Source organism: Trichoplax adhaerens, genomic scaffold, assembly GCF_000150275.1.
Source record: "Trichoplax adhaerens TRIADscaffold_2 genomic scaffold, whole genome shotgun sequence".
Taxonomy (NCBI): Eukaryota; Metazoa; Placozoa; class Uniplacotomia; order Trichoplacea; family Trichoplacidae; genus Trichoplax; species Trichoplax adhaerens.
This window is the reverse complement of record NW_002060944.1, coordinates 4,540,713-4,684,891: the sequence shown is the minus strand read 5'-3', so window position 1 is coordinate 4,684,891 and position 144,179 is coordinate 4,540,713. Positions and strand designations below refer to the sequence as shown.

Sequence of the window (144,179 nt, the reverse complement as noted above, 5' to 3'; positions counted from 1 at the left end):
AATTAATTTAGCATTTGCTCTTGGTTGTACATAGGTATCGTCAAATTGTGATCTCTCTCTATTTTTTGGTCCAACCGCTCCTGATTGTTATGGTGTTTGTTATAGCCCAAATCCAAATAATTATCGATACTCTTGCTCGACTTTTAATAGCTGTCCTGATACAAATGGTAAATTGTTTGCCGAATTAGTGAGCAAGAGCCTTCTGGACATGCAAGCATTACTCTTAACAAAACCTAAGCTATAAAAAATCAACGGTAAATTAAAACAATCTACTAAATGAATTATACCTGCATTATATCGAACTTCATTGTTTAAGTGTATGGTTATCGATATTCTCTGGGAGCATAAACTCGTTTTTTAATAAGTGATATGCAGTACTTTTCACTATCTTAGTTTTCTAGTTTAAACTTTATGTTATTCTAGATAGTAAATCACAGGTTATCGAATTTCAGCAATAAAGAAGTTGGTTAAATGTTCAGATATAGTTAGGTTATTATTTCCATACTGTGTAATAAAATTTTAGTTGTCTCTAATCTTGATAGTTTTGATATACAATGGGTGAGAAGTGAGGACACTTTGGTTATAGTATAGTCTAAGCCTTTACTACGGCCAGAACTGACTAAGCTTACTCATGAATTCTTTTTTCTAATAGCTCTGGCTTGCTGTAGCTTTGCTATGCATGTAAGAAATTTAGAACCTGTTAGATATCCATTCGTAAAGTCCATGTAACTAACCTCGTTTTTCATCTAGTCTCGATTATCTTTATGGTTTATTGAGTAACTACCTTCTTGCATGACTAAAATTCGCTGCCATACCTATGGTAGCGTATGTAACCAACCTGAAAATTACTAAATAGTCATCGTTTAAATGTTGTATATTTATATCTAACATACAGTATCATTCCCTCATTAGTAATCAATCGAACACATATATACGTGAGGAATAAATCTATGTAACAGTTGGAACTTGTTACTGTATCCATAATTATAATTTATAAATAGTTATGAATTCGGAAACTATTAATATTATTTATCGGTTAAATTTAGAGTAGCTGTCTATCTATCGTTTCAAGATAAACCTGGTTACTGTGTCAATAGTATGAACATAAAACAAAATTTGAAAAACTATAGTTGTATTTGTCAGTCATTACCGTATATCTGTGACTGACTGCTGAGCCTACAACTGGGACTATGCTAGAAATAAAAGCAAAATATTCAGAAAAAATTTTATAAAGCAATCTAAAAATCCCCCCCCCCTCCTATCATTAAACTATGTGGTTTGTTAATAAAATAGTGATTCCTTTATATTATTTGTGTTAAAAAACTGGCATAATCGGTAGATGGTGTCTCCTCTAATTGTATAACAACGCATATACACATGACCGCAAAAGATGTACTTTTGATGTTTTTAATTGGCATTCTGTGTTAGTTTTAAATTGTCGAGAATCACAACCTTCTGTATTATTTTAGTACAAAACGCTAACACTTATAAAATTTTGAAATTTACAAATTATTACTAAAGCAATACCATTACAGGTATCTTCAATATAGATGGCAGAGACGTTATTTCAGTCCCGACAATATAGATCGAATATTCTGGACAGACGTTGACGTAGCAACAGCCACAAAAATATATTCTCAAATTGAGTAACAATATCGTATCGCGATTAAGAGAAGTCATCGTAACCTTTAACTTTTGAAATTTTCAACAATATTATAAAACATTTCGTGTAATAAGACTGATTATGTAATTTCAACAATAATGATTTACCTCTTCATGATCAACCCGTAGCTATGATGCAAACCATTGGTAAATAGATGATGATACGAGTATTAGTGCAATATAAAAGCAATATTACAGTCAAAAATATATCTTGACGCGATTAAACTACACGTACTATAAAATGCCAGAATTAAATAATTAAAAAAAAATTTAAGTCGTCGATTTCTTTCTTCGAAGTCTGTCAAATAGTAGAATTGGTGTCAGTCAAAACAGAAAAAATTCACATAAAACATAATAAAGTAAGGTTATACCTAGATTCTCCTCTACTTGATGCATATTCGAATCTCATCACGTTAGGAATAAGCGAAGAATCTCGTATCCAAAAATACTCTGAAATCCTCCTATATAATAGTCCGATTTATGTTTTTAATTATGTACACACATAATATTTCTGGTAGGTTGCTTAAAAACTTTTAGCACACGGATAATATATTACATAGTTACTCACCACGAAGCAATTGTAAAGAATTTAGGGGCAAGAAATAACTATTAAAAAATATATGATGGAAAATTAGACCAAAATTCGAATCATAACTTTGTAGTAAAGACTGATATCGTAACCGAATATAACTGCCTAATTAGAAAATATATTGTTCAGTTGACATACACGATTGACTAAGAACCACAAGACACCTAATAAGGTACCAAGCAAAAAACCAACCAAAACTTGCATTGTAGTATGATACATCAGATATATCCTAAACGTTAATGATAACATGAATACATTTGAAGGGTTATACAACATATTGTAAAGAACGTGAAGATTTAATTCTATAAACCTAGGCTATAACAAGAGCTAATTAAATGATAGTCGGAGAACATATTTGAAAATTTTACGACGTGATCAATATAATAACGATTTAATTCTATATACCTACGCTATAACAAAAGCTAATTAAATGATTTGTCAGGTAATAAGAACATATTTGAAAGCTTTACGACATGTTGTAAATAATAATGATTTAATTGTATAGACCTAGACTATAGCAACAGCTAAGCTAATTAAATGATTTCTCAGGTTCATAATATAGACATGAAGAAAATTTTAATGACGAAAATGATTCATTTAATCTATTCCATATAGACATGATTTATATTGTCAAAGGAAATGATTTAATTTCAGCTAATTCTATTGGTATAGATTACGTTTAATTGAGAAAATGACTTATTCGGTGCACGCTATACAAAGAAATATATTGAGATAATTTATTCATCATTCAGTTTTTACCTGCTATAAGACACGACAATAGCAATGGCTGCAACCTCTGCTGATATTGCAATATTCCATAGCCGATCGCTAGACGACAATGCATAAGCCCTAGAGCATTACAAATATATTTTAAGATATACAAACTATGAAATCACAAAGAAACACCGTAGGAATGTTGTAGGAATATTGCAATAGCTACAGAAGTACTGGATAATTATTATAATACCTGACGTTTAATAACAAAATAAAGTAAACTGCAAAGAAGCCCATAAATTGTGCATGACTAGATGGCATACCAAATTCAGTAGCCAAGTCTTCAGAACCTAACGATATTGCATAACATTAAGCAGCAGAAACTAATTACAGTAAGTCAATTATTATAGTATATAAATTTAAATTTCAGATGTTGACTAACTTCGGCATGGTCGAGGCTGACGAACGGAGTACTTTATTGCCAAACTAGTTATTTCATTGAGTACAAGGCCAAAGAAAAAGGACATCTAGCATTACATTAAAGCAGGTGATATATAGTTAGATAAAGGTAATAAAGTGGATTTTACGTTTAAAATATTGCTAACTATGCACATAGTATTCCTTTTACGTACATCGAAAGTATAACTATTTTACGCTTGAGAAGATAATTCATTATCCGTAGAAATTAATCTGTCTCAATAGATATGTATATTATATAGTATTACCGTATGCAAATCGCGCTTGAATAAGATTAAAGTGACGAAACTCACTCCAATAAATACCGGCATCAAGCTAGAATAGGCTAATAACTTGCCAATTAAATCACCTAAAACCATTCGATTGTACATCGTTAGTATCTAGCTAAGCGAATATAGTACTCAATATTCCAAGATTCCATGCTAATCTGCTAAATTTTCCATCGCATTAATCAACATTTATCGCGGCTAATAAATTGGCGAGAAATTATCAATAATATAATAAGGGCTAACACCGGTGATCTAGTCAAACATGTCTAAAAACAGGCATGAGCATAAAAGGAGACAAGTTGAATTCAATATACAAATTCATGGCTTTATCCTGGCTGAAAGAGCACAGATTTATTTCATTATCCATATAAACCAACTTGCTTGCATAATAACAGTAAAATACTCGGTGCTAGTGTTCCATCTAATAGAGTTGGTAAACATGTGTAGTTCCGATCATAGTAGCACTCTCCTGAAAATTTATTGTGTTGAGGAATTCCGTTCTACCTCGTCGTCATCAATAAAACGGATACAATAAGAATAGACTTTAGTAATTTTGCAATGTATCTGTGATCAACGTACCTTCCCATGAGTAATGTGATGCAGTAATATGTTTTCACAGAATTACTTATCAGCCATTTTTGGGTGTTATTTTTAAGCTGTTTTCGTTCTAATCAAAGCTGCAGTGGAAAATGTTCCGATTGCATTATAATTAATTAATAAAGTTGATTATGCATCATGAGTTATGACGTAGGGAGCGGATCAGTATACATTTAGTCCAGAATGTAAACTTTCTTCCATTTAATAAAGTAGAAGATACGGCATGCTAACAGCGTTGTTGTAATACGAACATTAACATTAGCGAACCAGTTATCCTCCAACTATAATCACTGACAGGCTATCTTTCAGCCAAAGTGGACCACTAATCTGCTAGGATATGATCATAACTTATGTATCTAATAAATGCATTAGCATATGGTCATTCTTTTTAATTGCAGCAAAGTGTCTGATAATATATGTAATCGGATAGGCCACAAGTAAGTTGTAATTGTACTGATTAATCCAAATAGATCACGATAATCTTTGTGATGCAACTAATTCAGGAAAAAAATCAGGATGACTGCTATCATGGCATCAAAAACTTTTCTGAATCATCCTAATCAAACTGTGTCTACAGCTCACGATCAAAGGGCATTTAATGACTTCACCTTCACCCACCCATATTACGATGATGGATACCGGCTAGCAAAGTTAAATATATGTATGACAGATCTTCCCATAACTCGATCAAGGCAATAATAATAACAAACAACAACAAACACGAAAAAAATAACTTCTCCACCCCACATTCAACTCCAATCCTATCACGTACTTGCTTCTATTGATCATAATAGAATATGCATCCTTATCATACTTGCTGCAAACGACTATCAATCATCTTATATCATCTACGACTTAAATGAAGGATTAACACATTGAAACAACCAACTGGTAGCATAGAAATGAAGAAGATTTGCCTACGATGGTAGGTGTTATTCAAGATAGGAGGACAAGAAATAATTGGTTTCTTCCATCGAATTGCAGCAATTTATGGAGTTTTATCATCATTATTTTAATTTTTACCTGCTGGATATTCTACATAAGTTAAACTAACAGCTTTCCACATTATTGGACCAGCTTGATCATGACAAGGACTAGCAGCCATGGCTCTAATTTGGATTCTCTCTATCTCTCTTTCTACTTGGAGGCAGCCAACATGGTCGACTAGAATAAGACGAGAAAGCGATCAGACATGCGTAGTAATAAAGGAGATCCATTCCAACGGAAGCGATCTCAGTTGCATCGCGCATGCGCAAGTCCAATCTCATTCATGATGCATCATCATTTCCGGTTCTAATTCAATCTAATCTATCATCTTGATGGAATGGCAGATTGGATTAATTCTGGATGGATTGATTTCCCTCTCTAGTCTCTATTTAAAATTGACATAAGTCACAGGAGAGTAGAATATTCATCGTTCTACATAAACTAAGAATACTGTAGACCTTTGGTCCGAAATCATCGTAAAGGATGTTTGGATATTGTAATAATTAAATACAATAATATCTTGTTTAAAGTAGAGAGATTTAATTCAGGATGAGATAGAAACAACGTGAAAAAGGATGCAACTGATGATTTTGTGATGATGATAACAATGTATGCTAAAATGATGCTAATGTTACGAATAAGAAGAATGAGATGATAAGGACTTATCTAAGAGTTGGATTGCAGAGGTTTACATGCGCTTACGCGTTGAGGATACTGCAGCTAAGGCTAAGTAGGATATAAAATAGGATACTCGTATATTTCCTGTACGTATATTACAGAATGTAGTGCAATAACAAGGCTTATATAGCATACGAATATATTGTATAGAAGGATATTACTATACTACGCATTCTATATTGAATATGAGAGCATATTAGCAAAGACATCATCGCTAGATTTGAAGCAAATAAATTATCAATTTATCTAGTATTCCAAATAGCGTTATAGGTTTCTTTCCATCCTTTTGATATTGCTTAATGTACTGGACTGTCATAGCGAAATAATGATACTGCCTTGATACCGTCTCTAGGATTAGTATATCAGTTTATAAGGCCACGGAACTGTCTGCTCTAAAGTTTTTAGTATTACTTCATTTACTATAAGTGCTTGTCAGAGTAGAGTAGCCACAATGGTAAGATATCATTTGAAGATCTTAGATAAAAATTTTAGTTTATTTTAATAGAAAATCATTTATTTATCCTCATCGTAATTGCAATACTCCTATTATTTACTCTATTTGTTCATCATCATCTATATACCATATAGTAGTGATACTGCTAAAGCATCAACTTATATTAAACCATCAGTTTTCTGTATTTCTAATCAAAACAACAGTTATTTTTGATCTTATCATGAAAACTAATTTTGATGCTATCAATAAAGAAGAACTGTTTCTTACGATTTATTTTACTTCTATTTAATTATTTCCCAACTTTATTATTTTATTTTTTTTTTTAAAGAGAATGAAAAACATAAGCAACAAAGCAGCCTCTACATCTTTTATTCACTAAATTCATCCACGCTAAGCTAAAAAATAAAGAACAGCTTGCTCGTGATGGTTGTTTATTTGTTTATGAGAATCAAGTGATAGTTATTCCTACGTTGAATGATAAAAGACAACAGTAAAGAGAAAATTGAATCCAATTAACTGATAATAATTTATGCAATAACAAGTGAATATAAGATTATCAAGAGTAAGTTACAATAATGATTGTAGAGTAATTTCAAAATTTAACTTACTTTTAAGATGCCAACAGAACTTTTTATTGAGATTTGAGTCAACATGATAAAAAGTAACCTGAAGGAATGAGTATATAAGCATCCTTTCCTTCTAAATAAAATTGATCAACATAGCTTTTATTAATTTCCAGGAAATAAATAATATAGCATAGAATAAAAATTTCTATTTTAATTATTTGAAATGATTTGATATTGTCCCTAGATACTCGAAAATATTCAAGGTTAAATAACTTTATCTCTCTTAAAAGTTCATGATTGATCAGCACTTGGTATTTCACACAATCATCTAGATATTTTAGTAGTAATAATAATACAAAACAGAATTTTTGTTATTTATTACGATACCTTCAAATCTTGTTTATTAAGTTGAAGTAATCCACCTTGGAAAAATTTAATGAACACTCCTATTAATTTTATTTTTTATTTATCTTTATTTGTAATGCTCTAAGTTTTACCTACAAGTTGAATTTGTTATCTAAGTCGGGATGAACATTAATTTTACTGCTATCCTCAAATCTTCCAACATCAACTTGCAGCATGTCGATTACAAAATATTGAAATTTCTTATCAGTTATTCGAGTGCTATCTTATAACCCTTTCACTCTAATTCTTCATAACTAATCAGCTATTTGAGATTCGATTGTTATTCCAGTCTTATTGCATGTTGACCTCATTATTTTTTCTCGACAATCCTCTGGACTAGCTCACCTATCAAGAGTCATTTGCTCTTCAAAGCTTGTTCGATATTAATCTTGTTATTTTTTTCTGCAGTCTTACAAAGCTAATTAATACGTTAGGATATAATTGGCATTAAAGCCTTAATTAATATATAATAGGCTCAATTACATCCATTTTCAGTATAAAGTATTCGTAAACTGATACAAGTAAATAGTTCTTCTGATTCTATAGCATGATTTTTAAAGTTAAAATTTCGTGCTTAATTAGACACATTATGTTTATTCCATTGCTACTCAACATATAATTACTTGATTGTATTTTTCAGTTAGTCTAAATTTCATCAAATGCATATGCAACGATAGATGCATAATTCCAATTAATGATATATCAAACTACAACAGACTGGTCAATTCTCACTATAGATGCCTAGGCGACGAACGTATTCATCTAGTTTAGCTATTTAACACTATATAATGTACAGTATGTCCATCCTAGATTATTTTTATTTATCCCGCTGATTTGCATGTTTATAAAGGAATATCAATTAGGCTGTGGATATATTATGTTTGACATACCAGCTTATAAATTAATCCATCTTATGTAATTAAAGTGAAGATTTAATTATTTTATAAAACTTCCTTTCTGTTGACTAATTTTATTTAGCAAATGATTAAAAATTATTTCATCCTGAATAATAGGAACGCTAAGGTTTGTAATATATAACAGCCGACAACTTTTGTTGTTATGAATTCATTTGAAGTCTTTTCATCGATACAGATACTCCAAATTCCCTCTTTCTTAATAATACGCGTATTAAAATATTTTTTAATTCTTTAAAATAATTTTACCAGTTATGTAATATGTTATGTAATATTTAATATTGAATAGACTTTAAATTTAATTATTGCTTCCAAATAATACGCAATTGATCTGTATATACCATATCTCTAGAATGAACTTTATACTGTAATCCGCAGGCAAATATGAGATAAAAATACTTAATTCTTGGTAGGTTACGAACCTGGCACCTTAAGAGTTTCCCAACTATAGGAAGCTTTTATATCTCACATTTCTGAAACGTTGTCCTATGCGAATATATATCTTTATAATATTTAATTCTTTAACATCTTTAAACTTCTCAATCATTTCTATACTCCTGGAGATCTTTTCGCCTAACAAATTTGCAATAGTTACCCTAATACGTTACAAAATACTTCCATCCTATATCTGCCCTATTTATTATTTTTAATAATCTCTAAACATGTTCTATCGAGTGTTATTACCAAATTTTTTAGAAGAAAATTGCAATAGTAATTAATTTGAAAACGACTATGGTTAGCATCAGATATGGTAATCTTCTGAAATTTAAATTTATGATGTATAATAAGTTATGCGGACCATTGTGAGATTTTTAGTTAAATCATTAAAATTTCATTGCTAATACTTAACTTATTAATTTAATCGTTATTGAGCGTTGAAATAGAAATAGGTATTTTAAAGTAATCCTTACTTAGATCAAGATTATCAATTAAATTTACATTATTCTACATTTAAATTGTACTGTAACTATCGTAAGTCATGTTTCCTACCAACTAACAGATATTTAATGAATGTAAGATGACAATAGAAATCAGTCAGGATACGAAAAACTATCATGTAATTTAGAATAAAGAAATAGAAATAAATATTTTGCCCTGATAATACAGTTGCGTAAACAACACAATTTTCATTTATTTCTAAAAATAAAAACCAACTCATACCAACAATAAGAGCTATGGGAATAGTTGCAGACTCTATCCGTTTATTTGATTTATGTCTATTTAAAAATTGATCCAGTATAATTAAGCTATTCTGTCTATGCTAAAAACAACATCGGTATAATGGATCATTATACATCAAGATTACCCTTGTTGACATAATGTTACTAACAGATTATCTAGATGAATATATTAAATGATGTAAGATTATAATTATTATCTATTAGTCTAATCCTCATCTAATCTAATTAATATTCGCTACTCTTTTTGCATATGTATTCACTTTCTTGTATCTTTTTGGCTTGTATCGCAGACTGTTATGCAAGTCTTGACCTTTTCAACCAGATGGTATAATGTTTTTATTGAAGCTGTATTTAATACTAGACAGAAAGTCAACTAAAACTAAAGATTGATCATCCAATAACTACACACGTCTGGGTGGATATAATAATATCGTCAAAAACAGTTAAAACTGACAAGATTCTACAGAAAATCAAGACTTAAAACCCGTCTTATCTTACATGTTCCTGATAGTTTGCAAATCACTAGTACTATGTATAGTAGTATTCTGTTTCTTATACCAAACTGATCAAGTTATTAGTTAATGGTCATTTAATTAAATTAGCGGTGGTAATATATGATTACTTTATGTAATAGTTTCACTGCATAGCTAGAAGTGCATAATAGGTTTGGTAAGCAATCAAAATGTGTGAACCTTAGTCATGGTGCTAACTTAACTAGTAGTAAATGCTATCAGGAATCATCAATCCACAAGAATGCAAGAAATATTACCTATCTATTTTCATTTAATAAGATAGAATAATACTTAATCCAATCATTAATCTAGAATGTCTTTATCCTTCCTATAGTAGCGCATTTAGAAAGAGATTACTCAATATAATCATTATTCCATAAAGTAACTAGTTTGATATCGTATATTAGAAGTAGACACAAATACAAGTCTTAATTAGAGTGAGCAATATTCAGCCATCATTTCTCTCATCATAAAATTCAGAATATAATAGTAGTCAATCACAAGCACTAAATTAAAGTTAAAGATAGTCATTCCAACTGCACTAATTAAAGTTTATAGCTTTCAGCTAATTTTAGTGATTAGGTTACATCATAATCTTATTCAACACTATTTATCCTTATTGTTGCCTACACTGTCGGGGATATTTATGTAATTTGAACATAATTTAAAAACAATGATTAATTATCAAAGTATTCATTTTCGATAAGTTTTATCGACTTGTCTATCAACTAGTTTTATAGGTAACCTTGGTAGATAATTATATTATCAATACAATAATTAGTATTTTTCTTATTTATTAATTCAATCCTTTGTATTTTAACATTTTTCATGATGCTATTCATTACAAATTAGAAGTGGTATAAAACGCGAAAATTAATAAACTAGATTAAACGTAAAGGCAGTTCTAACTATTAATCCTTTATCGACTAGTCACATTACTGAAAAATATCACATCCAATGAAGGATTATCTTGCTATCGAATAAACTCTTTTACAATTTTACCTTGCAATAAGGGTATCATTCAATAACCATTTTATTTAAAAAGCAGTTCTAACGCTTACAAATTCTCCATCAACAACTTGATTGGAAATCTGATTGTTAATAGTTATCATGTCTATCTCTAAAATCGATATTTTGTCGCTCTACAAGTTGGTCACTATCCATCTAAGATGATATAAAATTAATTAAACTGGGTTACATTTATTAAAAACAGTTCGTACGTTATCTATTATCTATATACTGATACTACTGAAATGATAGTAATACCAACAAGATCGCAATTCTGTTTACCTATAAAGTATTTTCATGCTCTTATTTTACTAGGTTGTCTATCATCTATGAATAATGTAAAATATGACATTAAAAATTCCATTTAAAGCAGTCGCTAATATTAATGAGCCTCCAGTAAGCTATTTTATTGAAAATTATCAAAAGCTATTAATGATTGTTTTCTTTATCATTACAGCCGTTATGTTTTAAATTTTTACTGCGTTACTGAGTATCCGTTTAATACGATAAACGAATAAATACAAAATAAAATACTACAGATTACGTTTAAAACCAGTTACGGTATTTATACGTTCTCTATCAACTACTTTACGATATAGCGTAAAATGCTGGCAATATCATCAAGAAAGTAACTGGCGACTACCCTATTTATCTGTAAAGGCTTTCATATTTTGTTTAGTATGTTGTTAATAATTATAATCCATTTAAGACAGTATCAAATATAAGACAAATAAATCATCCATGACGATAGAAGGCATCAAATAATATCAAATTATGAGTCAACGTGATACGTTGTTCTCAATTTGTTGAGGAATTTTATCCTTTAATTAATTAAATAAAGCCCATCTTCATGAATTTTATTTACCCAATCTCGAACATCATTATATCAATGAAACATAAAAATATCTTATGTAAAGTTCACGATATTAAGACATATGTTAAGACTTAACATGATCTCGAAATGAATATATTCTACAAGAATAAGAAATTGATAATTTAATAGCCAATTCTTTGATATCTAATACCTTTCTTCATGGAAATGAAATCTAGAAATTATCTTCTAGTCTTTAAAGCGTTTCTTTTTTCTTAATTTATCGTCGTGTCCTAGCTGTTATTAAATTTGAAAATTTGATCAGTCTACTCTGTATTTTCATTCATTATTCTCTTCCTGGAACAAAAAACAAAAATTACAGCGTTTGACTTTAAATGTGATGATGGCAAATTAAAAAATAGTAGATTGATTTAATGTTACTCATAAATGATAATGGAAGATAATTAATCGAAACTATTTAGAAATTATTCCCTGCCCAAAATGTGCCTGTTGTTTTCGTTAATGCCTAATTATGTTTCGATTATGCAATAATCCTAATCTTATTCATGCAATCAGACACCTTTAATAGCATTTATTTTATTTGGCTGAATAAGATCATTGCCATTAATATGCAATAAGCCAAAGGCATCTTTCCAGCTACTTATCAGTGTTAATAGTTATCGTTCAATTGACTCATTGCAATCATCTCTTGAAATAAAAATCTTCAGGTTAAGATTTATTCTTCCTAATCAGTGTATTCCAATTTTTATTCCGTTATCTTCAGCCCATGACTATCCAATTTTCAAACAGAATAGAACTCGTTTACTTTCCTATCATGACTAATAGATTGTCCAGTTATAACGAAACGAAATCTTATGTCATTTGTTCTCAATCTACTTGTACAAAAGATCCTTAACATGAAATAGAGAAAGTTCATTTGTTGCTCCATTTAATTAAAAAATCTTTCAGTCACTATAAAACTCAATTTAATATCAAACTTGTTCTAATCATCTCATGTAATCAATTCTTAAACTAAAATTAACAGTTCATTTACTCTTCCACGATTATAAACAGATCATTTAGAGCAACAAAACCAAGTCTTTTACATCTATTTTCAATCTACTGATGTAATGGATCCTTAAAATAAAATAGAATCTATTTACTCTCTTTTATCATTTATCTCCAATCCTGTCATTAACAGATCATTCCGTGGCAATATGACTCATCCAAAATCTTCTATGACTTGTCTAAAATCCATAACAGATTGATCATAGCAATACAACTCATTTGCTTTACAATCATTTGTCCTTAATCCATCATTAACAGATTTTTCATTGCAAAGGAAGCCATTTACTCTTCAATCATTTGTCTTCAATCTAACATTAACCGACCATCAAATTGCAATGTAAATCATTTGTACATCCTGTCCATCTTGCAAACAATTCCTTGTCAACTTTCTCATCACTGTCCTATCACAGTGATTGTATGTATTGATGCAAAACAAGTGCCTGCAAATTTTCCCATTTGTAGAATAGGATTGGAATGTTTTCATTCCAACTGCTAACGTTATTGACATAAGCCAATTCTACTATTTAAAAAGATATTACTAGAACAGGTGATGTTATTGACAATAGATTATTATGGTTATTTTTCCATGCTTCAACAATACTAAAATAAATAGAGATCTATCCAAAAAACATCTATCATCAATGCATTTTAATCAATCACTAAACTTTTCTTAATGATAGTAAATAACTATTTTAAAACGATTTTAATTTTCTTGCTATTTCTATCACTCATCGCATGACCTTCATAACTATGTTGTCTATTTACTCTATCACAATAATGCCAACTGAAATAATCAGAAGAATATCCACAATAATAGGAAAAATCCCACCATAAACTTCCTTAATTAATTAACAAAGTTATGACAATAACTATGCTAGGAGTGTATATATATATAAAAGATGATCAAGATAATCCTCTCATTAATCAGCTTATTCATCCGCCAATATTAAAAAAACTACAACTTTCCCTTTACAAGCTAATTTTAGTCTATAATACTTCTATAATTGCATGACATAGAAATTATTTAGTCTACTTCATACCTTATACGTTATCCTGTTGATCCCGGAAAAAAAATTGAAACTCTTTCTCTCAATTAACTTCAAATCATCCTGACCTCAGCAATGGCAGCAAGTTTACCATGGCTCCTTTCTAATCCTTCTCATCCTTCTTATGCTTTATCAGAACCACTAACAAACAGTAGAAAAATTTTCTCATTTCGTGAAGAGCACCTACGCAATATCTTGTATGGAAAATTTTGCGACGTCTTAGGTGATCAAAAGAGACAATTAACGCCTGGATCTCATTTCTATCAATGTCGAGGCTATCGTTTTATCGTTCAAAGTGATGATTGTAAGTTTTAAGTCATTCAAACTTTTTAATTCTACAGATATTCTATGCGCGCCCGTTAATATTATTTCTAGTAAAAATGTATCCCATTATTAATTAGTCCTTATCGCTATCTAAATATATTTATGATGATAATAATGCAAACCGTTATTAATTAGCCATTACCTCTATCTAAAATATATTCATCATCTTAATCATGTAAACCGTTATTAATTAGTCATTGCTCGTATCTAAAATATATCCCGTTATTAATTAGTCCTTATTTCTATCTAAATATATTCACCACCATAATCCATCAACTCGATAAGGTGGACGAACACAAAAATTAGCTGTGCTTGAACCTCATCCACTATTTCTGGGTGGTCGTGATAGCGAACGATTAGTTTATGTACCTGATGGCATCATTATTAAGCAATCATCCCTACCTCATGTCCAACTGGGTGTTTTTAGCCATGATCGATGGATAAGCGAAGGAACAGAGATGGGCCCATTTACTGGTCGCTATGTGTCTAAGAATGAAATTAATGAATCAACCAGGAATGAATTTATGTGGGAGGTAATTATGGGTAAAATTAACATTAGTAAAAATACACCTTACAATCAAGTTCGACATCATATACAATTTCTCCTATATATTATGCTCACAACGTAAATAAGTTCAGTCTAAACTGAATCATATCTCGTTATTTATCTACCCTATTCGATACGGAGCTGATTTAGTTATGCTTGCCATTTAACATCCTATGATTTTCTTAACGTTACTAGACTTGTGTAGTGACTTTAGTCTTACAAGGTAGAGTTATAATGTAAACAATTGTCAAGCTTTAAGATCAATGGCATTTAGAATAGTTACTACACTTATATCAGCAAAGATTATGCAGATACGATATATGAATGATATTTATGTGCATAGTAAATTTTTTTCTCATAGATTCGATTATCCTGACATAGTAGGAGAAAACGAACGTAATGCTAATATTATCATCTTCTATGCATATTGGCAGGTACTCAACCAAAATGGAGAATTAAGTCATTTTATCGATGGCAGTGGTGGCAACACAACCAATTGGATGTGCTTTGTCAATTGCGCACGAAATGCATCAGAGCAAAATTTAATCCTCCATCAACATAGTGATGGAACGTTGTACTATAAAGCAATCAAGGATATCCCTCCAGATCACGAGTTATTAATTTGGTATGGCCCTGAATACGCTCAATTTCTTGGAATTCCCGGTAATGAATTGCTAATAGCCAATTTGTAACAATGAATTGAGATTGAAGACGTAATTAGCAAAACAGTAAAATACGTTACAATAGACGAGTTATCAATTATTGTTACACAGTAGTATTTCAAATACTAGTATAGTTTCAACTTCATATTTCATATGACATAAATATTGATCATGAAAATAATAGCAATCAGTTTAGTTAATGATTGCTACAGTACTGGTAGCCCATTCAGTTTAGGGAATCAGCCCTATCATAAGTTATAATATGAGGTGATATTACAATAAAATCAATAAAGTTTTGGATATTATTGCTAGTATTTTTAAACACTCATTCATTATTTTCACCTTTGCTTTCGACATCGATATTCATCATACAAATTTGCAGTCATTTTTAAAAGCTAACAACAGCAGCTTATTCAGTAGTATCTGATCGTTCCTGTTACGAATAACAGATTGCAATAAATCTATAGGAATAACTTTTAATTACTCTTCACGCATATGTATATATATTTACATATATATATATATATATATATATATTGATTTCTTTCGTATATTATCTAGACGTCCAACAATTTGGAAATTGCATGCACAACGTTCAAAAAAATAACCAGGAAATGCCAATAGGACGTATGAAATGTACAATATGTTTTCGCGGCTTCAACTCTCGTAGTAACTTAAGATCGCATATGAGAATTCATACAGCTGAAAAACCATTCCAATGCAAATATTGTCGGAAATGCTTTTCTCAATCATCAACACTTCGCAACCACGTGAGACTACACACTGGCGAAAAACCCTATAAATGTAACGTATGCAACTGTGCATATTCACAACTAGCTGGATTAAGGGCTCATCAGAAAAGTGCCCGACATCGCCCGTCGCTAAGTAGCAATACAACCAAAACACCGAATACCACCACAATAGACAATCCTGGTAATGAATGCGATAGTCAGAGCTATCTTGGTAGTCAATCCGATAGTAGAAGTGATGATGACCCAGAAGAAGAAATCGACGTAACCCAAACTACCGATGTACAAGCAACTCCAACTAGTTCATCTTAATCTAAATCTAAACTAACCGAATACAATGCAACCATGTACCAAATTCATCCTTCATCAAAGGAATGATTGTTCTTATTTGTAAAATTGATGCTGATATTTCAAATAAACGTCATAAAATTTAAAGTATTTGTATCTATTACATAGACTAATTATTCAATACCAAGGATTATATCTAAATATCGTAATTCTCGCCATGCATATACAACGGAAATAAAAGCGATAAAATTTCATTATGAGATGGTGTCTATCAATAATATAATTTCAGTTTTATTGAACTTGATCATCAATTAAACACGTAAGAAGTACAAATCATTTTTCATACGATATCTCAAATAGTAATTACAACAATAAAAATAACATCACATACACAATATAAAGTTTTAAATTTACGCTTTTAACAGATTAGATAAATAATCAATTACACTCATCAACTGACCAAATAAAGAGCTGAAGTTACGTTAAAGTATTCACAGTCATTCCCAAATACAACATAGGAATTCATAAATTAATGTTAATGAAAAAAGTTCCTAAGCTTCCTGTCAATTACGAATGATAGTTCTACACAGGTGTGTTACTATTACTACAACCAACTCGTATTAACTGTACATGCTTAAGAACGTTAAATTTCAAATAATTGCAACAGATCAACTATAGTATAATCAATATACTACCAAATGCAATAATATCATGATTTGATACGGTACCTGCCAGATTGCTTAGTAATTATTTCCCCCATAGATATATCGCTAAGGGACACAGTCAAATATGAATGCCTATCCAAATCACCAATTCTGCTAATTAGATCTGCATTTTAATAGCTCTATACTACTTCAAATCTATGTCAAAATCGGATAGAATAAAAGAGCATCCAGACCAGTCATAGCTTCTATCTGATAGCTAAAATTTTGTTTCAAACATCTTATATACACGAGATACTGTATATCTAAAAGTCTATTTAAGTTAAGGATATTATAGTACGTAGCATATCACCTCCAATACTCAAATTTAGGCGATTAATTTATAAAATTCTAGTCTTAAATTACATATCCAGTGCGAATAGAATCCTACATCCTATACATGTCTACACTTTACCTTATTGGTTAAATTTAGCTTAATTATGGAAAGAACATAAACTAGTGTAAATTATTTCAGATACTTGACCATTGGTAATTCTGCTGGCATATTATTTTAACATTCACTACAAATATGTTAAACACAAAATAAAACTCTGCATCTAATCGTAACAAAACGATCGCTATTCAATCGAATATCAATCATAGGGTGACAACATCTTATCTTAAAAATTATCTATCCAAAATAACTATATGCCGGCTTACTCCAGTTTCAAACAAATGAATGAATTATATCTGATATTGTGCTTTTATCAACTAATTGCATTTCTAATGTATTTTGATCATTTAATTTATCCGAATTATCGATTTATGAAGAAATATCATCCATATGATCTACCTTACTATTACGTAATTAAGTGACTTTGGTTCAAGTTTAAAATCATCTATAATCAAGACTGTGCATCATTATTACGAATTTAACTTGACTGGTCTGATGGAAACAGCTGATACATTTTCTTAAACCACTAAACCATCAAAATTGCACGTGCAGTATAAAGATGTAAAACAATTTGATATAATTTTCAACACCGAATTTTGTAGCATAGGGATGATTAATATAGCAAGAACTGAAATTAATCTTAACTAAATGATTACAAATTAATGACCATTTTCAGGATAAAATTGAAGAGCACCGCAATCAAGATAGATCTATTACGGTATACGAGATTATGCTCCCAATAATAAATTCATAATACGCAGACTTTATGAAAATATGACACTTTTTCAAGAATGTAAATACATTTTTCACCATCACGGATAAAATTAACTGTCCTCACCTACTTGCGTGCTTCAAATGGTCAGTCAAGAAAGAACAAAGACACGTAGTCTTCACGCGTAAGTAACCTATTCTATCGTAGTACTTGCGAACCGAGGAGTCTATAAATATATACATATACATATATACGTATCTACATCTGATATATCATATACGATATAGGAGATAGAAAATCACAATCTAGGGAGTGATAAATGCAGAGTGATCATGAATTTCCCTAATAGAAAAGGTTGATATAACGTGGCTTTCAATATTATTAATGAAATTGAAATATTTCGTAATATTAATATGATAAGAATCATGTAGAGTTAAACTTTATCCGATTGCATAAGATTAAGGGCATTATGATTATACATTATCAATCAACGAATAAAACAATAACAATGAAACTATGTAATGTATGATCTATATAGCACATGTACTATCACTTTTCTAGTATTAAAAAACAGCTAGGATTATTTGGAATCTAACGTAAACTTCATCATAAAAGCTTAGCTAATCTGTAAATGCGTTCACCTTCTAAGGGTTTAAAATTGGAAGTCATAAAACCACTAGAAATGTAGCTCAATGATATAAAAATTTCGCTATAACAACTATTGTCAAGTCACAATGCAACAGTGATTACTTCATCGAATTGTTCGATTACTGTCTCACTACTTCAATAATCCGCTCAAGGCCATCAGGCTTAGTAACCCATTGTATTCTGTGCAGGAAAAGGAAGAATCTACGGCAAATTCTTCTAAACCAAGGAAAATCAATCGTTACGCCAATAAATCTTAAGCAACATCTGATTATCGAAACGTTAGTGCTGCAATGTTATTAACGCGTAGTGGATATATAAAATCATATAGTCATCATAATACGAATACTGACACATGTAGCATTGTAATAATTTCTATAACGTAGATCATTCATAGATTTCGGATTAGTATATCATTAAACAACTTGATGAAACGAATACATAGATAACAAAATGCTATCTAAACTTTGCATAATTACAGTAGCATAAGATTATTATATCGATTCAACATTTGTCAAACATCAATGTAAGTTACGATATACCGCAATGATCAAAACCCTCCTCCCACTGGATAAAAATTATCATCGAATAAATTATACGGTATATATAAACCTGACTAATAAGAAACAACAATGAAAAAGTCTTAATTGTGATCATACTATAGTAAATTGTTGTATACGAATACACTAAGCTTTAAAACAGAAACTGCATAGAAACTCAATTATGCGTATATATATATAAAATATTGTTCTATAGGGCAAATGCATCAACAAGAATCAACACATATATCAACTTATGATATAACAAGGCATAAATTCAACGATCTTTTAATCAAGCGAAAGTGGAAAATATATGAAAGATAAACGCTAAAGAGAAAGGAAATGTTAGTTGAACAGGAAGAAGCAATTTCTACTATCAGTGTACATTAAGCTTAAGCCATCTCCAACAGCTGCCAAACATTATAGCAACTACCCAATAGAGATACCATCTATATGTACCTATAAATACAATTTGGATACTACTACGTGAATGTTCGATATACTTAAACAAAATTTTTGTTCAACATATCGACTGTAGTTATATTCCATTAGATATTAAAGATGCTTACAAGGAATTAAGATATTATAAAGAATAAGGAATGCAACCTAAAATTGGTCATATACCAAATGATATAAAATACTACATATAACAATTTTATACATCCAAACAAAAAACTATTAAGACTTCTTCAACATCAGGAAGGTTTAGCATGTTAATTTCTTAACAATATATATAGAATGACCAACAAGTTCAATGTCCTATTTCAAAATAAACGTACTACATTAATTAGGCAAGTACATTAATACTTACTCCAGGGGATTCTTCTGAAATTAAATGGATACTAAAACTAGTCTCATCAAATACTATAAAGGCATTCAATTGTACAACTGTTGACATATGTCTTATTCTTACCGTCACTGAAAATGTATACTTACCATCAATGGCTACTTTCTTTACTTTATTGGGTAGGATTCATGTGCATTTGTCCAGGTTGCATTGCTTGCGGATTCCCAACTGCTTGACCACCTGCATTTAATTGCGTTAATGTACCTGTACTTGGGTTGTAACTTAAACCTTGTTGACGGTAATATTCGATCCAAGCTTGGGTATAATCTGGCTGGCTACCAGCTTGTTGCGGTTGAGCTGCTAATTAATATTAATATTTGTTTGAGACTTTACAAGTAAATGGGGTAAAAGAACAGGATATCCAGTTGGCATTACTACAATACCTTGTTGAGTTGTTGCTGCAGTTGCCTGGCCAGGATTTGCAGTTGCCATTTGACCAGCGGCTGCAGTTGTTCCGGTTGGTTGATTATAGAAGTTTTGGTAATAATTTGCCCAAGCACTCTGATCTTGACCTGTTTGACCTACAAATTTTTAAATAATTGTACATGGTATTACTTGATGAATCAATCCTGTATTTTCAATTGCAAGTTTAAACAAATCTTCAAATATCTACCTGCAGCTTGAGTAGCTGTACCAGCGATCTTTAGCAAATATAATCAAAATATGAATAAAATATAAAAAGTAAAACATGCGTAATAAAAGTATCTCATCACAAATAGATGAGTATACTGTATCTTACAGGCTGTTGGGGCATCTGAGATTGCTGTGATGTATATCCCTGATAAGATTGTTGTTGTTGTTGTTGTTGCTGCTGTGAAGATGTGTAATTTTGCTGATTTGGAAAATTTTGACCTTGTTGCATGGAATAGGCCATTTGTTGACCTGGCATAGGATAGCCGCCAGCAGGCCTATGGATAGTACAACAATGATTATCAATACAAAAAAATTTATTATAATAATAATAAAAACTTACCCTCCAGGTTGCATGCCTGCTCCACCCTAAAATTAAATTTAAATTCACAATATATCAAAGCTTAAGCTCTCAAGACGGTCCAATTATATTTAAACAATAAAAATTTTATACACATACCATCTCTTCTCCAATCTTTTGCTTTATTATCATTTGTGCATGCTGAATTTGTTGCGGTCCACCTAAGTGAGATAATTACAACATTTTAGATAGGGTCAAAAAGTGAATAATAATTATCATCAAGGGAGTTAATACTATATAGTTATAATTTTTATTCATAATACATCTTACCTCGGACTACAAAGATTCGAGTGGGAGATTCTTGTGGAGTGTTACGATTTAACTCAACGTGGGCTCCCGATTGTTGGATAATTTGTCTTATCGTTTCGCCGCCTTAAAGGTTCATTATTATTATTAGAAAAAAAATTATAAATCAATCAACTATAGTAATATTATGTACAATAAATGTTCCACGTTACTTGGATAATCTAACCTTTTCCAATCACTAATCCACATTTGTTCGCTGGGATAACAACTTCCGCACTTCCACCTTGGCCGCCCATCATACCACCTTGTCCTCCAGGTGGGCCTTGTCTTCGTTTCTAACATACGCACGCGAATGTGTTTATATTACATATAGCGCAATCTTATATTCCGCTGTTATTAATATTAATATTAATTAACGCTGTACCTCCATTATTAGATCACTAATCATTTTATTCGCACGTTGCACAGAGTCATCATTACCAGTTAACATGGCAATGCGGTCTGGTAGATTTGGATTTGAGTCTGAAATAAGAATAATTATTATACTACATGCAAAAATACGAAAGTTGTCTACAAAAAAAATTGAGCTTGTCATATCACCCATATTATACAGTATAGATTTTAATTAGTATATCGTTACCTTCCTTAAACTGTATTTTAGTACCAGTTTCCATTTGTATACGCTTAATAGTTTCGCCTCCTCTACCGATTACGACGCCGACAACGTCACGAGGTACAGGTACCTAACGGTATACACTGTTAGCACATAATAATAATAATGATAATAATACAATGCTAATTTTTATCAAGCATAAGTATAACCTCTAGCATTCCCATTCCACCCATTTGTTTGTGAACAGGAGTACCATAATCATTAGTAGATTGATTACGAAAGTCGCCACCTGGTTTCATCGGCTGCAAAAATTGGTTGACAATTTTATTGTTAATAAAGTAAATAAATTGTTATACCAACGTTATAACAAAAGTTTAATTCTGAATATGGCAGAAAGTAAGGTAAGCCTATTAATACTGTACAATATAAATGTAACACATTAACCACTACATAGATAGGTACCGACCGAGCTTTCCATTTCATGTTGAGTCAGAAAATCAATAATCATGTCCTTCGCTCTCTACATATACAGCAGTGGTAGTAAACGTGTAAGATAATATATTAATTAATTTTTCCATACATTTGTAGATAAAGGCGTCCAGTATATGAAATAGTTTCCTTACCTTAACTCGTTGTGGATCTCCACCGATTCTAAGAGGCTTATCACGTCCAGTAATATGAGATGATTCCTGGACCATTACCATGCGTGTTTGTGTTCGTTCCTGTATAAAGTTGTCAATAATTAATTACGTTATAGCAAGATGGAAAAAGGTTAAATATTTCATCAAATAAATTCAAAGATCATGAAATGTAAAGTAATACAGCCAACCTGAAAGCTCCTAATCATTTCACCTCCTTTGCCTGTTAAATATATGGAAATACATAGAAAGGATTTTCTTTGTTTTAACCATTTTTCAATATGCACACGTCCACGAAAACTCAGTTTATTAAGTTATATCTTGCTTACCAATTACAAGTCCTACTTTATTTGCTGGAACTAAAATCTCTTCGGTTATCTCATTTTGAGCTGGTGGTATTGCACCTAATGGTGCAGCATTTCCCGGCTACCGATAGAAATTACATGTAATCGTCCATCAGTTAATTCTAACTCGTATAATATTAAGGCATCGACTTTGATTGATGATAAAGAAATTTACCATTGCCGCTGGCCCTTCATTAACCATTTGATCTATTAAATATTTTGCTTGACTGCGTAAAATAAGAGTTCAATATAGTATGAGAAGGGATTCAAAAGCAGTTTAATGTAAGATATGACTTCCATTATTCTTTCAATTTAAGGCAATATAAGGCAATACGTACTCAACATTCACAGCAGATCCAGTTATGGTAACAATCCTTTCTGGTTTTCCTTGTGCATCAGCATCTGTTTGAATATACATTGGGAAGGAATTAATTATACCGTAATAATTAGTCGAATCTAGCGATAGTCAGTATCATTATCACATTCGAATTAAAATTTTGTATGTTTTACATATTAATGACGGTATTATTAGACAATGCTTTCAAATACATAATTGGATCTTTCTTTTCAAGAATATGTACTACATTTCAATAGTTCGTACTAGCTGCAAGCGAATAAAAAATAAAACGAATCACCACCTGGTTGAACTTGAATCTTTGCTCCAGATTCCGCTTGCAATTTATTAATGGAATCACCACCTTTACCGATAACTGCAGGTATAATCATGCACAGACAAATAGAACAGGACATAAATTAAAACAATAACAGTACACGTACGTTGTTTGTTAATGATATGATTACACTTTAGCCGATAGAAAGAGAGATGACGTCCAAAACTAACCTAATCCTGTCATTTTATTCGGAATCTTGATTTCTTCCACAACAATTGAATTTAAACCCGATCTGTCATGCATAAAAAAATTTATACGAATACATATTATTGACCGTGAAAAAATTGTTTTTAGCCAATAAAATAATTGATACATTACAATCATTCACAATCGTAGACAATAAGTCGTTCATGTCATAGAATCATTCCAATAGTATCAAATTAGAATCAAGATTAGCTTTAAAAATTACCAACCTTGCAGCTATACTAGCCGCAACAGCTTGAGCTCTATCAATAGCCGCTGCAGTAGCTGTCAATTACCATATCAGAAAAAGTAAAATGAGATGAACAAATTTGAATCGCTTGCGCGACTATTTTTAAATAAAGAGTAGATACCAAATTCATCGAGTATTATTACTATGCATAGTAAATTTAATAGATCGATCTTGCGTTAGTAATATCGTATCAAAAAAGTACTGAAATTATATCGGCTACGACGTATATCACACTAGCTAGCCAATCACTGAACTACGTCGAGAAAATAGTATCCAAATCTCTGAAATGAGTGCATTCTAACCTTCCGATGGAGCTGCTCTTTTGGATGGCGGTTCGTTGGCGCCTCCAATAGTTTTAATGTCTACATAAGATGTATCAAGAAGTAATGAACATTATACATAGATCAATTTACTCTTTTGCTTTTATAAAAACCATCTATTCTTGTTACAATTGTGGTACCCTGAGTATCTAATGGCCTTTTTCTTGTCGAATCACCTGAGAAAAATGAAAATAACATTATAATAAATACTAGTACAAGCTCCCGTCGCTTTGCTGACGGTTTACGATAATGTACCCACTGTCATGAAAATGTACAGTATTTATAGCCCAAATGCAGCTATACAGGATGACTAATTCCATTATTGACTGACTAAAGTAGAATTAAAGCTGACATAAGCACGTTGCGCTTAGTAGTAAATTACGCGGAAAGAGTATTTTTTTGGATTGAAATTTTCAAATTGAAACAATTCAAATACAAGTACCGACCTTCAGCAGAACCTCCGACATCGCTAATACGCGCTGCAATCTAGAAGGAAAGGAAAGTAAAATTAATATCAATTGATGATAAAGCGTTATCATGTATGGACCATATATCAGACCACTTTGATATCATCCTAACGACCGTGATGGATGGTATTGTTAGCAAAATTAAGTACAAGAGATGCTGAAATAAGCGCACAGTACTGTACAATCAATCGTTTTTTGGGTTGGTACAGTATGGTTGATTGAATTGGCTCAGCTACACCATCATCGAACATCAGTGCTAGCTAGTTCATAAGGACTAAATATGTACTAATCATTTTGACTGTAATATATTTACAACTGCATGACAAGCCGTAAGAAATGTATTTGTCTATTTCATTGAAATAACTCCGTTCCTTGCCTTCCAATTTAAAGATTCAACCAGAAAGGGCGATGAGAATGTTTTTTCAACAGTGACAGAGGCTAGCACGACGTACGAACTGTATATTGTAGATCTTACTATTTCAGAGTAGCAATAGTGCGATTGTTTCTCCCGTATTAACAAGTAAAACTTTGATACGATCAAATAAGGAATGATTTTGTAGGTAGGAAATGATTTCTAAAGGGATAGGCGAGAATAATAACCGATATCCTCCGAGGCGATAGGGATCCATACTGCCATTGCAGTCTATGTCTTATCAAAGCACATGTTTTGCATGGTGGCTATTCATTTCTGATCGACTACATGTAGTGTATCGTATACATGTCACTGCAGTGTACAGTACAGTATGCTCTCGTCTCCTGCTACCATAATGACATCACTGACTTACAGTACAGCTCACTTGATCGCCTTTTTTTGACACAGATATAATCATAGCGAGGCAAGAATTCAACTGGGATAAATAGCCCAGTACAGTCATTACCACCGCTCTTATCTACTGTATTTTTATTGGCAAAATATCGTTGTTATCCAATGGCGAATGAAGAAAGAAATGGGATATTTTCTACCCATTTTTCACTGATGCTTTGTCGTCTACAGTAGACTATCAATCTCCAATGGATGTACAATACGACGTATTTTTGCATTTTTTTCCTGATGTACTTGACTTACTTTTTGCGCTCTCTTTATAGCTTCAGCTACTTTATCATCTGCAGCTGGACCATCAAGATTACCTTGCCTAGAACCTTCTTCAACCTTGGACATGTTCTTTTTTTTTCTTTCAACACGACTAGTAGCAATGAAAACGTTCAAATGCCTCGACAGTAGAGTTCTTCAACTGGGATGACAATGAGAGTCAGAGTCTTTTCTTTCTCCACTTGACCAATAAGCATGCAAAATGGAGTCCACTGTGCTACAGTACTGGACGTGAACTGTACTGTAAGGTAAAAAGAAAAAATTGCTTCTACTGTATCATACAGTACTGTATGCTGTAGGCCAAACTATGCCAAACTGTAGCATTGTCGACTTTGGTATAAGATTTGCAGTTTTTACCTACAGTACAGTAGACTGTAGACTACAATACTGTACCGTACGTCCTGTACAGTACTGTGTACGCTAATTGCAAGCCCCCGCGGAATTCTGGTACGGTCAAGAATCTGACGAAGTAGGCGTTGGGTACTCATCATAGAGTTGAGTTTTTTCTCAACTGTACACTGTACAGTACAGTGTACAGTATGCTACTAATCTATTCGATACTATACAGACATAGAGACATACAGACGCGACTGTGTTATTAAAAGAAGAGAACGCAGCTGCATTGCACTGTAGCATGAGTGGACAGTACTGTACAGTACAGTACGCTGTACTGTACTGTACTGTATCATGAACTTCCAGAAATACTGTGTACTGTACCGTGGTTCCAGTCCGCCAAAAATGCATCAGCAATCGAACACTCACTCAAATGAGCAATTGCAGACTTGCAGAACGGTCTAATAGCTATGTCATAGTCCGCCAAAAATGCATCAGCAATAGAACACTCACTCAAATGAGCAATAGCAGGCTAGCAGAACGGTCCAATAGCTATGTCAATATATACTGTACAAAAATGAGGCGGTCGACTATTTGAAGCGTCATCTCAACTGGACCGGATAGCTGAAACGATCCAATCGTATGCATTTTTGTTAGCAGCTTCTTGCTTGCTTTTGTACAGTATGGTATACGATTTCAGTAGTAGCATACAGTATACTGTACAGTACAGTAGTGTAGACTGACTAGTAAAAGAATGGAACGTCGTCCGTCTCTCTTTCCGTTGCTGTTGTACTGGTATAATACAAGCGTCGCTTTGAGTGACGCCTGTATCATTCAGCCCGCTACATTGACTCCTGTGCACCACGTACTTTACGCCTTCAACCACCTCATGTATTATTATTCTATTTGCAACAATAGCGAGTGGTCGACGACCACCCTTTGCCCAGGGTAGGGTTCCATCCATCCAGACTGATACAGTATACTCTACACTATCATTCTTAACCGGTGAACTCTGACCATCTGAACTCTGATCACCACCACCCCTCTCGCTAACCCGCAGCCAGTGGTGCTGGTGGTTAATCTTACTCCTAGTTACTCCTAGTTACTCCTAGTTACTCCCTCTCTAGGCTTGAATGTTGGACGGGCGTAACAGTGATTGGCTAATATGAATTCTTGTTATAGTCTTCTATTGCAAATCAGTAAGAAGACCTTGACTAGATCGCTGCTCCCTTCCTCCTATTTGCCTCTTACTACTTGCAAAGGACGCAATTTTCATACCACAGCATTGCAATTCAATTCCAATATGGCAGAAAATTATTTCCAAGAAATTGGCGCGTTTAACAACATTTCTACTGCACTGACGGTTGGTGCTCCTGGCCCTGATTTATTAATCCATTCTAATGAAGTGTTGAAAAAAGCCACAACACATCGATTGGTAAGTTGCAGAAAATGGATTCCATCCAATTCGATGCCATGGTCGACAGTGACCATGATGACGTGGATGGATCAATTTATACAATTGCAATGGACACCGTATTAGATCTAAATTGTCTTCTGACTACTTTAATGAATGGAGGATAGAGTAGAGCTACCCAACTAGTTCTACTAGTATACATTGGTCACTCGATACGTACGCTTAAAAAAAAGCAAAAAATTCATCAGTGGCATAAACAACTTGTATGCCTTTGCAGTTAGGGTTATTACTGCGTTGTAGGAAGATGCGTAAGCCACTGAATTGCATAATCGAGTTATCAATTAGAAATATTGTAACAACTGGTTAATTAATTCCCTTCCTACTGTAGATAATAGATAATAGTGCCAATGGACGACGTTTCCAAACTCAATCAACTTGATAAACTTACCAACAAATTGTACTCTACCTTGCTATGAAATACACGTACTTCAAACTTTGGCTCGTATCAACCATTCACTTACCGTCGTTATAAAATTATAGCCATTGCCTACATTTTCCCACATTGTATTATACGATTGACTATTCATATTCCACAAGCTTTTTCTGCTTTACAACGTTATGTAAATTACCGATTAGAGACGCGTATGTCATTACCTAAGGTACCTAAAATCTTAAAGAATCACTACAGTAACGACCTTTACCTACTTTCCACTTTGATTTTCAACAATCAAGGGAAACAACGGCTGTCATCAAACCGATCGCATCTCTGCCCGTTGACGATAGAATCGCTACTTGCTAGCAATCTCTAATAATGGTCTAGTAACTAATGCTAGCAAGTTTCCAGAGTCCTGTGTGAAATTGCCACGAGGCTAGTGTGTTTAGATATTCAAAAAAGATTTTTCTACACGTATACTAGCACGGAATGATGTGTGCTTAGCAACAACTTTAATGGCTATTTCGGCTTGCTTTATTAGCTATAGAATTGATACTGTGAAAGCCCATCTTAATAAAATAAATAAATTGCGACTACCCTTTTTACCTCGCCAAACTTCCTGCTTTGTTTACATACCACCATAATATACTCGTAGATCATTATACTCTATGTACTGTACAGTAGACAGTAGTACACTGAGTGTACAGTAGAGACCCTCCAATATACAGTATAAATGTAATTTGTCCAATATTGATAATTAGAATATATGGATCACAATAACTTGAAAATCTCCTATTAACTAAGCAGTCTTTTTTCGAGATGATGCCGTACTTGACATATGAAAATGATTGCGATCCCATGCTAAATTGCTAATAGACAGAACCAATCAAAAATTTACCGGAATAAGAATGCACTCTCGTCTACCTTCATTATGATGTCATAAAGTTGAAAGTCTTATTGGATGTAGTGCGTGCTAATCTTGTGTTATGTTAATCGAAGAATATTCACTTACGTGCTAACAGATTTGTATCCGTTTATAGCGCCACAGTATCAATTTCTTGACTAGATATCAAGGGATTTTTGTTAAGAATTTTCGAAAAAGCATCAAATTGCTATAACAAAACTTTAGTCTATTACGTAATAGCGCGTAAGAAAATACTTTTAACAGTGATACCCTTGATGAATGGAATCGAAGCAGATGGCATAATAAATATATTTATTGTACTGATCGCTGGCTATTACTGCTGTGATTTTTGTAAATTTTCATTTCCTAATCAAGATTAAACCTTTTTTGCAATAGTCTCAACCAGATGCCTGCCAACTCTTGCAATATGGTCTTACAAGAGGCGATGGGAAATTTCCAGTAGAAGTTGCAAAATTTCTTTCTCGTCATTATGGTGATCCAGTATCGAGGTAAAATTTGTTAACAGTAAGATACTTATTTCATACTTTACGTCAATATCAATTAATGACTAAATATGAAATTCTTTACAACGGCTTAAATTTTAGCGTTATATTATGCTGTACGAGACGTAGTTGTAATATTACTTAGTTTATCTACTATATGGCTGAAAGAGTCAACATCTATTTACTTCTGTAAATATTAAAAATATATTAGTGAAGATATACACGCAAATGCTGGAGCTACGCAAGGTGCTGTAGCCTTGGCTGGCCTGCTTCTAAAAAGTGGCGATTTCGTATTCGTTGAAGAACCAACTTATTTCCTCGCTTTGAGCATGTTGCGCGAGGACATGCATTTGAATATTGTGCCGAGTAAGTTGCGAACTTGCACCAAATGTTATCTAATTTAGCTCTATGTCAAGGATAATATTACAAATATAACTATATACTCATACGTACACGTATGATAAATTTTACACAGTGTCTGAATGCTTCATTATCATTTTTGGGTCCTTACTCTCAATTTTATTATTGGATTAATTGGTGAATAATCGTATATTCGATTGCATTTGTTGCAGTTCCGACAGATAATGAAGGGATACAAATAGACACATTAGAAGAATCCCTAAAAATTCACAAAGCCAAAAGCAATCATGTTGTATCTGAAGCGCAACCTTTCTGGTCGATAATTTACCTAATTCCGACGTTCAATAATCCGAAAGGCTTTTGCGTGTCACCTGGTATGATCTCTCGCGTTTGTGCATTTTGTATACCAGTAGATAGAAAATTATACATTTGCTATTGTAAGATTTACCTCGAATTTTGAACTGTCTAGAGCGTAGCAAGCAAATTGTAAGCGTAGCTCGTAAATATGGCTGCTTGGTTTTGTGTGATGACGTCTACAACGTACTCTCGTATAGGAGCGATGATCCTGACAAATTTGTACCAGCTCCGAAAAGACTCTTCGCATATGATGATAAGTGAGCTGCTTTGACGGCAAAATACAATGTACGAAATAAAAATATATTCTAGAACTAAATTGGTACTACTTTATCTCAGATCCGATCCTGATTATCAAGGTAATGTGATCTCAAATGCAACGTTTTCGAAGTTCTTCGGCCCAGGGCTTCGTTTAGGCTGGTATGAAGCTCCAAAAAGAGTTTTAAAGATTCTTTACGGCAGGTAGCGTGCCCCTATTTGCAATATACATAGGCTATCTAATTCACTTTATCATTTAGTTAAATCTAATAGTATAGACAGAATAGATAATCCATGCAGCAGTCGTAATGTATGGTTGTCAACAATTGTAAGGACTGTTACATTTAGAAGAGTTTAGGAAGGTATGACACTAAGTCAACTAAAAATTAAGCTTATGTTGCTTTCTTCGTAGTGGTTATATTCAGAGCGGAGGTGGCTTTAACTCTTATACTTGTGGAATAGTCACTAGCGCTTTAGAAACTGGATTGCTCGATGAGATCTTAGTCAAATTTAGAAGACAGTTTCACGTAAGCTCAAAATCGATAATTAATTAAAAATAATCCAAACGAATGAAAGCATTGAAAAATTTACCAAGTTAAATTTCTCTTAATTGCTAATGCAGCTAAGAAGGGATGCAATTTACAATGCTGCTAAGCAGTACATGCCAGAAGGGGTGAAATTTAACAAACCACAGGTAAATGTTTATTCAATATTACTAATAATGTTCAAATTGCATTCGGGTCATAGATTAAATGATTGCCTATGATTTAAGAATACAAACCAGCTAAATCTTCAAATTTTAATTATCTCTATTCATAGGGTGGATACTTTATGTGGGTTGAATTACCTGAGCATATCAATGCACAAGGTAAATCCTAATTGTAGACTATTTTTTTCTGTCTTTTTTAGCAATTTTATTGTCATCTAATGTGAATTTAACGTAACATTTGCAAATGCTTTCATAACTCTTTCTAGATGTCTTAAAAATATCTAAACAAGAGCATAAAATTGCATTTGCTTTAGGAACAAAGTATGTCCTAATAAAAATACTCTTGATGTTTTGTATTACCTACTGTATTAGTAAGACTTATCAATAACCCTAATTTCTACCTTTATTTCAGGTTTTCGTCAACGGGTAGATTTCAAAATTATCTGCGATTTAGCTTTAGCTATTACGATGAAGCTGCACTCACAGAGGCCATGAAGGCGGTTGCAGCAATCATTAAGCGGTTGATGTAAACTAAAATAATGCGGAAGTTGTGATTTTTATATTTTTAGTCACTTATAAACATATTATATGCTTATATATCCGCTAGAGTATACAGTACTCCAAGAAAAGGTGATCATCTGTTGCTAAGCTAAGATTTTACTTAAAAAATCTAAAGTTTCTATCTATCCTAAGTAACATTCTCAATATTTCGACTACATGATCAATTATATACGTAAATTACTATAATGGAGTTATTACCGTAAATGCAGTCTGTCCCTCCTGAAAAATTGCAAATATTGCATGTGGTTCGTCCCGCTTATGTTTTCTAGTGAATTTACTCAATTCTATTTGCATCTGGAGGTACTGGATTATTTATATCAAATAAAATGCTTTTCGGTAACACAGTGCAAGTTACCATTATGAATACAATTAAAGGAACGTTCGTTGTACAGCCGTTCACATTCTACGCATAAATTTGAAATGAAGGTACATTAAACCTCGATTTGATTCTCATACTTAAATTCAGTCGACTCAACAACGGAAATTAATTTTTTAATTTAAGCAATAAACCCGATAATTTAGCACTATAGTCACTGGTGAATGATTTACAATGACACCCGCTATGGAGACCATAATCACAATTAGAAGCGATTTAATTACGAAGTCAAAATTGTCCAATTAACATAATCATATAGCATCGACCATAACTTCATGTAATACTGTAGAATATGAAACATCATACGATAATACTGTAGGTACTGAAAATAGTATCAAAAAAAGGTTAATAATATTAGTATAAGCTTAAATTTAATTACCAGCGACAACACTTTTTCGTACTACTACACCAGTTAGCACATGTATGTCACGATCATATCTAAGGTTATAAGATATTAAACAGTAAAATCTGTAACGTAGACAATATTGTACTGAAAATGTAGTCTAGACGCCCGTGTAAGTGCAGCTTGATAACAATAAAAGTATACATAATCCATATACAGTATAACATACGCGTGTGTTTCGGTCTCCTAAATATAATTATAGCTATATTTTTCAAAGATCGATACATAAAATGCCTTCACAACAATTCGATTGGACGAAAATTCAACGCGCAGCATAATGGCTAAATACTTAGTTTTGATTATAATTTTTGACGACATCAGCTATTTTCCTGATTGCGTTAGTCAAAATATCTTCTTCATAATAGCTAACAGAAAATCGAATTTGCGTTTCGTAACCACCACTTAAAGCAACCCTATCAATAAAATGGATTTAAGAAATTGTAACACTGCCAATTCTCAAATGGAAGATTTGGAATTAGTACCTGGACGCCGGAAAAAATGCAATTCGATGTCGCTCAGTACACATCTTCAGAATTTCTGTATGGGTACAATATTAATAAAGTAGACGTTAAAGAAATAAGTATGAGCTTTCACAATTTTTATTCCATATTGTGACAACCTTCAGCATTGACATGTAAATCTATCCAGATAAAGTAGCCACCCTATACATTTTGGTAAAGAATATTAAATAAATTTTAGTTAAAGTGTCATTACACTTTTATGCATAACTATTATGGTTTAAGCCAAAGCGATAATTGCTTTGCAAAATTGATTACCTCCGGGATTTCATAAGCTACAAAATCTGGCATATACTTTATTAGAGCATCTTTAATGGCAAGCTTCCGTTTCTGCTGGGGTGCACGTAAATGATGGTTATAGAAAACATGCAACCCAGTAAATTTGAGTTAATTTTATGGCGATACTTGCCCGTAAAGTCGAATTGAGATCGTTTAAGAAATTATCAAGGAAACCATGGTTAATCACCACTTCCATAATGCCATCCATATAATGATTATAGCCGCACGATACAGGACTTAACAATTAAAAAACATACAGCATATTTATTCATTTCGCTTAATTTGTTTTTTGGTAACAAGAAAAGTATTTTATACAAGTCTTTTACTGATATGCATGCACATTCCAGAAAATCTAACCTATACAGTTCTAGCATGTCTATAATTCTCTTTGGAGTTTCCATCCAACCTTTACATATTCCTGGGCAGAACACTTTAGAAAAACTACTATTAGAAATAACATTTCCATAAAAGTCGGCATCTTCCCTGCAATTAGAAACGAGACAGGTTAAAAGCTGTCAAACGGTTATCTTCTTTAATTAAAGCATTACAAGACCAGTATACGTCAACTACAATTAACATCGTTAGCACTGTGTATAACAATTTATCCGAGATGACGGAAGTAATAGATATCTCAGCTTGGTATTTTGTTACGAAATTAAGTCATGTCTTATCATACCGTACGTGACAGAAACTTAAGACATTCCAACGTAGGATAACTGATTTGCGTTAGATGAGAAAATAGCTAACTACAAGTATTTTGTCGTAATCGCATACTTCGTAAAAGACTCTACCCATTTGTTAAATTACATTGTCGCATATTTTTGTGGAGGTCTTGGATACGATTACAGTTCATATAAACTATACCTATTGTATGGGTATACTCGTATACACGTATATACGGAGATAAGCTAGGCCATAACAACTTGCTCCTTACACAATAATGCGAAATTTGACAGCATGCAAAATAAGTTGACTTCTGCTTAACGACAACATTAAGAGAATTATCATAATGTAAATCATTTAATCACCTATAAACGTTAATGTTTTGATATGCAATTCGTAGTGGTTAAGTGACTACTTCAATTACTGCAAAGTCGGCAAATTTAGCGAATCTGCTGCTAATGAACAAGTCATTTATGTATCAATCATATGTTCCATTGAACATAACATATAACCATGCTATATGTAATAGTAAAATTTTTCATTCTACCAAGTACTAACAAGTAATTAAAACAGCAGGTTGGTAATATTTTGTGACAAGACTGATAATTCAATTTAATATTACAATTATCTTGTGAGCTTACAACCTGCAATCGTAGGAAAATAATCTCCTTGGTGGATATTTTTCATCTCCATGATATACAAGATTAGCAACATCATCAGCAAATACCAATAGTTTGTGTCTACGAGCCAATTGTACGAGCTGCCGACAACGATCTGTGTAAAGAAATTCAATATCAACGTGTTTCAACCTACTCTTACGTGTAAGTATTCATTAAATAGCCTTGAGGCCAATATTAAGAATAACGTGGTATAGTATTACCTTCCGACAGGCATCGCCCAGTAGGATTTTGAAAGGCAGGTATGATATAAACCATAGCATTATAGGGTTTATCACTATCATCACTCTTGGTCAGCGAACTTCCGATACTTCTTATCTTTTCTTCCAACTTGTCGATAATCATACCATTATCGTCCATAGGAACTAAAGTTGTCGATAAAGGGAGAAGTAAAGCAAAAGTTGTACTCGATGATGATGATGGATATCGATCAACTCCTTATATAAACGTTGTTGGGATGGCCTTTATGAATTCAGTACAATTTACCTGTGACCATATTGTATTTAAGATGTTTCATATACATAATATTAGAATAATAAGAAACATCGCCAATGAAGATATAATCCCCAGCAGTAAATAATAGATTGCAGATTGTAATTAGACCATTGGTTGCGCCAGCGGTACAGATCAAGTCATCTCTAAATGTATGCGTATAAGAATAGGAATTAAGAAGTTAAATAACTGTGATGAATCATTCTCTATCGGTCTAGGGTTATAGTACACCATTAGAAGCGATTAGACAAGATGAATGAGTAGCAAAGTTCTATCATAACCGATCGGTCATACACATATTTACCGATCGACATGATCGCCATAACGTTCTTCTAAAAATGTTGCCAATTCCTTTCGTAGATATCGATCACCACATACAGGTCCATACTGGAACAAACCGCTACAATTTTCTTCAGACTTGTAAATTTATTTAGTAAGATGGAAGAGGTAACTATTAGTTCAAACCAACTATAAGACGTAGTAGCTAACAGCTAAGAAGCAAAGGTTCAAGATCGATAGTAATTTATAATAAAATGTTGACTTAGCTAGCAAATTCATTCATTCAATCGGTATGGTACAATGTACATATGTGTGCAAATTTTTAGTATTGAATTATCATGATCTCTTGTTTAATTCATACGTTTCAATCGGTCACTACATCTTCATCTTTAAGTCAAGTAGCATGTACACCATTATTATACAGTAGGATAATTTATTAAAGTCATGTTGCGAATTATTACAAACGGTAAAAGATATTGAGACTGTAATAATACAGCATGATCTATCTTGTCAAAATAGCATATTGTGGAGTCAAAGTGATGATGGAAGTTGTATGGTAAATGAGTACACTGTGAGTAGCTGTGGTCGCTATACGGTACTGAACAAAATCGAGCTTATGAAAACTGCAATTCGTCCATTCCTGAATATTTGAGATATAATTCAATTCAATCTGTGCTACTTTGGCAGTACAGTACAATGTATCATTGATGTAATCTTGCAGAAGTGAACGCAATATCATGTCACTAAAATGGCTGATTGCATGAAAAACTAGTCATTTTATTTTATTTTATTTTTATAACTTAAGTGTCTTACTACTGCAACCGATCCGAATAGATGAATGCAACGAACACTACAGTAAGTATTTTAACCCTTAGTGATTATGATCAGCAATAAATTTACCATACGAGTATTCATACTAAGTCTTATGAATTTGTGGAAACGGCTCTTACTTCTCTTAACTACATCTCATTATTCAGAAATTATTTTCCAATAATTCAACCGCAATAAATTAGATGAAGCCTAAAAATTGAATCGGTCTTATTCAACTGTAAGATTAAAAGAGGTTAACAACTTGAATTTTAAGAACGAAATTGATGAAGCGTAAAAATTGAATTTGTCTTATTTAACTGTAAGATGAAAAGAGGTTAACAATTTCAATTTTAAGAACGAAATTGATGGATGTTTGCTAATCATGTTACGCTGACAAATACGCACCAAGGTACAGTCTAGTAGAAGAACTGACTACCGTCACGAGAACTTATTGTATCAAAACTTTCCTACGTTTAATTTAGGACTCGATTGCTCTCCATGGCGTTAACTCCTTGGATCAATCCATGTGGCAGTGTACCGTCAGTTGTGTAGCCATTGGATGTATCATTGCATCATGATGAGTAATCATGATGTCAAAGTAAACTTTCACTTACTAGTTTGATATCGGTCGCTTTTTGGATGATTGGTTTGCAATCTTTCAGTAGCTTGGGCCCTATCGTACCGACTGAAAAATTAAGCAGGCCATCGCTAAAATAACCATTCTCTTGGTAATACGTGCTTTCCATAGCGATGATAGTTATCCGATCGAGTTAATCAAGCTGTAGTAATCACTTTGATCTAGCAGGCGAAGGGAGATGGCCAACTGTTCGTTTTCAGCGCTTGATCAAAGCTAATCGATCAACTTGTTAATAACGCCTTCTCTGTACTACTATAAAGTACAGTAGTACAGTACTGTACTTCTCAAGATTCGTTCAGATAGTGGGAGTGGATAAGTACCGTACTATACAGTAAAAGAAAGTAGGGAAAGAAAGTATTAAGTCTACACTGTCCAAGACCGGCATTCTTCTACTGTTCTGTACAGTAGAAGCAGAATCATCTACCGTATCTACTGTAATTAATATTCACTAATTAATTAGAACCATATTTTATCTAAGAAATGAGGGAGGTGTTAACATGACATGAGAATGTTATCGATAGCTTATTCGACTAGAATTATCTAAGAAATGATTTTATCTATCTATCTTTCTATAGCACTGTACGGCGCTGTATTAATCAGTATCAATTATCATAGAATCCCCACGCATAAGGAAGCAAAAGGTTTTTATCGCCTTCGATCTCTATCATATGGGACCTTCAGTATACCTGTTTTTTTTTCTCAACTCTATGGACCTACAGATATCATAATTATAATTATGATTATTATTATTATTATTGATTATTAGTAGGTGAAACAGTATAAAGCTGTCGAGTTGTGTTGCGATTGAAGAAAATCACATCATTTTCTTCTACAGGTTGACATGTTTACCTGGTTGCTCACCAACTTAAGCCTGTACTTGTTAAAACTTTCTACGGTGGCCCAAAACAGCTTTCTCTTGACGACTCTGACTTATCTTGTAAGGAAAGTACTTGCATTTATCAATATTGTGTCCTTTAGCCCATTTGGGGGCCTTATAACCCTTACTACATGAAGTTGTTTCGGTATGCGTAGGTGTTGACCTAGTGTAGTATTGCAGACTGTACTTGAACCTTTCAAAGAATCTTTTCCCTTCAAAATGCTCCTCTACTATTCCATTAGCGCATTTTGCAAGAGAAGGAAGAGGTAACTGAGCTAGACCTAGCCTTAAAAGCGTCAACGTATTTTGTAAGAGAGGGAAGGGGAAATTTTTAAAAAGTCTCCTACTTTGTTTACTGAACTCTATGAAAAGACTCACACTTCATTTATTTATAGTATACAGTACTCATTCGATATTTATACAGGCGTACTTCGGTCTAGCTACCGGTAGTAGGGTACAACCAATGGGATTCTCTTCACCTTGCAGCATGATAGGAATGCCTAGATAAATTAGTTCTTCTTGCTATCTCGAATCGTTTGAAGCCATAATTCGTACATAACACCGATAAGATATAGTACTGCATATCAACGGCACCACCTGATAGCTGCGATACTGTACTATACTCTTTTGCAAAATCAAATTTAGTTCAAGCAATAAACCAGTCGCTATCCTAGCTAAGAACCGAACCTTCGACAGGTGTAGGTAGGACTGGATAATGTAACATTTAGATTATATATATATTACATACGTATTAGTAAATTACTAGTGAACGTATCAATACAGTTACGATATTAGTATCATACGGTTATCTTATCAGTTAGGCAGCTATGCAATTTATCTGCCCTAATTCCTAGACATTACCAGTCTATCATACATAACAACTATATCTTCAAAGCTATTTTATCAGCTTATTGGGCAGTTTTGATTATTATCAGATAACTTGAAAGGCGATAACTTCAACATCATGAATTAGTGTTAAGGAAAGATCAAATTAAGCCTGTAGCTTAGGCTACAGTAATGTATGGTATTGGTTATTCATTGCAGATGATTGCATAAGTTAGGCCTAGAAATAAGTAATTTTTGTTCAGTAGAATGAACATCAAGCTCATCAGTGCTGCATTCATAACGTTAATATCATTGCTCAATACAGTAAACTAAGATCCTATCGCTAAGGCAACAAACATAATAACAAATTCAGGAAATGATGCCAAGATATCAAATTTCTGCTATCAGTTTTACAGAATAATTTGATATTTTATATTATTGCATATTAATTAAGGATTAATCAATAAACTACCGAGAGCTAGATATTCAATGCTTTCAATGCTTCTCAATTTTAATTAATAATAACTCCTTGCTAAATAATTTTTTTTAGATATAAATAGATAATCGTCATTATAAAGGTTAGAACCGCCAATATTATACTTGTTTTCATAGTCAAATTGTAAAATTAATCCAGTTGCTCTTGTTTACAAATATCGGACTTTAATTGTTCTACACTCAACTCATACTTAAACTACTGATATTAGGAATTATATAATTGTACTACACAAATCATAATTTATGTAAACTCTCAAGATGTACTTATTTATAACAGGCAGGGACAACACGATAATCAATTAATATTGCCAAGCCCGATTTTTTGAATTTTAAACTAAATAAATGCTGGAATAAAATTAACAAAGAGAATCAATCCCTAATCTATAACAGGAGCTCCGTCTAAAATAATATTTATTATCTAGAGGAATGTCGAGTCTGAGTGTAAACTATCATGTAAAAATTGTATCTCACAATATAATTTATATTGGAATTGAACCATGGATCATGTAAATTAGTACCAAATCCAAACAATAGATCATTGCAATATCAACGATGATTCCTATTACCTTTATTTAGTACCCCACTTTAGACCCTCGAACTATAGCATAAAACAGGAATGTTCTACACGATAGATTTGATGAATCATTAGCCCTGATGATCAAGACGCTATTTCAAATACCAACAGCACAAAGTGTTCAACTACTCTCTTATTGTGCAGTTCACATATGTTATTATCTATCCATTTATAAGACAATGTTATGCGATGATAGTAATCAGCTGATGATATTGACCGCCTTTAATCATGACGCATACTGCTAGCTTAGGATTATAACATCATTCACGCCTTCCTGCGACTGTATTGTTGAATTTTGATCTGTTATATTACTACGGCTATTCAATCGTATTTCATTTAAATTATCCAACCATTGGGGACAACTACCAAGATCAAACTATCAATCTCTTCCCAAGTTTAGGGAAAAAGTGAAAACGCTATTCCTATGAGATTGGACAATAAACAATTTATCGATATGAATTATTCATAAACAAGATTATTTAAAATATTGATATCCGCACAATTCGATCAAGCTGAAATAACATATACCCTAACAACAGTATTATGAAGGCGGTTATGAATGCCAGTCGAAACAATTGCGGCAATTTCTTTCTCCTTAAATTCCTTAACTCACTTAAAGATCATTGATCTATACTTCATGATCCAGTTGAATTACTGTAATCAAAGTAAAGTCCTCAGCTTATCATTTCAGAAAAACCGATCAGGTTGGCATAGAAATGGCAAAATAGGAATTGAAAGCAATCAATATAATAATAGTTATTAATATAGCAAACTAAATTATCGATAATTCCCAAGTATGTGTACCATGAGCAAATCTTTGGACCCACGTTGTGTTCTGGTCGATGTAACGCTCTCATGCGAGTATTCACTTACTCTTCTGTTTCATGGAATTATTATAAGTATCTTATTTATTATTTATAATAGCTTTAACTAATAATTCGATTGTTGATAACAATTCATTTCGATAATTTCTTTAGTCTTTGAATTGATCCTGTAATTAATAAGTCACATCTTAAATTTAAATGATTTCTCATAATCTAATGTTTATTTGGTACTTAAGCTAACGCTTGCCTTGTTACTGTTGTAACAGAGTTGATAACTTTAATATCAATAAATTATAGAGATCATTGATCAATGTATCATCATTTAGATTGTGAAAGCAATTGTCTGCAATGTAAAGTACCTAAATGAATAGAAACTTTATTAGTCTTTTCTCAAATAACCAAAATAACGAAAAAAATTCGTAGTTTAGTTCTTATTCCCAAATAAAGTCCATATAAACCTGCTATAAACAATTGTAGAAAAGATGTATGAATAGGGATCTTACACACAAACTTATTGCCCATTATTCGATTTCTTTAAAAGAGTTAATATTATCTTCCTTTACTCATCTCTCTTTACGTTAATAAAGGGTTATATAATCAACGTCAAGTTCTTAATATTGTTACTAGTATCACATTCTAGTACTAACAGAGTTTGAAATACAACTTCACTTGTACTTTGAGCATATTCATTCCATTAATTTCTTGCTGAGGATTTCGAAAATTATCGACGACTAAAACAACTATGCAGACCACTAGTAATCACAATAATAACAACGGCATCGAAGATAAAATGGTGTGCTACCTAAATTATAACCACAATATCATCGACGATTATGACTCGTCTCGTCTACCCGTAGGATTACAGTATCTTAGTGATTCTTTAAGTCAAGTTAAAAATGAGAAGAGCCATGGCAGCAAGGATTTATCCATTAGTTTATTAGAAATTGCATGCGGTAGTGGTAATTATTTAGCCAGATTAGCTACTCAAGTGGACAAAGCTTATGGTATCGATATGAATCAAGCCATGCTAGCGCAATGCCGAACCAAACTAGATCAACATCAAGTACAAGCTGAATTAATCCAAGCACAAGTACCAGCAATACCTTTCGATGATCATCAATTTGATTTCATTTGCAACTGTCAAATGTTACATCATTTATCGGGTGGATTACCAACATTAAAGGACTTTTTTCGTGAAATTAATCGTGTCTTAAAGAATAATGGCATGGTAATTGTTAATTTTACAACGAAAGAACAAATTGATAGTTATTGGTATATGGATTTAATACCACGTGCAAAGCAATTATGCATCGATCGCTGTTATACTTTGGATGATGTCAGTTCAATATTAACCCAAGTTGGTCTTGTTGTTGAAGATATTTATACCATCTACGATACCTTACAACAAAAAGAAATCTATCTTGATCCAACTGGGCCATTATCATCATCTTATCGTCATGGCGATTCAACATGGAGTAAAGCAAGTGAACAAGAATTACAATATGCTGAATTTAAATTGAAACAAATGTTGAAATTAAAAACTGCAGAAAAATATGTCGAAACAAGAGATGAAATACGCCAAAAATTGGGCCAATCTGTTATGATTCGTGCACGTGCTAAACATCAGTAGAAGGCGAATCATAGATAAATTTAAAGCATAGTAGAACAAGCCATGAATTCAATATGATCAAATTACTGTAAGAGATTTTAACGATCACTACTTCGCATTTTATCATTTTTGTCACCATAGTACCATAGCAATAGTTGTAATCTATCACTTAAAATACCATAATAATTGGATTGAAATGAGTAGAAAATTAGCATAAAGATCGCTGTTCGTATCTTTTTCCATATCATCGTCTATATTAACAAAAATTAAAAGCTTATTATTAAGCGATCTTAAGAACAGAAAATAGTGACACCACTATATACAAATATATATATATATATATATATATATACATAAATATATCTAAAGAAATAATACATTCAAAGTCTTCCGTGTGACCTACATGTAGAATAAAAAATTATGGTTCGTTCCTACTTTGTTTTCTTTACCACAGCAAAGATACTTTACTTTTGCTACAATTTTATCAAACAACAAAAGATAAATTAACCAAAGAGCTAGCCATTTTTCCTTAACTGATAATTTGATAAATCATAATTATAAATACTACGCATACATGTCTTGTATGATGGTCAATATCAATTAATAATTTGGAATATAGATTGGTTTTTTTCTCAAAATGCAAGGAAAAAGAAATGGTATGATTTAATAAATGCAATTAAATAATTTGTATTTGGTCTTGATAAACTAATGACTAGAATGATAAATAAAGTAAAAACTTAACATGTATAGGATAGCAATTCACGAAAGAAGTAAAATATCATTAGGAGAATGATATACTACACTGGTAAATAGACACACTATGAGGATTTCTCGTTCATTTCATGTCGATAATAATTATTTAATAGATTACAAATTTCTACGTTTGGTACAGTAGTTAACTAGAACAATCAGTTAGTGATGAGTTATATACCCGAGCAAAGCAATTAGAGTATGTGTAGCTTTAAATTTTTTCTATAGGTATGATAGTACATATTACTACGCTCGTATACCTTCGAAAATACTGAATATACATATATCAATCATTAGCATTAATAATAAGGCTGAGTTAGACCCGATTCCGATCATGAGATGAAGCTCTATATAGTAATGGATAGACAGCAATAGAGCTAACATTATTGCAGGGTTATATTTATCATACGTACATGAATGGCTATTAGAAATTTATTGATATTCCTAAAAAGTTGAAACCCTGATTAGGTAATAGTTATATCGTATGGTTTAGGTCCCATGAAACATTCTAACCCTGTAACAAATTAAACCTCTAAATTATAGGCAAATAGCTTATAATTTTCATTGCATTAATATTGATAAATTACAGCTTAATTGAGCAAGTCTATTTAACCTAGATATTAGTAATAGCCCTAAGTGATAAAGAATATTTAATATAGTTCGGCCACGAACGAAAAATATTATAAATCGGAATTAAATACCTTTTCCATTTTATTAATAAAATTTATTGAGATAATCCTTTATTTAATTTCATAAAAACTACTTTTTAGTATAGATCCCTATATAGCTTATACTTGCTGAAATCTTTATTACTAATAACTCATTGATACAGTGTCTTTACGAAGATATAGCTATATTTATACCACACCAACAGATTTATTAATTAATTAATTAAAAGCAATCCTTATGCCGAACAATAGATACGAGTATATCTTGATACTGTCATCATGCCTTCTCTCATTACTATATTTCTACATCTAACTAGCACGTCGTTAAAGCTATACCTAAGTGTACTCTAATGTTAGAGCGCCACCATAATATTTAAAAATGATAACGTCCACTAATGAATTATGATCGAGTAGTTGCATATTTTAACAAGATTCCGTCACTAGTAATGTATAAGCTTTGCCTGAAATCGTTGATTATTCTTAACTAGACGCTTAGTAAGCTATAAATCAGGAATAAACTTGAATGTCCACTGTTACAAGCTATCTGACCAGCATCTTTCAAAGATTTTAGTAATACTGATATTCCAGATACAGTTTTCTTACTTTTGCAAATCTTAGCTAGTAAAAAATATCGAATTTACTGTACACTTTAATTTTAATTAGAAATAAGGATACCCAAATTATAGTTGAAATCGCATAGGTTTCAAAACTAGATTCTGAAAATATCTAGATCCTAATAATTTTAGATTTATTGCCTTGAAATATAAAGAGTGAGCGCAACTGAAGTAGTGTAAATTACACCCTGTTTGCGAGAAATATCGAATCTGGGTGTAGTTATGACAGTGGTATCCTTACTCAATGACCTAAAAACTTAAAAGCGCACTTAGAATGATCTCAAGACGTCAGAAATGTCGCATGTATTAGAGGAACCTTTAATCTCGTAGTCAGAAATTAATATACAAAACAGTGAAGTAACGTAAATTTCGATACCTTCCCTTTATCATTTAATGGAAAACATTATACCACTTCCTTTACCAACAGTTAGGAGCTATGAGTCGGATTGTTATAAATATTACCGGTACATGATTGGTTGTTAGTCATATGCTAATTTGTCATCACAGCAATAATTATAATCTATTAAAATTACGTACATGAACAAAAAGGAATAAACGCCTTATAGTTAACATTTTAAAGCCATAATTATCAAATTCATTTCTGATTTATCTATTTCTAATTTATCACCACGACGTTAATTAGAATCTGTTAAAATTATTATATGAAGGAAAAGGACTAAACACTTTATAGTCAATATTTTAAAGTTAAAATTAGTATATAAACAGAAAGAAATAAACACTTTAAAGTCAACATTTTAAAGCCATAATAATTAAATCCATTTCTACATAAATAATAACTATATTACAACGTGGAATATTACCAGTGATATCAAGATGCTATTATGGTGTTGCATAGTCGATTCCTCTCCGTTGCTATGGAAACAGTAGTAATCGATTCTTTCCTTCGTTTACTGTTTGATTGCCTGGGATTAATAGACATAAATAAATTCTTTTATGTCTGATAAATGTGAATTGCAGACAAAGTTACGCTCTATGGGTTTCGATGTCTTGAAATCCAATTTCTCTCCGTTTACAATAAGGTAGGATAGCTTACTATTAGATAATAAGGTATAGATCTTAAAAGGTAAAAGACATCTGTCATAAATTATTATCTACTAGAATTGATTAGATCTGATAAAGATAAGAAATCTACGATAAATGTAATCTACGTGAAAGAAATTAGATCTTTAATTACTGTCAGTGAACTATGAAATGCATATGATAGCAGTATATTCTGGATAATTTCTTTAATATACCTAGTTTGTAGCATGTAAATATAAAATTATCGCAAAGATTAGTATTGTTGCGTTATGTTGGCCTATAGAAACATAAAATGAAGTCTAAACTAATATCGTACTATTAGAAGTTAAGCTAAAATTTATCGCACTTATACTATAGCGAAACAGTAGTTTAAAAGGTAATTACTATTGCTTTAGAAGCCAGTAGTAGCCAATGTTGATCGCGATATCCGCGGACACTTAAAGTTTCTGTAACATTATTCTCCTTGTTCAAATACAGGCTCAAAGAATTATACTTTTGTGCATGATTTGCGCGTATTGATTCTATTTTAAGCCAATTTACTATTTAATTAATGTAACTACACCATTATCATTGCGTTTACTCATCATTAAGTTGTTTGCATCACGATAGTAACTAAGACTGGGCTCGATTATTAAATTGTAGGACTTTAGAAAAATTATCATCAACAGCGACTTACTATCGGGACTTGATAGCGATCATATTATTTTGATTATTATTGTCTTTCGTATACGTCTAACGCATATAACAGTTATTGCTAAAAGTAGCATTTAGGTAATCGCTGCCAATATTGCAAAGAGTCAATCTTCTATGTGATATTGATGTAGTGTATTAAATTTAGCTCTTTCAATTCGGTGCTAACTATTATCCTGAAACTTGTTTTCATTAGATTGGAAAAGATTATACTGTAGCCAAAATATGGCAGATATCCCAGCCCGACCAGATTCTGGTCTGGGTATGGATGGAGATGAACCAAGCCTACTTGATGGATGTTTTGTCAATACTGCTGGCAATCAGGCGGTATTCCCACGACCAAAGAAGAATCGCCACAAAAGAGTTCGATTCTTACAGGTAGACATAAATAAAAAGTTACAAAATCGAATAGACAGTAAAACCTTAAGGCAGTGATTTCTCATATTTTAGTAGACCCTATCTATGAACTATGTATAAATGAAAGTACAACATAGCTGTAATGAATTTGCGCAAACTTTACCATAAAATTGAACTATTTCTTAGATATTCATATAAGTCCCCAAATGATTATAGCTATCGAGAATCCAGTTAATGCTACCCATTTTAGATATCACTATAAATTTCCTGAATTACAACTTAATTTTTATCGGCTAGCATTGATATATTTACGTAGGGCATAATTTATATTAGCTAAATTATAATTAAATAAATATTGATGGTATACAGTATAGCTTTTCTTTTAATATTTTAAAATTTTCATTACTCTAGAAATGGATTAAACTTATCTTAGTATATAAAGTTTTTCAAAAAGTCTGACAAATAATCTTCTTTTATCTTTATTTAAAAATTGGAATTGACTTATTTTGCCCATCTAATACTCGTAACTTTACACAGTATTACCTTTTTATAATAGATTAAATGCCAAATATGCTTATAAAATATAACTTCTATATCTATTTACGTTATTTAGTATACAAAACCTAATGGCAATATCATAACTGACAAGAAAAACTATATACCAACTGGTCTTGTTAATGAAAGTATGTCTATGATTTATTTAAAATTTAGTATTGGCGACAACACTTTAGTCCCTTACTACTCTATAAAGATAACTAAAAATGATCCTTTTCTTAATATAGTAAATTGTTTAATACTTCAATAAATGCTCTGCTTAGTACAGCAGTAATAAATTTTATGAAATTATTGCGGCATTTCCACTTTTAGAGCCACTGAAACAAGAAGAATTGCATTTCCTAGCTAAAACTGGATATTACCTATCGAATCAACATCAAATCGATACTAATGAGGAAGTAATCAAGACAAACCCATTGGTTGAAGCTCCATTCAAACAAGCTCAGGAGAAGAAACTGGAACCTAGAATAAAAGTAAACTATTTCCTAGTACTATAAACATTAATGGTCATAAATAAACTAAAATTTTGGATACCTTATCCATTAAATATAGAATAACCTAGCACCAGCTGAAAAACTACGCCAAGCTACGGCTAAAAAGGTAGTACGTGTTAAAGATTTCATCTTAGATGTACAGCAACAACAATTATTGGCCAAGAAACAACAAAGATTACAACAACGGGAAGAAGAAATGTTTACTATCAAGGGTAAATTTAGCCCACGTCATGGTGTATACAATGGATATTCTCCTCGACAGCTCCATCAATTTAATGAGACGTCAACAAATCATAACGAAGGACAAGTTGTCATAAAACGACCAGAAACTCAAATACCTTCAAATCGACCAGAAAAATCTCAACATAACCAGTGGTTTAGTCAGTCAGTTAAAATTATAACTCCGCAATCGCCAATAGGAAAGTTTAACCAGCGCCAATATGATACTGCTTCTAGCCCAAGATATGACAATAATACTACAACTCGACCAGTAACTCAATTTCCCACTAATCGAGTAAAAATGCAACATCAGGGAAACTTCTTAAATCAAAAAGACAGTTATGATCATATTAGACGACCAGTTACTCAATTACCTACAGAAAGGCTCGAAAAGCAGCAGTGGGAATTTAGGCATTTAAATCAACGTCCAACGAGTAAGAATTCGTCAGCAAGTGGTGCTTTGAAGAAAGGAAGGTTATTAATTATGTGATTAGAATCATTTCATTTGCCGTATCTTCATTATAAGATTAATCCAATATGCTCAAGAATAGCAGTTTTTTATGATTGAAGAAAGCAAAGTTGTTAATTTTGTGATTACAGTCATTCCATTCACTTCATTTGTCATATCTTAATAGTGTAAGATTAATCCAACATGCTCAAGTATAGTAATTTTCTTACGAGTGAAGAAAGAAAGGTTGTTAATTTTGCGATTAGAATCATTTCATTTAGTGCACATATCGTATATCTTCATGGTGTATGACTAATCCAACATGCTCAAGCATGTAATTCTCTAATGAAAGATATTATAAATGAGGCGATCATATCCGAATGACTAATGCGATACCTTATAGTTAAATATTATTCTATTAGTATCATATATGGATAATTCCATCTGATGATGTTGTGATACTGTATAATCATTTTTCTATATTACATCTGATTTATTTTTACATTGCGATCGCAGATTATTACCAATGGAACTAATTCGTCAGCCTGAGGGCCAGCCTGATATTACTAAATGTGTTGGTATTGTTTCTCGTGGCCGAAATTTAAGTATGTATTCTGATATTAATTAAATAAACTAATTGTATCTATTTCTGTTATATCGTTCATACTGACTTTAATTTCTTACAAATGTTAATCCATAAAATTTTATTTATCTTTAGATTTGAGAAATGGAATGACAAATAGTGCCGACTATACTCGCCCAAAGCATCAACCATCACTAGCTATCTATAACCGTTTGAGAATTCAACAATTCGATTTATTAACAGATAACTCCAGCAATAAAGAATAGACTTTTATTTAATGCTGGAATATTCTTAATCCAATCTCTTTTTTACTCTACATTCATTTGATATGTTACTTAATCAATCCATGCAAATATATACCGTAAATCAAGCACTCGATTAGCAAAATATGCCCTAAAATCAATCTAACAATACCTGGCTGGTGTTTCTATATCTAAAGCTGTACATGTACAGTGAATCAAGTAGTCAATGAGCAAAATATGTACTAAGAAATCGAGTAATAGTTCGCTAAGTTTCAATATCAAAGGCTGTACATATATACTGTACAGTAAATCAAGCATTCGATTAAAAAATATGCGCTAAAATCGATCTAGAAATAATTCGCTGTTGTTTCTAATATTAACCTTCGGTATCCCTACAATTAAGATTTTAACTTATAAGACCTACGTATATTTCTCCTACTATTACTATTTTGATATTTTCGTAACGCGATGTCAAGATTTTCAATATCCAGTAGCTGATCATTGACATGAAATATCAAAAATCTATGCCAATATAAACCTCAGAATAACCTCTATTTCTCAGTTTTGATTTGTTCATATTGATTAACATTTATACCTGCCGGTTGTAGGCTATTTTTAACACTTTGATAATTTGTATTTCAATTATACGGAGTCAGGCTTATTATTAATGCAGAGATGTTGATATTTTATTTTCATGATTTAAAATCAGGAATTCAACTCCTATTTTCTATTCTATATCCTGTTATTATCATTCTTAGTAGCTCTTGCAAATAGTAAAATGTTACCTAATTTATTATGTTTACAATGCTGTCGATATTTTTATCTGATTGCTATAGATAGCTATGTACTACGTAAAAGTTGTAATTCTTTCTCTCAAGGTCATATAAAGAAGATTTTGTATCATTATTGTCATTTATTAACTATCACTTTCTACTTATGTTTTGCTAAAATACTTGTTATATTGTATCATTAAATGGGCCAACGATGCAGTTTAATTTTCTATAGTATATTCGCTATAAATTATAAAGGATCATCATCGATATTTTAGGGGGTAACTGTGTATTAGCTGTGATCCTATTAAGATAATTTTAAAATTAAATCGGTAAATGCCTAGAATGCAATACTAATCGGTCAATACACTAAAGTGCCCACTTTCTTATTTTCCCCCCGTTAATCTAATTCATATATATCAAAACCGAAAGGATCTCTATTATTGTGGAATTAGTCCTAGTTTCACAATTGATTATCCAATTTCATATATCAGGAATTGAATCATCCATATTGGAGTTTCTAACTCTCGTTAGAGTATAGCTGTGAAACGATTACAAAATGGTCTAGAAAGAATTCCATACTGGAAGATAGATTTATACGATAGCTTAAGCGATTGAAATCACCGCTAATGAGATCAATCATTGAGCAGTCTCACTTTAAATTGATTACGTGATAGCATAGGGGTCTTCTATACTTAAGAACCACATTATAGCTTAAGCTTAAGCTACTTTAGAATAATTCTATCGAATAAGATATCGGACCATCGTGATACGGCGTTCGATGGTAAGTATGGAAGAAATTTCTAGTGAGATCTGCGATTTAGCTGATGATGACTGCTGATATCATCGATGATGTGATTCCCAATTGGTGCAGTAAAGCTTTAAAAGTACCCTAATACTACTATAATTGGAAATTTCACCGCGATGGCTTTGTTAGTAATCGCAAATCTGCTTTACATTTTGGCAGCTATTTCGCCATTTTGCATTCTGATCACATATACCATCTCCAGGTTACGTCATTTTTTATAGTCCATTGATGATTACGGGAGTAGAAGGTTAGTTATTCATTTAATTCCTCCCTTTTTATGAAAACCTTTTCTAAAGGGACAGATTAAGCTTATATTCGCGTATATTTAAGATAAGAAACAAAATCAATCGATGATGTTTGTAGCCTGGCAACAAAAGATTCTACTTAATCAATGTATACGTAATTATATCATCTACACATATATACGAATATAACCGATATATGTACATGATCTAAGCATATAGATTTCTATATATACTCGCATATGTATGTTTAAGCAGGAAAGAGCGAACCTTTGTAGGCGCTGCCATCAGATCAAATGAATTATTATGATGATGTCATTGGCGCTGAAGATCATTTAGTTTATTCTCTACTACTTTAGAGTAGAAGTATTATCTCATAGTAAATCATACAGCAATATTTTTAAAATGAATTTCTGTACTTATCTTTACCCTCTAAACCTAAATTTTTTGTGATGGTCTTAAAGTCGCTGTTAGTTTTAGCATGCTAACGTTCTTTTGTAGATGCAGTTAGTGTGCTGTAGAATATTGAGATCGACCCGAATGACTGATTTAAATGCTTGTTACACATTTATACTGGAATACGTATTAGTTTGTTGCCGTTGTGTATACTGTAGATCAAATAGAGTAATATTTAAATACATCCCAAGTAGCCATATTTAACAGAACTTTTTGATAAAAGGAAATCGTGTACTGGTATTAGATCGTCAAAAGTAGACTTTAATTCTACTGACTACCAGAGATATGTATACCTTTAAAGCATAAGTGTAACGTAAAGTATAAATTAATATTCGCAATTTCACTATTTTCTTCAGAAGTAATGCCTATTTTTTTTACACGTTGCTACCTTATACAAAGCCAAATAATCAGGTACAGGTTTTCGTATCGACTTCTATTAATCACTTTTACGATTTTTCCAGGAAACTTTGGTTAATAAAATTTCCAAGTCATTTATTTACTTGAGGAAATATCTAAAATGATCCAGAACAATTGCATAAATATGGAATAGAAAAATATCTGCTATAGATATTCACAAGGATAATAACAGAAACCAGCCTCTAAAATCATATCGAAAGCAATGATTGAATTAACAAGAACTTATTAACAACTGAAAGCAACATTATGAATTTGAATTACAATGGTCTATATTGTTCATGTAAGAAACATTCTAAACAACTAATTAAATCATTAAAAAGTTCTTATTATCCCTAAATGAAGGTTGCTTTAAAAGTGGCACTGCAGTATCTAGTGGAGTTGTAGATTAATGACAATGTTCGGTCGTGTCTTGGAAGGTTCTACGAAGCCATCCAAAAGTCAAATAGCCAAAGCCAGAGCCAGCAGCAACAGCTATGCATAAGTAGCCGTTATAGGTCATGAAAATTAACATTAAGAAGTAGCTCAACACAATTTGAATGACATGTAGAATCGTTTGTAGTATATGGTCACCGAAACATCTTCCAGAAAAGCTAAGAAATGAAGAAAGGACATCATGTATTAGTTTGCATCGCTCAAACTTTAATATTAACGTAGAATAAATCAATCAAGGTTGCAAATGAGCTGATGATAACCGTTAATAAACACAGTGGGATTAATGTTACTCTATAAAGAGATTGATTTTTTATAATCAAGCACAATATGATGAATCCAAATTTTACTTTTCAACAAGCAAGTTATTACCTAATTTTCAATATTCATTACAATAAAGACTGCAAAGAATACATCAAAGTTAACCTATTTCTATTAGTATCATAATTGTTATAGTATTTCTAAGAACAATACGTTCACTCCATCAGATTCTAGGAGTCTCCAATAGCCCAAAAAATTGCTTACCTTTCCGTAATTTTACTAATTTTACGACTACGATCGTATTGGATACTATTGTAAAACCATCTTTCACGAAAAACTTTTAAACCTTCATAAAGCCAAGCCAAAAAGAAAATACCCACACAGGATAGAGCCATTCCTAAATTTTAGTATTTTACAAATGTTAGTATTTTTGCATCATTGTATTATAGGTGGAATGGGCACTGTTCTATACATTGTAAACGTGTTTTAATATTTTGGAAATGTTAGTATTTTTTATATCATTGTACTACAGGTATACTGGATGCTCTGTTCTATTTATTGCAATAGTATTTCACTATTTTGAAAATGTTAGTAATTATTTACATCATTGTTTTAAAAGTATACTGGATGCTATTTATTACAATCGTATTTCAAAATTTTGCAAATGTTGGCATTTAATTGCATTATCGTATTATAGATGTACTGGCTGCCTGTCCTATTTATTACAATCGTATTTCAATATCTTGCCAATGTTAAGCATTTTTCACATCATATTAAAGGTGTATTAGATACTCTAAAAATGTTCATTGCAATTGTATCTAGACAAGCGGATAATGCATTCAATTTTTTAGCTATCTAAAGGGCAAAAATCAACTGTACGCTGAATTATTGTATGCTTTCTAGAGTGAGAACAAATGTATTATGCAACTGACAATAGATAATAGTAATGAAGTCTAATTAATAAATTGTGTGAAAAAATTGAATACGTGATGTATACATTTATTATTATCATCACGTTTTCGAACGATCACTTAAATCTCTCGATTTAGGACGTTGAAATAACAGCTTTGCATAGTAATGACTACTTAATTTACCAGAAGCGGTGGTAATTTTCCAACCAGCAAACAGGACTATTGCTTGGTCACTAAAATAGAAATATCCCTGGCAATGGAATAGTAATCATATGTATAAGCCGATCAATGAACAAACCATAGCATATTAGTATGCTAAAAAATATCAATTTTATTCCAATCTATGCTATTAAAAATCATCAAAATAGATTTAATTCCTCTTACTTGATGGCCTGGAGTCGACGAAGGTCCATGGCCTGCGTGGCTATTAGCTGTAGTAGGATGCATATGCATACTATGCGTACCCGTAGGCATTGTACTGCCATCATGTGTGTGATTATGATTCATAATTCTTTTCTTTCAGTCTTAGCAACTATCCGAAACAGAATCAATTTATACCGTATTAATAGACATCAAAATGAATTTATGAGACTAATTATAGCATATCTACTTTCGACAGAGGTTGGCTAACTCTAATTGATGACATGAATTCATGCATAGCCTCAAGATGATTAAGTAAAAACAACTGATAAAGAAATGGAACTATCCAACGATGGTACGGTCATAATAAGAGCGCGAAATGATTCTAAAAATATTATCATGAAATTGTTAATAGTTGACATGAATGAAGTAGAACTATGCATTGATTTCCATAACAATCTAAAGGATAAGTTGTTAACCGTCACCATCAAGCAGAAATGATGTTCATCGAATCGATGGCCCTGTCTTGATGAAACTTATAAAAATTAATGAGCTAGTCTTAAGAAATAATCTATAATTTATTAATTACTGGTCGCTGTATTTGTCTAATCGATGAAAATAAATTGAGATCCAATTTTATTTACACAAGTGGTGTACGTGATGAAGATTTCAACGCAGTCTATAAATGAGAAAAATCTCGACTTTGATTTTTCTTATTCTTCTTGTATTACAGTATGTCCCGATGATATGTGTAGTATACTACAGTACTGTATAAATATTCGTCAATCTGATGAAATATGACGATTATATCGCAAATAGTATTAACAATACGATTTTAAAAATAGAAAAATTTAAAGACAGATGAAATTCTTGACTAACAGAAATATCAGCAATTGTAATTGACGCTAGAGCGACCATCTATAATTTAGAATTGCTTCTAGCGTCAACATTCTGTCAGAATAATCATACTATTGAAAGAAATTTTGATTATAATTATTTGTCTATCGGAAGGCTATTTTTAAAGTAAGTGAAATCATCGTCATCGTGATATATCAAGGTATTGGCAATTGATCCAAATTTTCAATCTAGTTTCGGGTACAGCCAATACGGGTGTACAGTATAAGAATATTATTGGAAACTGACTGAAATCATCATCTTTGATAAAGGCACTAAGCGTTGACTGTTTCGATGTCATTCTAGTACAGAACGGTCAAAATTGACTGACGGAAGAAAATTGAATAAACTAAGCGAAGTCGTCATCGTCAAGTGTGAAAAACATCGGAAATGAATTACTATATTAATGTATTGAATGTTTAGACTTTATTCAGCTCAATAAAATTAACGAAGAGTATAATGGAAAATGACTAGAAAGGATCGAATTGATCGCTTTTAACTCACTAAAATTGCCATCACTGATTAGTTATGTCTTGATTGCACTCAGGCACGATAGATACAGAAAAAAAATGATATTCAACTGGCCGAAATCATCAAAGTTTCTAAGTGCAGTAAAATATTGAAAACATAAATAACTGATGAAGACAAAAAATGGTGTAGGTATTTACTATAGTGTACTGATTGATTGCATCACGGTTGAAGAGAGACATTCAAAATGAATTTTCTTTGTATTTAGTTAGGACAGAAAATGCCATCCATAGAGAAAAATAGCTTTAGACTCAGTGAAATGATCATCGCTGATCTAGATGTTAGCAATCCATGACATATTGATCTCATTTAACTACAGTAAGATAGTACGATGATGATATAAAATGTCAGAGTAGAGAGAATGCTCCGTCATCGACATGGCCACAGTCCAACATGTTTTCGATACGGTTCTTAAATAACATTGATCCAAGTGAACTATAATCTTTCATGATTAATACTTTTTATAGTTAATATTTAAATCGTCACTGTTTATCTAGATATTAGCAGTCCATGATATCTTGATACTATTTAACCGCAGTAGGTTAAAACCATTAATTAATACCATGATGATCTCGAACATTAAAGTAGAGAAAGTACGAGAGTATATGGTCAATATGGCTAGTGGTGAGCATGACTTTACCATTTTCTTCTTCAACAACATCAATCCAACTAAAGTTCAATCTTCATCATGGAACATTTCCTGTACATTAAATTATCATCCTTGATTTTGATGTTAGCACTTATTATGTTTTCATCGATTTAACGAACAATAAAGTAAGTGAATACGACGCTGATTTTAAATATTATTATTCTCATATTCTGCTTCGAGTAGGAGAAATACAACAGTGGTTGAATATGGTCAATATGGCCACTGCCCAGCATGACTTGTATACTATTCTTAAATAACATTCATTTAACTAAACAACAGTCTTCATCATCACCATCTCGCATCGATTGAAATTATCATCATTGATATAAACGTAAGCAATCATGACGTTTTAATTGAGCTACAGTAAATTACTACGAGAATGATTTCCAATATTAGAGTACTGGTGGAGAAAATACTCCCATGATGGAAGTGTTGATCGTCCAAGCTATCTTGACTGACTTCTCCTACTCATTCATCTTAACCACAATCTTCATCATCAAACATCATCATCGATTGAACTGCTTATCAATGACGTTAGCAATCGAACGTTTTAGCTCATTGATAACGACTTACACGATTGTAGACGGATAAGATTTAACTTTGAATATTTATTCTCCCCAATTTTGAATCCGTCGAATCGAACTTTGTTGCTATGGATTTTTGTCTTGTCGCCGTTATGGGGAAATTCCTTATGACGATAAGGAATCTGACCAGGGGTTGACGGCGTCTATGGGCTTATATTGTCGTGTGGAAGGGGGCGAATGGTACCTTTGTAAAGGCTTTGTTTACTATTGTGAACTAAAGCACTGGCTAGGCGTTGGCCTAGTCCAGCGAGAACCAATAGCCTACTAGGTATTAGACTGGATACCGATCTCCTATCCGAACCTAGAATAGCGCGTGGAGCTTTTCGGCTTCACTTTTTCTCAGGCCATTGACGTCATTTCAATCGAGTTGTCTGATTGGTCCTATAGACGATTATACACCTGGCGTGACACTCGCAGGTTAAGTTTTGTTGACATGGGGTGAGGGATACGCGTACAGCACGCTGACTGCTACGATGACATTATTTCTGACTGTTCAATCCATGGGATATGATGTGTGCAAAATGAGCTGTCATACCCTCCAGTTTCTCTTCTTCAACACAGGTGATCAATTAATAACGTATACGGATTATACTGTACACCTGGCGAGACACTCGCAGGTTAAGTTTTGTTGACATGAGGTGAGGGATACGCGTACACTACGATGACTGCTATAATGACATTATTTCTGACTGTTCACTCAATAGGATATGATGTGTGCAAAATGAGCTGTCATACTCTCCAGTTTCTCTACTTCAACACAGGTGATCAATTAATAACGTATACGATTATACTGTACACCTGGCGAGACACTCGCAGGTTAAGTTTTGTTGACATGGGGGGAGGGATACGCGTACAGTACGATGACTGCTATGATGACATCATTTCTGACTGTTCAATGAATAGGATATGATGTGTGCAAAATGAGCTGTCATACCCTCCAGTTTCTCTTCAACACAGGTGATCACGTCCGCTACGTATGTTCTTGCGATAGCATGGGGTAAAATGGACCAACGATGTTGCTATCCACTCCCACGGCCATGCCCAATTGCCCATGACCTAATCAACTCCTTTTCTATCCTCTTTTACTGTGCCTATTTGATCAGCACGGCATAATCATTGTTGAAATTATGTATGCCTTCATCAACATATGTAAACAGACCTGCTTGCTATGTTCCAGGGTGTAACGAACAAAGTGAGAATGATGTGACAAGCAATCGTACCCTTAATTAAACTGGATAAGATGGAAAAAGATGCAGGTAGCAAGCATAATTATACAGCACAGCAGTGGCTGCCAGTGATAAGGCACCCATTCACTACAGTACACAATGTGTACAGTATGCAAAGTCCAAAAATGCTGCAGCTATTACATGTCCATTCAGTAGGAGACAAGATGAGATCAAAATAATGGATGCAAAGTCAAAAAATACTGCAGCTATTATTATAGATATCCATTTAGTAAGAGAAAAGATGAGATCAAAATAATGGATGCAAAGTCAAAAAATACTGCAGCTATTATTATAGATATCCATTTAGTAAGAGAAAAGATGAGATCAAAATAATGGATGCAAAATTTTAAAAATGCTGCAGGTATTAGGTTTTCATGCAGGAAAGAGGCAAAGATAAGATCAAAATGATGTTTGCAAAGTCAAAAAAAAAAAGGCTACAGGTATTAGATCTTCAGAAAGAGACAAGATGAGATCTAAATGATATGTGCAAAGTCTAAAGATGATGCAGGCACCAAGCAAAACGGTAATTAGGTAGATATCCTTTTTAAACTACTGTTAATTATGCTATCTCAATGGTGTAATATAAAAAAAGTTGAAGGTAGCAAGCATAAGTGGCTGCCATGAATGAGATCCATTCAGTAAGGGACAATATGAGATCAAAATAATGTGTACAAAGTCGAAAAATCCTGCAGGTGGCAAGCAAAAATAATCTATTAGGTAGATAACCCTTTAATAAAGGTATATTGCAGTAAATGAAAAAAATACTGAAAGTAGTAAGCATAAGTGGCTGCCATGAATGAGATATCCATTCAGTATGACATCAAAATAACGTTTGCAAAGTCGAAAAATGCTGCAGGCAGCAAGACAAATAACTACTGTTAGGTACTGTAAAGAAGTATTTGAGATTTAAATATTATGTATAGTACGCGTATAGTACATTATACAAAGTGAAAAAGAATGCAGATAACAAGTAAATATTTCATAATGCTAGGACCTGCTCATGAAAGTAAAAAAGATCTCTAAGAAAAGTTCAAATTCAGCTTTTAAAATTTACAAAATTGGCTTACAAGCTATCCTATAAAAACCATCAATCATCAAAAATACCGTACAATCAATAAAATTAAGACCACTACGAGCCAACAATACTGTGCTGAATAAATTGCCGCTTCTTAAATCAATCTTGTCTTTTCCATGTTACACTGTTCGATATTGGTAGAAGAGATCAATAAGGACGATAGTGAACTTTACACAGGCATAATTTATTTAAATAATAATCCAAAGATTAACTTCAAGATAAATTATGCTACCTTTTATGCAACACCATCGTTTATTTAGGCATATCGTAGATCATATTGGAACATCTGTATTATCTATGTGATAGGAGGAGTAGACAGGATTCCCTACCCCGTAAAAATCTTACAAAAATCTAAATTTAAAGTCTTTTTAGACTTTAAGGAACTGAAGTTTCTGGTCAACATACCTAAGGGAAAAAAACTTCCTAGCTACTAACAGGCCTATGTGTTATTTGTGCACATCTGATGACGGGATAACAATCTTAGCGAATGAATATTGAACTTGTTGGGGTTATTATCCACTATATTAGAACAAACTATTGCATAATCACAAAATGATCAATCGTCTGCAGATTGATAATTCTCATAGCTAAAAATTTAACTTTGAATGAGCTCAAAATAAACTCAGCTAACCCTCCCAACAATGGATTAGATTTATTAGAGCAACATACATTACTCTACGTTATCAGAGATCATGGATATCAGACGATAGAGCTCCCATAACATGGCTATAAAGAGATAATATAGATTGAACAAGATAAGATTAAGATTTATAAATATTTTGAAAGTTTTAATGTACGAGTATGTCGTATTCAAATTTTCAGTATTCAAGCAATCTTAAAACTAACAATCAATTTTTATACGACTTCTGTTAATAACATAATAGCCCAATTTTCCCCTACTTAAGCTACACCCTTGGAATGAAAGGAAACTAAATACTTTTACAACCATTAAAGTGGCAAGTTAATCTAACATAGAATACAGGCTCATAACGTTACAATTAATTTTAGTATAATCTACTAATAAATGATAAAAAGGACAGGATAAGATAGACACATAGGGTCATATTAATCTTATAGGTATCTGTACATTAAGATAATAAAGTGATATGCATAGATAAAATATAGGCATCCAAATTTATAACAACCAATACGATATGCATCATTAGAGAATATCATATTATTGGTAATAAAATTATAACTATCTACTTGATGGACTTGCTGTAAAATGTAGATTGAGCTTTTAGCAATTCTTTTACAAGTAGCAAACATGATGTAGTTAGGTGTTTGCTTGAAGCTATTTTGGAATTTTTTCGGCCAATATTGTAAATATGAAGGTGTTTTCCATTTCCATTGATGGTTACTTTTTCAAATATCTTGATTAATTTCTTACTGCTAGTCACATCTTTCGTCAACATCTAATAATAAAGAAAAAAGTCGTTATTAGATTATAAGTTCAAAATTTTGGCTTACTGGCCCTAGATAAGACAATTCATATACGTATTTAACTGGCTTATTTCCCACGTCAAAAAAGTAACTTACATCTACTTTCATCTTACTATCACCAGATTCCAATAGAATTTTAAGTAGATGGCTAGCTTTATAGCAAATGGCATTATTTTTATTAATGTAACCATGAATGACATGAATAATAGTTGAAATTGAATTTTCCGCTTCATAAACCGCCTGTGTACACGTTGGGAACTAATCAAGGAGAAAAAAACACTGGTCACTTAAAATCTTGTTATTCGAGCATAATCAAAACTAAAAATGCATTGTACAATGGTGTAGATCAGTTAGGCAACATAATTCTTATTCAAAGTGTATACGTGTATACAGTACAGTATTTATGAAATCCGTATTCTATGCTTACGTTAGCCACGTTGATTAAGACATCCAACGCTGCATTATTTAAATCATAGCTAGGCACGCTATGATTCAGTGATTTAATTAATTTGAAAATAATCTCCAGAGCATCACTATTAGCTAAATTTTCACTGCAAACCTGAGAAAATTTTGTTGGATTATCTATAATGTTAAAGAAATAAAAACTTCAATACACGATTTTCTATTTCTTTTATCACTGCGTATGATAAATAAACTGTACTCGAGGTAAAAGAATTTACCTAAATTCCTTAGAGCTTCATGTAGTTTTGACATATATATGTTTGGCTTCAATAGCCATCTTAATGCTGATTTTGTTCGATTGGATAACTTTTTGTCTTCAGTTACAGCTTCATTTGCTTGCTTTATGCGTTGTCTTGCCTCTTCTAGAGCTTTGTTATGCTTCAATTGGTTCAAGCGTACAATATAGCCTCTCCATGTTGCTTGAATCAAAGTTGCAGCTCTTTCGATACGTCTATTTGCTTGCGTATAGCGATTATGCAGACGCCACCGGGTTTGTATTAATCTTGCAGCTTGATTTTGCTGAGCGATACGTTTCCTGCATAAAAAATAATATGGCAATTAAGCTATATACGTTTATTTTTTATCGTCGCTATGTATAAATACGAGTACCGTTGTAAGATACGCAATTAAAATTTTACATCGGATAGAATTCGACTAGAATATCATACAAGTCACACAATGATAAGCGCAATCGAAAATACTTATGCAAGTATAACCTGATCATATATCCTCTCTGGTGAGCTACAATTATACGACAAGCACGTAGCTTAGTTGTCCACTTTCTACATTGATGGCCACGATAAAAGGCTTGAATACAAATAACTGCCTCACGTAGTTGTAAATAATTATTTCTTATACTTTGACCTATTAATTTCATTCTGTACCGCTTCTGTAATGTTAAAGCAGCATTTTCAAAAGCAATTTGCTTTCTAGTTCTATATCCACGCCAGCATGATTGCAATCGGATTACTGCGGTCCGAATATAAAGATAACTTTCTCTTTGATCACGACTAACTTTATAAGCTCGGTAATAATTTTGTAAGATAATTGTAGCTTTTTGCATTTGTTGGTATCTTTCTTGAAGCTGTTGCCGTCGTACACATGCTTGCAAAAGAATAGCATTCTTTCTCAATTGCGTATATTGGCGTCGTTGAAAATAGCATCTGTAAAAACTTTGTATCTGAATAGCAGCTTCACGCTGTTTATTGACTAATTTTCTTACAGAGTAACCTCTATAAGTAGCCTGGATTGTGATAATAGCACCGCATGTATACAAGTAGCTATACCGTGTTGCATTAGCTAGACATCTAGCTCTATACCAACGTTGGATATATATTATAGCATTCAATTGCCGTTGATAATCCTTACGGACTAACAAACTACGTATTTTTGATTGAATAAATATGGCTGATTGTTTTAATTTCATGTAATTTTGGCGTTGCAACATTCCGCGTACATGTGCTTGAAGTTTAATTGTAGAACGAATCTTTTGAGCTTCCCTTCTTGAGAACATGCCTCTTACAGCACTTTGTAATCTAATAATAGCTACTCGTTTACACAAATAGTCTTTTACAGTATTCTTCATAGCCAGTTTAGCTCTATATCTTTGCTGTATCATACTACATGCTCGTAATAATTGCTTGTAATAAATTTGAGCTTTTTTTCTTCTAAACATTGCTTGCAATTTTGTCACAGTATTAACTAAATCGCCATGATTACGTCTAACTTGATAGCCTCTATAGAAAGATTGGATAGTAATAGCTGCCGCATTATGCTGAGCTAGATGTCGCCTATATAAATGTCCACGATAAACAGCTTGGATGAGAATAGCACTTTGACGAAGTTTTCTATACTCATGATTTAATTTTTGAGCAATAATTTTACTTCTGTATCTTCTTTGCATCATTATTGCAGCATTCAAAAGTTGTAAATAACGATTCCTTTCTTGATAACATCGGACATTAGCTTGCACTTTAATGATACTATCTTTTAATTGACAGTACTTTTTACGAACGACATAGCTACGATATTTACTTTGAATTGTTATAATAGCACCACGTATAAAGTGATATTGCAATAATTCATATCTAGCAATCCAATTAGCTCTTAATCGGCGTTGTAAAGTGATCGTTGCCTCACGTAATTGATCATAACGCTTTTTCACAGTTTTTCCTCTAAACTGCGCTTGCATTTTAATAGTTGTTGCTCGTAAATGTTGGTATTGCTTATAAGCTAAGTGTCTTCTCAAAGCAGTTTGTATCATCGTACATGCATTTTTCATCTTTTTATAATTAAAATTTTGACGTATTTGTTGACCCAGTAAATAAGCTTTAGTACACTTTTGGATAACATGAATAGCATTTAATCGTTGCATATAAGTACAACGTTGTTTATGCATTCTTATCATTGATTGTATTTTGAGAGCAGCGGATCTTTCTCGATTAAACTGCCGGCGACAGATATGACCTCTATAGGTGGTCTGAATTTTGATAACCGCCTTTAAGATGTTGTACTGTTTCATGGCTAAATACCTTCTGGTCCACTTTTGAATAGTTAAGCTTGCTTGTATCATTTGTCGGAAGTGACGATGTAAGTGATTGCGTAGCAGTGTTGCACGCCACTTTCGTTGAATTTTAATAACAGCTTCTCGCTGCTTCTGGTAAGACTTTTGGATACAATATAATCGCCAGTAAGTTTGAATCACAGATGCAGCTCTCCTTAATAAATTATAACGTTTAACATGATGCCAACGCCTTACCATTGATTGCAATAAAATGGTCGATTGTAAAATTTGTAAATATCGCTTTCTAGTTTTTATAGTCAATAATGTTGCACGAACATGAGATTGTAAAATAGTGCAAGCATGATATTGTCTTAGATACATCTTTCTTTGAATATTCATTTTCCATAATGCTTGTATCTTTATAGCTGCATTATGTTTCTTTGCTAGTGATTTTCTTTGTTGATATCCTCGATAGGCTGCTTGTATCTTAATAGCAGAGGCCTTTGTAGTCAAGTAATCCTTTTCATCATTTCTCATCTTAACTTGTGCTCTATATCTTTGCTGGATGACAACTGCTGCAATTTTCATAGTATTATATCTCTTACAGGCTAAGTATCGTCGTTGATAACTTTGAATTAAAGTTGCTGCTCTTTTCATTTGTAGATACTGGCGCCTAACTACATAACTTCTCCATGCCGATTGCAAAATAATGGACGCTTGCATAATAGTTGAGTAGGCTGTATGAACTTTTCTCATTTCAATTTGAGCTCTGTATCTTTGCTGGATGACAACTGCTGCAATTTTCATAGTATTATAGCTCTTACAGGCTAAGTATCGTCGATGATAACTTTGAATTAAAGTTGCTGCTCTTTTCGTTTGTAGATATTGACGTCTAACTACATAACTTCTCCATGCCGATTGCAAAACAATGGATGCTTGCATATTACTTGAGTAGGCTGCACGAACTTTTCTCATTTCAATTTGAGCCCTGTATCTTTGCTGAATGATGGATGCCGCAATTTTTAGATCAGTATACTTTTTAATCTGTCTATACCGACGATAATGACTTTGAATTAGGATAGCCGCCGCTCTCATTTGAATGTAATGACTTCTAGCAATATGCATTTGCCACATGGATTGAATTAAGATTGAAGATTGTGTAAGCGTTAGATAGAATTGTCTACAAGCTCTACCCTTTTTAACAGATAACCACCACCGTTGTATAGTGATAGCAGAGTGTTGAGTATTCAAATAGCGACATCGACAAGTGTAGGTCAAATAACAATTTTCAATACATCGGACAGCATTTCTTTTTCTAATTAATTCCTTTCTTGCCAGATATCCACGTATTCTAGATTGAATGAAGATACAACTTTGTCTGATTGCATAAAAATCACAGACTCGACGAACATCTTGACCTTTTAGCCAACCTTTGACGAAAGCTTGTAATACCATTATAGCATGATATTTTTGAACATAGGCACGATGGCTAATCCAACGCCTAATATTAGATTGTATCATTATTGCAGCAAATTTCTTATTGAGATATAATCGCTGACATACTGCTCGACGATATGCAGATTGTATTATTAATGCTGATCGTAATTTAGTATTGTAGCATTTTCTTGTCACCCATCCACGATAGTAGGTCTGAATGGTAAGAATAGATTGGCAGATTACTCGATACTTATCGATCGCAGTTCGTTGAAGACAAGTTGCTCTCCATCGGCGTTGTAAAATAATAGTAGAATCACACAATTTTATATAATCTTGGCGTTGCTTATAACATCTATAATGCGATTGTATTCGTATAGCAGCTGCTTTCTCTAGTAAGTACTGTTTCCTAACGAGATATCCTTTTATTGCAGCTTGAAGAGTTATACAAGCACCTCGTATGATTAAGTATGTATACTGCTGTATTTGCATTGCCCTCATAGCGCGATATTGCTGCTGTATAACTAGAGCCGATTGCTGTAACTGCCGATATTTCTGTTTTACGTAATAACATCTGAATGATTTTTGTATTATAGTTGCTGCTTTACGCTGTTGTTGAAGATTTTGCTGTACATGCCATCGTCGATACATCGATTGTATAGTTATAGCAGCAGTAGTATATTGTTGAAGCCTTCGTTGCGCAAACCATCGTCGGACACAAGATTGAACAGTAACAATTTCCTGTTTTGTTCTCATAAAATTTCTACGTGTATGATATCCTCTCCAATGGGATTGAATGCAAATTGCAGCTCTGAATTTAGCCACAAAACACCTATCGTGCCAGCCACGAAATACAGCTTGTAATAAAATGATTTTATTTTTGATTCTACAATATTCTTCATGAACGGCTTTAGTTATGAGAGAATTTCGGTAGTACCTTTGGATAATTTGTGCTGCTTGATATTGTCGTGTTAATTCACAACGTACTCTACCACCTCTCCAAATAGATTGTGCTTTAACGATAGCTTCTCTGAGCTTACAGTAATGTTTTCTGGCTATATATCCTCTGAATGCAGACTAAAATTTCATCGTAATTTTTATAGAAGTTATTAAAAGATAGCTCCGCTAATAATATTACAAATTCATTTATTTACAGTACAAATACAACCAAATTACAAACCTCAATAACAGTTGCAGCGTATTCTTGCTTAGCTTCCAGTTGTTCTTGCCGTAAATCTTCAACTAAGCAACGAGCAACATATCCACGCCAATAACTCTGAATTATTACAACTTTATTAATTCGATTTCGACAATCTTTGCGGGTGAGATAACCTCTTATTACACCTTGAAGTTTAATGGCAGCCGTTTCTCTATTCTGTTATTTGCAATTTTTAAATAAAATTTTATAGTTATTAACATGATAGATCAAACAAGAACATAGAAAGCTGCCTAAATTACTAATTACATAACTTTGAATTGAATAGTCAATAGCTATACCTGCTGAATAATTAATTCTTTCATGTCACTATAACTTCTCCATGCTTTTTGGATACAGATTGCAGCTCTTGACTCTTGTCTTATTTCTAATAATTTTGAGCATAAGTAAGATAGATGTGCTATCATAACTTTCTCTTCTGGGATGCCATTTATTATTTGTGATGCTTTAAAAAGAAGTGGAACGCCTCTCATTTCTTGTATCTATACGTATATTGAATACAAATTATATTTATTTCTGGTACAATACCATGGGCATTCGAGATTAATTTAATCGTTCTAAAATCTAATGCTATATCGAACCTTATGATTATATAAGTTAAAATTATATTTCTCATTTGCTTTAAGTTTATCATATTTGGAGGCTTTTCCTGTCTCTAAAATAAAAACAGTTGTAATTGAGTGAAGCTAAACTTTTACAAAAATCTTGTTAAATTAAATTAATTACTGAAGTGATTAAATGCTATCGAAATTGACTTTTACTTGGGCTAAAGACAGCCGACCATCCTTCTTTGGTATCAACTAAATTTGTCATATTATCATCCGGTTCTTCTTCATAGTTTAAAATCGTTAATGTAGTTTCGTGTCTTATTTTTGAATATGGTAAAAGACCAGGATGATAATGATGGACAAGGCAGCATAAAGCGCGGCCATCCCCGAATGAGGCCGTAAAATTATTGATCTGTTTGTTAATTAGAAAATTAGCATAGTATTATAAGCATATGTAAATATATTATCTTATTACAATATACGCGACAGAATCATTTATATCAGTGGTTTAGCAATTTATCAAGACAAGTAATCTAGTATTAACAATCAATGTACTAATTAGCCTTAGAACAATTACAGTAATTGGATAGTTAATGTGTAGTTTTGTACAGTACACAGAGTTATGTCCACTGCAGGACAAATATCGTTGTATTCAAACAGTCAAATTACTTCGTCTAAACGTATATCTTATTAATTATTAATACAACCATCAGGAACTACCAAAGAGTTCCATAGAAATCGTATTTATGTACGTACATATACAACTTTATGTATAGCGTTAATTATATTGTTCTATTAATGTAAATATAAGGTGTAATTATAATAGGTGTTATATGACGTAAAAAATAAGAAATTGCTACACTGTTACCTCAATTCCATATAGTTTGCAAACCGATTGGCACCATGATAATAGTAAATTCAATTGTAAATGATCGACGTACATATCATTATATGGGATTGTATAACTAATATCAATATCTGGCGATAATAGCTTCAATTTCTTTCTGTATTCCCTTCGTAAGTAAATAATCTCCTCCCGTAAGTGATCTTCATTGAGAATAACATTGACCTAATCGATTATTTTAGAATCATTAGGCTAAATTTAATTTTGCCTATACTTAAATTTTCGAAATTGTATGCTATTTTGTTTGATAATGCTATAGTTACAATTACCTGATAATGCTGAATTACTTTCCAAAGCAAAGCAAGGGTCTTCTCTCGATGTCCATCCACAATTGCGGAACCGTACAGTTTGACTATGTTACAAATAAAAAATGTGAGTTTAGAATAATCGCTAATACTATAAAACTATCATAAAGTAGTGAACTTATAATCATAAAATCTACTCCGAATATTTACCTTCAATATTGTTTAGTAATTTTTTCTCTTTGAGTACAGCAAGCGATTCCTGAACATTCTTCAGTTTCTATTAACAGTTTAATGATATTGATCAAATTATACCTGAGAAAAAGATCAGCTTAGGTATTTTAATTTTAATACATAGTAATATAAATCTAACCTGTAATCTGCTATTAACAGGCAGTTTTAAATTGGATGTAATTCCCCATTCTCGAGAGAACAATTCTATTAACCGTCTGTATAGCCAAGAGTTTTACGTATAGATTAGACAATATTGGTTGTAATTTTGCTTGATTGATTATTATTACTTACGCTAATCGAACGCCATCTCTTAAATCTACAGCTAGATTTGTAACCGCGTAGTTGTATTCATCCAAAGGTGTCTGATAAATACATAATTCATCATTAAGAAATGTAGTTGTAAACGTTATATTATTCTTTAGTATTGCAAATTATGCAAATACAGACTATTATATTAACGACTAATAATAACTTACTTGAACATGAGTAACATTATACCCAAATTGTCCTAAATGACGAATAATATCTCCCTCGCCTCGTAAATATTCTCGTGAAAGCTTTAAAAGTAAATCACGACTTGACTAAAAATAGAATAGAAATTATGCAATTAGAGAAATTTCGCGCTTTACCATAGTATCGAATACAATTCTCTATTAATTATAGTACTTGTAATTAGAGCTTGATAATACCAACCTTGAATTTTGCATCCATACAAAATAAACATGGATCATGATCAATAAGGCGAGTTAACTTAGCTTGATCAATACAGAATATTAATAGCAGGAATTGCTTGATGACATATTGTCCTAACGCTTCTTTAAAATCTAATTTAGAAAAAGATTTTGCTTACATCAACAACCTCATCGACCTAAAACTGTTTTAAGTGCAATTATCGAATAATGTATAATAAAATATGTTAATCCACTAGTTACCTTTTTTATTAGAAAAGCTTTCCAGATTTGAAGAGTCTCTGTACTTTTTAATAATATCAGGATTGCTTAAGAATCGTGAGATAATAAAAGTGGACAAACCAATGATATCTTGATTTGATTCAATCATTAATACTTCACCGTAAATTGTCTATGTATTAATAGGAAAGATCCATAATACCAAATTAATATGTTAAATCGCTTCACTTTATATCAGCGCTTGAGATATAGAGTGTAATATTTTATTGATATGATACAGTATCAATGTGAGAAGAATTTTTAGTTATTTCGATACGTTAATTGTTCTGGAAGTCTTATAGAGTGATCAGAATATATTATATTTATCAGAAATTATTAAAATCGTTATTTTAATTCCTTCATAGCATCTTATCAACATAATAATATACCTCTAATCCAATGCGTAGCCAAAGTGGATTATATGATAGCAATAGATCTAACAAGTTTTGTTTGAGGCCTAGTCATATTGAGAATTATAGTCAATTAAAAATCTTATATTAATTTTGAAACACTATATCTACCGCTATATTTAATAAATTGAAAATATGAAAAATTATTTTAATTAATACCTAAATCACTATGAATATTAGCATCCAGTTTGAATGTAAATTTTCTTTCTTTTACAGCATCAGTAATACGTTCTACCACCATTCTAACTGGCTTCGATTGGTATAATATACATGCTGCTCTCCTTAGCATCATTAAATGCTTTCGATTTTCATAATTTTTGTATGATAAGGTATCTTTAGTCGGATGATACTGTCGTGTTGTTGTATCCGTTGTTAGTGCTAGGGTACTAGCATCAACTATAATACAAGAGAGATGTAGTTAGATAATTTCATCGAATGATAAATGGATATTAGTAGATACCAGGTATTTTAGAATTAGTTACCTTTGGTTACAAATTTGTTCATAGATACGCCATCTTCGCAAGGAACAAGAATAAAATTAAGCCAACACGTAAATCCTGCAAGTCATTAATAACAATAATTAAGATTTTTATAAAGTATTTAATTGCAATATGAATAAAGAGTTATGCGTATTTAATACTCAGAAAACGTCAATGTCTGACCTCTTTCTTGCTTATCAATCCAGCGATCATCGTAACAATTATTTTGACTTGCAAATGGTGAGATTGTTTTGGTTTTCTTAACTGCTGTATTAAAGAAGTATTTGAATATACCAACATTACAATCAGAAGTAGAATAGATACGCTACATTGTTATCAATCAAAATAGAGTCAACTAACCGGATCCATTAGAAATGAGTCGCAGGCGAGATTGAGCTATGCCCCTTATGTTGAATGTTTTTGGAAGAGTGGCTACAAGGAAAGTTTTAGGCAGATATGCCCATAGATAAGCAAAAGAGATAGGAGATAAGTATAACGCAATATTAAATCTATATATCGTTTACTAGTATTTTTATTAACAGTTTATCTTTATTACCCTTGCGTTGTGAAGACTGAAGCTGTTGTTGCTTAGTCTTATTCTTAGCAGTACTTTCAGAGTTTACTTTGGCCTTAACGCATTTATTAGGAATGGTCTTATTGATACGAACTTTAAATTCTGTCTTGGAATTACTTTCTTGGGTGTTAAGATTGCTATTATTACGGTTGTTATTATCATTGTCTTCTTTATCATCTGGACATGAATCAACATTTCCTAATAGAGAATCTTCCAATTCCGATTTAGTGTAAGTTTCTCGAATAATATGATTACCAAAATGACTTTTTTTTAATTGGTTATCATGATTAGTTGATTGAAAATCAACCAACTGGGAATTGACAAATTTTTCTTGGCCATATTGTTGATGATGATTTGAAGTTGATACATTAGTTTGTTCGTCTTGAACTTGATGTTTCGTATCATTTTGTACAGCATCAGTTGTAGTTGTTGTTGGAACTTTTTGATTTGATTCCGATTTATTATTCTAAATAATACATGGATATCAACACATATAAGATTAATTGGGTAGATCCTTTAAATTATTATACATTACTATAAGTTTGAATTTTTGATGTTATGGTCACCTTGTTAGCGTCTCCCTGTAAGACATCAATGACTGTATTTAGTACTGCTTTCTGATTTGGCTTCGATGTGTTAATCTAACGTGTGAAAAAAGATAACATAAAAATTTTACATTACTTCCATAAGTACACCCAGTTGCTACAATACTTTGTCAGTTTATCAGTCCATTTCAACATTGATAGCATCAATATTAGATGAATTGATTATGATGAACGACGATTGCATAGTCTCTTCCATTACCTTGTGTAGTTTATTATTAACTTGATGACGTTGTTGATTAAGTCTTCGCCCGGTTCTTTTCTACAATAATTATAAAAATAATTATAATTATTAGCCACAAGGATCGGTTAGAAATGACGTTATTTTTAATCTAGGCGCATTAGCTGACCGTAATTGGTATACTATAGCCGAGCAAGATATACGTGTACTGTACGTGTAATCATAAGATTCAACATGTTCTTTTGAACTATGTATTTCGATACAGTATGTAATGTACAGCATATTGTATTTATTCCAGTTTCAACTTCAAATATCGTCTAAAATACCGTGCTATCAAATATGTGTAAGTTAATCATACCTTATGAGGCGATTCAATAGCAGTTCCATTAAGAACTACGTGTAATCGGTGAGTGTTTTGGCTTACTAAAACCAAAGTATCGTGAACTGAGCCAACGACTTTAGGATTCCAGGTAATTTCGAGTTGTTGTTGACTCTCGGGTTGGATAGCTAATGTTGTTGTATTGACTGTAAAGCCTTTTAATTCAGATACTTTTCCAACTTTGATATGATGTATTTTGGACGATGGATTGACAATCGTTAATAAAATCGATTTGTTTCGGCCAACTTTGACTTTATCAAAATAGAGCTTGGGTACTTGAGCAAAATGTTTCAATACTAAAACAGGATGATCATCTTCAGTTTGTGTTTGTGCTGCCGATTGACTACCATTAAATGGGACAAATTTTAGAAACGGCTCAGATGATGCTACATTTTCTTTATTTTCTTCTTGACGTATGCAATGGTCAGTCATTTTTGCTGTGGAATTTTGTATGTTGACTGATCACTTCAATATTCTCTTTCAATTATTTCTACTACTGGAGATGATGATGGAGATTTTGCATAGTCCAAATCTCTGCAACTCAAAGAAATGAAATAACGTGCTTGTTGTACAGTATAACTGATCAATGTGGTCTTGATGGAGAAATGTACAACCTACTATTAATGGATATTATGGAAAACATCGCCAATTTCACTGAAATGCTCTTCATCGTACTGTTGCATATTTATCTGCAAGTATTTTTTTTTGAAATTAACGAAATTGCGACCTGGACCAATCACAAGAGAGAACCGGTGTGACGCTATGTACAATTCTTCTTCTACAGTAGAGTATTACAGTACAGTACTGTGTTGCAGTAACCACTGACAGAGGTGTAAGAATGACAGCTCATTTTGCACACTATAATAACATAAAGTATAAGAGAATGCTATACTCATATCAGTATCACTGCACAAAGACGTGATACTGCAGTACCGTACAGTGTACAGTACTTTTACCTCTACCATACAGTACTCAAAATTTTACCGGCGTCTGTCTAGTAGTCCATGCCTGCCTCCATGGATCTATGGCATCTGAATATGGACTACTAGGAAATTATTAGACCGATTGACGTATTTTATCTACAGTAGTCCATGGCATTCCGCAAGCTTTAACCTTTACTGTTACAAATATGTCGCGTAAATTGTTCTTTAGATCCTACTACCATGGACTTCTAGAAGTAGGGGTATAGTTCTAGAAGTCCATGCTACTACTTTTCCTAATTTGGCTTGGTATAAAAATTTAAAAATAAGCCACATCTGCAATGGAATTGAATCCATTTATAGTCAGTAGACTATCGAAAGGTTATATCCGCAATGTGGAATGGTAGCAAAGTCCTAGTTGATCTGTTTGTTGCAAGGTAATTGAAATGAATTAGTCTTTAGGTCCTTCGCCATTTACTGTACTGATTACACCTGCTAATACAGCAGATGAAAATAGGTACTGTACACCTGCAGAATAGCCTAATTTTCGCGAAACTGGATGATAGAAGTTCTAGCTACTATACTTGAGCAGGGATCACTGCAACTATACTAGTAATACTACTGATAGTAAATTAGAGATTGGACCTCTGGCAGTAACCTACAACTACGGAAAGGTTTTACAGCCTAGTAGCAAGATTCTACTAGGTGATCATCTATAATTATAAGTAATAAGAATAAGATGTAGTAGACTTTATGCATAGGACTATTTGCTGATTGGATCTTCCCAAAGATGAAAAATACTCTCATGCCAAGCCATAATAATAAAATTTATAATTATAGAATGAATGAGTGAAAATAATACGTACAGTACAATTGACAATCGATTGCTGATGCTGTAACGCGATGTCTTGTAAACCAGGAGTACTTACACTCCAATAACTAAAAAGATAATACAATATAGCAAAAGCGACTTTGAAAGTTAGGCTAACTTCAAAATATTTTAATTTATTATAGGAGTACGGTATATCTAGTTATGCGTAAGCTTGGGTACGGTACTCATGAGTACCATAAATCAAGTAATGCTTTTACATCAATTCAAAAAATTTTTAAATCTACTAAAAATATCCAAATACTTGGCTAACGCATTCAAGGATCTTAAAAATTGCAACTTATTACTTTTAAGTTCATCAGAGATATACAGTACAATTTCTAGAATATACGTAGATATATTACTTGATACTGACATCGTCGCCGTACAATAGTACCCTATATATACTGTATATATATATATATGCGTATGTGTGTGCAAAAAGTATGAGTTGAGTTACTGGCTATTAGCTACACGGTATTGTATCATAAAGGCTTGCATTTTACAATAATATCTTAAATAGAATATCTCTTTAGAGAGATGTCTTATGTTTCTTAATTTCAACCATTACATTATGTATATTAATAATTTCATTGCGACAGGTTAAATTTTTAAACGGAGACTGATTAAGGATCTTTTGAAAACGATGGTAATATTGAATTAATTGTGTTAAAACGGCCTATAAAATAACAATCAATAAGAGACCAATGTAAGTTATATTTATACAAATATCACTATGAGTATACCAATCATAGTCTCAAGTAAATTGATTGGATGCAAAATATTACCTGTAAGATTGATGTTCCATTCTTAAAGTTAGTAAATGATTGCATAACATCGTGATCTATATTATCTATGGCTTTCTTCCATTCGGCATTGAATGATTGGATTAAAGTTTTTATACGACCTGTGTATACACAATATTGAGTGTTGGTACGGCTCATATAAATGAACAAACTGTCTAGAGTCGATGATAAAATACTCTTACTTACGTTCATCAACATGGACTTTATTACCATGTTCAATAGCATTTTCAGTTTCCTTAACAAAATTAATCATACCTCCAAAGTTAGGTTGTAGAATCTAAATAAAAAATATATATACAAACCTTTTAGTGATCAAAATTAAATTAATAAACAACGACATTACCGAAATGCAGTACCTCCTCAACAAATTCTTGAATACGTGCATTTAGAGTTTGTTGGAAACTTTCATGATGTGATCCATCGTCATTTACCCGATCCTAATACAAAATGAAATTAGTGTTTAACTACGGCAATATCAACGACTATCAAAAACTGCAATAACATAGGTAGTAATAATTCAATGGCCATTCTTACTAGATTTACTGTCATCATATGATCGTAGTTGTTTATTAAAAATATTAACTGTTCCTTTCGATGCTGAAATTCTGCAGCCATTCTCAAAATGAAGTTTTCTACTTCCATTTGCAATTGCCCCATCAATTTCATAGCCTATGTGAAAAAAAAATTGAGGATAAAGTTTATTTACGTTCAAATAAAAAAGATGAAAATAACAAGGGGTAAATCAAACGTGAATAATGATGATTAAAAGTATTAGCGTAATACCTTTTCATCTGCATGAAATTCATTAATTGTTAATATAGCTTGACAAAAGTCAGTATATCGGCGGGCAACCTAACAGAAAATCTATCTGTTTATATCGGCAGCACTTGAATGAATAAATTACAACATCTAGTCGTGTGGAATCTTGCAAAATTTGTATATATACTTACGTAATGAGGCCTAATATCGATATTGTTGACTTTCTGTGGGTCAATATCCCTAATACTTTGTATATTAAGCTCCATAATATGTGCAAATTTAGGCCAAATATTGGCAAGCAAAGAGTTCCAGTACCTTCAAAATGGTAAGTATATAACATGAATTACATCTTAAAAATTTGATAATGGATAAGCGATACTGTCAATTGTTTCCAAGGAATAATAATAGTGATAACTTTACTTTTCAAGGCATGGAATATTCTTCTTCTCCATCATTTCTTGGTAGCGATATGCAAGATGCAAGCACAATAATACACCAATTCCATCATAACATCCTTCTAAGTACATATCAGTATATTTCTATACATCAAGATATTTGGTTAGTCTTCAATTACAGCCCATATAAAAATCTTTACGTAACTATACTGTAATTTAAATTGCAATAAAGTTACCAAATATAAGTGAAGTGTTTTTCCTAATATGCTGGTAAATAAATCTTGTGCGCGTGAGCCACTTGCATTAAAGAAATCAACTACAAATTGGTATTCACGGCAACAGTTATCCGCCAAAGCGAATTGAACACTTCTAAATATATTTTCTAAGGAATGCTATTAATAGATAGATAGTTTGCAATGTCAGTAATTTAATTTGGAAACATAATCTAGATCCTAGAGAAATGTTAAAATGACAAACCTTTTTATCTCCTTTACCAGCAGTATGAGGTACAATGATTGGATCATTCAGTTCAGTTGTCAAGACGCATATTCGGTGTCCTAAACAAAATATAGCTGATCGATTTTTTACGACCGTTTTAACTGAAAACAGGGTTACTTCATTGTCAAGGACTATCTTATTAACTTATTGATTGAATTGTGCTACAATGAAGTAAAAAATTAGAAAGAGTGCATAAAGCACATTAGAAAGATATCTCGTCTAGTAGAATCTTCTGTTCCTATTAAATCTTCCTTTTCAGCGATAGTTTCTATCTGTAAATACACATTCAAAAGATGCAAGCTTCGTTTTGGCTCAATACTACTATTAGTATTACAATTACTATTCATAACTTACCGGCAATTTTAACAATTTTGTAATATATCCACGGAAATAGCAATAATAGATTTTGCTCATAGTTTCCAGGTAAACATCCCGCACTTCTGTGGCAACTTGACGATGATTCGACATAAGAAATTCATTAAAATATCTACAAGGAAGTAAATAGCAGAGTGTTAATTACTGAATAAATGAGTAGCGTCAATGACCTCTTCTGAAGGAAAAGTCTTACCTATAACGTAATAGCGTATCCTGTGGAACTTGATAGTTTGCCATAGGCTTACGGAACTGATAAATTTTGCCGAGCAAATAATCACGACATTTACTTACGGCCTAAAAATTAATGTAGGGGAATAATTTAATGGATTGCATAAAGGTGATAATAGGCGACAATGTCGCTGAAATATAACCTTCACTCTCAGTTTTTCGATGACATCCTTAACATCTTCGCAAGCCAATGTATCACGAAACATTTGCTCCTTTAAGAAATTAATTTTATGTGCTAGTTCGTGTAAACTTTCGATAAAAGCACGTTCGACTACAGAAGTCTCACAAATATGTCTAATAGATAAAGCAAGGTTGCAGTTAATTTTGCAGTATACAGTAGATCAATAAAAGCAAATACAGAATAAATAAATGATTCTATATACTGACTTTATAAGATAATCGCTAACAACCATTTCATCAACGAACTGGCTAAGTTCACTCCTAACCGACTGATGACATTGAAGAATTGTTAGTATTAATTGGATTTCATTATAGATAACTACATCAATAAATAACTTTATCATCTTCGTACAGCATAGATTGTACAAATTGAGTTACCTGTCGATTCTTTAATTTAATATTCATAGACATAGATTGCTCTTGTAAGGTCTGAATTTCTGTACTAATGCTACGCAAGTCAGTCTGTTATCGTTAGCAAGCAATAAATCCAAGTCTTAGAAATTAAACATATCATTAATACGTCTCCAGTGTAAGTATAAATAATGACCTGAAAGCTACTTAGCATCTGTTCCATTCGCTGGAATAGAAGAAAGAAAATGAGTTATTAGTATCATAAGCTGCGAAAAATACAAATTGATTCCTTATTTTGAGACATAAATAGATTTATCCGTACAATCTACAGTAATAATTGTATGCACAAGTACATCTGATTGACTACGAGTTCAATTCATGTTGATCAAAACATTGGTATTATCTTTAGAACGTAATATTGGTGAATCATTTTAAGAGCATCATGGAAAAAAGCAATGGTATCTCTACTCTCTCGAGTCCTATAGCTAACTTAGACAATATGTACAATTATAATTCTAAGGATAATCTAATGTAGGAGAAAATAAATACCTATCGGAGCGAAAAAAGTCTTGATTACAACATCGAGAGGCTAAATATGACTGTTAAGCTAAGACTTACACTAGGCATTGAAACAATAGTTTAAGATTTATAACAGTATTTAGCAGTAGACTGATCATTATGAACATTACCTCTAGGAGAGAGTCACAAGAAGCAATCTGATAATGTAAACTGGCAATATTTTCGCTTTCTTTGATATCTTTGTATATTAAGTCTTAGTTAAAGAGCATTGCTATATCACTTCTAATAAGTTTGATTGTTTACTTGAATGAATGTAGCAATAGTACGTTAAATGTTGTACAAAGTACGAGGAGGGGATACAATCTTGTATAGATGAATTCTCCACAACGCAAAGCTCACGCTGTATCTGTCGTGAGTACTGTCGTAAATCGACACCCTACATAAAATAGTCCAAAGGAAAGAATTCAACTGATGATATCAAAGCTGAGTCAAGCCTCTACCGATAGTGATTATACCGTTTTAAGTGCTTCTTGGACTAATTCATCTTCTAGATTTTCTTGAATATGCACTATCAATCAGAAGATATACTGACATCAATATATCAATAACGTTGTGGATTCGATGCAAAAGTATTGTTTTCACGATCATCAAAGTAACAGTACAGTCATCAAGATGATCTAATTCTCTAATGGATATCTCCATCAAAAACAAGATCCATTCCTGTCAAGATCCATTTCCTGTCATCTACCGTATAAAATATACCCTATACACTTACCATCCACTTCATCTAAAAAGTAATCGTCTTGCGAGGTTAAATCCAACTGGCCAAGTTCTAAATTGATCTGAGGCTATCCAACGCCAATACAAGTCGATAAAAGTGATGTTTTCAATCATCATGTTTTAAACATCAACTTGCAACTGCTTATTGAATCGTACTCTATGTTCTACTTTAACGATATCGCTTACCTCTTCCTCTCCATTTTCAAGTGTCTGCCTTGGTGTATCTTCTTTTTCCACAGCTCCTTCTACATCAGCCATATTGCTCCAGTTTTTCAAAGCCTTAGTGATCCGTCCGGCTACCATCCGAGGATATTCTTTTCTTCTCTAGTCCAATTTTAGTATACTGTCTAAAAGTGTAGTGCGATGACTAGAGTGTAGTATGGCATAGCACGCCGATGGAGTTGATCTACTATCATAGTATACTGTATCATTCATGTAAACGCGTATAGTATTACACTATAGCCATTCCAGTGTTTTCTTTCCATTACAATCGTGGTATAATTTCTATTGCAATTGAAAATGTTCCACAAAAATCATTACTCACTATCTACTGTACTCTACAGGACTAGAATCCTATACAGTTTACCCCCAAGCCTATTCAACTTTGTTCATCAACTCCGCCAATATCTGCCCTAAAGAAATCAATTCTGATTTTCGTCTATCTCTACTCGTCTTCTACGATAAATTGGGAAATGAAATCATAGCAATCCGATCTTAGTCTTCGTCCTGATATATTATGTAGTATTTTAGGTGGTGATTAGAAGGATAGAAGCCAATGAAATCACTGCGATATTGAAGCCTTTGCAAGCAAAATCGCTCCTGAACGATATTGCATTTTTCGGATTGTAGATGGATAGAAATCAAAGTTGTATCTTGGCAATCGCCAATTCCGATGGAATTAATTAGGGATTCCTTTTCTTGATAGCATGTACTGTACAGATTCGAGTACCTTCTATCCATTACAATCCTTACTTGCTATTGCAACTAAAAATGGTACACAAAATCTTACTCATTATATACCGTACAGTAGAATGTACAGTTTAGCTTCAAGGCTACTTCGTAGGTAAACATTGGCAATATCTGCCCTAAGGAATAATTCTAATTTTCGTCTATATGTGTTATAATGCCGGGATTGACCGTAACATATGCACTCGTCTTCTACGATAAATTGGGAATGAAATCATAGCAATCCGATCTTAGTCTTCATCCTGATATATTATGTAGTATTTTAGGTGGTGATTAGAAGGATAGAAGCCAATGAAATCACTGCGATATTGAAGCCTTTGCAAGCAAAATCGCTCCTGAACGATATTGCATTTTTCGGATTGTAGATGGATAGAAATCAAAGTTGTATCTTGGCAATCGCCAATTCTGATGGAATTAATTAGGGATTCCTTTTTCTTGATAGCATGTACTGTACAGATTCGAGTACCTTCTATCCATTACAATCCTTACTTGCTATTGCAACTAAAAATGGTACACAAAATCTTACTCATTATATACCGTACAGTAGAATGTACAGTTTAGCTTCAAGGCTACTTCGTAGGTAAACATTGGCAATATCTGCCCTAAGGAATAATTCTAATTTTCGTCTATATGTGTTATAATGCCGGGATTGACCGTAACATATGCACTCGTCTTCCACGATAAATTGGGAATGAAATCATAGCAACTCAATCTTAGTCTTCGTCTTGATATCTTATGTAGTGTTTGTTTTAGGTGGCGATTAGAAGGATAGAAGACTCGGAAATTACTGCGATATTGATGTATTGCAAGCAAGATCGCTCCTGAACGATATTGCATTTTCTGATCCTATACGGATAGAAATCAAAGTTGTATCTTTGCAATCGCCATCTCTCATCCGATTAATGAGAGGTTCGCTTTCTTGATGTCATGTACTGTGTAGATTCGAGTACCTTCTATCCATCTATCCATTGCAATCCTTACTACCTATACTGTATTATAATAATATCACCGACTAGAATCTCTTTCCACACTCTCCAAAATCTACAGTGACCAAAGTTAAAGTAGAGATCTGCTGATATAATTCATCCATGACTAGCAATCGAAATGTTTCTAGTGCATGGCAACTTACTTTGGGGCAATATCGATGATTCGATAGGACTTGCTAAGGAAAATCCACGCGGAATCTCTCATGTCTTAACAATCGATGCACAACCAGTCAAAGAGCTCGATAATTTATCATTGCATGTTAAATTTGTCCAAGCTTTAGATACTCCATTTACCGACTTACTCGATCAAATCGAAGACTGTATCCAGTTTATAAACGTAGGCATGGATCAAGGCAAAGTTCTCGTCCATTGGTAAATACTACATAGAATTGCTCTACCTTATTTCGATGATGCCAAATCATGCTATCGCAAAAGTACTTTTGCAAAAAGCTGATTTGTTAATAATCATTAATTTACAGTACTGTATCGTCATGATTATAATTCATGAATCGAGAAGCAATCATCAGCACAGCGCAATCAACATCTAGATAGTTACTTTGTACGACATAGTATCGTCAATTTCATGTATTATAACTTCATTACCATTAGAACTAGGAGTGCACGCTAGAGCAATGTCAATGTCAACAAAAATCATGAACGTTTGAGCATACTGCTCCAACTAGCATTTGCCGCAAACATGATCCAATCCTGTTGGCAATGAATATTGTACCCAGTCATCTCTACAGTCTATAAACACGCAAAGTAGCTCGTCTGTAACACTTACAGATATTTATTACATCTCAATATGTGTAGACCAGCAATCCAATGCTTTTATCCTTATATTTTAGTACAGCTGGGCTATCCAGAAGTGCTTTTGTCCTGATTGCGTATCTTATGAAGATGGAAGAAAAGCCATATACCGAAGCTTATAATGCTCTTAAATCGATTAATGCAAACATGTGGTAAGAATTAATTAAAGGCAACTTAAAGTTAATTCAGGGACTCGCTGCTTAACACATGTCAAGCTTAGTCTAGCAATTTTCTGTTTAAGTCTCAATACTAATAGCCTGATCATTGACGGTGACCAATTGATAGTCACGAGTTGAAATGGAATTTGCAAAGTATAGTTTCAATAACATAAAGAGAATCTTACCCTTATGCTTGACCTAAATACTTTGGATTAATTCAATAGTCCCAATGTAGGATTTGTTCAACAGTTACAATTATACGAAAAATTAAATTGCAAAATTAAACCATCCGATGCTGAATATAGAAATTATCAATTGCAAAACACAGCAAGAATGTATACAGGTTAGCATGGTATTATCTCATACGATTCATTTATTATGCATATGTAGCAAATCATAACCAAATAATTAGTTACTCTAGATCCGTTATAGCAGTAACAATAGTCACACTAATCATATTCAAGGTACTCATACTGCAAACATTTTCATTCATAACGTAGTACTTGGCGATGTTAGTAAAGTTAAATCATTCATTCGTAGCTCTCATCATGGCCTACTAAATGGAAAAATTGTATATAAATGTAGAAAATGCAGGTAAGAATCGATTGAGGTAAATGAATAAGGATATGAAATCTATCACAGATAGAGAAAAGTATCGATTCTACAGCGGCATCCATGTTTATTACTTAATCAAAATAGGTCATTACTATACTCAGAAAATAATATTCTAACACATTCAATTGGCACTGGACAAGGGGCATTCAAGTGGAGAAAACGCAATGCAAAAAATAATAATAATCAACAACATGATGTCTCAGTATGTAGTTCCTATTTCATACAACCATTGCCATGGATGGAATCAGTTATTGTTGGAAATGTGGAAGGAAAAGTATGATTTATATAGTGTATCAGTAAGAACTCTCAGTGCAGGATCTTCATAGCTCTCTTTCACAGAAATATTGTCACAATATCCATAATTTATTACTATAATAACATAATTTTTGAATATTATCGACCTAGCTCTCATGCCCTAAATGTAATAATCGTATTGGTTCATTCAACTGGGCAGGTAGGCTAATTTATCGTTGTGCTTATTCCTATGCTGAAGTCGATAAGACTAATAGTGGTAATAAAAACTGTTTGTAACATCAAATAGGTTCACAGTGTTCTTGCGGAGCTTGGATTACACCTTCCTTTCAAATTCATCGGAATAAAATTGATGAATCAAAGTAGTTACTAGGATACTGTCTTAAGAAGCAATTAAGTATACAGTTTCCTTTTTTACTTGGAAATCATCAATATCCCATTTTATCAAGTTATTTGCTAATGATATCAGATATACTGGTCTAAAGCGCTTGTAACACTCTTGTTTTGTATTTTTCCTAATATTTTAAATAAAAATAAATTAAACATGTCTGAAATTTTCCACTGTAATAGATCAAGCCAAAGGCCATGTAGCCATTCAGTCTCGCTTCCCAGATAGACACTTGATACGTATTCTAGAGATTCCACTACAATAGTATACTTGCTACATCGATTCAATGGTTTTATGAAGGTTAATCATTGTTAGTGATTTAAATAATCGATATCTCTTGCATCTGTATCATTTATCACATCTGACAGAATTTATTAAGCAAGTGATATCAACAAACTTCGTCAACTAAAGTCCTAAACTGTTTTAAAGCAGCAACTACAGAATATTCATCTGTGTTATACACTGTACATGCATGAAATAGTTCTCGTTAACTTGATACTGAACATTTATTATCACTATATCACTCGCCAAAGGCGAGCAAAATAAACTTTGATGCAGAAAACAAGTGATCGTCCCTTTGACATTAAATGTGTTTCCTACTTTATCAAAGTTTTTGAGAATAATATACACCATATATAGTTATTTACACTCGATGCTAACGGTGTTAGATCAAGAATTTTCAAACAGTGTATTAGTGAATATTCTGCTTTGAAGACAATTTTATCATGATGGTTACAAATCTTGTAATACCAATTTGAAATAGGTTATATAAATAGTAGGCTACTTATCAAGATCCGTACCACAAACAATGTAGTGATATATTTGCATCAAGTTGTAGTTTAAAATATTGGATACATAGAAAAGATTTGTGAAAAATATTAACAGAGATTGTAAAGACAATACAGCTCAAGGAAAAGTACGCATCAGTTACGAATAAAAGTATATCTTTATAGTACCTTTCATAAATTACTTTTAAATAGAAATAAGAATTTAGATATGACTCCTATCATTAACTGACATTAATATTGTAAAATCATTTGCGTTTTTTGTCACGAATAGGATCTGATCCAGATATCTAGACCGGTAGCCATAGATTTCGCTGAGTAGTCTCAGGATAATCAGAAGGCGTAACCTAACCATAAGTTAAACACATTATTTTATTGTCTACTCTATGAGAGTTAATTACACTGAGCTACAACTCAAAGAGTTCTCGAAAAAATTTCGCGTTTGAAAATATGTAAAAATATTTTGTACTGTAAAAAGACTGTACCATACAAGTTTATACAGTATTTACCTTGTCTAGGCGATGGTGATTAATTACACCATTAATTCCAACCCGTAAGACCGAAAAGCATTCAAAATATCTAAAAATTTAATATCCACGACAAAAGATAAATTATAACACAATGGCATTCATTTGCAGTGATGTGCATATAGTAGCACTGTTTACCTGTTATACAACTAAAGTAACATTAACATATGCATAACTACAATAACACTTTGTGCTGGAATATTACTGGATATCGGTAAATTAAACTAGTCAACAGGTATGCACACCTCATCATGGCAATACTACAATATTTGAAATATACCTGCATTTGGGCGATTGAATAAATGGCCAAATTAGTAATGCAACTTGATGTCGTGGAAGTCCAGTTACTCTCCATCTAATACGAATAGTTCCATCGTCGTGATGCTTGGTAATTTTGAGTACATCAAAAACTAAATTACAGCAGTAAGCTCTGCACATTCCTTTCATCGTAGCGACCATCATTTTGTATGATGTTAAACCCCTACAGAACATCCATTCAGAACATGTACATAACCTGTTTCTATGATACCCACAATGCTATTACAACATCAGTATTAAAAAAAGTAAACACTGCAAATAATAATGCAACAAAGGATCATTCTGCTCTCTCTAGCAAAGCAAGACCGTCCATAATTCATCAGTACTAACCTGACTTTAATATTTAATAGTTTGTTTTCGAAGACAATATTATCACTGTAAATACTATAACTCTGCTTTGCAGTAAAAAAGTCTGGAAGCTAGATAGACCATAAAAGAAGAGATTGGAAACCATTTATCCACATGTTGTTTAATTTTGATATTGAATTATTAGAAAATGGAAATAATTTTAAAGCCAATTACATATTACTAGCTAAATGCTACTACGTTCTATTACCTCAAATGAAAGTCTCTCTCTGATTACTTCCAACTGAGCTGTTGATGGAAGTGTCTTAGTATCGTCTTTAAGTTTCTTTTCACTTTTACTATTTACTATTGATTGCTCTTTACAGCACTGATGATTATCAGATATTGAAAGCGTCCAAGCTGGAACAGAATGATTCATCATTACCTGTTCAATATTGTTGACTTGTAGCATAGGAGAGCCATGATATACATATGATGGATCCTTCGATTGGGGTAGTTTATTTCGATGATATCCCTTTGAAATCCAATTATTTAATCCTAACTCACAATGTAAATGATTGCAATCATTTATTACACGACCAGCTAATTTGTCTTTTATTACAGGTAGCTTGACACCAGATTTCATTTTATCACTGTCGGTTAAGAGAGTCGAATTGCTGGAGTTTTTTGATCGACGCGTATTGACGATGCCATGGTTCCATGATGCTTTGTTGGATGTTGGATATGCCATCAGCGAGGACGAGTTTTTACGATAAGCGCTCATATCATTACCAGGTGGGGGGCAAGCTAACATGAATGATTCCTGACAATCCAATGGCAAAAATGACAGACGATTATTAAAAGCCTATTTGACCTTCATCAAGACCTACTGTATCTAGTACAATGGTTTACTGGCCTCATTGCCTATGCAAACCAAAACGGAAACAATCTGCTACTATTCGAGTACGAGAGATTATTAGACTGGCCAGACGAAACTTATTGATCGTCTTTCTATCTTGTAGCATCAAAATTATTGCATATAAACATGGCTATCATGACTCGATCGATTTTCATTCATTCATTCTAATTACTTGCGCAAAGTTGCTATTAGAATGATAGCGACTAATAACGCCATCATCCTATCGGATCCGATCAATGCAATATACACCACTACCGTTTAACGTTGCTATACAGTGCTATCGAAAAAAATGAGACAAAATCATGAACGGATGGATTACCTTATGATTGGCAACAAGAGGCGATTGCCAAGTAGTTATCTGTCGTTGATGATTTATCTTGGATTGCAACCTAGACAGTCCAGTATTCGTAGGGTAATAAAAGTCACGGAAATGATGATTTGGTTGCCATGTTGAAGAATTCTCATCATAGTAATGATGATGAAATTGGCATGATGCCGAGTAGGCGACACGTCGTAGAGGATAATGGCAGCTACGACTACTCGTTCCAACCGATAGTAATGCCATCAAAACTCAGTTAGAATATTGGATAGGATAATTAACAATAGATGAATCGAGTAGATGAGATCAAAATTATTTAAATCTTCTCAATTGGAAGGCATTTGCTGTACCTTTGGTGCATGCAATGGCTACTGTCAATCCATGTTGGAAGAGATTATCGTAAGCTCTTATATAGCCGCTATTTCCTATCCTTTTCTATACAATAATATATCACGCTAACACATGTATCGAACCACTATCTCTTACTGATGTCTTCAATGACGAGGTCAAAAGCTACAACCAATGAAAATACAGCAAAAGGATGATGCAAACGATGAAGGCGTTGCTGCATGGAGTAAGTTGCCGCCTGGCTATCAAGCGTTGTGTCAAGCCTCCGCAGTCTATAGTCTTGACTAGAAATCCCAATCGATCTGCAATTCTTGTCACAGTGTAAACGAATGGAATCCAGCCTGTTCAAGACAGATGTCACCCTAGAAGCGGCTCATTCGGTAATAGACCTTATACTCTTAGGACATCGTAGTGACACATTTTTTGTTGTGGTCGTGTTGACACCGGTTATTCTAAAAAGATGTCACCCCGAAAGTGGATCGCTGACTTAATGGAGCCAGTATTTTTGCTACGTTACGCTGACATCTTTTTGCTCTCAATTTATACAAACAGTGATAGTACTTTACTCAGATCCCAAGATCTCTCAACCTGCCTACTGACGAGTGTACAGTGGACAAGCAAAGGGAACAGTACAGTAAATAATCAAGTTGATCAGGAATCATCCATGGCAGGAGCTACTACCAAACTGCAAATCTTCAACCGTTACATCGGTTTATATAGACTACAAATAAGACTATTGATCCTCTATATTGTTTGGCTCACTTGCTAATAGAAGATTATATTTTGGGGACGTCGTAGAGACATATTTTTTGCTCTGGCCGTGCTGATACCGGCTATTCTGAAACAGATGTCACTGCAAAAGTAGCGAATTTACTGGTAGAGTCACTAATTTTAGGCTATTAAAGTGACACCTCCTTTGCTCTCATTTGACAGAGTCTTCAGTACTGTTACTCAGATCCCCGGATCTCTACTGTACAGTACAGTACAATGCGTACAGTGTACAGTATAGTACTGTACTGTACACTGTACACTGTACACTGTGTATAGTAAACATTCCAGCTCATCAGGAATTATGGCAGGAGCTGCTACCAAACTGCAAATCTTCAACCTTTACATCGGCTTATAAAGACTACAAATAAGGCTATTGATCCTCTATATTATTTGGTAGAGCTATGGCTAAGATTCCGTCTGCTATCCCATCATTTAGACAGGTGAAATTTGAATAATAATATCATTAATTGCGTCATTTTTGATGGGTTATATTATCGATTGCCTTTGCAAATACTGTACTGCCATATTTGCACAATATGTGCTCAGACGACATGCTCTATCTTTGTACACTCTTTCAACGATGAACAGCTATCTGCCTCATGTTAATGTATCTATTTATCTGTATTTGGCGATTACAAAATGGGTAAACATAGTTTATGCTGCGAAGCCAAGTACTGACACTATATAGGGACATGCTGAGAGTTATACGCCGAATTGAAGACCAAAACCAGCGACGTGACATGACGCAATGGGTTCGAGCTGAGTTCGATAGGAACCGGCACCATCAAGACCAGGTTATATATATACTTAATTCGTAGAGAGTGTGTACGTCCTTACTACAATAAGTAGATTGAGGATAGGATAAGAATTGAATTTACTAGGATGTAGTAAATCACATGTATAAGATGACGGTCATAGTTTTGCAGGAGACACTAAATTCGTCGCGAGATATCAAATGTACTACTCACTTAATCGAGTTTTTGCCATATCTTTGCACTTTATCTACTGTGCTGTACAGTACTCGATCTCTAAAATATACTACTGTATTAATACCTTCAATCTTATATGGGTTCCTCCTTGATCCTAGGCATATCTACAGCACAGTACATACCACCTAGTCGAATTGCAACCATATCTTTATACTTTTCAACTAGACTTGATCAAATAGACGATTAACAACCTCAGATCTCTTATGCGTATATTCTAACATACAGTACAGTATGTAGGTATGCTTATGTATCTTATTGCTTGTCGCAGTAGCAAATTAACTTAACGTGACGTGACTAGATAATATTATAGTAATATGAGTAAGTTAATGCTTAGTAAAGTACTAACGCTGCTAGCTATAATAGAATACAAATCATAGAAGATTTCGATCATACTACAGTATTAGCATATCTTAGCAACTGTACTCGAATCTCCAAGTAGACTATTAACATCAGATCTGTTATATGCTCGTAGGTGTACCTACGCCTTGTAGTAGTAAATTAACGTAACATGCACAAATAACATTGCTACAGTATTACTAAGTCATAATGACGAAAGCATGTGGGCACTTTACGCGTAGGTTAGTTATAATACCAAACAATACCTGTTGTAATAAACATACATATATAATTACACCTACAATCTCAGTCTTTATTCATAACTGATTAATTAATATAAATATAGCTGCATCTTGAAGCCTGTTTGTGCATATCTTAATTATTGTAACTTGCGCTATCATAATGGTAACAACTCTATTTTTAATTGACAGCAAACTATTCGAATGTTAATCTCTCAAGGTCGTGTTTCCTTACGAGAATTGTCGACTACTATCAAAATAACTGAGTAACAAATCGTATCTTTTCTCTATCACTGTAAAATTATTATTAATAATGTATATTCTCTGAACAAAACATTATATTGTACCCGTATGCTATACTGCCTACTGTAACAGGTAAACTAAATCAAACACATGCTCAATTACTCAATTTCGTAATTAGAAATCATTCGGGAGAATTATTTTCTTGATACGTATATCTATCTAGAACTGTCATGCAATATAAATATATCTTTTCTTGTTTTATTTGTGTTGCTATTAAAACATTTCATACAGAAATAAATAAAGAACATTTGTACCATAAAAAAGTACTTTTTAAGAATCAAATCATCTTCAGTTATAAATGATCAAATTCCTTTTGAAAATTAGTGAACGTACGAATAAAACATCCATATAACAGTCAAGCTCATTTCAACAGTAATTCCATTTAGCTATTCGTAATAAATTACTTGTACAGTACTAATTATATGTCATGATTTATTTGAATACAATTTCGCCTATATTTTTAAAACTTCAAATGTAATTTTCTTTTGCTAAATCTTTTCGAATAAATGAAACTTGTCGTTTTATCTTTCCATTCTCGATATTTTTTGATATCAAAATATTGACTAATCATTTCGGAACCTAGACATAGTGCATCATCATTAGAATTTATACTATATCAATTCTATTTCAGAATCAAAGTTCAACATTTATCTGCTACTTACCAGCTTGTGATTGCTCAACAGGTGCTGAGATAGTTAGTTTAGTTGGCTCCATAACCTTCTGAATGAGTTGCAATAGCTATGAAAATTATCAATAAATAGAATGATTAACTTGCGGTTAATTTCAATAACACGCAACAAAACAGGCATAATGAATACTTCTGTCCTTCCTTTGCAAGTTGTAATTATATAAATTAGGCTTAAATATCTATAAACTTTTCAAATTAGTTATTCGTATCACTGCGACCTTAGAATACATTGATTCATACTAATATTATTCAATATCATGGACATAATTCGATATGAATTTATTTTAAATTACTGTGTCTTCAACAGTTAACTAGCAGATAGACGCGCCTCACTTAGTGCATACACCAATATTTGAATATATCGCCTAACTGTTATTCTAAACAAAATTAAAATTACCTCATGCCCACTACTTGTTCCAGTTAGATTACACCCCATAACATGCACAGACGTTACATTGGGTCCTAATTTACTCATAATTCGGCTAACATCGCGAAAGAATCTAATGTTTGTATAATCCAGAATACAGTTAAAATCAGTAATTATTATTTTAATATCAAAGAGATCCAGTACCACTATCTTTAGCAATTCCATTTTAACAGCAGGTGCACATGCCATCCATAGTACGCTATATACTGTATATTCAGTATATATTATAACTTACTGAGCGATTGGGTCGTTATAAACTAGTTTCTTATCCGTAATAACTTCATTTCTTAAGAAATATATGTAGCCAGGTCCTCCCTGTGTTGATTGACATAAATACTTATTAACAGAAGATTTCTTATTATCCTATCATACTCTCTTCTTATTATGTAGTTTAAAACCTATCAAATCCAATACCTTGCAATATAAAGCTAACGACTTGATTCGACAGCCATCCTTGTATTGATTTACCCTCTTATTAATTTCCTCTGAAAGATAATATTTTAACACATTAATTCCTTGTCGCACGTATTTTCCATTCTATTAATCAAGTTAACCGCTTTACAGTATAGACATTTAGCAAAAGAGGTACTCGACGCTTAACTATAACTTGCAACTAACCAATTAGCGAATCGAAGGTAGCTTTTTGAAAGTCCTGGTATTAAAATAGCAGAATTAAAAAAGCTGTTCAGTTTTTGCGATATTAATTACACTTGTCAATATCATAATTCAAAGCATCTTTTAGATATATTCTATTTCTAAATTATAGTTTTCGGTTAATTACATAATGGATGATTATAGTATGTTTCAGAGCGGCTCGTTTTAGGCCATCACCAAACTGAATGCTCGAAGATAGAAGCTATAGTAACAAATTGTTAGAAAGAATAATAATATTGAAAACCTATTTGCAATCGTCCGGTCGTTAATAGTTATTGAAATATGAGTATTTATCCTAGAATTATATCGGTCATGAACTTACCACCACACGCGGCGGATTAAAATTCTCGCCTAATGATAATTCATACTAAACGAAGAGTTCAGAAATAATATGAGTTTAATTTTGACTGTTTAACTCCAACCATAAATAAATTAGTATTACTGTAAATTTTATATAAAACAACACATTCAAATCTACAAATAGATAAATTTTTGGCGTCAATTCTTCAACAAATCAATGAATTTTATACTGCTATTAAATCAAATCAAATACATCAGCTGTCAAATAAAGAGGATATGATATTACGATAATTGTAATACTGCCATCATAACTTTTAATTATATGTCCTTTTAAGTATACAATTATAAGAAAAACTGTCTTAATTAAGCTTTCATTTCCTTAACTTACATGAACTTCTGCATGATAACGCAAGCGTTCAATTTCATTTTGATATTGTACAAAATCGCTCCTTAAATTATCACCTAAGATTAATTACAAACAACCATTAATAGGCACAAATAAATGCATTAAAAGGATGATAAATCATCCGTAATCGTACTTATACCGTAAACTAATCTACAGATCAGCTAATGCTATTTACCTAAGGCAATACTATCATCGGCCAACATTTTTAACGTCTCATGTCTTAATTTTCTAGCTTCGTTACTTTCAGTAAACTTAGATCGAGGTAGTAATGATTTATTATTAGATGTAGTATGATCAATATTACTCTTCCCAACCGGAGATGTGGAACGAATTCTACGATATGGAGATGATTCTCGACTACTTTCATGACTTGCTGCTGAATCATTATTTTGTCTGCTGGCAGGCGATTGGCTTAATTCTTTCTGACTGCCTCCATTAACTTTAGACGGGGATCCTGCTCGACTTCTCCTACCAGTTTTAGGTGATGATTGCTTATAATCATTTTTACCTAATCTGGACGCAGAATCTCTAGTAGAATATCCTCTAATGTTTTTTCTGCCTTCTCCTGCTGTTGCCATTCGACCTGAACTACGACGACTTGCCGACCCTTGACTGTTGCTTTGACGATTTTTACTTCGTGATCCTGATCGATTGCTGCCATTTTGCAACACTCTTGGAGTTAAAATAATATCCTAAATTATTGGATATAATAAAAAATTTGAAATTAAGTGCATTAGATAAATGTTATTGTTTAGCATTAAAATAAAAATATCGGTTAATCTATATTCATCAATAAACTTTAAAAATTAATATATTTACTCTTGTATAAGCAGGTTCTAAATCATCTAATGTTAGTAATTTGGTTTTTATTCCATCTCTGGGGCTTTCGTCAGAGTCTTGTCCGTTTATGTTATTCTGGTGAGATTTTAGCTTACTTTATATTTACCATTGATATAGATTTGCATAATTAGGAAATTAATTTAGTTTATTATTGAAAATTTTCTCACAGATCTATATCCATTATAAACAATAAATTGAAATACCTAGAATTAAAGTTTTTAACAGCATTTGCGTATTCATTAATTCTGCTCTTAATGATATTGCCCTTAGGATATCTGTTAAAAATGGCATAGATTCATTAGCATATTACAGTATACAATTATATTATTTGCTAAATTAAAGCATTATTATTTAAAATTTAAACATCCACTACTGCTTAAGTAGAAATGTTACTCTAAAAGCTGAATTAGATTAGGACTTTTACTTGGTTGACTATAACGTGATAAAACACTATTTAATTCATCTCAATTGTCAAAATAAATAGCAACAATAAATTAATTTCAAAATTTTAGATTAATTAAGATACTACTCTTATTCTTATTAGCCACATCTAGTCATAATTACAATTAATAAATTGCTAACAGCAATAAATTAGCGAGAAAAATTCAATAAGTGATCAAAATTAAATTATTTCAATGTTACTAACGTATCATTGTAGAATACACAACGAGACAAATCACAAAATGTAATAGATGGCATGAGTGTAAAGTAAATATGATGAACTTTTTGGACTAACCTTTCAAGTTGAACTGCATCTCCCCTGAGATACGTGTATAATAATTTATCTTCCTTTGATGATCTATTAAGCTCATCATTTGCTATACCAGTCCTATGCAAATGATCACCTTCCAGTCCATCACTATTATGATGTACATAATCATCATTTATTCGCTTTCCTAACTCAAGTTGTGCTGTACTAGGTGTATAAGGTTGTAAAACTTGGCCACCATACCACCGCTGTGCATTTAATTCTATCGCTGTATTATAGGCAATTTTATTAACTGCAGCGGGATATTCTGATGCTGTTGGATTAAAATTTTGATCTGTATTTTTGTTATCAATAAAGGTAACATGAACTTTATTTTTGGGGGGAATTGCTGCATAATCATCATCAAAATGATTCAAGTTATCAAGAACTGGATGATCAACAGGTGGTAATCTTGCTACGAACGATTTTGTTTTTTGAGCAATGTAGCCCTCGTTAGCTAATATGAAAATTTTTAAATAAAAAAGAAAAGTGGAGTTTGTTAACAATCTTATTTAAAATAGTAATAATACATATCCTACTCTCTTCTTTACCTGTTTTGTACTGATAATGAGGAAATGATGTTTTAGTTATTTCTTTTTGAAAGTCAATTGCATTGCTGAAATTAAATAGAAGTTTAACATTATAAATCGACAGAAAAGTAAACCCCTTCCTACTTTAGAGAATTAGATGTGCGCTGTATTATGATGCTATACACATATTATGTTATATTATTTACCTCGATAGAAATGTTCGATGACTAGGTAACGAGCGTAATCCATCTTTTTGCGTTGATACTATCGTTCCCATTGTATTTATTTTATTTAGTAATTCTTACGTAGCCATTATCTACCGAACATAAATTTTATCGGCAGAATTATTATAGACATGCTAATATCTTTTAATTCATAAGCGAAAGATGTGCTATATATATCACCCTTATTTAAGAACATACATCCATTTAATTGACTGTAACATAGCTATAGATTGGAGAATATCTTATTTCACGACATACCAAATAATCTTCTACTATTTATCTAACATTATTTGGACTTTGATAATTATGGGGTGAATCATTTGTTAAAGTTGTTCAGTAAGGATTATGAACAAAATTATTATATGTATCATAGCATATAAGTAATAATATTTCAAGGGATTTACGTTAAGTAACATTTAGATTTTATAATTTTGAAACGGTAATGTATACTCTAGAATAGAAGGACTAGCAATATAATGTTATTATTCAGCAATATTGTATTCAAGAACAGATCTCTTGATATTCTGTATTACATATAGACAGCCATTTGTACGAAATTTTACGTTATATGATAATTGATTCATGTATCGCATATAACTATCTATTTATTACCTAATAATCATCACTAGAAATTATAAGAAGAATCAGAGCTTACCTAATTCTTGCTTGTAAGTTATCTTAGGGTTACGGCTCTAAAGCCTAACGCTGACGTTTTCGGTCCTATCGATCATAGCTTTTTTTCAGAAATGAATATCGTATAATATCGTCCAAAAGTCTTTCGAACGATGATTCTTCAAATTACTTGTTGATCAATCTACTAATAACTATTACAATAGTCTATTTGCTACAAATAATTAATAAAATAATAATATTATAGAAATGCCTCCGTCAATGTAAAGGAAACAAGATCGTATTGACTAAATTCATATATACTGTAACGTAAGACGTAGATAGTACGTAAATAAGAGAAAGGGAATGCGTTACCATGGTGACACGGAAGCGCTGTAACTATTCAATCGAGTAATATTAAGTAGTTAATTAATAGTTAAAATGATGTTAACAACGACACTGTGACTTCTCTACATGATTTTTTAAAGTATGTGAAGTTAATATATATATATTATTATTTTATACCCGCCAATCTCGCACGGCTATTGCTTTAGCTTTTGATAATGGAGTCTATCTACTTTCTAGGGTTTACTCTTAGTTGAAGATACATAACTTTGTAATAAAAATCTAAAATGATACTAATAATCACAGTGTTTTAAATTTAATTTTAGAGCTTAATAACAGCGTATCAAGTTGGGTAGTACTCAAAATTGATCGTTATATTAAGAATGAGAACTGTCTTATAACTTTTAAAAGTTGATTCTTAGCGGAAATTACTGCGCGATTTCAGACTTCAGTGCTCTCGCTTTATCAAGATTAGATATAAGTAATAACTTGCATAATAGATATCACATATCACTAGACAATGTCCCCGTAAGATATCCATATCAATGCATAGCATGTATCAACAGAATTTATCATCAGTTGTTTCAATCTAAAAGTCTCCTTTATCACTTTGTGGACACCGTACAATTTTATGCTTGCGTACTATGGTAACTGTGATTTATTTCATTTTTAGTGGGAGAGCTTTCAACTTTTAAGTTAATGAACTTTAACATTTCTTGCCGTAATACTCTATTATATATAATCGTTTAGTACAAGAATTGTTAAAAGACCTGCTGCTGTAGGAGCATCATGATTTAGCTCTCTATGAGAGCTTAGTATCATAAAATGCAAGCTATAGTATCTTCACTAACAAATTACCCACCACATATTCCGCATTTATATCAATTATATGACTTAGCAAGCCTTAGTCTAGTGATTGTTCAGACGCCAGTGATACACATGTTTTATTAAGAGTACCCAGCAATGGTATATGTAAAATAATCTAGAAAGTCTCGTGTAAATATGCCATTAACGTAATAGAGTTGAGAATCCATTGACATAGTACCCTGGTATCAAAGCTGCTAAATCTAGTTTTAAAACTTTATGGGCATCAATTCTTATAAGTAATGCAGTGATAAATAATTTAAAATCGTCTGCAACGAGTGGTTATCATGGCTGCGAATACGTTATCCATATCGTACGGGGGGGGGGGCATAATAAAGCCTATTTGATTATTTATGTACAGTATACAAATTATTGTTAGGTGATAGTTACATGAAATAAAGAACCTCTTTACATTTATAATGCTTTATTTTCGTCAGTTTTCTCAGATTGAGTAAGATATTAACAGACTTTTTCAAAAACACCAATTCATCACCGTACTCATCATGATTATATCGCAATATCTAATTCTTTACAAGCTCATTACAGCAATGTTTTTCGTTTTGTCGTCACGCAGTGACTTAGACAAGACTATAGTAATGAGTTATATTTAAATGTATTGATTAAAGCAGCTCATATCCAATAACTATAATTAATTGATGCCTACTACCATATCCTTTACTATATTTATAGGTAAAGTTGATTTAAAAAAATTGCGTTGTATCTGTGAATCATTCGACAATATCGTATAACGCAAACATTCGAATAAATAATGTAAGAACTTTATGAAAAATTGAGTGTCTCGAATTCTTTTCACTATCATAACAAGCAGTCATCTGCATTTGCACTTCTAGGTTGCACCAGGGAATTCGCAAAATCTTGATTATAATTATTGGTTATGCCTACAAAGGTACAGAATGTCTGTCGGATAGAACATTTAATTATTCGTAAAATGAAGCGTTCTTTTAATATTACCGAGACAACATATCTACTTAATAGTAATCATTTGCAGCAATTAGAGTATATGTATTTCTGTTAGATGCATATTGTACAAAAGTTATAATGAACTAGATGTAGTACGAAATTTCTTTAGTTGCATTTGAGCTTAGCTTCGCCTAATAACCACTGGCAGCAACTATCCAGAACATAAGCTAAAATAAAATCAGCTACTAGGACACTTGCCAATTTGTTTCGTAACTGAAATAACATGCAGGATAAAAAGCATTATATTATGAGAAAATTAAGTCATTACAGTACCCAAATAATTCACACTTACTTCAACTGGTATTTCTACAATCTCAAATTGGTAGCTTAATTCAGGTGCTAATCCAACCGCTATCAGCCCAATAACAGTTGATGAAAGAAGAATACTGTAGAGTAGCGGCTTATTCTCTGTAAGGCTAGCCATAAAAGGGTGACCCTAAGAAGCATTATTTCCATAAATTTTAAGCTTTCAGTATATCGAACGTCTTACACCAAATATTTTTTAACACTTGTTGCTACACATTAATATATTAGAAAATAACTTTATAATTAGACAGATATTTATCATACCCGGTGATTCACCGCAAACGTTGAAATTTGTAAAGTTATTGATATCAAATATACTACAGAGTTGATCAAATTCGGTTCAAATTTTGCGTCCAAATTCACAAATTTTTCTTCTCTATAATATTTATATCATATATATGAATTATTGTGTCATCACAACGATGTTGAAATAGGAAAGCTTTTATTCATACCTTGGTGGAACTAAAGCTTTAGCTTCTTGAACCAGGTATACCAAACAAGTAAAGTGCACAAAAAATTGAGACAATACCGTTAAAATAGTATAAGTGTTGAAAATATTTGGCAAAGGTCTTTGCTTTGACAGAGTATGCAACGGCTAACGAAAAAACAATAGATATACGCTGTTATAAAAAGTTTTTAATAGCTAAACCGACCATTATAATATAAGAAATTAATAAGAGATTGGTGATATAATTAAAGCCACAACATACGCGTATACCTTCGATCGAGAGATAAACAAGAAACACCCAGCAAGCAAAACACCCTGCAAAGTCGCTTGACTACAAGAATAACCGATGGGTAATAGGTCTTAATTTCAATATTTTACACAGTTTATAAGCTATAAGGATATCTATATTCATTATTAGAAATGGAAATATTTCAGATCCCGGTAAGCACCTGTCACTAAATTTAATTCCATCTAGATATAAAACACTTTGGCTGTAAGCAAGAACAAGCGCATTAAGAGCCAAAATCTTGAACATTTGCAACGTTGTCACCAAGGTACAACGACCTTGGCGAATAATATGAGTAGCTGTAAGGGTGAAAATGAGAAAATCTATTTAGTAATTCTTACAATTAAGCATTTAATAAATCATTCATCATATATATAGGCAAACATTATTTCTTACTACAGATAGTAGATGAGAATTTGAATGTGAAAGGGGAAGCAATAGATGCATCACCAAGTTTGACAACAGATGGTTGATCTCCTTCGTCAATGTCTTTTAACAGCTTTGCAACCGATTTCTAAAATAATATTGAATCTATTAATTAAATATTTGAGCATATGACACATTATAAGAAGCTTCTTAATAAGCCAGTTACCTCAACGGAACTGTGCTTGTCATTTTTTGATTTTGATTGCTCAATGGGCCTTTTAGTTCTTTTGTCAATTAAAGATTTTTTATTGGATGGTGGAGATTTCTTAAGTTCATCAGTATCGCCATTGTCGATCTATCAAATAACAATATTATAACTATTTCAATACAAATCCAAACTGTAATCAAAGTTAATTAACTTCGTGTAACTAAGTATTTGCTTCTTACCGGTAAATCTTTCCCTGACAGCTCGAACTTAGTTGCAGCTTTTGGTTGAGGAGCATGAGTTAATAATGCAACACCTACAGTGAACCACGAAAGAATGCATTAATTTATACGACAATTTTCAGATACTAGTATAATATAAAAAGATTGATTTAATAATCGTTATATGACTAACCGACATTAGCATGTTTTAACGCTCCTACATCGTTTGTACCATCTCCACACATTAAGGTAATAAAGCCTCGTTCTCTTAATGTTGTAATGACAATTTCTTTTTGTTTCGGAGCCATTCGTGCGAAGACTTGTATAAACGGTAATAATGTTTCAAATAGGGTTCTCTTACCCTTACTAGTTTTAGTAGCAATAATTTCAGGTAATCCCTGCATTTTATTTGTAATAAACATATATAAATAATTTTATATCTTGACAATTGCATTCAACAGAAATATAATCGTAACATAAATTAAAACTAAATTTAACTTACCTCTCCAGTAACACATAAACAGTATTTCGATACAAATTCGTTCCTCTTTTCTACTTCCATTAGAGGCAGATTAATTGTTCTATCGATTGATTGCCACAACCAATCATCTATCATCATAAAATTTGATTAATATCTAATAAATGAGGATAGCAGTAATCCCGGATGTTACATGATTAATAGATAGCTGGAGTTACCGTTGTTTGTTTTCTTCAAAATAAGAGTAGGTTTTGTCACAATTTCTAATTCTTTAGCGACATGGCAGGCGGTCAAAGCACTATCGCCAGTGATCATAATTAGCTGAAAGTGAACGAATACAAAAGGTTTTATTCAAATGAATGCAAAAGAATCTACCTTATACGCGTACTGTTAACAAAAGAATTTTTTATCATACATGGTGACTTGAGTGCTTTAAATCTTTAATGACGGCTTTTGAATCATATTTTAATGGACAAGATATGACTACAAATCCTGCAAATATTAATTCGTTTTCGGCTTGTTCTCTAGTCATCTCACGCAATTGCACGCTGGTAAGTTCGCCTATTTCTTTATAACCTAAGGCTAAGATGCGAGCACCTTTTCTGGCCATTTCTTCATGTACTGAATCGTAATCTTTAGGGACTTCTTTAAACTTTATTACAAAAATAAATCAATTTCGGATTAAATGTCATAAATCCGCGAACTTATAATCAATACTTTTAATGCAATAAATCGTACCATTCTTTTTAAGATTTCCGGTGCTCCTTTAGTTGTTACAATGTAATTACTAATACTGGATTGTGGAGTTTGCATTGAACAAATTACTGACATCCTCTTTAAAACACTAGAGAAATGAAATCTATGAACAATACGTAATGTTTGGCGAAATCCTTTCCTCGGAATGGCGACATCATCTAATTTAGTTTATTAATAAAAGAAATTATCTAATAAGAAACTTATAGTTTATTAACTCGGTATCAAATTTTTGGCATTAAAATATGTTATAATTAACCTTTAGTAAATGACCAGTCAATAGCTTTCAACGCTGCTTTCTCTAATGGATCACCTACAAAGGTTTCGTCAAGCTTTGCCAAAGAATGACATGTGCCAAGGATTCGTAAAGTTTCCATTGGAGCTTCCGAAATTTCTGTCAATTTGCAACCTTCCTTTAAGCCTGCGATGCCAGTCACAATCAAATTATCACTTGTTAAGGTACCAGTTTTATCAAAACAACAGACATCAATTTTTCCAGCAAAAGGTATTCTGAAAGGTTCAGTGCAATAAATACCTGTGGAAGCAGATAATCAGTATTAGCATCTAAGACAAATAAAAAAACATGCAAAGACCGGTTTCTATATTCAAATCAGATTTAATAGTATCAGTTTAGAATTGTAGTTATCCTTGTCTTACCAAGCTTAATAAGTGACATTAAAGAGCTGTTAACGGCAAGAGATAGTTCTATTGGTAATTCGGGCGGTACAACAGAAGTTAATATAAACGTACACTCCAGGAAAAGCTTATATCTGTTACGAGAAGGATCTTCTGTTCCTATTTATAAAATTTTACACCCTCAATAATGTTTGATAAGTCGGATAGGATATCCTACAATCGATGTATACTGAGATAGCTATATGTAATTTTACCTTTAATCCAAACGTACGCAGCCGCAGCAATAGCAAAAATTAATAAGAAAAGAATGAAGCAGAACGTTTCTAAGTTATTGGCAGTCACTCGTTTCACACCATACAAGATAGTACGCAGTAGTTTTCCCTATACGATTACATCAAATAGAAGTAGATTAATAATAAAGCATATAAATCACTGTCATTCTACTGCAGAATACATATTACTCGAATATTATCTGGTACCTGGGATGTATGAAATCCAGTGCGCAATACGTAGGCGATGCAGCCGTTGTCGCTAGATCGTATTCCATTGCTATTTTTAGGAGGTGGCGTATGTTGTACTACTTTCGTCCCTCCAAATAAAATATGTAATTTACTATGTTGAGTAGGATCAAGATATATCGAATCTTCAATATCTTCTACAGGTTCCTATAAAGATCAAATATAGTGAGCAGTAGAAGTAGAAATTAAGGATCGAATACGATACGATAGCGTTGATAGGACTCAATTCTAGTGCAACATAGTGCATTAAAAAAATAAGAAATTAACAATTTCAGTTTTCGTAGATAAACACAGTTAATTCGAAACTGTACTTATACTGGTATTACAAAAGTAATGTAAAAGTACTTGATTTGTATACCGAGAAGGAAAAAAGTTTACCTTCATTTGGGGCACAGATTCACCAGTAAGCATAGCTTCATCAACGATGCAAGGTCCACGCAGTAGTAGCATATCACAAGGAATTGTACGATCATCGCTATAGCGCACTATGAATAAACGATATAATAGTACCTTAAATTAATTACCTAACAGTACAGTCGGTATACTAATATCAAATTATTATTGGAGTTAACGTCCAAGGTAATAATTTTAACGCTACCAATTGAACATATATCTCCAGGCACTAATTCACTGCTTGATATTAATCGCCACTTGCGTTGACGAAATACATTAATCATGTAAGGCTTTGATCCCATATTACGAATTTCACGAAGATTCCGTAATTGCTAGATAAAAAATAGCACATTATATTAATACTTGTATATATACTGTAGGATATACATCATAAATTGATGATAACAATGGACGAATAGTTGGATGATGTCGTTACCTGCTGCACAAGGGTAGCCTCAAACATAACAAGCATAGCCAAGGTAAATATACTGTAATACCAATATTCATCTAGGCACCAGAGAGCAACGCAAAATACTTGAAAGACAAAAAACGGCGCAGTTGCTCGTTCTTTAAATAATTCCGAAAATTCTGGTACTATCAACTCTAGCCTATATAGTAAAATATTTCGTTGATTATATATCGGTCAGATTGTAATTATTTAAAACAAATCATTCCATTTTGCAATTGTTGGATCAATTCTAGGCTAGTTTATATGAAAATAACATAGTAACAAGGAAAAGTATAAACTATAGTTTATATCGCATCAGCATAGTAAACAAAACATGATAAAACTGTTGAAATATTTACTCTAAGTTACAAAAATGAATAATTTAGTGCGTAAATACTAACTTGTTGTCTCCAAATATCCGATTAGTATGTTCAATTTCATGGACTTCATTGAAGCCTTTCCAATTCTTATAGAAGTGCATTTTACGATCTACAGGAAAGGGAACACTATGAAACTGTTTCTTTTCCTCAGCATCGTATAAATATTTGGTCTTTTGAAAAGAGAACCATATTATGGAACGATTGGAATCTTCATCCTATAAAAAAGTAATATAGTTTATTTAATCGCCGATGTTGTGAAATTGCACAAGCAAACTCAGAGCTAAATTAAATCCGCAAAAGCTGGCTAGTACGGATTTTAAAATCTACAACGCTTAACAAAGTATAGCTGATAATCATTGACTTTGAAATCCCATTAAATAAATTATATAAATTATATAATTATTAAGTTCCAATTGCAATCGATGTCCTTTTAAATCGTTATGACTTGATAGTAATGTTTATTATTCTTGTTATCAGCCATACTCGTACTGTACGCGTACTGAAGTTTACACTAAGGTATTTATTGATAGTAAAATGTGCAATGTCGAGCACTGAAGGATGCTTGCGTCATATGCCAATGTGTCAGATGCAAGATCAATTTAAAATAGGAGCCTACCAATACTTTGATGTTACTATCCAATTTTTTTATACTAAGAAAATAAGATGACTTAAAATAATCAGATGCCTATTTATTCAGCAATTGAAGATCTCTTTCTACCTTATCATGATGTATTTTGACAATTTCTGGATAACCATTATTCGGAGTTGGAACCACTTTAGCGACAGTTGCTTGATGGACATCCAATACCTTTCAATATACAGTATGTATATGTAAATCAGAGGCTGTCTGGGATGGATCAAGACTGTATGTATCATCATTAGCTTGAAAAACTCTACACATCATCTCGCTACATACAAAATGTTAGTCCTACTGTACTTTAAGCTAGGCTTAACAACTGTTATTACCATCACATACTGTTGATATTATAAACACGTATACGTAGCTGACGTAGAGTAAGTGTAAATTATTAAGACACAATATATGATTTTTACTACTTTCACTTGAATCATTAATTATAATGTACAATATAATACGAATACAGTAAATCAACTGCTTGGATCGATAGCACGCGTAGATATTACAATATGACTGAAAGAATTTATTTTAGCAGGGCTGCAGATTCTACCGTAAGAAATGCATTACTGAACTAACTTATCCATTCCATCTAGTTGGAAAATAGAATGGTTACCGATTTACAGGTGAGGGCACATCGAACATGGACTGACCAAAAACAAGACAAGCAAGTTAAAATTTGCAAAATGCCAATTCCGGCAACAGCTATCAATCCAGCTTCAAAATACTCTTGAACGCCATACATTACCAGCCAGACATAAAGCCAGATCATGTAGAATATTAAAAAAGGAGCCACATAACCATGTAAATAGACTTGTCGTGGTATATATAAGCGAATATATTGGATATCATCACTGACTGGCATTTCACTAGCCTTGGAAGCCATGTTGAATGACTGACAACGGATTCAACTGATAGGCTCATTCAATAGTCAGTGATCAATACTGTCCTTATTTGTACTGCATCGGAGTGATGATACCGATGCCTTGCACTCGCAATTGGCAGGACTGTCCCGTCGTCTATGCGTCCAAGCCCGGCTTCAGCAGTGCCTGACCAGTGACCAGTGACCACTAGTAACTGGTTGACTGAAGGAAACACGCAATTGGCAGGACTGTCCCGTCGTCTATGCGTCCAAGGCCGGCTTCAGCAGTCCCTGACCGCTGACCACTAGTGGTTGACTGAAGGAAACACGCAATTGGAAGGACTGTCCCGTCGTCTATGCGTCCAAGCCCGGCTGCAGCCGTCCCTGACCAGTGACTGACCACTGGCCACTGGTTGACTGAAGGAAACACGTGTTACACATCAGTTTGCAGCAGCATCTTCACACAGGGGCTTCTGGTCAAGGCTACAGTATACTAGCTACAGTAGCCTTGGAGACTGCACTGTACTGTAGTCCAATGAATTGGGTACTAGCTGAAGAGGGAATACAGCTCTCATACTGAGCGGTATAAATACTAGCTGTAGGAGACTTTTACACTGCTCACTCCTTTACAGTGTAAAGTACTGTACACTGTAAAGCTCAGTGACGTACTGCACGGTACTGGACGGCGGCGCTAGCCCAAAGTCCTGCAGCCGTACGTTAATCGGACCGAACGCCTTCATTTTACTGTCTTGCTGCATTGAAAAGAAGAGGTTGAATAATCATGGCTGACGACGAGACAGCAGTTCCACTGTAAGTTTTATTGTACCGAAATGGATCAATGTCTGTTTACTACAATTTCACTGTACAACATGGACTATAAATTAATATCATATTAGACAATATTAGAATGTTCACTGCTGGAGATTTTGCTTCTAAAATTCATATTGATCCAGAAAGGATACTCACGTATGTGCTGGATTTCCTCATTTCCCATGCTACTATCGTAGCGGTCTCAATATTATTATTAACAGTCAAATAGCTGATGCACAATCGAAAGCAACGCTACCATTTTTCGTCCTATTCATTATCTAAACAAGCTTGTTCTACAGCTTCCAGTCGAGCAAGTGATAGACCGACCATTCAATAACACAATCAACTTACAGTTCTACAATCCAATGACTTAGCGTATGGTTAATCACAGTGTCAGCATTTCACCAATGGTAATGTGAGTAGTCCCATACTGTAGTACTAAACAAGAGCAGAATTTATCCGATAGGCGCTAGTCTATGGTATTCAATACGCGTATACATTTCTAGGATAGAAGAATACCATGCGATGTGCAATGGTGACTTCTCTAGGAAGTAGGAAGTAACTTAAATGGACAAATGGAGCTCTACGCTTCATTCTCCAACTCGTAACGCATCAAAGATAGCTTAAAGCAACGCTACCTATCTGTTACTTACCAAAATGATATAGTATTTAAAGACGATAGTTAGTGTTTCTACATGTTAAGAGTGTAATTGTGTAATCTGACATTATACTGTATGATTCATTAAAATAAGCTGACATTATACTGTATGATTAATTAAAATAAGCTAACATTATACTGTATATACTGTATGATTAATAAAAATAAACTGAATTTGATAGGATAACGTACTTTATGTTAATCCCTTACAGTTAACCTTGTTCTTTATTCTCTACGTGTAATCTGCTATGGGAAGCATTCAATCTATTTAATGTTAAACATATTCAATTTCAGTGAGGAAGCTATAAACTTCGCTGCCCAGGGTTGTATGAGCGAGGTAGAAGCTTATGCTGATTGCGTATCAAAGAATAGGAGAACTTGGTATAAAGAATGCAAGGAACATAAATTTAATCTGAACAAGTGTACCGCTGAAAGGTAAAGCTAAAACCGACTCAAAGGAACTATGCAATCGTACAACAATATTGTAGCTTTAAACGGGGTTTGATAAGACGCTCGTTTTACCTTAACTATATTTAATATAATGTGTAATACTGTACAATTTGTACGATGAGCGATTATAACGTTCACTAAATCGATCCTGTTATTAATACATGTATGCAGCCCCATTATCGTTACAATCAAACGTGAATGCTCTGCAGGGTATAACCTCTGCTTACGCGACAATCCAACAAATCCGTATGCTTGCAATAAAGAGCTGCGTGCCTTTGCTAAATGTGCTAAAGATATTTTAGAAAAAGCTACGGCTGAAGGTAAGGCTAAGATTCAGTGAGCATAAACGGAGAGTCGTAAAAGAAGTAATAATAATAATAGAATTACCATAAAATTACAACTATAATTGCCAACTACTACTAATATATCCTTAAAAAACATTTTTATAGGACAATAGTTGCACTATTGAAAGTGCTAGGGAATAATTGATTTCAATACAGTGGCATGAAACTGATGTCGATGAATGCTAATACAGTAGTGTACTGTATCTGCAGTTACATCGAGAGAAGCTAATCGTCCATATTAGCCAAAGAATAGCAATTACTAAATATCGCAAATTTGACGTCTTCTTGCCTTTTAACGTGATTACATGCGCTTAGCTATTTCATTTGAACTCTAGGTCACATTAACAAAACTTGTACAAACACGTTAGGGTATGTTTTATATGTTGTTCCTGCTATTTTAAATTTGAAAAGAATAAAAGATGTAGAAACTTTCTACAAAAAAATTCTAATCCTTCAAGGGCATTTATTACAATTATATAAATAAATCTTGTGTGATCGAAGCCTAAAAACTTTAACATGATTTACAATACTGTACAGTACAGCAGATCTACAACAAAAATATAAATATCAACTGAACCACCTCTTAATTGCCAGTGTACAATGTACATGTAGCACAACTAGTGCGCGAGCTTTCCTCAATCTGGACGGGTATTATACTTTCACAATTGTTTCTCTTGGAGTACATTATCTATAATTTCTTCCACGTTAGCAAGGATTGAGTTCATAAGTTCTATTCTAAGCATACCAGATCTAAAAAACTACAATATTTCTGTCAATTAGTCTAATCGATATTCTTTAAATTCAAAAAACTAGCATTAAAAACTTACTTGAATTTGATCTTGAAAAGGCAAATGGGATATTAAATCATTTCTATTCATCATCATACTGTCGGAATTACCTAAAATTATAGCACGTTCGTAATTAAGAAACTGTAACAAAAAACAAGATAAAGTTAATTCAAATCTAATCCAAATGAAGACAACCTTGCTTGCTCTTTTGCAAAGATTGCAAGTCTATTTCGAGCCTAGTGTGACTATTCCTCAATTCTTTTCTTAGCGGTTCCAATATATGACATTTAAAATCTGTAACATCACCCCATATCCCCGTCTAAGAAATTTGATATAAAAGGTGCGTTTAGTAATAAAGTAAAGGTGGAGAATTGATTTACAATACAAAAAGAAATTATAAACTTTCTGGCACACTGATAATTATTAACAATACTCAGAAGGAAATCATCACAATTTTATCATTTGTTTACCTTGTTATCTTGTACGTTATCACGTAATAATAAGAATTTAACAAAATTTAATCCAGCCAGAAATCGATTTGCTTCATTTACGATATCTACGTCATCTTTAATTTGAAGGATAACTTTAATAGTTTCAAGTAGTTCATGTTTTCCAGCAAAACGAACTTCTGAATCCTATAACAGAGATAGCACTTTTTCTGTAATCAAAGTGAATATTAATTATGTATCAGTTTCTAAATAAACAGTTGGATATTTCTTAAAATCCGTTACATTAAGTGCACTAGTAACTCCATCTTTCAGTTTCAACGTCAGCAACTCTATAATGCCAGGATGATCGTTTTGTGTTAGTAAGTACCTAAGAAAGGAGGGATTAAAAGTTTATAATTAGCTACAATATCGCAAAAAATAATTTTGCAAATAACAAAGAAAAATATCATAACGGATTTCGGAGATTATCATGCAAATATACTTTATCAATAGATATTTTCCCCTTCCTTGACACTTGTCAATTTTGCTTTGAAAAACATTGTAAGACTTTTTCCTCTGTTTTAATTAAAGAAGTAGCAATTATATTAACAGTAATTGCCTATCTCATAACGGAATTAATACGTATATGGAAGAATTTAATACGAGCTTGCTTACTATTGCTTCTTGTTGATAATGGGACATGATTGATAATAAATTCTAATAATTTTATAATATGATTAATCTCACAGTAGATACGATACAATTGAATCAAAACTTTGTAACACCTGAGCATTATTTCTGAAGATTCGTGACGATGTAAGTTCAGCTGGTAAAGTTGATGAAGGGATATTATTCAAGAGGAATTTGTACAGTTCCTTGGTTAAAGATTAATAAATTTAAAATTAAAAAATTCCTTACTACTGTTTAGAGCTAATTAGGCTATAATTTAACCTCATCACATGTATGAAACTGTTGCAACAATTAGTAATACAAACATACTCGGATATACTTACCAATCCTTTATCTATGACATTGGCCATCGAACTGGTATGCAAAGTGTTATGATTAGAACCTCAATAATACATCAATCTATCGCAAATCTGACAAATATTAATGACAAGCTAAATTAACCTTTTCAAGAAGACTTCAACATGACGGAGGTTGAAATATAGGCGATATTGGTAGCTGTAAAAGATAAAACATATTAATGACTATTACAGAACTTAGATTAAAGCAATTTTGCAAAGTTTACTACCTATAAATCCATGGGATGGAGTCAGTACAAATATGACAAACAAAAATCAGATAAGAGAAACATGCGCATCCCTCCGATAACATGGTATCACCAACTATTAAAATAAAATTTGGAAGATATTAAAATCTCGTATTATAACCAATATATAAATATTGAAAGAATACTAAATGAATGTTATCAATATCTTACATGCAAATTGTTCATCGTGGCTTTGAGTAAAATTTGGTTTACGAGACAATATATCCATTCCATCGCCATTCATTTTAGTTATAGAAACCTGAAAATAAGCACTTGCTATGTTAAATACAAGTATTACTGTACAGTATGTTTTGACAATGTAACACATTTATGACTGACCATAAGTTTATGAGCTAGCACATAATACAAAGTCTTGCTGTCTTCGTAGAGTATATCAACTTCCATTAATGGGTAACTAAGGAGGCACAATTTACTATAACATTCCCCAAAAATGATGTAATGATTATTGGAGATCATTGGAGTATAGATCAAATATGAAATAAGGCTACTATATCGTATTGTAGATATAGCATGGTGTATGAATAGTTAATCTACACACTACGAATAAAGCGTATTAACACGAAATGTACAGCAAATAAGAATTATAAGCAGAAATACAATACGAACAAATCTATTATTTCATTAGCCAACACTGGCTGTTTTCTTCGGATAAACTAGGGAATACAGTTTTATTCGGTTAGTTTGCAAGTTATATTCAATAGAACATCTAAAGTTTTAATAGTTAGAACTCATACAATAGGTGACAGTTTAACTTACAACATCAGTAACATCTTGAGCTAATGATTGTTCCCCGGGTAATGTGTAATTTATTAACTCATTAGTAATGTCGAATAATAGAGAAGTTTTGGTCATATCATCTACAGGCTGTAAACTACTAGCTACACTGTCGAAATCTTGCATATCAGATACCAAGGACGCACCAATCGATACCATTTCATTAGAATTTTCGAAATGCTGCTTATCTATTGCTTTAAATGATGTGATCAGCTGATTATTAGCAGCTCGATAGAACTTTGAACATTTATCCTTCATTTTACGTAAAACTGTAGGAAATATAGTATGATTAATTTGTTAGTATCTCGTATATGCATTTCCTATCTATAGGGCAATGGAATAATATGATTCTTAACTGAGTATTAGCACCATATAATTTAAATACCTTTGGATAAAAGCTTGACAATTAAAATAAGTTTATATGGATGTGGCTGTAGATCACTCTCCAACCTTTCCAGTAATGCTAAATACGATTCTTTCGGGCTATTTACCTGGCAGATAAATATTTCACTAACAGTAAATGCATGAATTTAGGTTATCATCTAATTTAATTTATAATACCTAAAGCTTACCTCGATAACTTTATGCAGTAGAATAGATCGCATCTTCAGACTCTCATGGCTACATTGAGTAGTGCTTTGAGTTATATTTGACAAACCAACTATAATTAGATCCCAGCCACATTCAACCAACAGCTCCTAATTGTCCGAATTATTAATGCATTCATGTATTTAATTATTTAGTATAAGTCTTTGATACAACTGCACAGAATCGCTATATAAAATATACGCTTATAGTCTTGGTAGTTTGGCATACTATTGCATCAGTACTATACTCGTAGAACATACTTGATAGACTAAGTTTAGACTAAGTTTAAAGTATCGGATTATGGTAATCATATTTGCACAGGTAGAAGAATAGCTATACAGTCAGTCGCAGATTATTGAGTTTATGATAGTAGATACGTCTATACTATTGGAATTACCTGATAGTCATCTCCGACTAGAAATTGACCGATAGCTTCCGTCAATCCGAGGTCTAATAATTTCTGTATTAATATCGGAAAGTGAACTCCGCATTCTTCGCTATTGGATGCCTGTACGTCAACATAGATTGGGACAGGTCAAAAATATCAAAATACTTTATCCTGTGCCAGGCTGTCCTACAAAGATTGTCCTTTGAAGTGATTTACACATCATTTATAGTAGGCTATAGTATATACCACTAGAGTACAATAAAGATAAACTGATCAGTTTGCAAAATGTTTCAATGTCTATGTTAACCCATGAAAGATTTACGACATCTCTTTTAATTTACCAATGATTGTATAGTAAGAGAAATAGAAAAAGATAGCGATACTTGCATCCTCTATTTACATATCTCATATGTATTTTCTGTCTTACGGTGGCCTATTCTGTTGACATTAAACGTAATATACATGATAACTTTGTAAAATATAAAATGCAATCGGATATCTGATGCAAAGATTTGCCAAAGTTGGATCTAGCAAGAAGATTGCAATTTGATCTTATCGTCATTTGGATTCTAAGTTACAGTATTACTATTACTGTCTATCCTACCATGATTGGAGTGAACTGTACAAATTCATGCATCTTTATCGCTTAGAAACTGCTGACTATTCGATCAGTAATGTAGTAGAAGCCGATTTTATAAATTAGTTGTAGACGTACATATTGCGAGATGAAATTGTCTTTCTCGGTTAGAATTTCATTCGCTTCTTCCTGCATGGTTGGTTTTCATTTACTCTGGTCACCATAGGCGTAATATAACATGCTAAAAGAGTCTAAAAATATCCCAATACATTCATTATAAAGTTAATGAAAGAGAATAGCTTTCAAAATGAGTCAATTATAGTAAACGATCATGTAAGCACCTAATAAGACGAAAAGTGTCAGCAGAATTTTCACCTACGATTAGAGAAGATTGAATGAATTAAGAGTCGATGACGTGATTGGTTACTGCTAGTCAGCTACAGAGTGTTGCCAGTACGGACCCATGGAGATGGAGATATGATGAGGGCAGACAGCTCTCTACTTCTAAATAAAGTGGTAGAATAATGTCTAGAGAGAGCCGTCAAAATGTACAAAGGACAGAAAGGAGTAATGTAGCAAGATAAACAAGCAAATCTCCAAATTGGAGGAAAAAGTTGTCTAAAACGAAATACTTTAAGCTGTTTCATGGACTACTACGCGTAGATCGAGTAGTCAGGGGGCTCGTCCATGATGAAGTCTATAGTATACCGATACCAATACAGATACAGTACAGTACATACATACTGTACTGTACTTGGCTAGTTAAGTTAACACCACCTACAGTACACTATCGCCTTCCTTACTACACCTCAGTACAACTTTTGCTTTTTTTTACTCAAGTCTATGTAAACTATGGAAATTACTATGGAAACACTTTATGACTTTGTTGAATTTTTCCATAATAAAAGTTGTTCAATTTTCAACCAAAAACATCCACTTTGTCCTATATATCTATATATATATATTATATCTGCTTCAGCGCTGAACATCATAAAAGTTGTTCAATTTTCAACCAAAGACATCCACTTTACATATATATCTATATATATATTATATCTGCTTTAGCGCTGAACATCATAAAAGTTGTTCAATTTTCAACCAAAGACATCCACTTTATCCTATATATCTATATATATATATTATATCTGCTTCAGCGCTGAACATCATAAAAGTTGTTCAATTTTCAACCAAAGACATCCACTTTACATATATATCTATATATATATATTATATCTGCTTCAGCACTGAACATCACTACTATTAAATTGAAGGATGTTAAAGAGTGACATGTACTCACTACAATTCAAAATTACCAACAATATAAAAATAATAATAATCATGACGTTATTACTACCATACTCTACCCTATGGGATAATTAATTCATGAATGAATGCAAAACTCTATCGAAGGAGTACCGCAGGAAGTGAATACGCCAATAGTGACATTAATTTTGATTGTACTATAGGATCGTATTCTGTACCTTACCTTCCGAGTCATGCCAAACTATACTGTTGTGGTAATATCGTAGGCGTCTTAAAAGTGTTGTGCAGCTACAGCATCACGCACGTATCCCGTTGAAAACCAATATCAGCCGCTATTGTACTTTGTTTTATTTGTTTCCATTTTTTGCTAGGGGAGAGAGAATGTTCACCGACTTTACTTGCCCTAAAGGATATTATAAAAGAATAAAAGAATTAATAAAGAGTTCAATTTAGCATATAAAAGACTAGATAGATCGTGCTATATACAATCATACGAGACAGATAATAGACAAAACTTACTGGAATAAAATCAGAAAGTGTGGTAGTTGTAAGACCGTATATTGTATCGCTGAAAATACCGGCAATAAAATTGGCTCCATCCATAAATAATAATAATTAGTAAATCGAATCAAGACAATAGAGAAATCAAAAGTTTAATTCTTATTCAAATACAATTCCATCCAGACTGTTGATACAGTACAGACAATCATAGGGCAAAGTACGTTTGAGCTCTTGGTGGCTGGACCAAGTTGACAAAGTAAGTATCATTATGAAATCCCTTCATTTACATGCAAAAATATTCTACTTTATAACCCGTATAGTTGATGAATCTTAGCAAAATATCTCAATCTAAATTTTAAAATTGAACTTGTCTGTACGTATATTAAGTCCATCTTGAATTAGAATAAAAAATAAATAAAAAAAACTATTAAATACACAATAATATACTGTGTTACTTGCCGCTACATTGCCCATCCAATGACTTGTTATTTCCCTTTGCATACTGCTACGAGTATACTATAAATTTCGTATAATCTTTCATGATCAATAATCACCTGAAATGACTACCCTGATGTAGTAAACTCATATGCCTGCATAGCAATCAAAGTATTGATAAGCTTGTAGTTCAATGAAATGTAAAATACAGAAATTAAACCCAGAAAGACAGTTACTCTTACTCCTTATGTGCTTATATAACTATAGCAATCGTAGTAATATATTCTGTATTAGTTCATATCTGATTGCTATACACTGTATGCGATAAAAATTTTCATGTAGTCGTTTGTTTGACCTAAACCAATCCTTAATTTTTGATCGCTTAGCTTCTACAGTCTACTAGTAGTCAGTATAATACGCATATGAGCTGCTTCTAATTTCATCAAACCTGTACAACATGCATCATTCCACTTGTGAAACCTTGATTATGATTAACATTTTATATTTGGTGGTGATTACCAAGTGTACTACATGCTACAAAAACTCAATTTCGGGTTAGTGGATGGATAATTTCTAATGTCGTCGCTATTATCGGTTTAATAGGGAACTTCAAGACGGGACTCAAATATAACTGAAACTTCGAAAAACTTGAAATCAAGATACAAGACTTCACTCTTTGCAGGTAGTCCGATATGATATATCCCCCAAATAATATAACTAATATTGTAATGGTTGTCGTAGATTGTCTTTTTACACATGCAAGCAATTATGCTGGTTATTCATAAATAATATATCATCTTGTGTATTAATGAATAGCTAAATATATTTTATACCGTGATATATATACATTTATATATGATTGTATGATGGAGACACACTACGTTCTATCTAGTACATTACTACATGAATAACGGAAAAACTCATGTCCTGTAGTAAAACTTTTAGCCGCTCATTTGGTGGAGGTGGTGTTCTGCATTATTGTCATACTATATCTACAGTATTACTGTGTATTGGATAAGAAAGTGGCTAGAATCCAAAGTCTGAATTACTTTGATAAAACAGCTATTAGAAGCATTGAATATATTATGTACATAGGACAAGGTTATTATCGTTGACTATTCAAATGATACTGTACACAGTTATTTTTATTGCGTTATACAGTATAGCTGTCTCGCGTTTTAATCTTTTCAGGACCAAAAATGACAACCCTTTACAAGGATAATTTCGTATATAGCGATAATTTCTGTGTATTTTCAATTAGAATACTGTATAAAATCATTCATTGAATGAGTAATTCCCAACATTCGGAATATCTAGTCGTGATCGGCACATAAAAGTAATTGTGCATCCTCATTGTAATCAATATTACTTGTTTATGACTGAATACAAGCTATAAAAATTCATTCGACAACGGGCTACCCGCTAGTACACTAATCATAATAGCAAGTATTAATAAAAAAAAGTTTATTTCACCGAGCAGAGATTTAACTAAAATTAACTGAATTACAACAATTGTATCCTCCCAAGTCCTACCTTTCTAAGATTAAAGAAAATTCTTTATTACGATGCCATTTATGAGATGCAATCATCGCTAAAATTTGTAACATCACTGTTGCCAATGACTGCTAAAATAGTACAACCTAGGCACCCATTAGAGTATTGAATGCTTGTAAGCTTCATCGTCAAAGTACAAGAACATTCAACTGTTATGACAAGAAATTTATTCTAATGCGTTACATGCGCTGCGAGAATGACAAGTGATCATATAGAGCTAGCAGTCAATACTGTAACAGTAATGTATTGACCATAAGCGTTTCTATGTATTATTCTATTGGAAATCATGACCACTGCTTCGCTTATCTTGCTGTCATTAGTACTGCAGCTTACTGAAAGTAAGAGTATAGCAATCTATCTAGCATGCTCTAAAATACCGCCAAAATATGCGCTAAGAAATTAATTTGATACAGTCCGTGCGTTTTATTTTGATATCTTGAATTTTGTGTGATATTTACTTGCAAACCTATTCTTACAATTATCTCTATATAATGATTGAACTGGTGCGATGCAGTCAGTGTGGAAGCTCAATATTGCACGGTTGATATTTAATACTACTTCCAGGCATCGATTATATAATCTGTGTTGCCATGACTTAGACTGGTTATGACTACCGTTGTAATTTACAAATGATACTATTGATTACAATGGTTCTTCTTCTTGATTGATTTATAGCATCTACTGTAGAGTAATTCAAGTATGCTAAATATGTCTACATCTATTTATGGTTGGATATTAATCATGACTGTCAATGTAGCTATTTTAGTCAGGGAATAATTCAGTCTAAAATGGAGCAGGACGTTGGAGGTGTCAAAAACAAAATGCCATTTACCGGTAGAAGAAAACGAATTGGTTCATGTCACTGTATTGAATTCCATTTAGAATGGAATTGATTCTACTCTATCGTTGTTATTACGTGTCTCCTAGCGTCTGACTGGACAGTCTAAAATGGAGTAGGACGTTGAAGGTGTCAAAAACAAAATGCTATTTACCGGTAGAAGAAAACGAATTGGCTCATGTCACTGTATTGAATTCCATTTAGAATAGAATTGATTCTAGTCTATCGCTCTTATAACGTATCTCCTAGCGTATGACTGGATAGGAGAAGATTTCTGATGCATTGGTGTCTATCGAATACGGAATTAGAGTAAATTTAGAGAGATCGTGGATGATTGATTCATGTTCATTAATAAGGTTAAGTGAATGCAAAATATTCACCAAAATTGAGCTATTGGACAAGTACAGGAGACAGATTAATGATGTAATGTATCATCCGGAGGGGTTAATCAAATCGTCGATGCTGCCATGGTTACGCCGGAATCTTGCGTTCCTGCCATGTTTGTGGCTAGAGTACAATTGCCGTTTTGATCGTTGAGTGGCGAAACAGTGGCGCAGCTGTACGGTATACAGTAGACTAGAGTTGCGTGTCGTGTATGGGTATACAAAAAAGGCGCAAAAAGTTGCTGGAGTGCCCACAGTACGTACTCTACAGTGCACAGTACTGTCACCTGAGTGATGGACTGTAGGTTACATTGATGAATTCCCCTGCAGTACAGTGTACAGTAGGGGAACATACTGTAAAGTACAGTACAATGTACAGTAAAAGGTGTTGAATGTATCGTTCTGTACAGTAGTCAGCTTGTCATACGGTAGCCTACAATGAATGGAGACCAGGGAAGTTGTGTATGCAAACGAAACCATAGTAGAATAGCCCAAACTGGCCAACGTAGTCTACCCTACAGTATGGCGTTGTCATCCATCTTGTCGGTGTCCAGCCTCAACCCTCTTACACAAGGGTTGTCAAATGCCCCCCCCCCTTCCCCCACCATATAGCCAACAGTACGGCGTTGAACCCACTCAAAAGAGACGACAGACTTTGGGCGTCTGTATATGGCTTTGGAGTGTGGGAAAAAAAGTCAATTTGCGATTATAAAGGTGCGGAAATTTACTAATGAAAGAAACTGTTTGATCCTGCTGTAAAATCAAGAAGTTCAAGGCATTGAAGGATAAAGCGATCTAATCCGGACAAGCAAAGAGGATACAAGTTAGTATTTGTTATGGCTAAAATAGCATGATGATGATGATGATGATTTACAGTGGATCAAGCCTTGAGCGTTGGAGAGATAATTGCCTTGGCTTGCAGGGTTTTCCTCGGATGCATTTTTTTCCATCACCGTGGTTAGAGCGTCGTAGTTGTTGTTAGCTTTTGATAAAGGGTTGATCAATAGCACACTACCATCATGGATCCACTTAAAATAGCATGCAACAACGTTATGAGTAGATTGGATCGATGATCGACAATAATGAATACATGTTAGTCTGTCTACCTTTTGCCTTGACATCGCCTGAGAAGATGGATTGGACGCGTTTACACTATGGATGTTGTATATTGTCGCTATTCCACTTTCAATTCTCTTTGAATCATGACAGCTATACTTTTCTCCATTGACTTGTACAATAATGATGATATTAGACACTCCATTTTGACCATAACGGGTGCAATGGCGGAATTCTTGTCGTCGACGTCATTGACTAACGTTCCAATCAGTACAGTACTCGCTATATTTTTACAGGTCTATCTGCCTATCTAAATACAAACTTGATCTACATACGACTTCCATTCTTTCCAAACGGTAGCAACAAGCAATGCAACAATCCATTCTACTCGATCCACTCATTAGGGTAGTTTCATCCAATTCACCAGGATAATCCCATCCTTTTAAGTAGACCAACGATACCAGTAGTAGTGAGCCATAGTTTTTCAAATGCAATCGATCCAAGAGAGAAACGACTACGACAGTATATCGCAATAGGGTCCAATTTTCGATCTAACCTATTTATCTCTGCATTTTTATACAGTAACAAAGTAAAAAGGTCGATTCATTTTTTAGCTACTTTTTCCTAATGAATTTCAGTTTTTATTCGTACACACCAAATATTCAATTGGGCTTGAACGTCAGACTGCATCGTAAAAAATGATGATGATCACGGACGATAAGTAGTCAAATGGAAGAGGGTAGAGTAGTAGTTTTTGGCGGACAATGATTTCAAAAGTGACCAAGTTCGTTGATCATATGCCGGTGTCCAGTATAGTATTGCGATCGTCGTATCGATATATAGTCAGAAAAGAATAAATAGCAGCTACTGTAGTTACACCAATAAAATTTCATTCTGTAGACTGCATTCATTCCGTCATCTTCCATACAAGGCACATCCAAATTAATCATCAACAATGATGATGACTTGCCAAACATCAATGTATATATAAAAATTTAATGGAAAGCACTTTGACTCCTTATGTTGTTCACACGATCAAGTTGCAATTCAATTTTTTTTTTTGTCTCCATATTTGTAAAGAAAACAACTTGACAATTTATCTTAGTTTACAGCAGTTGACGTTATGGATGCTTAAAATCATGTTGTCACCGATGAACTTGGAAAATAGTTGAAGCTTAGCCACCATCATCATTTTTGCCATTGTATCTAGACTGCAATCAGTTTGCAAACTGTTCAACTCTTTTCCACTAGCAGCATGATGGATTATATCTTGTACGTCAATAAACAATTGATGGAACATCCAGATCAATCGTTTACATCCAATAGACAAACATAACGCTTAAGCGAATGATAGAAAATAATTAATATAACTATTATAAATTGATCATCATCATCATAGGTGGACCACTTTTTGTATTTTCCATTGTATCACTGTAATCGTTGCCTACTTCTACTTTTTTATATGGCTAGGCTTCTAATCATACAGTATTAGTATGTAAGGATATTTGCACTATTCATCCAATAATAATGCTTGACAAATTGGAAAAAATTCAAAAATACAATTGGACGTACATAATACAAGATTATACTGTAATCCTCATCTAAGCTGGAATATACGCGTACAGTCTGTATCTGCTTGATTTTGGTACAGGTCTAGATGCAGTAGTTGAATATTCTTTGTCAATTTTTTAACTTAAGATCTTCAAGGCATAATCATACATACGAGTGCAAAATGAATGTCTCAAAGTTTGCTCTACACGAACATCATCTATCTTGTAGATGGAACTTTCTTATCTCAATATTTCATAACAACGCGTACTTTGGAAAAGGCTATAGAATCGTAAAATACATCTGCGTACATGACACAAAGGATAAAAACGAAACATTTTTTTTATCCTATCTTTTGATAATCCTATAGAACATAGATGCAGCACTCAGCGCTTATGCCTTGACTTTACCAACATATTAAATACGATAATGACGGATTGATTGGATACACTATCCTAGTACTGTAAGCATGGATACAATTTGCTTGGATGATGGATGAATAGCCTGTTGACATATAAAATGAGCAATGCTTTCCAGTAAAGTAATACATTATCAGATTGAAGCAGTAAATCGATCTATGCCTCCCCCCAAAAAAAAAAAAAATGAAAAGTAATAGGATAGCAGTTTAGACTAGATAAATATGTTATTAACAACTTTTTTATAATATTCAATTCCAAGTGCGCTTATGTCATGACTATTTACTGTACTGAATAGTTTACTTCAAATGTAAATTTTTTAAAGTAAGACAGCGATAAATTTATTTCATGATCGATAGTTGCAATCTTATAGACAATTTGATTCCATTTTCTCTATACATTCTTGCCATGAATGCCAACGGGATGCTTGTATTAATAGTCACACAATGCAGTCAATACTGTAAAAATGTTATACCTGTCACTATACTGACCATCTGTGCTAAATAATGATTCAATATAAAAATTGCTATGAGTATAGAAGATTATTATCATCAAGTTGAATATTGTAACACTAGCAATACAGTATATTCAATCTTAGATTTTACCATATATCATTTTCGATGTAAAATTTCCGTAAGAGTATACATTTTAAACAGATTATATTATAATCAATATTGGCATAATTCCACTTTTGTACTACAATGACATTTTTTCATATGGCATTGATCTATCCAACAATTTGACTCACTCAAAGATATGCCAATTTTTCAAGTTAGCATGTAGAATACTGTAGTGATAAGAAATTACCTAGGCGCAACATTAAATCAAAGTAATCTTATCTCTCTATCGTAAAGAATTTTTAATTGATGAAAAATGGGATTAAATTCTTTCTGTATCACTGTTTATTAAAAGTAATAAGATGATCCTTAAATATACACTACATCCGTTCATAGACGCATAGAGACATTTATCTAACGGATTATTTACTATTCAAAGAATATCCAAGTTTTAGCAATATAACCGTAGAGATTTGTTATAGTTTTCCATTTGCAAGTTAAAACCAATCACTAAAGTAAATTTCATGATATCAATTCTATTCAGTAATTGCTAATTGATCGACATTTTTTTATTCAACTTTTGGCGATTATAATCTATATTCCTTGCAAATAATACTTATAAACTTTGCGTACGCTACTTTTTATGTCGATTATGCAAAAGTGTTAAAAAATACTCTTATGCAGGATATCGTAGCGTGGATTATTAATTATATTTATGATAGCACCATAGGTAAAAACTCTTTTATCATGCAGATAGAGAATTATTATTATTCATAACCGAATTACAACTGAAAAAATACTGCTTTTATTCATCCAATGATATCGAACATTCATTCTGTGTTTCAGTACTATCCGCTCGAATAATGATAGCAGAAACTTTCTTCTCACGTATTTTAATGATATCCAATGAAATAGATGAGACGCATTTTTATTATACGTATATATATATACTTGTATACCATGTAGCAGTATCCTATTTTAGTTACTGTTAGACAGTGATTTTGTATTACCGTCTACTGTACAGTACTGTAGGCTTTGTCTTTTTTTAATTATAATTAGGGCGGCCTTCAAAACTGAAAGGGTGTAATAATAAATAATTTAACTAAATCTTCAACAATAACTAACAGACTACGCTTTTAACCATAACCCTATTTCATTCAACCTTTCCAATCTTTCAATTTAACTTTCTTGATACTATTGTATGCAATTTATATAGTTGATATTTATTAACAGTATCCTGGATATTTGTAGCTATTTTATCTGAACAAAAGTAAATGTAATAAATGTGTACAATTCTAACATATAACGGGTTAGTACAGAAAAATAAGTACGAGGCAAAGAAAGTTAATCATTCAAGACTACATATGTTATTATAAAGAGTTAGCAGTACATTTTATACAATCATGACTTCTTCACTTAACCTCAGCTATCTATTAGACTATTTTATATATCTTTTATACATACGTATATCACAAATAAACAAACAAACAATTCTTTTATATTACTCGTATTATTACTCAACATCTCATTATTATCGATACCAACAGATAAAAGTTTTAAATTCTAACCAAAAAAGGCAATAGAAATGGTAGTCTAGTATTGCTCAGTATTGTCTGATTAATTTAATGACGTTAAAGTCTTGTCCTTTATCCATGATTGTTTAATTTCATCGGGAGTGACTGCTAATTACCAAAAAAAATTTTCTTTAAATACTCAAACCCCGATAAAAGTTTAAAATAAACCCTTGTTATGCAATAGACAATATCAATCTTGATTTATTTCGTTTTTATGACACTGGATAGTTTAATTTTTATAGGGAAAAATTTGTAATATTTGTATAATGTATATGATGTACAGTTTGAGATATATCAACTACAGTTAATAATTATAATCAAGAAGAGTTTAAGCGAAGAGATTTCTATTACTTAAACACGCGGATATCAGAATACGCGTACATCCAGTGATGTAGTATAATTAGTTGCATTAATTGACAAAATTAATTAGAACTTTACTTACCTTCGTTCCTTAATAATAGGTGTCATCAAGCGTTCAATTATTGTAGGAAAAAAATCGAGGATCATGCATCCTTCCCATCATCGTCATTTAGCAGTTACTGTAACTACTGTACCTCCAGGTGTACCAATTGGAACGCAAGTCACGTCACATCCTACAAATATCGGTCATGTTCCCACAAACACTGGCCAAGTTGGATCATCACATGGGATGGATGTTAACAAATTACCTGATGACGTAGATGGTCGTCGTCCGGACGTTTCTGAATTATTACAACAAATAATGTCAATAAATGAACAATCATTGGATGAAGCACAAGCACGGTAGTAATCTAATCTAATATTACAGCTTTCGCTCTGTTCAACTAAACTTACCTAGATTGAGTTATAGTTTTAACTAAGAATAATATGTTGCAAGGATCAATATTTCAACTAATCTAATATGTAATTGGCGCCTGTTCAATATAGCATTATTATTATTTATACTGTAGAACACTTCCTTATCTTCTTTATGTATCAATATTAAGATTTATTTTTATTCTCCATAAATTTTAGTAAGCATGCTCTAAATTCACATCGCCTAAAGCCTACTCTGTACGGCGTTCTATATGAAATTAAGGAAAAGACAGGTATTATTTAATAAACGATCAATACAAACCTATGAATAAGAATAGAAGTAATGGTTATATCTGTTAGACTATAAATTAATCACTCTTTTTTTTTCTTTTAATTTAACACATAAACTCGGAATACTTCACTGTGGTCTATGTGATATGTATGTACAGTGCTAAATATTCGAACACCTTCCGAGGAAGATCCTCCCGATCAACAATTAACGCGATTAGATAATATGTTGATTTCTGAAGGAATAATTGGGCCCGATAAAGGTGCTTCTGCTGCTGCTGCTGCTGCTGCTACTGCTAGTGCTTCTGTTCATGGCGAAAGCCAAATTGATCATTCTGATTATCATGCAAAATTAAATCAAATTCGTCAAATCTACCATTCTGAATTGGAAAAATATGAACAGGTAACATGAGCTATCAACAAACAAGTAAAAAACTTATTATTGACTTTATATCGACTTTAATTCATTAGGCTTGTAATGAATTTACCACACACGTAAAAAATTTATTAAGCGAACAATCCAGAACGAGACCGATTACCCCTAAAGAGATGGACCGGATGGTCAGTATAATCCATCGTAAATTTAGTGCAATTCAAGTTCAACTGAAACAAAGTACATGCGAAGCACTTATGATCTTAAGATCACGCTACTTAGATGCGAGGTATACGACATTGCTTTATCGAACAATACAATGATTATTATTGTACTTTCGGATGATGTTGAAAACGCCCAGTAATTATAGGATATTTTTCTTACAGAAGGAAAAGACGTAACTTTAGTAAACAAGCCACTGAAATTCTAAACGAGTATTTTTACTCACACTTAAGTAACCCTTATCCCAGCGAAGAGATCAAGGAAGAATTAGCTAGAAAGTGTGATATTACCATTTCTCAGGTAAGAATTTCGAAAACCTTTCATTATTTGTATACTCTAAAGTACACTAGTCAATCTTATATATCTTCGTATGTTAGGGATCGATAAATTTTTACTCTAAACGGTGCTACTTTCATTAATTTCAATTTGTTTAGATTTCTAATTGGTTTGGTAATAAAAGAATTCGGTATAAAAAGAATATTGGAAAAGCTCAAGAGGAGGCAAGCATGTACGCTATTAAAGCAGCGCAAACATCCAGAAATCAACATGAGAGCGGCTCAGGTTTAGAAAGTTGATCATAGTATTGCTTTGTACAATTATTTACTAAATCTACATATTATATAATCTAATAAAAGTATACTTTTACGCTAGGTACAGAAGGCAATTTAGGATTAACTCAAGCGTCTACGTCGACATCAGGAAGTTTGTCACATTCGCACCATCCACAAGTGCAACCATCGATTCGTAACCAATCGCAGCAAGGAATGCTTGTTGACCAACAACAACCTGATATATATTTGGGTCCCATACCCTTGAGCACTAGTAATAGTGGTTCATCAAGTGGCAATGTATCAGTTAGCAGTCATTTTCAGGTATTCATTGCTTCGTTGTCGGTGCAGTAATAATAAAACTCACTAATTACATTGTTCTATCATCATTCAACGCTAACTGAAATAGCTAGTTTCGCTTCGTTTATTAGAAACTACTGTAAGAGCTTAAGCAGCAGTTCAGAGAGTTTTACATTTTTGATAGAAACTGCAATATTATTTAAATTCAAATCTTTAGGTTTCTGGGTTATCGCACCCAATGTCTCAAGCAGGCGGTTATGCCCAACCTGACCAATGCGCTATTCCGGTTTCATCTCAACAGCCAGGATTCCACGATGGTCATACAATACACCAAGTTGGTGATTATGATTTAGAATTCATTTCCTCATCAATTCCTAACCTTTAACATTATCCTCATTTATTATTTTTATAGCTGAAGTAAATGTACAGTGAATGGCCTTACAACATAATTTTGATTCCGTCGACGTTCATGAATAAGAAAATCTCCGATTATTTTTATGAAATAATATTCATGTCGTTCATTGAGACTGTCAAGCAGTTGATATCATTTATTTACTCATGTATGCCTTAAATTGGTGAGGAGTCACCTCATGTTTTCATTATCGTCTGTACAACAGCAAGTACCGGCTTTTTTACCACAGTAATATTAACTACTAACGATTATTTTGGTGATGAGCTATTTTTGCTCAATTACTGCAAAATGGTATTGTATACAAATGAAATCCATTTTTAAGGCTCTGAATCGCTATTATTGGACTACATTTTAAGTGCTATACAAATGTATTATCGATACCCTATTATTATTTGTACAAAATAAGCAATCACTTAATTTGTTTGCTTGAGTTAAGAAAGAGTTTTTAAAGCGTTAAAAGGTGAATACCTGTATCACAATTTACAACTAATTTAATTTAAGTTAAATTTAATGTATATGACGGTGTATTATTACATAGAATAATACGAAAAAGAACATCTGTTTAGAAATATCCTATATGTTACACTACAAATCTATTTGTATGCTATAAATGATATATTAATGTTGTATGAACGACTATAACCCCTAGAGCCCTGACCAAGATTAAACACAATATATTGTAATATTATAATCGTAAATTTTTTATACTCAAACATTCGAGTCAGGCAAATAGCTCCTAATGCTATAATAGTAGATATCTTATGTCGAATTCATGACACTTGTTCATAAATATAACCACTTTCTACTGACGCATGTTGTACTATCACATTACAGTTTTTTATATGACATGCGACTTTAACCGAAAAATCTTTAAATTATAGATTGAGCATATATCCTTAATGCAAAAATTTTATCCTTTTGTGATTGTTTCTCATTAAACTCAGTTACAAATGAAATAAACATTGATATAAATTTATACTCTTTTAACTTTGCCAATTTTATTAAATTAAATTTATTCACATAGAAACTACAGTCTTGTGCCTGATGTCGGAATACGAGTTCGCAAAGCTAGTAGCATTGATATACAATTGACGATAGTTCTTAATGATGTGATTAAAGATGAAAATACATCAAACAAAATAGGTTTAAGCAATACTACGTTGTATCTGTAAGTTTATTTAAGCTATAGTATTGAGTACAATCTGGCAACCCATGAACATCACGAATAGGAGAACAAAGATCGCTATTTTCTTTTTAAGTTGACAATTGTATTTCGTTAGATTTAAATAGTTATGACGTACAAGGTTTAAAGATTTCACGCTGTACGGTAAATTATAGTGATAAAATGATTCATTCTTAAATTGCTCATGACAATTTTTTTCGTACGTCTAGCGTTGCGAAATTTGTTATATAATCTCAATTTATTAACAGTGTTATTAATACCATATTCAATTATTTATTCGAAGAGGATAGCTATTAGTGCCTTAATCAGCTATAAGTCATCATTTACAACACTGACGGAGCAGATTGAAACCAGCTAAAACGGTCAGTTGCTAGAGCTGAAGGTATATTTAACTTGACGAAGGTCATATTTGAAATCTCGCAATCGATTTTCACCATTGTTGTCATGTAAGTTTCTAATTCAATCAAAAAATAACGTTCAGTTAAAAATCAATGCCAATTTTTCAGATTATATTGTTTTTACTGTGTAGTATTTATACATGTACACATAATAAGTAACTCCTTCAGCGTTCAAGATGCACTGACCATTAAAAGCTGGCATAATTAGAGACAGCCGTTGCTTTTGATTCTTGTTACCAGTTGTAGGTGGATATAAATATAAATCTTTCTTAAATGTTACGACATAAAACGTATCGACACTCTGATTGAACATTTTGGAGACGTAATCGCGTGCACTAGAAAAAATACAGAGTTAGAAATTTCTATTACCGACCAATTAAAAAAGTCAATAATAATGCAATGGACTAGTTTCTCTTAATATCTCGTTTTGTAAATTAAACATACATACAGCTTACATACGTATCATGCAAATTATAGCTATAAACAAACGAATTCACTTAAGCTACCTGCTGAAAACGTCACTATAATATGGTACAATCTGGTTGTTATCAACTTCAGACTCTTTTCTGTAAGATACAAATATCGTTAGAGAAATTAATAAATTTCACCGATCTATTGCCTTATTATATGAAAGAAAGAAAATACATGGAATGACGAAAAATATGTTAACAAATTTAATATCATATTACCTAGGAATGGCATTATCAGGCTTAATAGCAAGCTCGTTCGATCCAAGCTTCTATAAGATAAAAATTAGTTATTTAGTCGATTACTTAAATCTTCTAAAAGGGCATAAAAATACAAACATAATACCTGAAAAGCCTCTTTATCTTGTAATACAGAATTCTTACGAATGAAATTATATTCTACCTTCTGTCGTTGATGCCATTTTAAAAGCGTGCGCGAAATTCTAATAGTAAAAACACAACATTACTATATTAAATACATACTGTGTTAGCTAGTGCTGTTAATATTGCGCAAGATCCTGTTGAGAGATCAACATCTTGTTCTGTTACCGTTGTGTTTCGGTCTTATTTAGCACAGGCGAACAGCCAGTGGATGATGATTCAAACTCTTTGTATGACTTGCTATGCTCTAGTGGTAGTGATGGCCTACCAATAATTATGTCAGGTTGTTCTCCTTTATGAGACAGCAGAGCACGTCCATGTAAAACTGAAATACTATCATCACCAGGTATTTGATCGATAACGGTATTACTACTAGAATTTATCAAATCCAATATAAAAGTTGCGATGTTAATTTAATGTAAAACATCAATGTCCCGTAAATTAGTTAGTAATATGAAGTCATAATAATACCTTGTAAGATTCAGAACGGTTACATTAAATCCAACAAACAAAAGAACCATAAAGAGTACAACATGAGATTTGTTAGAAGAAAATTTAGTATTGGATTCTACAGATTCCTGATGTTGTCTGAGTGCAACGTTCTAAAATTTGAAAAAAATTGATAATAACTTAAGATTTGCTGAAAATTGAAGAACATCGTTAGAGTAAACACTCTTAAAAATAAAAAGCATGATATGAATATTGATCATTTATGTATTTAATTAAAAGTCTAATAAAATTAAACATCATCCAAATTTAAACTCACTTCTTGTTCTAACTGTTGAATTTTTAACTTTAGAGACTCATTCTCTGATTTTAAACGATTACATAAAGCTGCTTGCTGATTAAGCTCGGTCTCCAAACTTTGTAAATACTATATATTTGATTACAAATTATTAAAAGAGATATATATAAATTTTCTTGATGTTTGTTTAGGAAATCAATCAAAAATTATATTTTTGCAATTTTCTCACCTCCTTCTTCTTCTTTCTCGATAAACAAGCAGATTCACGATTCTTAATTTTCCTTTGTAACTTTTTATATGCCTTCAACTGTAATAAAGAATGATAAGTAAATTATGTGGATAATAAGAGTAATAACAACACTTTATTGCCTTATAAAAAGATATAATCTTGATACGGTTATGTAAAAAATTAGCGCAGACTCTAAATCGAACCTCGACTGTTGAAAATTTAGTCGTATCGACAGCTGGCAATGGCTTATTAACAATCTCTTCCTCTAAGGACTATGTAAGAGAGTAAAAGACATAAATAATTAGATCTAATACGATAAAGGTAATACAATTAACTTGCTATATATTAGTAAAATTATTAAAAGTGGTAAACACACTCACCGTAAATGAAGTCCCGCTTCGACCATGAGCTAAAGGTATCTTTCGCACCGAGGATACGAGCGGTACTTTGTTATAGTTTGCATGAGAATTAGGACTAATATCTAAAATTTTAATTTTAAAAATTGCATAAGTGAGAAAAAGCCAACGAATACCCGAATATTATTGATAAATTATTGTACGTATGATTCATAATTGCTGAGGTTCTTCTACTACAGCTATTACCGACAATTTATTAAGAAATTTGATAATAATATACCGGTACCTGTCTGTTGGACATCCTTTGGAATATACTGATTTTGTGGTGGAGTTATTGGTGGTGATTCTATTTTTATTGATGATTCACTATTTGGCGATGGGGCCACGGATGCATTAGAGACCTGGTATTAATGCAACAATTATGTCGGTGATATTAGTACTATTCGTAACACCACTTACATCAGTTAATTAACGTTGAAAACTTAATTTACTACTGTCCATAAAACTGTATAATTTCAAACTTCTAGATTGAATACACGCGTATACTTATATATATGGTAAACAGCGCACTGCATATCAATTTATAAAGCACGAGGACTAGCTGCTATATCAAAAATAACAGTACTATATGATACGAATCATATGATCCTCAATTTAAAGAAATTCGAAAACAAAATCGAATGATAACGTACCTGATAAGAAGATGAACTGCCAAGAGAATTCGAAGGCGAAAGAGGCTCAGATTTAAGATAAACTAGGTAATAAAAACATCAAAAAAAATGGTTATTTAGCCGCTAAAAATCTAACCCTCAATTTTTTTCAATGTTGTAAATAAAGCTGCAACATAAACCTACTTTTGACCACATTCAATAGTAACAAATGTAGTACTATATACGTACAATAGGGACTACCACTTACTAAAGCTTGGTTTCTAGTAGAACATTGGAGTAATCTTTTCAGTTGATAAGTGTACAGTACTTACTATCACCCTGTAGCGGTTACATACTATACTAAATCTTCAAGAAAATTAACATAACAAAGAACAGCCTACGGGCTCTGTCTCTCGTAACAATCAAACTCGCTATTCTTTTTCAATGTATCATTTCATTTACTATTAAAGTACAAATACTGTTTCTATATTTCATTTAACATTACTAAAAAGTCAATTCTGATATAAATTAAATAACATACCACCACTATCGTGACTATTTTCTGGCGATTCGCAGTTATCAACAAGCCATTCGTCAATGTAAGAATCGTCAAATTCTAATGATTTGCCCCAATTCGAATCCTTCAGAAGAAAGAAATTAGATATTTTTGTTTAATCAATGTTTATATAAAAAACTAAGAGCTTTTTATTATAAATACAGACGCTGCAATACAAAAGAATTCGTAACAAAATCTGTAGATGGCTTTCTTTTCTTAAGGGAAATGTACAACATATGCATTACCGTAAATGCGATAAAGACAACAACAAAAATAATACGTGAGAGTTTCATTGTGTAGAGAAATATCACTCTAGTTCGCCGTTAGACAGGTGTTTCTGTCGATACTAGATCATAATGTATGTTAATTGCTGGGTTAATGTTTTTGAGTTTAACACACAAGTACAAAACTTGTTATTGGAGATTCTTCACTATACATACGCATTTTAATTATTAATTCAAAAATATTTTCAGGCAGTGCAATACATGCAGATGAGGTAGACCAGTTTGACACATACGACGTGATTTCCATTATTGTTTTCAACAGGAAAAGAAGCATTGTTAACTGACGACTGTATCTTCATGCAGTGTAACGTACTACCCAAGCAGATTCAGTATATTAATTATTTTAATTCTAAAAATAGCGATTTAAGTATGATACTAAGATACTGTATTAATAATCCATTGCTGTATTTGATACATAATTAATTGTAAAATTCTCAGATTCAAAGATAATATGTGCACTAGATATTATCTACAGTACATGCTACCCAGATCATAAATTCGATAACTAGTAAGGTCAAACATATTGAATAGGCATATAATTCTATAATCAATACGGTTGTCAAGTTTTAATAATAAAGGCTAACGGCAAAGCGAAAAGGACAAATGTTTGCTATCAGGAAATACAGTGGATATGTGTAACATCACGTATTCAGACGACCTACAGCTCAAGTAAAACAATTTCCATCAAAGTACCGTAATACTAAAATGCACGCAGCATTGTGCGCTATGAACAGTACATTAGGCATTATCTTCCTCCATATGCGGTCTACAAAGTACTACAACTATTGTCTACTTGTAATTAACATAGTCCCTTTCAACGAAAAACACTAATACGGAGGTGTGAGTACGGTAGCAAAAGTATCCGCTGATCAGATGCGTACGTAGTAATAACAACAAAAAACAGATAACAATCTATAGTGTGTCCGTTACAAATCTTCAGCTGGCGAAGATGATAACTGCCCTAGGTGCCTACTATATCTTTATTGAAAAAGAAAGACAATATTTACCGGTACTCGAGGTAGTTGATCGACAAGTTTGTCCAGCATGGTGTCCAATTCGCCATTTTCTAGGTCAAATTGTTGACAGTCCATGTCTAAAAGTCGAAGGAGGATATTAAATAACAAGCTAACATTAGAATCATTTACAATTTACAGATTGCAGTTCAAGATGCAATTGTAGCTTTAATCAATTTGGTATTTTATAAAGTCATATCGTATAAATGTTATTGTCGGTCCAAATATGCATTGATAAATTTACTCAGCGTCATTCTCATATACAAGTACTGTATTACAATCATGTTCTACAATAAGGGAAAAATTAGAGGGCAATTAAAAAGTATAAACTGGCTATGTAGTGGCGAAGCTTTATGTGTAAAATTTACCAAGATTACAGATAATACTAACGATATCGGCATGAGTGTAAGCACGAGTAATTAGAAAGATCTTGGCTGTCGATGAGTTTGTGTACAGACAAGTGACATTATACGTATATCAACAAGTTCACAGTCTCGTCTACATCGATAGTGCAGTATACGTTTGTTATTACTACAACTTTAAAATTTCTCCATCCTTGATAACCTCTACTTCATCAGTTTCAGAATAGTACTATAGTTTGTAATTATTTAGCATTGATTGAAGGCGAACTAAGTCACAATGATGAGAAATTCTTTCAATTGCCTAATATTTTTCATCTACATGGTAACGCCGATTGCTTGATGGGCGACTGGTTTGTCACCGTAGTAACAGGTAGTCTACCTGCTCAAATAGCCACGCGCTACCTTACACAGAGTATTGACCTCTTGCACTAACAATGTTGTATACCGCCCAACAACTACTACAGTACTATAGTACAGTACAGTACAAGGAAGTGCTGACATAATACGAAATCATGCACGGATATTAAAGAGATGAAGATTAATTACTTTCTATACCATTACTGTTCTAACTATAGACTACTGTATCCTAGAATACGTCTGACATGAAATTATCAGTAAGAATACGAAAATTATTTTGAGAAAACTTATATACTGTACTGCTATTACCAACAATTAATTAAATTTTCTATTTTCAAATATTTCTGTTCTACATTTACTGTACTTGTGTTAATTTTGACTGTGTAATACTGTAAATACAGTATAGGATATAGGTATATTATACCACTGTTGATCATCAAGAAATAGAATAAAAATCAATGAGATTTTTATACAATTTTTGACTCGATATTAATGTACTGTATCTGTTGTACGACATCGCTATCGAAATCGACATTGGTAATAATATAAAAAAAAATTATAAACTCTTATCCAGTCTTCTATACTGTACAACGCTACAGTAAAGCGAAAGATAAGCGTCCTTTTCTGTTGTACTGTAATGCCATCAGCAATTTTATCCGTACTTAGAATTCATTATTCTTTAACCCTTTAACCTAACAGGTTTACTAGGATTATAAGTCTATTTCTCTATACTGTAGTATCAGAAACGGTCTTTCATCATGATAACGAGTGGTGTTGGAAATGAGAAGTCAAAGAAGTAATTTTAAATTGGAAAGGCAATGATCCTTATTCAGTAACTTGCGTGAGTGACTCTTGTACGCCGTCCACATACTGTACGCGTACTGTACACTCTAGTGTACAGTGTACAGCAGTCTATGATCGCTCATTCTCATTGAAAAATAGAATCATTTTTGAAAGAATACTTTTACTAGTTTCCTTACCCCAATCTGCGGTATTGAAGCCATCTGCTTGATTATAGTGGGGATCCAATTCGTCGTGTAAACCCTGATCCATGATTTAATTCGACTTTGGGATTTGGGGAATTAATTTCAACTTCTACGGTCCAGTACGACTGCTTCCTTCTCTATTGCCCTTTCTTTGGAAATTCTCTTTGCGTCAAAGACCCCTAAAATGAGAATCCTTTTATAACAATGCATTAGAGCTACAGTACTGTACTGTACATGTACTGTACTGTATACTGTACTGTACTGTAGTAGCGTTCTGTGACGTTTGTTCCCCATAATACAGTACAGTGTATGTACTGTAGGCAGGGCAATACATACTGTATCAAATTGTTTGTCATGTCACTGTGCTTTACAGTGTACAGTGTACAGTATAGTGCAGCATACAGTACTATACACTGTGCTGCAGACACTACCATTGCATCATTCATCCACGGAGTCCACTCACTCTCTTTTCTTCAGCAGTCCTACAGAGATTTGGTCCATCTCTTTCATGTTAATTCATTTACGTTATTGTTGCCCACAAGTTTAAACAGCAAACGTCAACACGACTGAATGCCTTTGATTATCCATGTTGAAGGTATCCAGTTAACGAGACTTTATGAAATGGGGAACTACTCTAGTAGCACGAGAATAGCACGATACGAGCTACCTCATTGCAGTCCTATCCTGCAGATTCTGTAGTATAAAACGCAATTTCCAATGTGAATGTAAAATGCTGCAAGTGAGGCTTGTCCTCTTGCATATTTGCCTACAGCATGACTTCAAACTGACCATCATCTATTTCTAGGGGAACATATCAACTGGAAGCGATCTACAACTACAGTATAAGAGGCTAGATTTTATTCATTTAAAAATCAACTAATCCATTTTTACTATCGCTACGTAAACATCAATTAATCAATACTTCCAATTTATTTCACCAATAAGTTATATGTACGTCTTAATAGGAACGATGGACATAAAAGTCATTTCCTTGCATATTGTACAGGCTATATTTGAATTCTTATATAAAAGTGGATTTAATTAATTCAATCTTGAGGAAATAATCGAGTACGGTAAAACTTGAGTCACGTACTTAGGTTACTATATTAAGAGTACCAGGAACTAAATTAGAACCCGGAATGATTAGTACGCCGGCCCAGGTGTACATCAGCAAGTAGTTCATTCATTTTCTGCCACATTTACAGTTACAGCAGATCATTGTACAGAGACCTTCAAGTTTACAAAGTTACAAAAGACCTCGATCGAAAATCGCCCCTAGCTCAATACCAAATTGTTAGCAATCGCCATTAATTAACGGTTATCTACTGTAGACTGGTTATGCTGCAATCCAATGATTGTTCAAATACAACCAAGTTTTTCTGATTGATAACATTAATGCTAAATTATAGAAGTAAATACTACAGTCTTTCAATCCATACTATCTTCAAGTCGTACCGTAGGACTAACTCTATAAGTCCACATCCACACCAATACATGTACACTTGTACAGTACACAACAATGTAGCGAATAATAATCGAATTCGTTGAAGCCTTCAAAATGCTCAACGGTATTACGCGTACTACATGTCGAAATGATTGGATCTTTTTAAGCAAACTGCTACGGCAGGCTGATATTGTATACGTCGTAGCGCAGTGATAACGTATGATATTGATGGCATAACGGATGCAATAGGTATCCTATGGCTGTATAGCTTACATCGTAACAGACTGTTCATGCTCAATCATGACTTTTGCGTTCACAAATCGAATCCTTAACTCTTAAAGAATTTGTAAATAACTATTCTTTTCGACATTTTGAAAGCATATATAATTGATATACTCACAGTATGCTAGACGGTATACAAAATATTCGTATATTACGTTATGCACATATTAGTATCAATTGAAAATTGCAATATCAAATTTGCGATGTTGTACTTTTATATTTTTGTAAACTATAACTTATAATAGTAGTCTGGAGTAGCTAAATCATATTAATCAAATGTAATAATGTATCGAAAAATGACAAAGACATAACAATAATTAATTAAAAGTAGGATTGTTATCGATCGATACAATATTACGTTACTTCTTAAGCATAAGTTTCCCTATTAGTCATCACACCTTTATTGCTTATAAGCATAAACAACTCTGCAGTGCCTTAGTACGGTGACTAATAATCATCGCGCGTTACATGTCCGCTTATAAAACCTCCATTTGCTACAATACAGCATATAGGTATGCAAGCACCTGTCATGAGTATTTACAATTTAAACTCTGCATCTAAGTTAGAGCTGCTTTGTATATTACATGTCCTATATACGCTATTGTACCATTGAACACTTAACTTGTAAAAAAAATTTCCATGCAATTTTGAAAACAACATTTAAATAGGCCCATAAAATAGTCTGAGCTAAATTAGATTATAAATCGACACTTGTGCAATCTCGTATACTGCACAATAGCAATTATTCCTTTATCAAGATAATTTTCTATAAAATAAAGTACGGAAAAACTTCTATTTTGTGGCAAAGGTTCATACAGTATATAAAAGTACAAATTCCGCCTTCCATAAATTCAAACAAGTAGATGCTACTCGGCTTATACAAGGCATGATATAAAAGTAGCAGTTGTATCAAAAATATTTCCATTATTGCTATTCCCATTATAAAAGGCGACCAATAGTGTAGTAGAAAGCTGATAGCCAAGAAATTAGTATGCAAATTCTTCCTATTTACAAGAAATCCACATAGAATTATCCTTGCAGTGCAAACACGTAAATACTAACAACTTTTAGGAAGCAATATAACATATACAAACTTCAGTCTTAAAAATATCATAACGAAAGTTTTGACGAAATAAGGTACATCAGCTCATAGATTATAACAATAAATATTGTGCATCATAAATTTCTTATTGCGACATTTTTTTACTACTTTTACATTATACTACAGTCTACATTACTAGGTATCAACTGATTAGTGTCTCTATTTACCTCCGTGTGCTAACTTGTCTGACGATTTCATTTACGTCTTTAAGTACATATCGCTACTGGACTTAATTTAAATAAATATTACAAGTTCTCAGATTCCTCATTGGGAACATAATAATTTTATAGGTAGCAACATAAACATTACCCGCATTTAATGTGACTGCATTTAAATAGCTAAGTAAACAAATATTTCATCGATGATGTTATAACGTACGTTAAAGCGTGATACTATTTGAGTAGATACGATTATATTTACAATAGATATAATCTTCTGTACACCCAGGGAGTGTAAGATTCGATTCATCGCAATCCGTCACCTTTACTTTACTCATGAAAGATTACGATGGTATAACTTGAGAATATATGTTGTTGATCACCTTAAATCGATATTATGATCAATTTCAGGCTACATTTATCATTAAAAATTAAAAGGTTAATAGTATTAACTATCTTTCCTAAATGGAAGAAAATTGATATGATCTGATAAAACTGGACTGTAACTAATCATTCATTTTTCGTATAAAATTCTCTATCTCGTATATATACAGTAAGTCATCCTGACAATACGACATAACTAAATTTAAGGGTGGTGCTCAAGAAAAGAACCGTAGTAATAAGAAAGCTAAAAATATGAAGTAATCACATTTGAAATTCGATAATCGTTATCTTAAGAAACATAGTGGAAAGGTTTGCAGATTATAGTTAATTAAGGAAGGATCCCTAATCCGCTGATTTAATACGACGTATTACTCTACTTTTGATCAGGTGTTGAATCAAATGATAGCTTATACCAAGGATGTAAGTAAAAAAGGCAATATGTTAACAATATGTGAGCTATTCATAATAAGAATTAACAATACCCAATGGAAATCATATCCATATACCAATTCATACATTTGTTACAAATACCAGATTCCAAACAACTTTTCTAACTCAAAATTCCCTAAAGAATCTAGGTAAAAATTATCAAATGATAGACGAAAAGTATGACTACTCGATATCAAACTGAGTTTCCTATCTTCTTCAATCTACTTGTACTCGAAGAATCTAATTTTTACGCAATCTAGAATTTACTTAAATAATACCGTATATCTTTGTATAGCATTTTATGATGCCATCAGCTTTAAAAACTATAGTACCTTTGAACTACCACAACTTTATACGTAATTTCCTATAAAATTTTATCTATAGTATGGAATAGAATGAAGAGAATAAAGCTTTTGTATATTTGCACAAATATTGTTTTTCATTAAAGCATGACCACTGCTATTGTAACAAACAACATCATTATTCGATACGACGAACATCGTATGACATAAGTAAACTAGGAAATTTCAATACGATTTAAATGAACAGTTGTTTTAAGCTAACGCTAATAAAATCATGAGAACAATCAAATTATTAAAACATATGAAAAAATCACTAGTTTAATAGCTTACAGTACTAGTCTTACTAATGCCTACAAATCATGTAAATGACGACTTCAAACCTGATTGACGTCAGCCAAACATAGTATAGTAATAATATATTTAAAATTCAAGATAACGCTATTCTATGAAATAATATAAAGCATATGCTAACGTGATGTTGATAATAACAAAAAATAATGATACAATCAATTTAGTTATTAAGGCCAACATGTCAATAATCGATTAATTATTCGTAGTATTCTTGATATAAGGTAATAAAACAATAGCAATACTTATAACAGTCAAATGATACCTAAATCACCAAGGCTGCTGGATTATAAATAGTGGAACTTCAATCTGAAAATTATCATTAATATTTTTCAGAAGAAGACGATCTTGGTCAAGAGTTAATCTTTTAGCAACGATATTAACTACATTATCGATCATACATTATAGAAAAGTCAGACAACATATACTGATGCTGTAATGATCAATTTCTCTGGTGGTAAATAGCGTAAAATTAAATTCATTTTGGTTCTTTCCATTCTAAAAACGATTGACGTTATTAATACTATTCATAAAATTTATCAATACAAGAATTAGTATAATCCTGATTCTTATTTCACTGGTATATCTTAAGTCATTTTCCTATTGATTATCTTCTGTATCTATTTGCTATACCATTTACTTATATCAAAACTTTTACCGCTGGAAATGATAAAATAATTTTATACAGTAATCTTGCTTACTATTTATTTACATGATCATATCACCTACTTGTCCTAACCTAATCGGCTATATCATTTCATCGGTCTTGTCATTTCACATCGTATTGCACTGTCTTTTGACAACTTTAAACTTTTTATTGTAGATTCATTTGTTTTATAACCTTTTATACTTCTTTTAAAAGTATCAGCATGAAGATATCTGTGGCAACTCAAATTTTTCTTGAGTTATCTCCAACGAATATCAATATTATTATCATTCTATTATCAATTATTTTTGTAGTCGGTCTTATCATGAATTTATTAGTTTTATTTTTTTATGCTACAACTCCTAATATGAGATCTATTAATAATTACTTCCATATGAATGTTATGCTAGCTAATTTGTTATGTCTTTGCTATAATATCCCTGTCCAAATAAGTTATTATTTATCATATAAACAAAATCAAAACGTTCATATGGGCATATCAGTTTGTAAGTTATTCCTAGCTTTGATGATCATTCATAGCACAGTTATTGGATATACAATTGTAGCTGTAAGCTATCATCGCTATACTACTGTAAAGAATAGCTTACAAAAGACATTTACTGAAAAAAGAGCGGCTATAATTATTGCAATGATTTGGTTATTTGCGTGTTTACTTGCTGTACCTGAGTTAATTTTTACTAATACTGTCACTATTTCAAGCAACCTAACAATATGCACACAAGCATTTCCATCCGATACCTCAAAGATAGTATCTTATATTTCCATCAATATGCTCAGTTTTGTATTACCACTGGTTTGGATAGTGTTTACAAATTTATTAATGGGCTACAAGGTACAAAAGAAATTTAACAAAATTCGAATGATGAAAGGTGGGTTAGCGTCATCGTTATCGAAAAGCAGCTCATTTAACATTGGCCAAACACCAGTTAAAGTATTTAGTCCAGTACAATTTCGATTATTGAAATTAACTACTGCTTTGGCCATAGCTTACGTAATATGTTTTATACCAACAAGGATATACGATATTGTTATAGCATTCATAGTTCCGATCTCTAATGATACTAAGAGAGAATTAGCAGCAATTCACGTAGTTTGTACTTTTCTTTACTATGCTAACGCAGCAATTAATCCTATTCTTTATGCTTCTCTCTGCCATCGTTTTCGAGTCAAGCTATATCAGTTAATATGCTGTTCATAAACACTTCAAGCAAATGTCACTCTTGGCTTGCATAACCGAAAATGTATTCTAAAGTAGGTTCAGTCCAATAATGATTTCTATCTAAACATACCAATGATTTGAATAATGCTACGGAACTTGATATGTAAATACGCTTGTGAAGTTCAGTTATACATACATTACACAAAATGAAATGATAAATAAACAAGTTTTACAATATGCTTTCGTATCCAATTGTCTATCGCTTTAAATCCGATTTCGATTAAATTCTCTAAAACGAGTATGAGGCACAGTAAAATATAAGGCGCGAAGCTGTACCTTAAATCAAAAATCTGCGTCATTATGATATGTCGTAAGACCAAGGTTATTAGACAATGGTGTCTTTCAGTAATAGTCTATTTTTTATATCTAAAACATGATGTATATACATTTTACAAGGTGATGCTTATATGCCTGCTAGCACTTTTAAGATCACTTTAAACAATTTTAACCTCACTAGGAAATAATACAGTATCTTAATGTATATTATTAAAGATATCATTAGTGCTAATAGCGCCTATTGAATGAAGAATGTTTCTTATAGCTATCAGATTTTCTGTCTTTCCTATATGAACTGGACATGTTGTGGTCATCCCGAGAATAGCTGTCTTGCGACCTTTGTTTAAATTTACCAGAGTCTTCTCGGAATACATGACTACAAAGCATTAATGCATGCTGCAATTAGGTAATGGTAAAAACTGGGCAAGAAAATGTGTATAACTACAAGATCGTCACTAACAGTAACGCCTATAAAGACACAGTAACAAAAATGGGTAATATGTAATGAAAAAATATTCATTTACATTGGTCTCCTGAAAGGTCTATCTCTTCCACCAAAACGTAGTTGCCCAGATTCTTTCTTACCGCCGATTCCACCTCCTTGTGTTGAAGTAGATTTAGAAATGTGCTTATACTATTAGGTAAAAATTCTTAAAGTTTCCTTTTAAAACATTGCCTATAACAGTTCTTGATTAGTTATACAATTCATAACATAATTTTATCACTACCTAATCTTCTAGGAATCCATCCTTTTAATTTTCTCTCATATTCATGCTCGACAATTATTTCACTAGAATCTATCATCATCTTATTCGCGTCCTACATGAATGATGAATGATCAACTGATTTCAATTAATCTTTTCTATTTTATGTTTTATACTTATTAATAAATGTAATTCTATGCATTAACAGCTTAAATATTTCGGTAAATTGAAAGTATTTCGATTAGTATTTTCTAGCAGAACTTTAATTAAGATAGAAAGGTATACGCATAGTGTAATATACACACATGAAAAGCCACGTCATAGCTTTTGTCATCGCAAAATTCAATAAAAGCATACCGCCGCGAAATGCCTGTCACTATATAAAGATAGGGAAATGTACAACGTTAGGCATATCTATAGCATTTGCCAAATTTACCGTTATACCCATTTAAAATGTGTAACATTAAACAGTAACATATTCATTACTGCTATACTATAAAACTTGGATCTCTTACCAACATCCCTTACAAGCCGACAACTTTTTATTTTACCATACTTTGAGAAAATTTTCATTAGCGTATCTATTCAACATTTTTGGTTACAGAAGATAGAAAAAAATTAGCATCTAAGTCTGAAACAGCTAATGGGTTACTATTATATATCAGTGTTAGATTTAATGTATTATTTTAGTCTTGTTTTATGTATACGAAAATCATCTTTAATCAATTTAATATGAATGTTCCTTTAATGGATATCTCTTAAACCGTTATTTCATTCATTCTTCATGATAACGATTCATGCAGTGTCATCCAATACCTTACCTTCTGTTGTTTTGGGGTTTAACCTTCCAATAAAGAGTGTTCTGTTTGGATCAGTTGCTACCAAGGTATTGGGTTTATCTAAAGTAGATATACGCAAAATGATGTAAGAGATTCTTTTCGATGTCATTCGATTGTAATACGGATGCTAATAGAGAGCACAACGCATCACATCTCGAATATGTTACTATCAATTCGGTTGATTTCATAGACGATTATATTACAGTGCTAAAGAAGTTAATAATCTGAAAGTTGGATGAAATGCGATACAAACAACATTATGGATAGTATAAAACACATGTCCTGTAGAACAAGTCTGCAGCCTCTTACATCTTGAAGTCATGGCTCGAATAACAGCCCTATCATGGGCCAGAGAGTCAGTTCCATCGATGCTGCCAGCCCGAAGAGGGTCATAACTCCCGCGATGAGAGAATAATGATACCCAGTTATCGAATGTATTATCTTCTGCCATTATATTGTATAAACATACTACTCAAGTTAAGAAGCTAAAACGGATAAAGGTTTTACAACCATTTCAGCCACAATGTCAAGCAAAGAAGCCAAGAAACTTTCCTTATTTGAGATGTTCTTACTTGTTTCTACAGCCAACAGACTAATTGACTAGAAGTTGCTGCTACAGATATGGACTAGTATAGATACAGTAGTGCTGGACCGGACCAGACAGGTCCTCGGACAGTCGGACATATACCCTCATAAGTCATTTAGGTTAAATGGCTGTAATAACTGTTCCAAACACTTGTATTTGTTATAGCCTCAGTATGAAGATGCTCGATTTCGTTTTTAATTGACTTATTTTGAAATGAAATAATTTATGGAAACCTATTCTATTTTATATATATATTTTAATATGTTCTGCTTGAAAGCAAATTGCTGAACGTCATAAATGTTTTGAATTAAGAGTCGGGAAGAAGAAACAGACACAAAACATCCATTTGCTAAAGTTCTATTTTTTACATCTTCCGCTTTACGTGATCTAAAAAAGTCAGATCAAATGAGTGAGTCCATGGTCATCCTACAGCCCCATTATTAGTGGAACAACACCATTCATTCCCTATAAACAGTTATGGCAAAAGTTTCCAATTTGTTACGTAATTTTTGTTACCATTAAAGTCAGATGAGATATAGATTACAAATTTACTTAAAATTATTACATTTTAGGAACTTTGTAAAACGATGTTTTGACCATATGCTTGCCCAGTAAATTGTACTGCAAGTTATAGTGAGGGTGCACGTATGTACAGTATACCAAATCTCAAGCGGAATTTTTTTCTGGACGTCAAAGTCGATGCGTATTAATAAAAAACTTCTGCAATGGCTTTCAACTCCGACACAATTTACTCTTTCGCTGTAATGCTGTGAGTATAGCATTAAGTATATAAACTGATGCGCATAGAGTAAATCGAAAGCTCTTACTGATAATTACGGTTTTGGATTTTATCATCATCAGGGTTGATTCGGTTTTAATAACTATCCACTATAACTATGATTGGCTTCATTATATTAAAATCAATGAGGCTTTCGCATTTTTACGGTGAAAATCCAGTAGAATACGCGTACTATATACTGATAAAAAATTTATAGATAGGAGAATTACAAGTAGGGAATGTAAATTAGTATTGACACTGCTGTACAATATGATAAGCTGACCTTCAAATTAGAAAGGCATCATTTTTTATCAGCCTGCATGCTCACATTTTATATAGTAGTTTATACTATACTACTTGAAATATAGTTTCTACAATCCAAAGTAAGTAAAATCTGTTAGTATAACGGGATTAATTTTAGTACCATTCTGGTTCATATAGAATACGCATATTTAAATGCTATGGTAGCGGCTGTCATCAATTTCAGTATCATGAGTTAGGATGCTAGCGTCTTTTCCAATCAATTCATTGGATAATCTTAGAACTAGGTATTGATAGTTATATTAATAATTAATTAATTACTATACAATACAGTACAAGCCATCAATTAGAAAAAGAGTTACATACCAAGTTTAGTAACCCTTGAGCTACGGGTAACCTTGCTAACTCTGCTATTAATAGCCGACGGCTAAGTGTAAGAGGGTTAGCCAAAAACTCCATAACTAACTGTAAATTTGATCAGTAATTTCATTACGAATAAAGAAAATAAAGCTATATCAAAATCAATCAATTCCATGCATCAGGTGAAAACCTATAAAATACGCAACAGACTTCCTTAAAAACGAATAGTAAGCTTAAACCAAAATCAAAAATATCGATAAATCGCTAATCAGGATACCGTCAATGAAAGAAAGAATTTATTTACACACACTGGGTTTCCGGTTTCATACAGCGTGCAACACAATACATGAAATTACTGCATTTGCAATTGCGCAATTTGCCAGATCTAAGCCTATCTTTAATTAAGCTTTAGCTAATATTTTATTCAACATTTTTATTTTTTCTATACTGGTTTATTCACAAGGCATTTGACAGTCACATGAGCACCATAATACGTGCTCTACTTGGAGTACTTTGTATTACTAAGCTATCTTATTACGTAACATCATATAATGTAGTTTATTTTATTAATAATAATTATACAACTAGAACAATTATTAAGCATACTTTCTGCCATTCCTAAGATACCGTCAATTTTTCTTCTAATTTCGATAGTAAAAAAATAAAATAATAGTGTAAGATGACACAAACACTATTCACAAAAGAGTACTACGTACATATTTGAAATTAAAACATGATCGATTTTTTCATGTTGTCGTCAAGCAGCTATTGTACAGTATGATTTATTGTTTAAACAGTAATCCACTTTTAACATTACGTTCGGATGTGTTTAATAAAACCTAAACTTGTCCTAATACGCTAATGAGAGCTGTATAGTTGCAACATATCGAAATGCTACTGCTACTAAGCAGCTCATTTTGAATGCTACGAATACATATGTCATTCTCGATACTGAAGAAGAATTTCGTTTATATAATCGTCTTTATAAGTAAACCAAGATCACTACACATATTGTACGATAACAGCATATTTACCTATATGTACTTTATGTAGTAGAATATGAAATACTTCGAATGGCTTATTTATGTAGCCACTTCCTGTTCCATGATTTAAGATCTATAAAAAGCTATAAAAGTTATAATAGCTGGGCTCAACTAAATTTACATTGCGTGTTATGAAAGGTGAAAGTGCCTTATATCTTTTTGGGCGTTTTTAACAGTATCACAAACAGATAAATGGATAATTTGAAGCATTGTAGAAAATTCATTATATTGCCTGTATGCCATTCTATGATGCTGTAATTGTCTGATAAGTTAGAACTTTATTACAGCACCGCCCAAAGCTCTTAAATTTGTAATCAATCAGTCGAGGTCTATTTCTTGACAAAAGTAAAAAATAGAGTAGCAAAGCCCTTATTAACTAATTACGGAATCTCCTTATTAAAATGACGAGATTTCTACTATGCATAAATATTCAGGAGAAAGAAGGGTTAACGATTTTTTAAGGGCTCCAAGCCAGAGTAAAAACTCTCACATCTTGCTCACTAACTATCCTACAGCACATCATGACGTATCGTTACGACCTTTGTAAGAATATTTAATCGATAAACCTATCTCACATTACTGTACTACTACAGTACAGCAATTAAATATTTGATGTTTCGCATCAAAGACTATTTCCTAGCCATTACCACAGCTCAGTTTTTGTTTAGAACTATTTTTCTATTACTCATACAGGTCTAGCAATTTTTTGCTACAATGTATACATACTTTAACGCAAACTTTGAGGCTATCTGAACATGTATGGTTCAAGTATATTTTACGCAATTATACCAAGAAGGTTATTTAGCTTTTACTCAATTTATGTCATATTCCTACTATGGTTTATTTGTAATGGCATAATCTCATAAAACTGCCAATTAATATTCTATTTTTATCTTTCTATTGTTATTTACTCTCCTTACTTTACCGCTAAATTAATATTTACTTAAGATACAGTGGACTACGTAAAAGATTACAACGCCGACAATAACCGTATCACCGCGTTATGCTAATATTGTGCGCTAAATTGGCAATTAACGCGGGCAATTAGATTTTATTCGATGGCTTATCACTTTTCTATGAATCTAGATGTTCCCTCACTCATTATTATAAAATTCTACGATCGAACATGTCTAAGTATTTCATATTATTATCTACAGTAAAAGTACTTCTAACCAAGTAATTGTATTATGCTGGTTAAAGTTGCAGTTACATTATCTTTAGATCGTTTACAACCTGATGTACTATATACGGGTATCTACTATAGTAGGAAGATAATTTATAGCTGTTCTAAAAAATGAAATAATAAGTATACGCATAATCCTGCTCTTGACAATCCAATCAAATTGGTTGTCCAGACATTGCAAAAGATTATTTTTAATTAGAATAATAAAAAATATATAAATTCTTACGCTGAATACAAGTATCTTTCAACCTGGGACTTCTACTATATCTTGAAAAATAGCATGTGCTGCGATATAACATGGATAACCACGAGGTATTATGTATTTAGTAAATCTCGTGTCAATATATTAATTTATCTAGGATTGCCTAGACAAGTTGAGCTTTTGATTACACAGTAATGTATAACTTGACTATACAGTGTACAGATGTTATACAAGAACTATACATGACCGACAGCGTTGTAAAATTAACTATTTATGATCTTCATAACACGTATTCGTCTTTCAAAATAGCAGACTCACTAAAAATAATAGTTTACTCGAATGCTTAGAATGAATATTTTTATACTATGTGTCAATTTTAGCAAGTAGTTGATACCAGAAATATCGTGAAAGGTAGTGGTTTATAGATTATCTTTAATAGATAGGGCCAGACTAATTGTACTCTTTTAAAGCTTTGAATCCGCATGATAGTATGTTAACGTGTAGGCATCGTAATGCAATTTTAAATTCTAACATCTTATGCATACCGTTATGTGTAATTGATAAATGATTATTTATTCTAAGCAGACATTTTTTAGTTCAACACAAAAGTCATTTATCTCATCAAGAGAATGTAGCAGACATCGGAGAATAGAAAATAAATTGACACCTGTATACATTAACAGAGTCCACTAGGCGATCAAAATTTTCTCACGTTATCGCTACCTTTCAAGTCGTTATGATCCGTAGTCCTTAAGGAATACTAGATGAATCTATCAATCAAAGCTATTACCAAGCTGAATGCTCGA

At 32.5% G+C, this 144,179-nt stretch overlaps 21 protein-coding genes across 21 annotated transcripts in view; 8 read left to right on the top strand and 13 right to left on the bottom strand.

The window, feature by feature from the left end:
- The window catches only part of TRIADDRAFT_20587 (uncharacterized protein), a gene marked incomplete at both ends in the record, with an annotated part of 3,493 nt that extends 3,249 nt beyond the window's left edge, over positions 1-244 (top strand). The window contains one exon of the mRNA XM_002109945.1: positions 35-244. Coding sequence (XP_002109981.1) covers positions 35-244 — 210 coding nt within the window. The remainder of the gene's footprint in view (positions 1-34) is intronic.
- A 1,982-nt stretch (positions 245-2,226) lies between these two features.
- On the bottom strand, positions 2,227-5,413 carry TRIADDRAFT_53442 (uncharacterized protein; the record flags this gene model as incomplete). The annotated part of the gene is made up of 7 exons (XM_002109390.1): positions 2,227-2,268; positions 2,390-2,480; positions 3,011-3,100; positions 3,219-3,315; positions 3,408-3,492; positions 3,691-3,791; positions 5,332-5,413. The coding sequence occupies 7 exons, from the start codon at positions 5,411-5,413 to the stop codon at positions 2,227-2,229; spliced, it is 588 nt and encodes a 195-aa protein (XP_002109426.1).
- A 9,214-nt stretch (positions 5,414-14,627) lies between these two features.
- On the top strand, positions 14,628-16,349 carry TRIADDRAFT_14897 (uncharacterized protein; the record flags this gene model as incomplete). Its single annotated transcript, XM_002109944.1, has 3 exons — positions 14,628-14,795; positions 15,244-15,472; positions 16,033-16,349. Coding segments are annotated over 3 exons (714 nt in total), but the record flags the coding sequence as incomplete, so codon positions are not given.
- A 4,109-nt stretch (positions 16,350-20,458) lies between these two features.
- TRIADDRAFT_53440 (uncharacterized protein) lies at positions 20,459-26,228 on the bottom strand (the record flags this gene model as incomplete). The annotated part of the gene is made up of 23 exons (XM_002109389.1): positions 20,459-20,646; positions 20,730-20,867; positions 20,960-20,987; positions 21,086-21,254; positions 21,320-21,345; positions 21,437-21,498; positions 21,608-21,709; positions 21,810-21,918; positions 22,008-22,105; positions 22,224-22,326; positions 22,406-22,498; positions 22,820-22,918; positions 23,026-23,057; positions 23,164-23,260; positions 23,354-23,405; positions 23,517-23,580; positions 23,817-23,888; positions 24,020-24,081; positions 24,263-24,317; positions 24,585-24,644; positions 24,716-24,778; positions 25,049-25,088; positions 26,136-26,228. 23 exons carry the CDS (start codon positions 26,226-26,228, stop codon positions 20,459-20,461), a joined length of 1,905 nt encoding a protein of 634 aa, XP_002109425.1.
- A 1,567-nt stretch (positions 26,229-27,795) lies between these two features.
- TRIADDRAFT_53439 (uncharacterized protein) lies at positions 27,796-31,957 on the top strand (the record flags this gene model as incomplete). Its single annotated transcript, XM_002109943.1, has 11 exons — positions 27,796-27,927; positions 29,640-29,752; positions 29,958-30,112; positions 30,319-30,480; positions 30,576-30,720; positions 30,800-30,922; positions 31,131-31,245; positions 31,341-31,412; positions 31,538-31,586; positions 31,694-31,748; positions 31,840-31,957. 11 exons carry the CDS (start codon positions 27,796-27,798, stop codon positions 31,955-31,957), a joined length of 1,239 nt encoding a protein of 412 aa, XP_002109979.1.
- Positions 31,958-33,056: 1,099 nt separating this feature from the next.
- On the bottom strand, positions 33,057-38,488 carry TRIADDRAFT_53438 (uncharacterized protein; the record flags this gene model as incomplete). Its single annotated transcript, XM_002109388.1, has 10 exons — positions 33,057-33,180; positions 33,250-33,304; positions 33,971-34,047; positions 34,872-35,001; positions 35,108-35,269; positions 35,391-35,542; positions 35,701-35,813; positions 37,100-37,223; positions 37,809-37,835; positions 38,430-38,488. 10 exons carry the CDS (start codon positions 38,486-38,488, stop codon positions 33,057-33,059), a joined length of 1,023 nt encoding a protein of 340 aa, XP_002109424.1.
- Positions 38,489-41,459: 2,971 nt separating this feature from the next.
- TRIADDRAFT_53437 (uncharacterized protein) lies at positions 41,460-42,347 on the top strand (the record flags this gene model as incomplete). Its single annotated transcript, XM_002109942.1, has 1 exon — positions 41,460-42,347. The coding sequence occupies one exon, from the start codon at positions 41,460-41,462 to the stop codon at positions 42,345-42,347; it is 888 nt and encodes a 295-aa protein (XP_002109978.1).
- A 3,967-nt stretch (positions 42,348-46,314) lies between these two features.
- TRIADDRAFT_53436 (uncharacterized protein) lies at positions 46,315-49,011 on the top strand (the record flags this gene model as incomplete). Its single annotated transcript, XM_002109941.1, has 6 exons — positions 46,315-46,467; positions 47,060-47,129; positions 47,314-47,474; positions 47,554-48,188; positions 48,679-48,767; positions 48,881-49,011. The coding sequence occupies 6 exons, from the start codon at positions 46,315-46,317 to the stop codon at positions 49,009-49,011; spliced, it is 1,239 nt and encodes a 412-aa protein (XP_002109977.1).
- A 3,054-nt stretch (positions 49,012-52,065) lies between these two features.
- Positions 52,066-52,765, bottom strand: TRIADDRAFT_53435 (expressed hypothetical protein; the record flags this gene model as incomplete). The annotated part of the gene is made up of 2 exons (XM_002109387.1): positions 52,066-52,270; positions 52,635-52,765. The coding sequence occupies 2 exons, from the start codon at positions 52,763-52,765 to the stop codon at positions 52,066-52,068; spliced, it is 336 nt and encodes a 111-aa protein (XP_002109423.1).
- A 6,515-nt stretch (positions 52,766-59,280) lies between these two features.
- On the bottom strand, positions 59,281-71,587 carry TRIADDRAFT_53434 (uncharacterized protein; the record flags this gene model as incomplete). The annotated part of the gene is made up of 28 exons (XM_002109386.1): positions 59,281-59,323; positions 59,804-60,012; positions 60,137-60,298; positions 60,468-60,622; positions 60,721-61,037; positions 61,219-63,167; positions 63,261-65,516; positions 65,620-65,814; positions 65,937-66,137; positions 66,237-66,310; positions 66,417-66,615; positions 67,072-67,272; positions 67,377-67,459; positions 67,563-67,629; positions 67,723-67,798; positions 67,875-67,945; positions 68,060-68,164; positions 68,277-68,407; positions 68,516-68,663; positions 68,920-68,987; positions 69,100-69,336; positions 69,423-69,497; positions 69,603-69,686; positions 69,780-69,851; positions 69,976-70,459; positions 70,560-70,634; positions 70,798-70,857; positions 71,135-71,587. The coding sequence occupies 28 exons, from the start codon at positions 71,585-71,587 to the stop codon at positions 59,281-59,283; spliced, it is 8,250 nt and encodes a 2,749-aa protein (XP_002109422.1).
- Positions 71,588-73,475: 1,888 nt separating this feature from the next.
- Positions 73,476-78,092, bottom strand: TRIADDRAFT_53433 (uncharacterized protein; the record flags this gene model as incomplete). The annotated part of the gene is made up of 18 exons (XM_002109385.1): positions 73,476-73,622; positions 73,732-73,850; positions 73,936-74,026; positions 74,106-74,186; positions 74,284-74,418; positions 74,700-74,823; positions 74,929-75,047; positions 75,140-75,295; positions 75,381-75,536; positions 75,756-75,888; positions 75,970-76,070; positions 76,148-76,298; positions 76,392-76,453; positions 76,563-76,646; positions 76,732-76,761; positions 77,570-77,622; positions 77,830-77,902; positions 78,021-78,092. The coding sequence occupies 18 exons, from the start codon at positions 78,090-78,092 to the stop codon at positions 73,476-73,478; spliced, it is 1,887 nt and encodes a 628-aa protein (XP_002109421.1).
- Positions 78,093-79,904: 1,812 nt separating this feature from the next.
- TRIADDRAFT_53432 (uncharacterized protein) lies at positions 79,905-81,987 on the top strand (the record flags this gene model as incomplete). The annotated part of the gene is made up of 7 exons (XM_002109940.1): positions 79,905-80,158; positions 80,635-80,748; positions 80,979-81,097; positions 81,255-81,348; positions 81,454-81,643; positions 81,775-81,823; positions 81,911-81,987. The coding sequence occupies 7 exons, from the start codon at positions 79,905-79,907 to the stop codon at positions 81,985-81,987; spliced, it is 897 nt and encodes a 298-aa protein (XP_002109976.1).
- Positions 81,988-83,084: 1,097 nt separating this feature from the next.
- TRIADDRAFT_53431 (uncharacterized protein) lies at positions 83,085-85,733 on the bottom strand (the record flags this gene model as incomplete). Its single annotated transcript, XM_002109384.1, has 8 exons — positions 83,085-83,141; positions 83,304-83,373; positions 83,602-83,802; positions 83,970-84,058; positions 84,196-84,312; positions 84,370-84,747; positions 85,163-85,413; positions 85,649-85,733. 8 exons carry the CDS (start codon positions 85,731-85,733, stop codon positions 83,085-83,087), a joined length of 1,248 nt encoding a protein of 415 aa, XP_002109420.1.
- A 2,875-nt stretch (positions 85,734-88,608) lies between these two features.
- On the bottom strand, positions 88,609-93,018 carry TRIADDRAFT_53430 (uncharacterized protein; the record flags this gene model as incomplete). The annotated part of the gene is made up of 14 exons (XM_002109383.1): positions 88,609-88,727; positions 88,811-88,886; positions 89,234-89,336; positions 89,499-89,578; positions 89,678-89,748; positions 89,882-89,915; positions 90,240-90,284; positions 90,606-90,679; positions 90,799-91,315; positions 91,443-91,557; positions 91,667-91,738; positions 92,200-92,668; positions 92,763-92,827; positions 92,948-93,018. The coding sequence occupies 14 exons, from the start codon at positions 93,016-93,018 to the stop codon at positions 88,609-88,611; spliced, it is 1,911 nt and encodes a 636-aa protein (XP_002109419.1).
- Positions 93,019-95,869: 2,851 nt separating this feature from the next.
- On the bottom strand, positions 95,870-102,722 carry TRIADDRAFT_20897 (uncharacterized protein; the record flags this gene model as incomplete). The annotated part of the gene is made up of 24 exons (XM_002109382.1): positions 95,870-95,977; positions 96,057-96,200; positions 96,335-96,446; positions 96,523-96,665; positions 96,789-96,849; positions 96,968-97,103; positions 97,201-97,318; positions 97,408-97,445; positions 97,590-97,691; positions 97,790-97,994; positions 98,099-98,205; positions 98,293-98,395; positions 98,490-98,726; positions 98,813-98,988; positions 99,087-99,362; positions 99,485-99,622; positions 99,718-99,844; positions 99,943-100,128; positions 100,360-100,466; positions 100,580-100,706; positions 100,811-100,982; positions 101,224-101,417; positions 101,921-102,010; positions 102,453-102,722. 24 exons carry the CDS (start codon positions 102,720-102,722, stop codon positions 95,870-95,872), a joined length of 3,477 nt encoding a protein of 1,158 aa, XP_002109418.1.
- Positions 102,723-103,475: 753 nt separating this feature from the next.
- On the top strand, positions 103,476-105,109 carry TRIADDRAFT_63656 (expressed hypothetical protein). The gene is made up of 4 exons (XM_002109939.1): positions 103,476-103,508; positions 104,461-104,601; positions 104,788-104,936; positions 105,066-105,109. Exons 1-4 carry the CDS (start codon positions 103,480-103,482, stop codon positions 105,071-105,073), a joined length of 327 nt encoding a protein of 108 aa, XP_002109975.1. The 5' UTR covers positions 103,476-103,479; the 3' UTR covers positions 105,074-105,109.
- Positions 105,110-105,543: 434 nt separating this feature from the next.
- On the bottom strand, positions 105,544-107,693 carry TRIADDRAFT_63655 (uncharacterized protein; the record flags this gene model as incomplete). Its single annotated transcript, XM_002109381.1, has 12 exons — positions 105,544-105,648; positions 105,788-105,858; positions 105,944-106,067; positions 106,219-106,383; positions 106,480-106,564; positions 106,679-106,752; positions 106,852-106,893; positions 106,962-107,051; positions 107,190-107,220; positions 107,308-107,361; positions 107,432-107,525; positions 107,621-107,693. 12 exons carry the CDS (start codon positions 107,691-107,693, stop codon positions 105,544-105,546), a joined length of 1,008 nt encoding a protein of 335 aa, XP_002109417.1.
- A 524-nt stretch (positions 107,694-108,217) lies between these two features.
- Positions 108,218-109,992, bottom strand: TRIADDRAFT_53426 (uncharacterized protein; the record flags this gene model as incomplete). Its single annotated transcript, XM_002109380.1, has 5 exons — positions 108,218-108,513; positions 108,630-108,735; positions 108,817-108,942; positions 109,230-109,340; positions 109,936-109,992. 5 exons carry the CDS (start codon positions 109,990-109,992, stop codon positions 108,218-108,220), a joined length of 696 nt encoding a protein of 231 aa, XP_002109416.1.
- Positions 109,993-120,571: 10,579 nt separating this feature from the next.
- Positions 120,572-122,154, top strand: TRIADDRAFT_21171 (uncharacterized protein; the record flags this gene model as incomplete). Its single annotated transcript, XM_002109938.1, has 6 exons — positions 120,572-120,684; positions 120,916-120,989; positions 121,146-121,387; positions 121,456-121,646; positions 121,744-121,879; positions 122,014-122,154. The coding sequence occupies 6 exons, from the start codon at positions 120,572-120,574 to the stop codon at positions 122,152-122,154; spliced, it is 897 nt and encodes a 298-aa protein (XP_002109974.1).
- A 2,191-nt stretch (positions 122,155-124,345) lies between these two features.
- TRIADDRAFT_53424 (uncharacterized protein) lies at positions 124,346-130,873 on the bottom strand (the record flags this gene model as incomplete). Its single annotated transcript, XM_002109379.1, has 16 exons — positions 124,346-124,476; positions 124,607-124,755; positions 124,927-124,986; positions 125,110-125,159; positions 125,234-125,330; positions 125,437-125,640; positions 125,740-125,870; positions 126,035-126,142; positions 126,243-126,320; positions 126,446-126,514; positions 126,623-126,723; positions 126,885-126,999; positions 127,291-127,352; positions 127,790-127,889; positions 129,096-129,181; positions 130,801-130,873. 16 exons carry the CDS (start codon positions 130,871-130,873, stop codon positions 124,346-124,348), a joined length of 1,614 nt encoding a protein of 537 aa, XP_002109415.1.
- A 7,064-nt stretch (positions 130,874-137,937) lies between these two features.
- TRIADDRAFT_53423 (uncharacterized protein) lies at positions 137,938-139,411 on the bottom strand (the record flags this gene model as incomplete). The annotated part of the gene is made up of 4 exons (XM_002109378.1): positions 137,938-138,017; positions 138,146-138,236; positions 138,938-139,020; positions 139,270-139,411. 4 exons carry the CDS (start codon positions 139,409-139,411, stop codon positions 137,938-137,940), a joined length of 396 nt encoding a protein of 131 aa, XP_002109414.1.
- Positions 139,412-144,179: the final 4,768 nt, after the last annotated feature.

What these genes read in the sequence shown, in the direction of transcription:
- TRIADDRAFT_63656 (XM_002109939.1), top strand. Translation starts at nt 103,480, where the DNA reads ATGGCTGACGACGAGACAGCAGTTCCACT. An exon ending in GACGAGACAGCAGTTCCACT is followed by an intron (nt 103,509 to 104,460) that starts GTAAGTTTTATT and finishes ATTCAATTTCAG; the next exon opens with TGAGGAAGCTATAAACTTCG. An exon ending in AACAAGTGTACCGCTGAAAG is followed by an intron (nt 104,602 to 104,787) that starts GTAAAGCTAAAA and finishes ACATGTATGCAG; the next exon opens with CCCCATTATCGTTACAATCA.